This window comes from Lithobates pipiens, unplaced genomic scaffold (genome assembly GCF_037356315.1).
Source record: "Lithobates pipiens isolate NorthernLeopardFrog02 unplaced genomic scaffold, aLitPip1_a1.2 Scaffold_10, whole genome shotgun sequence".
In the NCBI taxonomy this organism is placed as follows: Eukaryota; Metazoa; Chordata; class Amphibia; order Anura; family Ranidae; genus Lithobates; species Lithobates pipiens.
This window is the reverse complement of record NW_027507686.1, coordinates 32,292,870-32,400,276: the sequence shown is the minus strand read 5'-3', so window position 1 is coordinate 32,400,276 and position 107,407 is coordinate 32,292,870. Positions and strand designations below refer to the sequence as shown.

At 43.4% G+C, this 107,407-nt stretch overlaps 2 protein-coding genes across 2 annotated transcripts; one reads left to right on the top strand and one right to left on the bottom strand.

Moving 5' to 3' along the window:
• The first annotated feature begins 6,338 nt into the window (after positions 1-6,338).
• Positions 6,339-40,644, top strand: LOC143929146 (mixed lineage kinase domain-like protein). The gene is made up of 11 exons (XM_077453396.1): positions 6,339-6,434; positions 10,159-10,675; positions 15,723-15,860; positions 20,333-20,492; positions 20,563-20,660; positions 20,938-21,073; positions 25,979-26,063; positions 33,897-34,045; positions 36,132-36,181; positions 38,562-38,714; positions 40,158-40,644. Exons 2-11 carry the CDS (start codon positions 10,162-10,164, stop codon positions 40,256-40,258), a joined length of 1,584 nt encoding a protein of 527 aa, XP_077309522.1. The 5' UTR covers positions 6,339-6,434; positions 10,159-10,161; the 3' UTR covers positions 40,259-40,644.
• Positions 40,645-49,714: 9,070 nt separating this feature from the next.
• LOC143929130 (mixed lineage kinase domain-like protein) lies at positions 49,715-85,370 on the bottom strand. The gene is made up of 11 exons (XM_077453395.1): positions 85,234-85,370; positions 83,646-84,090; positions 82,327-82,416; positions 72,072-72,234; positions 71,892-71,989; positions 69,047-69,182; positions 67,184-67,268; positions 58,662-58,810; positions 55,259-55,308; positions 53,613-53,765; positions 49,715-51,810 (listed from the first exon to the last, which is right to left on the bottom strand). The coding sequence occupies exons 2-11, from the start codon at positions 84,085-84,087 to the stop codon at positions 51,671-51,673; spliced, it is 1,506 nt and encodes a 501-aa protein (XP_077309521.1). The 5' UTR covers positions 84,088-84,090; positions 85,234-85,370; the 3' UTR covers positions 49,715-51,670.
• Positions 85,371-107,407: the final 22,037 nt, after the last annotated feature.

Here is a 107,407-nt window from a genome sequence, read left to right as displayed (position 1 = left end):
TTGGAGTAAATGGCCTTGACGGCCTTTTATTAACAATTAAATAAATAACATTTTAAATAACTCTTAACCAACTTTTATATACTATTAGGGTCTTTTGAAGGAAACACCCACCACTGCGCCAAACTTCTTTTAACTTTAGGCCTCCGGTCGCAAGCCCCCGGACCTGGAGACGGTACTCAACTTTCGCAGTGACCTACCTTTTACCACTTCCTGGTTAACCCCTCGTTAACCGGAAGGTACCCGATAACCCCCATCCCACAGATGGATACCAACCATGTTAACCCCCATCCCACAGATGGATACCAACCATGTTAACCCCCATCCCACAGATGGATACCAACCATGTTAACCCCCATCCCACAGATGGATACCAACCATGTTAACCCCCATCCCACAGATGGATACCAACCATGTTAACCCCCATCCCACAGATGGGTACCAACCATGTTAACCCCATACCACAGATGGGTACCAACCATGTTATATATGCATATAACATCCATATTCTCCTCCTCCAAAGCTCCAACCACTGCCACAGCACGAAAGGGGTAAAACCTTACCCTTGCGTGCGCCTCCACACCCTCATTGCTCGCTGCATGCATTCCTGCAAACCTAGAGCCTAAAGATTGGTTCCCACTTCGTTAAGGTGCACACCAACACTCCCAAGACACCTCCTTACATCCACCTGCAGCGCTCTGTGAGGTATAACCACACCCCCGTTCCTGATCACAAACCTATTCACTGCCATATTTTCTTTCACTCAGGTCCAAGCAACCTTTGTTGCTGGCCAAGGCATACTGCCCACCACATCTGACCAAACGATGACCCTCCCGGCTGAGCTTCCTGACCGGGGATGCCCAACTGCCTACCGTTGGACCGAACATCAGCTCTTCTGGCCCACCACCCTTAAACGTATGAGGGACCCAGGATCCACACTAGGCCAACTTCCCCACTCACAACAAATGAAAAAATTACAGCACTTAACAGTAAGTTCCCCCATACTAACACTAGAAGAAAAACCAGAAAAAACCATCTGTAGACCCAATTCTGCAACCAATGTGGGTGAATGTAAAAAAAACCCATATGTCCGAATCCCACCTACCAATGCACTTATCTGTTTCATAACTTAGACCAGCCATGGAAGCCTCCGTGGCCGCCCTGTTTAAGAAAGAATGGGAGGCATAACTTTTTGGGTTGTAGCCACCGCTGTCAAACATTCTCGAAACATGGCTATAAGTTGGAACCTTGACAAGGACTACCCATCACTCTGTATCCTAAAAAAAAGGGGATCTGTGAACCCAGGCCGCATGTCCCGTAAGGGTTACGCTCCACTTTACCGAACAATTGTGTGTCTCCGTAATCCAGAACACTTCCAGTCACATGTCCTTACCGGTCAAATCGTTTTTTTTAGCTCGTCTTACCCACATTCTGACCGAATCTTGCAAATAACCCCCACCAGCAGCCTCCTCTTTGAGACTATTCCGAAGGGCAGGCCAGCTCGCAAGTCGGGATGGGTGACCAATATTGTTCCACGACTGGTGCCAACTCTCGGACCTGACCCGCCGAAAACGAGACAAAGCACCTGCCAAGGCGTTGTCCCGCCCTGGAAAATGTACAGCGTAAATGACGGCGCTCAATAGCAATCAGCACAATACCAAACGTCGCAACCCCCGGACCACTGTCATGGACGCTGTTGACAAGCGGTTACCACCTGACCCCCCCAGGTAATCACAAATGAGACGCACCTTTAACATCCGGAAGGATTCCCTACACATTTCCATTACTTCTACGATTGGAAATAGTTCCAGGAGAACAAGTTCTTCAAAAACCGGCCTCCCACCCCCACTGGGGACAAAAAGGCAGTGCTACCTTTTTCCCGCAAGAAGGTCCCCATAGCCCGTGGGGCCTGCAGCGTCTGTGAACCATCTAACTTGCCATACTGATGGGCCCAGACCTCATAAGCATTCCCATTAAACGACTCCAGGAAGTCCTGCTACCCCGCAATTCCTCCCAGTGCTCCCTGTTGAGACACGCGAAGTCCCTATGGGACTTAGCTACCTGGGACGCTGTCGGCAGCCGGTGGCAAAACCATGCCCATGGGAATTAAATGGCAAGCAAAATCAAGTCTGCCATTGACATTCCATTCCAATCGACTCCACTGCAATTCCCAGGAACAATGGTAGACGTGGGGCCCTCTATTTTATCCCTTTGCTAGCGGACCCCGAAACGTTCCGCTATATGTTGCAATGTCCCAAACTGGACGGCGCCGATGTTGAAACCCCATAGGCTAACGCATCTGAAGTCATCCAGATCATGAATGCCTGAGTTGATCTTGGAGACGTACCGTACTACCTATTCTAAAAGGAGCGAACGGTTCGAAGAAAACGCATTAGATGGACCATCCCATCTGGAGACAACGATCCCCATTATATGCCACATCAATGTACAGCCTAGCAGACGGCAACTGTCTGGATGAACTGGCAAAAGTCAAAAACTGAATCAATATCCGCTTTTGACTCCAGTGACCCCTGCCTATATCGAAGCACCCATGATATCGCTGCACCCAATTATAAGTTACTGCAAGCCCCTCCAGGGCAATCAAATCACTAACCAACCCATGGAAAGGAAAGGTGGAGAATTAATTTGAACTCATTTGGCTCTTTACAGGGAACTATTCCCAATGGATGGGCCACCAGGTCTGGAAGCGGAACCCTATTAAAAAAAGGGGGGGGGGCAGACATCCTGCCCAGACAACTCTTTTCGAAGTTTTTCAGAAACCACGGTCGGCCACAGCTGGGCCGAACGTAATTTTGAAACCGCTCGAGAAAAAACCCAAGTCCAACAACTGAGCCGCTTTTTTGGTCGAGGGTACCTACTGAGAAAAGGAAGCGTCCAGTCCATCCACCAGCTTCGTCCCTCTTCCGAACCCCTGGGATCCCCCGCGGCCAAAACGCGTGTGTTTGAAGCGAAGCTCGCCCCCAAACGTATACTGTTCGGTCGGTTGTCCCGCGGCTGTGGTACCTCCGACCCCTGCCTGAACTTTATTAGGGGACTGCTCCGCCGTCATAAGCTTCATCCACTGGCTAACACCCAGGTTATCCCATCGCCGTGACTGTCGGCCAGCCATTTGTTGTCGAGTCTGTCCGCCGTACCGCAGCCATGCCCTGCCGCCATCCGGCTGATGTGCCTCGCTAATGGCTTCTATATATACGAACAACGTCGAGCAGTCTACAGGGGCCTCCTCCCCCCCCCACGCCCACCAAGATGGCGAACGCCCGTAACCTGTTTGAAAAAGGTACGAGGAATCCTCTCCCCTTTCCAACTTTTCCTGTTACCTCCATTGTAAGATGGTCACCCCAGGGGGCCTCGTAACCGACATAAACCTCTCTTTTTTGCAGGAACCGCCATCCTGACCAAATTCGCTTAATTCTCGCCTGCTTTTCCTGGCTGTCAGGAGCCTGAACGCTGGCCTATACTTGGGGAGGATCGACTACTGCCTTCCCTGTCCCACTGACATTGCCGGCGAATCGCATGTAACCTGGACTATAGCCAGCGGTGTAGCCGCCGTGGCCCGCTCCTCACTTACGTGGTGCCTGGGCTGTTCTGCCTGGGGCCTGTCACTGCCTGCCCTTGATGAACTAACCTCGCTCGGGGACCCTGCTTTCCACCCCGATCTCTCTCTTGTTTGAATAAAGAAGAAGCATATAAAGAAAAAAAAAAATTAAATTGCACTCACCGGGCTGCCCAGGCCTGGGCCCACCAGCCGCCACTCTGGAATCCACCATTGACGGATGTCCCAGGTCCTCGTCCCTCTCCAACCCGGACAGTTCTCCCTCCAGTCTGTCGCCGTTCACTGGCTGAACGACCCCTGGCTGCACACCAGAGGGTCCTGCTCTGGTCGCCGGGGGGGGGGGGGGTCTGCAGTGCTGTTCCCATCCATCTCTCCGTCCCGACATGCCAGACCAGCCCGCTGCCCGCATTGCTTGGGCACTCAGTCCTCCTCCCAGTCTGGGCATCCATTGCTCGCTCTCTGTTCCCGCTCACCGCTGTCACAACGCTCCTCCTGGTCCTCCCTCTGGTCGACCCGGTACCACTGGTCACCCCGACCATCCTGAGACATGGCTTACCGTCGCTGGGCCGACTGGCTGCTCCGACCTTGTCCCGCAGCCCTGGCTGTCTTCTCCTGGCCTCTGCGACGAGCTGGGGGGGGGGGGGGGCAGAGCCATGTGCCATACTGCGCTGTACTGTGCTGCATCCGTATCACCCTGGGATCCCCCATCCCTGCGCTCCTGCCTCTGTGCTGTGTCCTTCTGAAGTCCCCCGTTCCAGGATCCCTGTGGCTGCTGATCGCTGGGGGGGTGGAGGTTCTCCCCTCTCCCATGTGCTGCTGCTGCTGCCTCTGACCACCGGGAGAAGTGTCAGGGCCGAATATCTCCTGCAGCAGGGACCACCGAGCACGTGGAGCCACGGGTCCCCCGTACTAAGCCGCTCTCTCTTCATCCTTAATGGCTGCTATCTTTGCCCTCAGCCAGCCTGTGCCCTGCGCTGCCGTCGCCACTAGAAACTATACCATGCAGGATCCAATGTCGCCGCCGCTGCTGCTGTGTACTTGGATAGGGGATAGAGAGCGGTGGGAGCGTGTGGAATCTTCTCCTCCGCCGCTCACTAATGACGTCACTCCCCTTCCTTCCGCATAGCTTCCTAACTCGAGCGCCTCCCCTGCTTCGGCCACTCCCCCTTTCTTCAAGGGGACAACTTTTTCTCTGAAAACCATGACTGTGCTGTCCACACCCGTCATGCCGTCCCTACGCCAATCCTTTCCTCTCCTTCTGCTCCGGGACTCTCTTTCCCTTGGATTTTTGTACAAAGGGCGTCAGCCATGAACTTGTATTGCATACACACAGCAGGACTTTTTCAGCCAACTTTCACCAAATCACATGGTTTTGCTGCTCTTTACTGCCACCTTTGGTCAACTTCTGTATTGTTGTCTGATCTTTTGCATTGGTTCTGAGCATGCGTGTTTGTACTTTGTACAAAAGTCCTATGGTTTACTGTATACACGATCAGACTTTGCTCCATCAGACTTTTGTTAAAAGAAAGTTTGTCCGTTCGAACAGCCAACAAAAGTCAGATGAAAACCGAAAAAGTTTGTCTGATGGAGCGTGTACAAATGGTCGGATGTTGCCTTAAAACAGCTAATTTGCATGTTTGTTGCCAAAAAGTCTGATCGTGTGTATGGGCCTTAAGGCTTTTAAAAAGGCTTTTAGTGATATTGTCCTTGTAATAAAAATACACTTTTTTTTACCAAAAAAGGAACATGTACATAAGACAAACATGCCCAGGTGTAGAGGATGTAGATGTAATCACAGAAGTGGAGTGTCTGCAGATTTTAAAGTGGTTGTAAACCCATTACAACCTCTTTAACCTGCAGGTAAACCTAGATTAAGGCTTATCTATAGGTGTAGGAAATATCTCCCAAACCTAAAAGGTTTAGGAGATATTTGCAGAAATAGCGGCACCGATGTCTACGGCACATGCGCCGTAGATATCGGGCGCAGGCGCACTGAGCATGCCATTTCTAATGGCGATAATGCCGTTAGTGGCGGCACTAGCCCGCATGCGCGGGAGCGACGTCATTGCAGCTCCGGCCAGTCACAGCGCCGGAGCCGCGATACCCGGAAGTCAGTCCGGGATATATGGCAGGGTCGGAGGAAGGGCCGATACGGGGGCTTCGATCTCAGGTAAGTAATTCATAATTCTTGGATTCATTCTTCACACGATTGACCTATTCTATGATCATAGTGGTAGAGGGTGGTCGGACATTCTGCAAAATCCATCTTCCCCCACCACCTTTATCTGGAGCGGAGCATCCATCCAGCATTGATTATAATGTAATACAATGGACCCAAAGTCATGAATATATAAAGTTGTATTATCAAGCTGAATATATGACTTCCATCTGTCCATCAAGATCAACCGATCAATGGATAAATAAATCAAATAAATACATAAATTAACTTATGTTTGAATAGGAATTGAAACAAAGTATCGTCTAGTTGGGTCATCTCCTTGTGATGTAAATCAGGATATCCCCCCCCATAGTGACGTCTCATCTCCCGGGATGATGTCATTGAAGAGTTTTTCACTTCCATCTTCTATAGAGAATTGATTCCACGTATTGATCCGGATGGCTGGTTGTAGGATGGCTTCTACTCCACACAGACATCCCATAATCTGATCCAGATTTCATCGCTCTACAGAGACCACACATAGGAATTTCAATGGGATAAACGATGAGATGCACAACAGCTGATACAATGTGAAGTATCTGCAGCAGAGTTCATGAAAGTGGAAGTTCAGGAGTGGTGCAATATAGGTTGAAACAGCTGAACACAGGCTGAGACTTCACATCCACTTCTCTGCCTGAACAACAAGTAAGTGAGCATTTCATTTAGTTATAGTAAAGAAAGATTGTGCATTGTTGCCAGAGGACATAGCATTCATTCTATGCCTTACCACAGAGCTTACGCTCTAATGTCCCAACACAGTGTCAGTGGCCCATTGTTATTATACAGTTATATAGCTCTGACATGTGCCAAAGTGCTGTACAAAGAATGCTTTGTCACATCAGTCTTTGCACCAGAGGAGCTTGCGCTCTAATGGCTCCCCACAGTCACATTATTATTATTATTATTATTATTCAACTGTAAAGCTCTGACATATACTGCAGTGCTATACAGAGAATGCTGAACCTTTCGCATCCGTGCTCTGCACCAGAACAATCTCTGTATTGGAGGAGCTTACACTCTAATTTCCTCACACATCTCGTTTATTATTATTATTCTTATTTATATAGCTCTGACCTATACCATAGTGCTGTACAGAGAACACTGAGCCAGTCACATCAGTGCTCTGCACCAGAAGAGCTTACACTCCCTCCCACCACAATCATGCACTATATAACTTTTATATAGCTCTGACTTATTCCACAGTGTTGTACAGAGAACACTGTACTTTTTGTGTGTGGGGGTTTTTTAATTTATTTTTTATTTTTTGGGAGGGGGGGTTTGTGCTAGGCTGGGGGATCGGGGGAGGGGGATTTGGCGTGGGGAGCAGATTTGTGCTGGGGATTATTTCTTGTTTCTTTTTTGGGTGGGGGGGTTTGTGCCGGGGGCAAAAGGGAGGAGATAATTTAACCTGGGGGGGGGCAGAGATTTGTGCTGAGAGGAGGAGGCATTTATGCTTGAGGGTGAGGATGCTGTGTGTGTGTGTGTGTGTGTGTGTGTGTGTGTGTGTGTGTGTGTGTGTGTGTGTGTGTGTGTGTTTTATTTTTTTTATTTTTTTGTGGGGGGGGGGATTTTGGCTCACACATAATACTCATGCATCTTGGGGGTGGGCACACAATTTGGCATGTTCACCCTGGGCTCTAGATGACCTTGTCCTAGCACTGCAGGGTAGGGCCTGAACAATTTTTTTTCCATAGCAGGATCACCTGGGAAAGCTGTAGATTATAAAAATGCTAATTATTTTTGAAACTATATCATATTGCCCCCTTAACATTAATGACAGCTTGAAGTCTTTTGTGGATGAGGCTCTTTATCTTCTCAGATGGTAAAGCTGCCCATTCCTCTTGGCAAAAAAGCCTCCAGTTCCTGTAAATTCTTGGGCTGTGTTGCATGAACTGCACATTTTGAGATCTCCCCAGAGTGACTCAATGATATTGATGTCAGGAGACTGAAATGGCCACTCCAGAACCTTCACTTTATTCTGCTGTAGCCAATGACCGGTCGACTTGGCCTTGTGTTTTGGATCATTGTCATGTTGGAATGTCCAAGTATTTGCCATGCGCAGCTTCCTGGCTGATGAATGCAAATGTTCTGCCAGTATTTTTTGATAACATACTGCATTCATCTTGCCAACAACTTTGACCAAATTTCCTGTGCCTTTTTGTAGCTCACACATCAGCGATCCACCTCCCTATCCTTTCATCATAGGCCTTGTTGACTCATCTCCAAATGTAGTGGTTGTGGCCAAAAAGCTACATTTTTTTTTTTTTTTGTCTCCTCAATCCAAATGACTTTGGGCCAGAAGGTTTGAGGCTTGTCTTTGTGCTGTTTGGCGTATTGTAAGCGGGATACTTTGTGGCATTTGCGTACTAATGGCTTTTTTCTTGCGACTCGACCATGCAACCCATCTTTCTTCAAGTGCCTCCTTATTGTGCTTCTTGAAACAGCCACACCACATGTTTTCAGACAGGCCTGTATTTCACCTGAAGTTATTTGTGGGTTTTTCTTTGCATCCCAAACAATTTTCCTGGCAGTTGTGGCTGAAATTTTAGTTGGTCTACCTGACCGTGGTTTGGTTTCAACGGAGCCCCTCATTTTCCACTTCTTGATTAGAGTTTGAACACTGATTGGAATTCTCAATTCCTTGGATATCTTTTTATATCCCTTTCCTGTTTTATACAGTTCAACTACCTTTTCTCACAGATCCTTTAACAATTATTTTGCTTTCCCCATTACTCAGAATCCAGAAATGTCAGTGCAGCACTGGATGAAAGATGTAAGGGTCTGTCAGGAGTCCTGACACTCGTTGATCTTTTTTAGATGCACACACTAATTACAAGCAAACAGATCACAGGTGAGGATGGTTGCCTTTTTAATAGCCATTCAAACCCCTTTGTGTCAACTTGTGTGCATGTTATCAGGCCAAAATCACCGGTGTATGTAAACGTTTGATCAGGGCCATTTGGGTAGTTTCTGTTGCCATTATGATTTAAAAAGAGTAAACAGTTGATTGATAATAAATGGCTTCAGCCAAACACTAACCATGAGTGAAAAATGTTTGTGTTATCATTCATATTCTGTGAAAAATGGCCCAGAAACTATAAATTCTGCCAGGGTATGTAAACTTATGAGCACAACTGTATGTCCAAAAAAATTGTGTGGTGCAAGTTTTGATCCAGTTGCATGAGAAAAGGGAACAAGTATAACCTTACAGCGTGTATTGGCATGGTGGAATGCAGACAGTTCAAGGCATCTGCTATTGTCGTCATTGGCCAGACAACACCTCCCTGTGTGCCCCTCTGAAACTGGTGTCCCTTTTATTACTAGGGGCCTGATATCAGGACTGAGCCTTGCCAACAGCTATTCCCCAAGTCCAGTGAGAAGGCCCTGCCTGGACATTTTTTAACTTGCTAAAACTGGCTATACATAATACAATTTTCTTCAGTTTCCTTTAGGTTTATCTTCAACTATGTAATGCAAGGGCCCGATCGACTGCATACAAATTGAAAGCGTTTCAGTTTGACCTATTATTATATTGTTTTAATAAATATAAACAAAAATTGTATAATGTATGGCCAGCCTAAAAGTGGCTGTAAACCCACTCTCATTCTTTCTAAACTACTGCCATAGAGGTTATCTATAAGGATATACGTGCCTCCTGCATGTATCTTTACATGTCAAATGTTTCCCTTCTGTCTGTTATGAGAACCGAAATACTGCAGATTCTGTGTGGGTGGGTCTGTTGTCTGGAGCTTGGTGGGTGGAGTTGCGATGTCGGTAGACTCCCCGTCCACCTCTACACTCCCCTTGTCAACATGCATTTTCTCCTGTGCATTTCTTACACTGAACTTCTCCTATGATCTCTAACATCCAGTGAAAAGACAGGAAAGTAACCACATGACTTCAGCATGCCCAATTATGCTGAAGTGTGGAACATCCAATCCTGGCAGAGCAGCAGAAAAAAAGGAGTGGGAGGGAATTAAAAAATAATGGATGTCTCTTAGATATGCACAAGATATGTAAATCACCTGTCACTCACAGCAAGGGGGAGGATTTGACAAAGTTTTTCTGTTTGTCAAGATTTATCTCACTGAACAACAAAAGAGGATTGCTCAGAGCTGGATTAACTCTTTGTGGCAAGACTGGGCTCAAATGATAGAAAATCTTATACTTTACATTATGACATTAAAAAAATAAAATAAAACATTTTGGGTTTACGTCCACTTCTAAGATGCTATTCTATTGTGGGGGGGGAAGCAGTAGACCCACCAGTCTCCATCTTGGGACAAATGTTCTTTATAGACAAAGCCCCGACCCTCACCCTTTCCACATCCCTCTATACGTTCTTCTCTAACCTGCTTTGTCCTTGCAGGCGATGGCGGAGTTGAGTCACATCCTTACTGTTGCTAAGACCATCTACAAGCTGTGTGAACAGGCTGGATCCAACAAGAAGCAATGCCGCCGCCTAGAGAACAGAATCCGAATGTTGCTGCTGCCTCTTATGACTCTGGACATGCAGCCAGATAAGTCTGTCGCTCTGCAGGCAGTGGTAGAAGAACTGGACACCATGCTTAAGAATGCAAGGAATTGGGTCATTAAATATTCCAACCACTCCTGGTGGAAGCAGGTACTCAAGGCCAATAGCATCAAGGAAGAATTCGACCTGATAAATGACCGCCTGGGGGATTCTGCCACTCATATCTCCCTCCTGCTGGATGCTGAACAGAGGGACATGCTTGCACAGCAGAAGGAAATACTTGCCCAACAAAGGGAGATGATTGCCCAACAGATGAACATGTTATCTCAGTTCTTTGCAGAGAACACCAGGAAGAAGGAGAACCGGGAAGATCTAGAGGAGGATCTGAACGAGCTCCGCACTTCCCTCAACAGTGAGTTTTTTTTGTTTTTTTTGTTTTACAGATGCTGGATAACCAGGGGCATAACCGCAATGCCTTGGCTATAACCAGTGTAGTCTCTAGCATGATATGTAGAAAACGTAATTCTTAATTGAAGCTAGACATGTGCAGTTTGTTTTGCTCCGAATTGAAATTCGGACACCTATTTTTTTGGGAAATTCTGATATAGCCGAATTACAATAGTACAGAATTTAAATAAATCCAGAATAATGGAAAAAAAATGTTTGGACGGAATTTAAATCGATTCAAATAGTTTTCGAATCAATTTAGAATAGTTTTCAAATTCAAATCGTTTTCCAATTTCCAAAGACAATAAAATGGAATAGAAAAATAAAGGCATAGAAAAGAATATAATGGAAAATAACCATCTTCTGAAATGTGAATTTCAAACAGAATAAAGTCGAATATTCAATAATGGAATAGACTATAACCATTTCCCAAAATTCAAATAGAATCAATTTTGAATAGATTAGAATAGGAGGATGGTTATAGTCATTCATCCATCTTCTTTTTTTTATTTTTTTTATTTTTTTATGTTCCTTTTTTTTTTTTTCATTTTAGTCTCTTTTGGAAATTGGAAAATTATTCGAAAACTTTTTGAATTTGTAAAAATTTTTAATCGATTCGGATACAAATTAAACTAATTTAACTAAACAGATTTATATAAATAACGCATCAAAACAAAATGGAACTAAGCAATTTTTTTTTCATTCTCCACATGTCTAATTGAAGTAGAAGTGCTTATATACTATATTATAATGTTGCACTGTGAACCAGCATGGGGCCACAATACATTAAAGCATATAATAAAATAAAGTAAATCGTAAGTATGATTAAACTAATGTATTTTTTAGATTCTCTAAAGCAGTGGTTCTTAAACCCCCCCCCCCCCCCCCCCCCTTTATCCTGCACAGGTGCTTTAAATCAGCGTCAATGACTTGGTATTTTAGACAGCTATTTTATATAAGAGAAATTCACAAAACCTGGCATGTTGGGGAGTACTTGAGGACAGGGTTGAGAACCACTGTTCTACAGGTCTGTATTAGATTATTGTGTAAAAACCTTTTTGCATGCTGCAAACTGGCATTGGAAGAGACTTCATCACATTGCCAGAATTACTTTTCCATCCTCCACATCCATCTTCTCTTTTTTAATAGCTTCCAATCAGCCTGGGGATAACATTCAAGTCTCCATGCTTTGCCTTTAACCACTTCAGCCCTGGAAGATTTTACCCCATTCCTGCGCTGCTTTAACTGGTAATTGCGCGGCCGTGCAATGCTGATGCTGTACCCAAATTAAACTTGCGTCTTATTTTTATATATATTTTTTTCCCCCCCACAAATGGAGTGTATGTATATATTATATTTTATAAAAAAAAAAAAAAAAGTTGTCACAAGTGATTAAAAAAATGTACACAAAGTGGTCACTGAAATTAGATATTGCTCACACATGCCTTGGGCATATGTAAAATTACACCCCAAAATACATTCTGCTGCTTCTCCTGAGTAGGGGGATACCACATATGTGGGACTTTTTGGGAGCTTAGCCGTGTACAGGACCCCAAAAACAATCACTGCCTTCAGGCTTTCTAAGGGTGTGAAATGGTTTACTCCTCACTACCTATCAGTTTCGGAGGCCCTGAAATGTCAAGCTGGCACAAGCCCTCCACCCCTGGTGACCCCATTTTGGAAAGTACCCAAGCTATTTGCTGAGAGGCATGTTGAGTATTTTGCAGATCTTGATTTTTGTCACAAAGTTTGAAAAAATAAGAATTTTTTATTCATTTTTTTATTTATTTTTTTGTCCATTAGCCCTCAAAGCATCTGATCGCACCAAGATCGGTATGTTGAAATGCTTTCCCACTTAACCAATGGTGCGGTTTATATCCTGCGAAGTCGCAAAATGCTCGTAACTTCAGGTTTCTTAGGCCATAGAGATGATTGGAGCCATTCTGATCTTTGATCAGCTCTCTGGTCAGCTGGCGGCGCCACCGGCTGCATTCTCAGGTTCCCCGGTGGGACAGGAGAGCCCAAGAAAACTATGGAATACAGCGGGATGGGGAAAGTTCCCTCCCACTGATTGTAAAAGCAGTCTAGCAGCTAATTGGCCACTAGGCTTGCATTTACATGAAAGCCGACCGCTGGCTGAAAAGAACCATACCCATTAAAGTTCTGTTAAAATTAATGATATTGATCCGTTCAGACACTATACTAGTAAGGGAGGTGTATGGTGCGTGGGTATTAGTGCTACTGGCACTAATCTGACGCTGTCTGGGATTGACTCTCTCTAACCCTGAAGCTAAAACCTGATGTCACCTGCCGAGTGATCAGGGGGTTAAACATTTATTGGGTAATTTTATGGCAGGTGACCTGACGCTCTAAAAAAAAAAAAAAAAAAACTAACCAGGGTCACCTGTGACACTAATACAGTGATCACTGGTGACTGGGGGTCAATCAGAGGGTTAAAACCATTATTAGGTAATATATGGGGGTACCCTGATGCCATAAGACAGTGAGACTAACCAGCTAACTATTGCCACCCGTGACGCTAATACAGCGATCAGAAAATAGATCTACTAGTGACACTGATAACTGGGGGGTCATCAGGGGGTTAATGGGGGGGGGGTACCCTAAAGCTACCTGGGCTACTACTAACTGCCCGAACGCTGATTAGTGTCACATGTGACACCAATGCAGTGATCAGGGAAAAATCTGAAAACTGTAATTGGTGACAGGGAGTCAAGGGGTTAACGAGGGGGGGGGGGGGAGAAATGTGTGCCTGTTTGGTGTAACTCGCGTTTTGAATGTCCCCTCTCCTCGCTCTGGAACTGAAAAGGATTCCACGAGGGTAGATGGCATCACATCCTCTGCCTGTGTATATGGCCTGTTTGCTTGCCTTTTAACCTAGCCCTTGGGGCACTAGTCCTTTCACTGTTGCCAGAGATGGGGTACTGCTACTCCCACTTACAATCAAGCCTATGGTATTGTTTACTCCCACTGCCCAGAGTCTGTCTCCCCTAAAGTTTAAAGGGAAGTAAACCGGTGCTTTATTTCAAAAGTTTGGAGACTCCTGCTGTAGAAAACTGTACTCTTTCAAACTTGTAACAGTTTGGGGAAGACCTCTTCTTTCTCTTGTGTTCCAGTATGCCTATGTCCTTGTTTACAAAGCCAGCTCTATAAAGACATGGTTTGATGTGGAGGAACTTGAGTGTCTTGCACAGAGCTCTGACCTCAACCCTACTGAATACCCTTTGGCATGAATTGTAACCTGATGGCGAGCCAAGTCTTCTCATCCAACATCAATACTGGACCTTACAAATGAGCATACATTTCCAGACACCAACCAAAATCTTGTGGAAAGCCGTTCCAGAAGAGTGGAGGATGGTATAGTCTCGCAAATGGGGCAATTCTATAATGATGTCCATATGGCCATGACTTTCCAATGAGTTGTCCAACAAGTTCATATAGTTATGGTGGTTAGGGGTCCAAGGACTTCTGGCCATATAGTGCCTTTCATGACTCTTCCCGGTGCCTGTTTATAGGTGGAGATTGTTGGTTGAACAGATAACTTCAGTGAAGAAAGATCCATAATATTCTCCATTTTAGTTTCCAGCTGTGATTTCACCCACCTGGAAAATGTAAGAACACTCTGGGGATGATTTCCTAAAAGAAAATGGGCTGTTCCTTTTGGAAGGGTATTTTACTTAATCACGGTGAATGAGGTGAACTCTGCTGACTTCTATGATCCAATAACCCCTTCCCGCCGAGCGTACGCAGATGTGCGTACTCGGCTTCCGAGGGGTATACCGGGATGATGCCCGCACCTGCAGGCATCATCCCGGTACCGTTTTTTTCAGCGGGTGACTGGCTTTCCAGCCATAACAACCGAAGCGGCTAAAAGCCCCCCCCCCCCGCCTCCCGCCGCTGTTACCAGTGTTCCCGCTCGATCGGGAGCACCGATTTCAAGATGCGGCGCCTCTGGCTGCCGGGGAGGAACTGGAGCGAAGCCGTAATCGGCTTTGTTCCAGTATCCTAATCGTAAACACGGAAGCGCCGTCATGACGTCACTTCCCGTTTACTCGGCTGCCAATGGTGCCGGTTTTAAAAATATATACGGTATTCAGAATCACAGTTTTCGGCGATCTGAATACATTAAAGTGTAAAGGAGGGGTGGGGGGTCTTTTAGACCCCCGATCCCTCCATAAAGAGTACCTGTCACCACCTATTACTGTCACAAGGGATGTTTACATTCCTTGTGACAGCAATAAAAGTGATCAAATAATTTTAAGAAAAAAAAATAAATTTTTTTTTTTTTTAAAGCGCCTGCCGCCCCCGCAAAGCAAAGAAAACGCATACGGAAGTCGCGCCCGCATATGTAAATGGTGTTCAAATCACACATGTGAGGTATCACCACGATCGTCAGAGCGAGAGCAATAATTCTAGCACTAGACCTCCTCTGCAACGCTAACCTGGTAACCGCAAAAAATATTAAAGCGTCGCCTATTGAGATTTTTAGGTACCGTACTTTGTCGTCAATCCACGAGTGCGTGCAATTCTAAAGTGTGACATGTTTGGTATCTATGTACTCGGCGTAACATTATCTTTCACATTATGCATTAAAATTGGGCTTATTTTACTGTTTAGTTTTTTTTTTAATTCATGAAAGTGTCCCTTTTCCCAAAAAGTTGCGTTTAAAACACCACTGTGCAAATACCGTGTCACATAAAATATTGCAACAATCGCCGTTTTATTCTCTAGAGTCTCTGCTAATATATATATATATATATGTTTGGGGGTTCCAAGTAATTTTCTAGCAAAAAATATGGATTTCAACTTATAAACACCAAATTCCAAAAATAGGCTTAGTCATGAAAGGGTTAATGTGCAAGCAACACTACTGTAATGCTGTGTGTTTTTTGTTTGTGTTCTTATTTTTATTGAAGTGAAAATTCCCATGCAAAGTGGACAGCCTCTTTGTACTTGATGATCAACCCCTTTGTCTCCATTTTTGTTTAATGCAGGTCAAGCAACATTGGAGTCTGGAATCAAGGGGTTCAACATAAAAAAATCAATGTTTTGGATGGGTAAGACAAGTGACCAGCTGAGGGAGGAAGAGACAAGTGACCTGAGCATTAAACTGTCTCAAATTAGTATTGCATGTAAGTATTAAGAAGGCCATCCTAGTGACACCTCGACAAGAATATTGTGAGTTAAGTCCAGAAATTCCTGATGTAGCAGAGAAAATGTCGCTCCTGCCTACTAAGAGATGAGCTGTATGTTCGACTCAAACATCAGCTGTTCGTTTGTTAGGAGAACAAACTAACATAAGGGGCATTCGTGGCAAATTTGAGTGCTGCAAAGCGCCCCATAATGCACTGCGAAATAGCAGTGCATCGATAGCTGCTGATTGGCTAAAGCTTGCACCTGACCTGCATGCTTTGACACATCACAGCGCTGCTGCGAGAGCCATGCTTGGTCAATATATATAATATCATTTTTATTTTAATCTCTTCAGTGCAGAGTATATAATTGTGTATTGACCTTGTCATAGTGTTCCCCCTTAACCAATTAAAGACCAAAAAAAAACGCATTGGGGTCCCCCAAAAGTAAAAGGATAGGGGATGAGCGAGCGCCCCCCCAAACTGTACCAGCCCGGTAGCCCTGGGGAGGGTGCTTTGGGGTGCCCTCCAAAGCATCTTGTTGATGGGGACAAGAGCCTCTTCCCAACAACCCTGGCCATTGATTTTCGGGGTCTGAGGGGGGGCTTATTGGAATCTGGAAGCCCCCTTTAATAAGGGGCCCCCAGACCCCCCCCTCCCCCCATGTGAATGGGTATTGGGTACATTATACCCCTACCCATTCACCAAGAGTAAAAACCACAACAGGCAGTTTTTCTACAGAATGCACAGATGCTTACTAGGGGGACCCCTCGGGCACGATATTTAAAGGAATCTTTAATTTTTTATTTAACTTTAAGCATTATTAAAATCACTGCTCCTGGAAAAAACTGTGTGGTGTGTGTTTTCTTAAAAAAAAAAAAAAAAAAAATTATTTTTGTTTTGTTTTTTACATTGATACATGTCCCCTAGGGCAGTACCCAGGTCCCTATAAACTTTTTATAGCAATAACTTGCATATAAGCCTTTAAAATTGGCACTTTTGATTTTTTTTTTTTCATGTTCGCGTCCCATAGACTTTGGTGTTCTGGTGCAAACCGAACTGGGGGTTATTTGGCCCATTCCTACTAAGAAAATGCTCATTATTGCCTCAGTTTTAACTTCCAAATGAGAAAAGCAGGCAAGGCCAAATCCCCAATCTTTAGGAAGGCGGCCAGGGGTGTAGCTATAGGTCTCAATTGTGACCTGGCCCCAGGGAGCCCATTCGGCTTTTCAGTGCCAAACTCCATAGTACCCAGCATGATGTGAGGGAGTGGGGCAGGAGGTGCAGAGTGAGATATGACGGTGTGGTAGTGCGGATGACAGCAGCCCCCCCCTGGACAATGACAGCATGGCAGAAGCAGGCATGAGCTAGACTGGTATGTTAATTGTAACCCAATGCCATGTACCTGAGCCTGATTTGCCCTTCTGTCCCTGAGCCATATACCATCAGTGGGAGGGGATTCAGAAACCTGTAACATCGCCCCCCCCCCCCCCCTGTCACTGAACCCACTTTCTCTGCTGTCCCTGAGCCTTATACCAATCGATGAGGGGTAAAGAGTACTTGTCGTTGGGGAGGAGATTAGAGACTGGTAACCATGCCCCCCCTGTCACTGAGCCTGATCCACCCTCCTGTCCCTGAACCTTTCACTGGCCAGTGGGAGAAGTAAAGAGGACCTGTCATTGGAGAAGGGATTAGAGATTGGTAACCCCCCACCCCCATCACTGAGCCAGCCCTGTCTTCCTGTTCCTGAGCAATACACCAGGCAGTGTGAGGGGACAGAGGACCTGTCATGGGGGAAGGGGAACCAGAGAAGGCCGAACTAAAAGTTCCACAAGAGGGGGCAGGGTAGAGGAGCCTATGAGGGTCAACAAAGTATTAATTACATCAACCACCTACTATAACTGACCTGGGTTCTGCTGCCCCCCGATAAAATAAAAATTACTGTCACCAGTGGCAGAACTGCCAGGGTAGGAAAGGTCCTTGCGACTGGGCCCTGGTGTTCTCCTCCCACCGTGGGGCAGCCCCAAGACAGCAGGGAGGTGGCCCACAGCAGAACATGTGAAAGAGTCCTGCTATGGGACCACAATAAAGGGCAGCTGGGGGTCAGAGAGGCCCTTCATGGTTTCTTGCATCAGGGACCTGAAGGTTTTAGTTACGCCTCTGAAGGCAGCCATACTATATTCTCAACCCAACATTCAAGAAGAACAAAAAATTTAAGTGGATGTTCGCCTTATAGGCGAGATACAGAGTACAAGTACTCCTAATACACTGTTGCATGATTGATACAGGTCCTCTTATGCAGAAAATATTGGAGCTAGTAGGTCAACAGCTATGCGCTGAACACACCTGGGTTTGATGAGCAAGACTAAAGCTTGGGGGCTGAAGCTGAACCACATAAATGGGAACTAAATTTTTTAAAAAAAGTTCTGCCCATTTAACCACTTGAGATTCGCGCTATTGCCAAATGACGGCATTAGCGTGGACCTACATTTCCAGGACTACGTCTATTGACGTCGTCCTGGTTACGAGCGGCCTGCGCGCCCCCTGAGGGGCGCGCACGGCGCGCTCTGTGATCGGCGAGTCCATGAGACTCGCCTGATCACCGATCCGTGTAAGGGGTCGATCCCGACCCCTTATCACGTGATCAGCTGTCAGCCAATGACAGCTGATCATGTGACAGAACGGAGCCGGTAATCGGCTATTATTCCTCCTCGCGCTGACAGCGCGAGGAGAGAAAAAAAAAGCCGATCACCGGCGGCCGTGATCGGGACATCAGTCCCGATCACGGCCAGCAATACAGCTGACCACCTGCCCCCTGCCAGTGCCCACCTGCCCACCGCAGTGCCATCCTGAATGAAAGTAAGTGCCCCCCATCAGTGCCACCCAGCAGTGCCCATAGTGCCCCCAGCGCCACCCACAGTGCCACCCACAGTGCCATCCAGCAGTGCCACCAACAGTGCCGCCCATCAGTGCCCAGCAGTGCCGCCCATCAGTGCCCAGCAGTGCCACCTATCAGAGCCACCTATCAGTGCCCATCAGTCCCATCTATCAGTGGTACCTATCAGTGCCCATCCGTGCCACTTATCCGTGCCACCCATCCATGCCATCTTATCTGTGCCCATCTTTGCCCATCAGTGCCGCCTTATCTGTGCCGATCGGTGCCGCCTTATCTGTGCCTATTAGTGCCGCCTTAACTATGCCTATCAGTGCCCACCAATGCAGCCCATCAGTGCCCACCAATGCAGCCCATCAGTGCCCACCAATGCAGCCCATCAGTGCCCACCAATGCAGCCATCAGTGCCGCCTAATCAGCGCACTTCAATGAAGGAGAAAAATGACCCGTTTGCAAAATTGTATAACAAACTATTAAAACATGATTTTTTATTTTTATTTTTTTGCATCTTTTTTTGTTTGTTTAGCAAAAAATAAAACTCCGAGCTGTAACTAAATACCACCAAAAGAAAGCTCTATTTGTGGGAAAAAAATGATAAAAATTTCATTTGGGTATAGTGTTGTATGACCGCGCAATTGTCATTCAAAGTGCATCAGCGCTGAAAGCTGAAAATTGGTCTGGGACTGAGGGGGGTTTAAGTGCCCAGTAAGCAAGTGGTTAATGGGCTTATAAGCAAGAGATTGCCCACAGAAATGGCATGGGGGCTGAGCACTTCCATGGGTAATATCTCACATTGTTGGACATATGTGATGTCCTTGACCAAATATGGTCATGTCCATATTTGGCCAATGATGTCCTGGTTTTTTATTTTTATTTCTAATGGTGTGTGTGTGTTATATATTGATTACCAGGGCCGCCTCTTCCCCAGTTGGTGGTTGTTGCGGTCTGCAGTTGAGAGGGAGCTTATATTAATTTGGAATTCTATTCTATAAAAAATAGACTTTTTTATTTTTTGCATTGGGTTCCGTGTAAGTTTTTATACCTGATGAGTTAAGGGGGAAACCTTGTTCTTTGTAATCAAAGTGGAGCAGCTGTTGGATTACCATGACAGCCAAGACCTTAGAAGGCAGTGTGAGGCTGGGTTCACACTAAGTGCAGAAGCAGCTCACAATGGGGAACCGGTGCGTCCCTGTTCTCTGTTTCAGGGACAAATCGGGCCGAATTTTTGCCGGCATTTGGACCTGAAACTGAGCCAAAGACTCACAGGCCCCTGTGCAATCTGCTCTGCGGCCACCACGGAGATGTGTGAACCGGCTCCATTGAGAGCCAATCACATTCTCCTGTCATGGGAATTGGATGTGGAGAAACTCGCATTCAATTCGCACTAGTGTAAACCCAGCCTAAAGAAATGTGGGTTACATATTCACTCAGTACTGATTTCTGGTTTTATAGTTGAGTGGAAAAAAATTGTGGAAAACAAAAGCGATGTACGATGCAGAGACACCACCACACTATACAAGGAATGAGTTTTATAGACCATTTAGTTTCCAAAGTGTAATTCTTTGCTTTCTATCACTAGGTCTCCGACCAAACTGGAACATCACAGAAATCCTGGTGAAAGATCTGGAGCGAGGAGAGCTATTGCTGGCACGAGCCACCCATTACCTGTACCGAGGGGAGCTCCAAAACAGCCCTGTGGCCATCAAAGTATTCAAGGATCAGAATGTGCAGACTGAGGAGTGAGTTTCTGGGGACAACTAGACCGGTCCTCTCATGAGGCAGAAGGTGACAATGTCTCTGTTTTTCCAGATTCATTCGGAGGACATTTCAGACTGAGAGCCAAACAATGAAGAAATTTGAGTGTTTGAATATTTTACAACTCTACGGGATCTGTTTTGATAATTCAGGTGAGGACGGCAACCTCAATTGTCTCTCCGTTTCCCTGTCCTGTCCCCTTTCTGATCCAGACTCTTTAGCTTTATTCTGATATCCCATCTCTGCTTCTATTCTTTTTGCAGATCTGTCCTAGTCTCTTGTCTTATCCTCTTCCCCTCTCCTCCCTTCTGTAGCTCTTTGTTCTGGTATCCTGTCTGTTCCCATCCTCGTCCTCTCTCTTCTCTGTAGTGCTCTATCCTGGTTTCCTGTCTCTGTTCCCATCCTCATCCTCTCTCTTCTCTGATTCAGGCCCAGAAACCGCCTACTCTCTGGTGATGGAGTTATGTGAGAAAGGGACGCTACGGGAACTGTTACAGACTGAACTGGACTTAGATTGGGATCGGAGAGTTCTTATGGCTCTAGATGCAGCCAAAGCACTGTACAGGTTATGTCTTCATCTTATTCCATAATTGGAGGCTTTGAATTATCTGACAAAGCTGGTATAGTTTGGAGATGGTCAGTCTGCTGGCGACAATTGATCAGATTTATTAAGTATTAGACCCTAGCAATTAAAGTGTACCCCATAAATCTGATGCATAAAACCACCTGTTAAAAAATAAAAAATAAACAAAAAATAAAAACACACACAAGTGAAACAAGTGCTGTTAGCAGTAAAAAGATGTCATATAATTACAGCAATAACCGTCCTTTATGCTATTTATGTCGCCACGTATTTAATTTGTGATCCATACCCTTCTTTCTTTAAAGTGCTCCTTCTTACAAATGTGCACCTATACTATATATCACCTTTTTACTATGCATTACCTATGCTAAGGAGGCCACTCACCAGATTGCTTTGGGCCACCAGTCCAGGACCTGCACAGCCTATTGTATATGGAATTTCTTCATATTGGTATACAGAATACATCCAGTTTCACCAGCAAGGATACCTAGGTAACTTTTGGCCACTGAGACCCTCACAGCTTTTATGAAATTCCTTTCTGTTGGTATGGGCTCAGCATATATCTAATGTCATCACCAGCAAAGATATCCCAAAATGGAGGAAAAACAATAACAAATTGTGCAGTATGTTTATTTAAAAACCTAAGTCAGTAAACTCACATTTTTCCTTGTGCCATGTAGTGGCACCCACTGTAAATCGCCTGGTTTGTTTAAAATCCTCGCTGCTCGCTTACCGGTGTCGGGACGTGATGAAACCAGACATGCCACCACTATAAGGACCTCAATGCATTCCATCGGAAGGTGTCATCAGGAAGTTGTTCTGCTATCTAGTGAGTAGCCCCCTTACTATAGGAGGTGGTACACATTTTGTAAAAAGGAGCACTTTTAAAGTAAGAAGAGTATGGATCACAAATTAACATGTGACAAAGAAATGGCATAAAGGACTGTTATTGTTGTAATTGATTACAGGACATCTTTACAGAAATGAATGGTTTCACTTTCATTCATTTGTGGTTTTTATTTTTATTTTTTGTTTTGTTTTTTTGATGGGGATTTATGTATTTAATTTATGGTGTACACTTTAATGGCTATCGCCTTAACGCACCATTCTATGTCTTTTTGGACTTGTACCAAAATTGATGGCAGCTGATTGATAAAACATTTAGGAGATGTACAGGAGGTGCCATTTTTCATGTTTGGAATTTGTTGGAAAACGTTGCAGTGAAATATTGACTCACAGTAAAAGGAATGTGAACCTTGCTTACATCAGGGCAGGCCCTAACAAGGGTCCCGCTGGGTCCATTGCACCCAGGCGTAACTTCAGAGAGGCAGCACAGGCGGCTTTTTAAAGTCTTTTGTAACCTTTAAAAAAATAACCAATGCCAGCCCCTCCTTTATTTATGCAGCGATAACACTGTGTAAGTGTTGAAAACAAATAACAAAGCCTGGGGAATGCCCAGGAAAAAACCCAAGCCTACTTGCCACCAGCTCGAAGACAACCAAATTAACCCAACAGTGATTTAAAAACGGGAGTTTAGTCCGCACGCATTTGCAAATGCATGCGTAAGCCACAGAGCCTTGTCGCGGCACCCTGATATCTGTGGACCCACAGTGGAGGCACATGCATTCTAATGGATAAATGAGGGCAGGTGGACTGAAGGGGAGCCCACCCCTTCTTAAAGGTACAGGAGCACAATGGCTGCAAAGGTGTTGGTGCGCTGCTGGACCAATACAAACACCAATGTTATGATACAAAAAACTTGTATTGGTCCAGCAGCGCAACAACACCTTTGCAGCCATTGTGCTACTTGCTGGGTGCTTGGTGCGCTTCTGTAAATTTAAGAAGGGGTGGACTCCCCTTCAGTCCACCTGCCCTCATTTATCCATTAGACTGTATGTGCCTCCACTGTAGGGACACTCCTATTTTAATGTTAGACCACAGATATCAGGGTGCCGTGACGAGACTCTGTGGCTTGCGCATGCATTTGCAAATGCATGCGGACTAAACCCCTGTTTTTAATGCACTGTTAGACAGGTTAATTCGGTTGTCTGTCTGCGAGCTGGTGGTAAGTAGGCTTGGGTTTTTTCCTGGGCATTCCCCAGGCTTTATCTGCTTCAACCTTCCAATACTGCTTACTGCGATAGCCAGCTATAGATGAGGGCGGTGGCGAGTTGTTTTGTATCATTATCTTTGTTGAAAACAAAGCTTGTAAATATAATTTTCAGATCTTTTTTAGGTTGGTCCCATGACTCCCGACCGCTCTCCTACTTCATCTTTGGGCTACAGTGGGAGGGACTGAGATCTCCTCCTGACACCAGCCACGGAAGGTCACATGACTGCCACTCAGCCCCTCCCGCTGTAGCCCTTAGATGGGGAGCAGAGCGGCTGGGAGTCGTGTGACCACCTAAAGAGATTGAGGGGGAAAAGGGCATTTACATGCTTCTGTAGCGATGGCCCAGCGGGTTTGCTACGTGTTGCAGCATCCACATTTTTCACCCTGCTCCCAGACCTCCATGAGGCCTCCTACTTTTCAGTCAATGAACAGTCTTTTTTGCTTGTTTTTTTATAGGGGGATTGAACTTGGTTGGGGGAAAGGGACATGGGATGCCCATAGGATAAATTATTCAAGTACAAACTACTGCATCACACTTCTCAGAAGAACAAGATGGCTGACCCTAAACTTGACAGACTTTTACCTCAGAACACTTCTTGCTCAGCACATACCTCAACAGACTGTTGCCTTATAACGCTTCTTCCTCTAGTACTCCTGTCATGCCATCAGAACATGACTAGGCCTCACTCTGAATAAGTCCCAGTGTATTTACTTGATGACCCTTTACAGACTGGGGGCCTGCAGTACCCCTTTTGTAGCAGCAACCGATTTTACTTTAGAAGAATAAATGGCGATGGACTACTGATCCTAGCAAGTCCGACTTGCAAATCCTGCCCGCCGTTATGGCTGCATCGATTTGACACAACTCCCAGTCTCTCCCTCTGGCTCCCCTGGCATGTCTCTTCCAGATCTCTCCACTGTGCTCTTCACTCACTGATGCCTGCCCTGGATCCTTCCTGAATGACTTTACTCCGGACATGCGGACCAACTGTCTCCTCCAGCTCCTGTTCCAGGACACCTCTCCATGACCGTGTAAGGAGAGACTCCTGAGCACCCTGCCTGAGCTTGCAGCATAGGCCTGCTTAAATTCTACCTGCACTGGCAGCTTACACAAAAACCCTTACACGTAGCACCCTAGAGGGTGCTACACTTTGTTTCAACATACTCTTATACAGTGTGTTATGGCTGCATAAAAGAGAGGGGCTGGCAGGGAATATTTGACAGGGAGGGAGGGGAGAGAAGAGATCTGTGGATGGCTGAGGTACGTAAACTGACCATGGTAATCGGGGCTCAGCAGCCATGATTATTGTGGTCAGCACACAGGGGGGGACATGGGAACTGGCAGGATCAGCCAGGTGTTATACAGATTAGACTGCACAGGCACTGTGCTGATTAATCTGCTATAACAGAACAGGAGCTTCTTCCTTCTTCCTGTTACAAAAACTTTAATTAGGTGGTTGCCTTAGGTCACGCTCACTTGGGGCCGAATTTTGCCTTATTGAAGAGCCCCTTCTGGACTTGGGCGATGACCACCTCGCTTACCCAGCCGCTACCTTTTCCCCTCCTCCCAGCCAGGCGAGGGAGCGCATCGCTCAGCTGGGATTGCTGGCCGCACAGGCTAGCTACAGACAGGCTCCAGGGAGGTAAGGTGGAGGAGCCACATCACCATGACCAGAACTTAACCGGTGCCTCACCTGCTGCCCACCAGGCACACTGCTGGAGTGGACAGACAACTGGGACAACTGCTCCACCACCACATTATTAGAGCCAGCCAGAGAGCGATCGCCCTGGCCTGACTGCAGGTCACAGGTGAGTCCAGGTCTGGACACCCTGACCTCTTCCTTCCTGCGGGGAGATTGCATTTGACCATAGAGATCACTGGGCTTTATGGAGGATTGATTGTAAATTGTAAAGTCAACTGTAAACGTCATGCTCATGTGTGTAGGGGGGGAATTATACTTGTTGATTTGAGGGCCGGTACACACCAGCACACTGTGCAGCTAAGGTGTGATATATGCGCTATTCCCATTCAGCGGGTGAACACACTACCCTTGCAATTTGTTGACATGTGGGTGCAAATTTATTTTTAATGGCACCCCAAACACAGATTGCAAGTGCAATGTGTTTGCAGGCACAAAATCGCATAGTACCACAGTACTTTGCGGTTTGGTGCAGTGTGTTTTTAAAAGTAGTGCAAACACTACTTTTTCTGTCTGTTCCTCTTTTGCAGCCCATTCAAATGAGCGTACTGTCAAAATGCTCCCCACGGGAAAGCATGTGATCCTGGTATGAACTGGCCCTTAAACACACTTCTGTGTGTAGTGCAGGCCATGTTTTCATGGGCACAGCAGCCCATTCAAATAAATGGGCTGCTGTACCTGCGTTTCCACAAAAAAATGTGCATGCACCTTTTCAAAAAAATCAATCAAATCGCATGGTCTTTATACATTTTTCCCATTATGGGCTTGTCTAAGTTTTGCCTCACAAAGTCTAGAGTTGCCTGTAGACAAGGTGCTGTTGCATGTAAATCTGACTTCCTGATAATTTTAAAATTACATTTATCATGATATGATATAAAATAATGGCTGTGGGGGGCCTTTTGTGTGTGTGTGTGTGTGTGTGTGTGTGTGTGTGTGTGTATATTTTTTAAATATCTTTTGGGGGGGTGCAGAATTTCATTCATGGACCCCGGCAGCACAATGTCTTGGGCGAGCCCTGCCTGCTTTCATCATAATGGTTATTTAAATAAGACGCAAAACTTCTTCTAATTACAGGTTACATCAGACTGAAGAAAAAGCCATCCTCCATGGGAATCTGAGCAGTTCCAAGTATTTGGTGGATGGGACATACTGTGTGAAGGTACGAATGAGGTTGGACTGATTTCATGAGGCCTGTTCAGGAGTCTTGGCCAGGCATTATTCCCTATATGTTGCATTGGGCCAGTACTGGAAGTCCCATGGTCTGTAGCTGCAGAATTGATGGGCAGTGAGTTCCATGAAGTGGTTGGCATCTGCTGAGATGGTTTTTCATTGTCCATGTTTTTTGAAGTGAAAATTGAGTGCTGTTGTTGTCTGTCCAGGTATGTAAAGTGTAGAATGTGTATGAAGTAGACCTAGTGTATTCGGGGAGCAAGGCTTTCCAGACAACCAGTACACAAGTCAGAAACTGTTAGATGAGCTGCACCATAATGATGTACATGAGATTCACCGTGTCACTCAGGATAAGCTGTATCATAATGGCAGGAATGGGCACCAAAGATGCTGCTGTGACTAAGCTCTTAGAAAGTCCAACTGTGATATATACTAGTTTTCCTAGTTCTGCCATTATCAAAGAGTCCCCTTCCTTCTGCTTTATTCTCCATAACAGTTGGACCCCTCAGCGTGGCTGTACAATGTGGGAGGAGCTATTACTAAAGTAGTAGTGAGCATACAAGGTTATAGACCCTTTCCCGTTATAACTATGCATGCACCATGAATGCTTTTGCTTAGTTTCAGACATTATCTTTCTTTACAAGTATAAAGGCTACCCCAGTAGGAGCCCCTGGTATTTTATCCAGGCCCCCCACCCCCTTGCCATGCCTGGCCACATGGCACAAGGTAGACTCTCAGTAGGGTTGCCATCTTTTCTCCAAGCCAAACCCGAACACTTTAGCTATGCATGGCCCATTTTTTTTGTATTATACACTGTAGGATTGTAAAGACCTGGGACACCTTTGGGTGCACTAAGGAGAGCAATAATGTGGCACGCTTTATTGGAAAGTTACCTCCTATAACACGGGGATCATTGTCATCCCCCGTCATAAAACGCGGGTCAGTGTTGCCCCTTCTATAATTTAGGCTTCCCCCATAGAGAACCCACATTAGGTCCTTATATCAGCACCCCCTTTAGAGACCTCTATTAGATCAGGGAACAACCCCCCCCCCCCAAATCGGTGTTACCTGCCCCGAAAGACCCACATTAGACTGCCTTACCGAGAGCCGTTCAAGTGTGGGAGCTGGAGTTTGGGGGCAGAGTAAAGCTGCTTTATTGTAGTGCTATTTTCCTTCTTTCCTTCCAGTGTGTGTGTGTGTGTGTGGGGGGGGGGGGGCTTGGAGAGAAGGCAAAGTAGAGGCAGGTGCTGCATTACTGTACCCAGTGTGTCAGCAGGACACAGGAATCAAAACGCATCCAAACTTGTGCACTCACAGGGCCGCTGTTAGGAGTCATGGGGCCCTTGTCCCCTGAGGAGGGAGAAGAGGTGGGGGAGGGAGGTGAGAAAGGGTGAGGGAATTGGGGGTGTGAGAGAGAGTGGGTGGCCTGACAGAGAAGGGGGGCCACAGCCATGATCATATCTTTTGGGTTCCCGCATCCTGCTGTGCTGACAAGGTATCGGGCTCCCCAGTCACCGATTGTCTCCCGCGCTCCACAGCTGTGGTGGAGCAGTAAGAGGCCGAGGCTCCAATCGATGAGGACCATGAGCTTGGTCAGAGCTCGTGGCTGCTTGCCTCTTACACAGACAAGCTTTACACTTCTTCACCCCTCTCTGTGGGCTCCGTTACAAAACCTTCAGGAACCATGTCCCTCGGAACACACACTCCTGGACCTGTAAAGCGCCCTGCCAGTAAAAACTTTATGGCTGAAAACACCAAAGCACTGGATCCCTGGGTCCAGCTCTCTAAAAAGAGAAGTGTTACGGGCTAAACCTGGTTCCTTCCACCACAAGGCCCAGGTACCATTCAATTCGGTCTAAAAAGACACTTTAAATGGATCTGGCTGCATAGCTAGCCCCAGCAAGGATTGCTCCAGTGGAGCACAGCACATCACATCTTTACTCTTGACCAACTTCCTGTTTAGGGTGTGCCAGTGTCCATCACCTGAAGGTGGCCTATAACCCACATAGTAATTACTATGGCTCTGTGTCCCATGATGTACGATTTAAGAAAATTAGAGGTTTTGTTGAAACCAAACCACTGTCGGGTAGATCAACTAAAATTTTAGCCACAACTGCCAGGAAAAAATTTTGGGATGCAAAGAAAAATACAGAAATAACTTCAGGTGAAGTACAGGACTCTGAAAAAAAACGTGGTGTGGCCGTATCAAGGTGCACAATAAGGAGGCATTTGAAGAAAGATTGGCTGAATAGTCGAGTCCCCAGAAAAAAGCCATTACTATGCAAATGCCACACAGCACAGAGAAAAGCCTCAAACCTTCTGGCACAAAATCATTTGGAGTAAGGAGACCAAAATTGAGTTTTTTGGCCACAACCATAAATGCTACATTTGGAGAGGAGTCAACAAGGATTATGATGAAAGGTATGGAGGTGGATCGCTGATGCACAGGAAATTTGATCAAAATTGATGGCAAGATGAAGGCAGTATGTTATCAAAAAAATACTGAAGGAAAGCACATTTGCATTCATCAGCCAGGAAGCTATGTATGGGATGTACTTGGACATTCCAACATGACAATAATCCAAAACACAAGTCGACCCGTCATTGGCTACAGCAGAATAAAGTGAAGTTTCTGGAGTGGCCATCTCAGTCTCCTGACCTCAATCATTGAGCCACTCTGGGGATCTCTCAAACATGCAGTTCATGCAAAACAGCCCAAGAATTTACAGGAACTGGAGGCTTTTTGCCAAGAGGAATGGGCTGCCTTACCATCTGAGAAGATAAAGAGCTTCACCCACTCCAACCAATCCCAGGGAAGGTGGCCATGAAGCATGCTAGGAGAGGGGTTTTTTTTTTTTTTTTGGACACAGAGGATGAGATCTGCCTCTCCCAGGCATTAGCTGCCATGTGTCCTCAGGTGAGTGACCTGGGTGCCTGAAGTTGAGAAAGTGACCCTGGTTTAACAAAGAGCTGGCTGAAGGGCTGTCTATTGAAAATCTGGTATCACTGGCGTAGTGACGCTTAAGCCGCGTACACACGTAGCGGTATGTCCGACGTACTTAGTCTGGCGGACTTCCCGCCAGACTGTCCGTCGGACTTTCCGAACGGGCTACTTGCCCACACACGGCACTTTTTTGAGCGGACTAATACTGCGTACTAAGTCCGCCGTACTATCCGCCCAACTTTTGAAATGAATGGACTCGCCCACACGCGCAGAGGAAAGTCCGCTCATTTCGAGCGCGTCTCCAGGTAGGCGGGGCCCGTCGCCTGGTATGGACTTAAAGGGGAACCCCAACGTCGGCGTGGGGGTCCCCCGCAAGTCCACAACAGACCCTTGTCTGAGCACGCTACCCGGCCGGCCAGGAAAGGGGGGGGCGAGCGAGCACCCCCCCTCCTGAGCCATACCAGGCCGCGTGCCCTCAACATGGGGGGTGCCTTGGGGAAGGGGGGGGGCTGCGCGGCCCCCCCACCCCAAAGCACCTTGTCCCCATGTTGATGAGGACAAGGGCCTCTTCCCGACAACCCTGGCCGTTGGTTGTCGGGGTCTGCGGGCGGGGGGCTTATCGGAATCCGGGAGCCCCCTTTAATAAGGGGGCCCCCGGATACCGGCCCCCCACCCTATGTGAATAGGTATGGGGTACAATGTACCCCTACCCATTCACCTGTAAAATAAAAGTACAAAAAAAAACACAACACACGAGATAAAATACTTTATTGAACAGCTCCAGGGGTTTTCCGTCTTCGGGGGTCTTCTCACCGGACTCCTCCGCTATCTTCTTGTAGCTCTTTTGCTAGCGGAGGAGTCCGGCTTTCTTCCTCGCCGCCGCGGCCTCTTCTTCCGACTTCGGGGGTCTTGTCCCCCTCTTCGGTTCTTCTGCCGGGCCACCGCGCCTTCTTATAGCTCTTTTACAGGCGGTGGCCCGGTCTTCTGTTCTTCTTCTTCTCCAGGAGATGTTGACTCGACGATCTCTCCGGCCGCAATGCCAGGGACACGCTGCGCTGCCACTTATATAGGAACAAGGGGCGGTGTCACATGGGTTTATGTCACATGGGTTGGTCACATGGGTTGATGTCACATGGCGACAGTCCCAGCATCCTCCGGGACTGTGACATCGTAAGGGGGCGGGGTCACCATGTGACACCAACCCATGTGACATAAAAGCTTGCCGTTGTTACTAAAAGTTGTGTCGGGTCGCGTTATATAATTCCTAAATAGCTGCTTTTTTTTCACATGGAGTCAATCCAATCAGTTGTCTCAAGCCTACAAGGAGGAGAACTTCTGGTGTCAATTGACATCAAGGATGCATTCCTCCATGTGCCCATTTCCCCGCTCACCAGTAATATCTACTTTTTCAAGGTAGAAAATCTTCATTTTTCAGTCTAACTACTGCACCTTGAGTGTTTACAAAGGTTCTGGTCCCTCCTCTAGCCAGATTAAGGGCCCAAGGTATGATTCTAGTTTTACCTAGACCAGTGATGGCGAACCTTGGCACCCCAGATGTTTTGGAACTACATTTCCCATGATGCTCCACTACGATGTAGAGTGCAGGAGCATCATGGGAAATGTAGTTCCAAAACATCTGGGGTGCCAAGGTTCGCCATCACTGACCTAGACGATCTGCTCTTGACAGACTAGTGGTAGCCTGCTTAGACCAAAGTATGGTCACTACATTCAACTACCTGAAATACCTAGGTTGGATTCTCAACCTAGAGAAATCCTCCTTAAAGGAAGGTGGCTAGAATACTTGGGTCTGACCATAGATCCACCCAGAAAAGGCTATTCTTGCCCCAGGCAAAGATCAGCACCATAAAGGAACTGATTCAGGTGGTCGAAGCAAGATGAATACTTCTATTTGGCTTTGCATGAGTTGTTGGGGGGGGGGGGGGGAGGGGGAGGGAGAGAATGGTGTCTCAGTTTCGTTTGAGGCTGCTGTAAAACAGTATCCTATTGGCTTGGAACAAGCAGGTCCAAACTTTAGATTTCCCGATGTGTCTGACTTCAAAGGTGAGCCTCAGTTTATGGTTAATGACCAAAAATCTGCAAAGGGGAAAATCCTTCCTACAGTTACCTGGGAAATGGTAACAACATATGCCAACCTTTTTTAGGTTGGTGAGCAGTCCTGGAAGAGGCAACTGTCCGAGAGAGGTGGTCCATATAGAAAATTACCTTGCCCATTAACATTCTAGAGATTTGGGCAGAGCACTTGGCCCGGAGGGCCTGAATGTTCAGTTTATGGAATTATCCTGTCAGGATCCAATCTGACAATGCCACAGCAATGGCCTATATCCATCACCAAGGGGGCACAAGAAGTTGTGCAGCCCAGAGAGGTGAATCGTATCCTATCTTGGGCAGAAAACAATGTACTTTGCCTATCGGTAGTCTTCTTTCCAGGAATAGAAAATTGGCAGGCAGATTATTTGAGTCGCCAGCAGTTGTTCCCGGGAGAATGTTTCCTTCACCCCAATATCTTCCTGTCAGATGGGGGATCCCAGATATTGAACCTGGAAGCAAACAAATTTACAAAGAAATCAACAACTTTGTTTTCGACACAAAGGATCTGCTAGCATGCGGAACAGATGCCTTTATGTTCCCGTGGCATTGTTTTTCACTTTTTTTTTTTTTTTTTTATACATTCCCTCCTATTCTGCCTGTGTCCACAGGAAGGGAAGTTGGTGATTCTTGTGGCCCAGGAGATCTTGGTATGCAGAGATCATAAGGATACCAGTAGGGGTCCCATGGACCCTACCACCATGTTAAGACCTTCTCTCGCAAGGTTCAGTATTCCATCCTACCTTTACAAATGCTAAATTTGATGGTTTGGCTATTGAGACCCATATTGTGAAGAAACGTGGGCTGTCAAGTTCAGTGGTGTCTACCTTTTGCTTAATGCAAGGAAGGAAGCTGGCCTCCAGAATCGCACATTGGGGTCTGGAAGGCATTTGTCTCCTGGGGTTAATCCAAGGGTTGGCACCCCCAGGAAGTATGTCATGGGTAGAATCCTTGACTTTCTGCAGATGGAGTTAGAAATGACGATGGCCTTGAGTGCTTTCAAAGGCCAGGTCTCGGCCTTATCGGTATTGTTTCAACAACCACTTGATTCGTATTCTTCAGTTCGTAGCTTTTTTTAACCCTTGAAACTTGAATTTAGTTCTGTCTGCGTTACAAAAACAGCCTTTTTGAGCCGATATAACATATTCCCTTGGTCCTTTTGACAAGGAAACTAGTTTTTCTGGTAACCATATTTTCTACAAGAAGGGAATCTGAGTTGGTTGCTCTTTCTTGTAAAGGGCCATATTTATTATTGACAAGGATAAGGTAGTATTGTGTCCTCTTCATAACTTTCTACCGAAGGTAGTGTCAGGTTTTTCTCTAAACCGGGAATTGTTCTACTTTTTTTTTTTTTTTTATTAATTTTTTTCTCCCCCCAAAACCCTGTTCTATGGAAGAAAAATCACTACGTTCTATTGATGTGGTGAGAGCAGTCTGTCTACTTGAAGGTAACTGCTCAGATTCGAAAACGGATGGTTTTGTTTGTTGCCTGAAGGTCCTAAAAGAGGACAGGCAGCATCCAAATCTACTTTATTTTTTTTATTTATTTTTTTTTCTAAATGGATTAGACAAGTAATCATTCTAGCTTATGGTTTAAAGATGTAGATCCCACCCTCTCAAATCAAGGAACACTCCTCCAGGGCTGTTAGTGCTTCCTGGGCAGTGCATCACCAAGCCTCCATGGCTCAAATCTGCAAGGCCACAACTTGGTCTTCAGTCTATACATTTACAAGATTCAATCAGGCAGATGTAAAAAGACATGCAGATGTTGCCTTTGGGCGCAGTGTGCTGCAGGCAGCAGTATAAGTCCTCTGATCTCATGTTGTCCTACTTTTGTTGTGACTCCCTCCCCTCAGTTGGCACTGCTCTGGGACATCCCCACATAGTAATTACTATGGTTCTGTGTCCTGTGACGTATGATTACAAAAATAAGATTTATATAACGGCTTACCTGTAAAATCCTTTTCTTTGAAGTGCATCATGGGACACAGAGGTCCCTCACCTCTTTCTTATATACATGTGTATTGCTTTGCTACAAAAACTGAGGTACTTCCAGTAGTGGGAGGGATTATATAGGGAGGCAACTTCATGTTTAGGGTGTGCAGGTGTCCATCACCTGAAGGTGGCCTATAACCCACATAGTAATTACTATGGCTCTGTGTCCCATGATGTACTTCAAAGAAAATAATTTTACAGGTAAGCTGTTATAAAAATCCTATTTTCCACTGGATTAGTTTGAACACTGCTGATTGGCATTCTCCATTCCTTGGCTTTCCTCTCCATCTCCATTATTGGACCTCATTATTTGTGTAATTGGAAGAAATTGTGCCCCGTTGGTGTCATCAGGCCCCATTGTTGGTCTTATTGGGATGAATAGTACCCCATTGTTGGTGTCATTTGGAGAAATTGTGCCCCATCATTGGTATTAGTGGAAGGAATTGTGCCTCTTCGTTGGTGTTGGTGGGGGGAATTGTGGCCCTACGGGCTGGATAAAAGCGTGCAAAGGGCTGCATCTTGGCCACAGTTTGGAGATAAACTGATAAGATGACTGGCCAAAATAACCATGTACTTCAGATGGAAGCTGTACGTGAAAGACTGTGATTTATAAAATACACATAAGTGTACATTAACTGAAATATTTTTCTGTGTGTGTTCACTTAAGTCCATTATTGATGTGATCCATCGTGGCAATATCAGCTCTTGTTGCCCCAACACTCTAACTTTCTCTGAATCATATAGGCCATGCCATTAATCCATCATTGATGTCCCCAGCTATCAGGATTTGGGTTTTCCAACACAGAGTCTTCCATCCGGAGCCCCTCCAACATGGAGACGAGAAGGAAGGACCGAGAGCTGGAGTACATTGCCCCCGAGACATGGCAAGATTTCAACGCATATGACAAACGCAGTGAGATATATAGGTTAGGTTCCACCATTTTTATCAGCAGAGATGGTCTGCTTTATGACCAGAAACACTGTAGCCCTTCTGATTACTTTTACTGTGTGGGAAATTGCCAGATCTAACAAATGATACCTTGATCATTGCTGCAGTGATGACTGCAAGATCACCACTCCCAGCCAAGGAGGTGCCAGTACGTCCCATGGACAAAAGGGGATTACAGAGACTTTTTATTTTAGGCGTGTCACCTCTTAACAGATCCCAGGCACCAGAACATACATTCCATAACAATCCATCTTTTGTAAATTCTGTATAAATCTACCATGGCAATATGTTGGGGTTGATTTACTAAATCTGGTGCAGCTCTACATAGAAACCAATCGGCTTCCTGTGTGTGTGTGTGTGTGTGTGTGTGTGTGTGTGTGTGTGGTTTGTGTTCTCTTTTTTTTTTTTTTTTGTGAAAGCTTAATTGAACAAGCAGAAGTTAAAAGCTAATTGGCTACCATGCACAGCTGCACCTGATTTTGCCCTCTTCAGTTTTAGTAAATCAACCTCAGTTTTCCTATCCATCCAGTCCTCAGCTTTATACAGGTCAAAAATAATGCTGGCCATACACTATACAAATCAGCCAAACCCATTTTCGAAAAACAGACATTCGGCCGTGAGGGCAAGCGATGGTGGCATCATGTAATGACCAATAAATCATTTAGTGGACATAAATGAATCAATTATTTATTCATTTTTTTCAAAACGAACGAACTGGCCAAATGACTGAATTTTTTTTTCCCCCCATATAATATATGGCCAGCATTCGTTTGACCTAAATACAAATCTCATCACTAATAAGGATGCGAATTTCACCAAATAAGACATTTCAAACGCTTGTATCCATGTCTAATCTATAAGAAAATAAGGCAGACCATGGACGATGCAACTTTTTCAGTCCTCCCTCCCAAGGTGGAAGGAAAGAGAATTGTTAAATTTCAAGATAAACATAGTCAGTGTTAATGGGGGAATACCTCCTGCAGTGCAATTGTTCTGCCGGTGGGGAGCGTTCCCTGCTGGCAGAACACAATGATCACAACATATTGCGAACAGGCTGATTGTACTGAAGACTATCGCTGAATCGACTTCGGTAAAACCAGCCTGGCTATAGATTAATTGAATTTCAGCTGATTTGGCCAAGATTCAATCCATCTGTGGCCGGCTTTAGGATGTCCCAGTGGTGAATGTATGCTGAGTCAGAGGTCTGTACGATGGCCATGATATTCCTCACCATTGTCATCTGATGATCATTAATCCACTCGCTGACCACAATACGTGCAGCTTGCAAGTGGTTTACAGTGGCAAGTGGTTATTACCATAACCCTGTTTTTTTGTTTTTTTTCAGCCAGCAATTCTTTCTCATGAAAACAGTCCGAGGTGGCTAATTAGCCACTGGAACACTTTCAGAAGCAGTGGGAGTGGTCAACTACTGCCACTCACCAGTGTTTCTTGGGTTTACCAGCGAGCCCAGGAGCTGATCTGATGGTTTGCACAGCTGGTCATGATGGTGAACAGAGGCCATATCGTCTGATAACCTCTATGATCTAGGAGGACTGGAGAAATGTCATGGCATCACTTCCAGCCTATTGCGGAAGTGATAGCTTCTTTTTTTTCTTTTTTTGTTCTATTTCTGATCCTTTGTTCTCAAAGGTAGAGGAAAGATTTGGGATCTTGTAGACCCCAGATCTCTCCATAAAGACCTGCGTTTCCCTTTCTCTATTACAATGGATGTTTACATTCCTAGTAATAGCAATAAAGGGCATAAAATAAAAATTAAGATTTTTTTTTTTTTTTTTTTTTTTTAGTTATGTTTGTGTGTTTCATGAATTTTATCGCAAAAAGTTTTTTTTTTTTTTTCTGAAAAACAATTATTTTGAAAAACCACTTGCAAATAGTGTGGTCTCTTCAAAAAAAAAAAAAAAAGTGGGTGTAAAAAGAGGCGTATGTATATGTTTTGAGGGTTCAAAGTAATGTTTAAAGCAAAAAAATATAGCTTTTTACTTATAAACTAAGTGCCAGAAAAGGCTTGGTCCTTCAGTGGAGATAATTGTCTTCTCTTCCAGCCTGGGGGTGGTGATGTATGAAATCGCTACAGGAAAACCGGCCTTTCATGGTGAGTATATGATCCGACTTTTCTGTTCTCGTATACAAAACAGAGCTGACCTAATAATACAGAACTATGCAAAGGATTCAGGCAATTGTGAAAAATTCTGCAGTCGGAATGCTATAAAAGAAAAATCCACAAATCGTTTTTTAATGAGCAAGAGGCGTCTTAGAAAATGTAGTGCATATAGGGGAGGGGTAGAATGACATGAAATCCAATATTTGGTGTGAACACCCTTTTGCCTTTTTAAAGATGTAAATTCTAACTGAAGGACTTTTCTCTGGGTTTTTGTGTATTGTATAAACAAGTGTTTTTGTTTTTTTTCATTGAATTTGTCATTTTGGATACTCCTTTTTGTTACAACTCAGTGCTGCCACCAGGATCCATTTCAATGAAAGCTACACATTTAAAAAGATTGAAAATGACCAAAAATCTAATTATTTGAGACTTCAGCAATGGGTTTGCATCCACTTTACCTAGAAGTAATAATCTTAGTTGTGTGTCGTTTCTGCAGGTCCTCATGTGGTAGGATTTTCTAACATCCCGGAGGACTTGTCTCAATTCCTCTGGACTATGGCAGTCTTCTTTCTGCCTGTCTGATCTTGACACTCAGTAATGGGGAGATCAAGTCTTGTGAGGGCCATACCATCTGTTGGATTACCGGTCCCTCCAGAAGATGGTTCTCTGAGTTTGGGATCATTGTCCTGTTTCCGAATAAATGTTGGGACTAATCAGATACCTTCCCTTATGCTGTTGCAGGATGGGTAAGGATCTTCCTGTATTCTCAACAGGGAGGCAACCATCAATTTAGACTAAATCACTAACTCCATGAACTGCAGCCCCTAGCCTCCACTGTCCTTCACTGTTCAGCCAACCATCCATGCACTGTTCCTGCCAACGTCCATCCATGAACTGTTCTTAAGTCAGTGAGGATAACGCGCCTTCTGTCCCAACAAAACAATTCATATATTGGCTCGTTTAGTCCAGATCGCCTGCTGCCATCTTTCTGCACCCCAGTTTTTCTATTTTCACGTTTAGGTGAGGTGAGGATTTCTTGGAGACTGGTTATTGGGTCCCATCTACTCCCATGAAGACCGTTTTTGATCAGTCTTCTGTACCAAGGTTCCAGTGAGTTCTACCAGTTCTGAGCTGATAGCAGTGCTTTTAGTCCAAACCAATAGTCCAAGATTTAAATCGCTGACATTGGCAGACTTGCAGCCCCTAGCCTCCACTGTCCTTCCCACTAGAACATTCATTTGTGTACTGTTCCTGCCAATGTCCATCCATGAACTGTTCGTAAGTCATTGAGGCTAACGCGCCTTCTGTCCCAACAACACAATTCATATATTGGCTCCTTTAGTCCAGATCGCCTGCTGCCATCTTTCTGCACCCCAGTTTTTCTATTTTCATGTGTAGGTGAGAATTTCTTGGAGACTGGTTATTGGGTCACATTTCCTCCCATGAAGACTATTTTTGATCAGTTTTCTGTTCGAGTGACTTCCACCAGTTCTGAGCTGATGGCAGTGCTTTTAAATCCTACAAAAGTGCAATTATTCCTTGTGTGCTGCTCTGTCTTCATGGCCAACCATTGTGCTTCCCATCCTTAGTCTGCCTGTCTGTATGTGCTTCTTCAGAAGGGCTGAGATGGCATATTAAGAAACTCCTGTCTGCTGTGACATTCCTGGTTGCAGTATGACCTAAATTCTGGCGTAGAATGACCATCCTTGTCTCACTTTTGCCATGTTAAGAGATTTTTTTTTATATCTACCACAACCTCACCTCTTACTTGTGGTTGTTTCTTTTATTCCCTTTTACAGAGCAGTTTCAGTTCAGTTTTGGGTCAACCTACACATGTCACTAATCATTAGCACCTGTTAATTTACTTAAGGATAAGTTCACCTATTCATAACAGGTTACACCCATAATTGGGGTGTAAAATGTAACCTGTTATGACCTTCTAAAATCCCAAATTGCACTTTTATGATTCCAAAGACCTAGGAAGTTTGAGTGCTATTTTGATGCAACTTTGGATGAGTGCAACTTGTATGTGTCTTGTAACTCTGCAAAGCCGGACCCACTGTTGCATGTAAAACATTCAGGTATGACTTTCATGCAACTTTTAAGGGTTAACATTGAAATCTCTGACTTTAAGCCGTACATATATGAATGGTTATCATTGGAAAACATGGGGTATGACTTGTCATGTTACTTTGATGTCCAAAGTCACACACGTGTGAATGGAGTCTTGCTCTCTACAACCAGCCAGGTGAGAAGTTTATCTGTGTGTATGCTCCTCTCATGTGAATAGACCTCATGTTATATCTCCTACACACATAATGTCATACAAGGCAAGGGCCTCCCTCTTAACAACTATGTTTGTTATCTTCAGGTCTAGAGGTGACAGAGGACAATTTGGGGGAGATGCAGAAGAAGTGGTGGGCCTCGCTAGACAATGAAATTCCCTCTTCATGTCCTGGTATGTTCCGCGATCTCATTGGACGCCTCATTCAGAAGAATCCCACCAATCGTCCCACTGCTGGAGGTCAGCTTATACCAATTTTCTATGTGTATTTTATATATTATAACTGTGATCAATTTACATAAATGGTGACCACTAGAACCAGTGAGGATGAAACCAGTCTATAGGTATCCATTCGGGTTAAACTAACCAAACTTCAGTTCCATCTTAGTCCCAAGGGGAAAATGTCCCTGGCTGTTTTTAGTGTGTGTGTGTTTTTTTTTTTTTTTTTTTTTTTGGGGGGGGGGGGGGGGGGGGGTGGGTGAGAGGAGAGAGAATGAAGAACCAGCCTATATGGCTTGAATCCTAAAATGTTAAATATCCTAATAGCAACTGACTGGGTCTAAGCCTCACAGGACCATGTATTTGGCCACTACAAATATACTACCTGGCCCAACCTATGCTGATCGCCTTTAAAATAATAGAGTTTAGAGGTTTACACTGAAGAGTACTCTTAAAACTGCATACAAAGACATTGTACCCAGCTGCGCTCTTCCAACTTTGTGGTAAAGGTGCATTAATGCCTGTGAAAAAGCTCTGCCTCTGAACAGGATTCTCGTGATTAGCTGTGAGAGGAAGTCCCATTGAAAGCAATGGGAGGGAGGCTGTCGGCTCTTGCCGCTAATTGAGGCCACTCCTATGTAATCTCTCATGCAATGATTACAGTCAATCTGCATCCAGGGCCGATCACTTGGATGTGATTTGTTGGAGCCGCCTCTGATAGCTTATTGTGGGAACCCCTACTGGGGTTCTAGCATCTAATTGGAGGCAGGGTGCATTTGCAGGTGTGAATGCATTCAAACAGGTTGAGGAAGATCATTTTCTGTTACAGTATGACTATGCCTCCTGTGTACAAAGCCAGCTCCATAAAGACCTAGTGTGACCAGTTTGGCATGGAGGAATTCAATGTCCTGCACGGAGCCCTGACCACAACCCTACTGAACACTGTTGGAATGAATAGGAATACTTATGGTAAGCCAGGTCTTCTTTAACAGCAGTACCTGACCTCACAAATGACAATAGATTCCCACAGACACTTCAGAATCTTATGGAAAGTCTTCCCAGAATAGAGGCGGTTTATAGCCACCAAGAGGGGTCAATTCCCTATTGATTGCCATAGTTTTGGAATGGGCTGTGAAAACCAGCTCCTATAGGTGTGACAATAGGACCTTTTGTCCCTTGACTGGCCAGGATTTAGCCCTTCAGAATTTTCAAACTGGGGGCCCATGAACTGGTTGTCAGAAACGGGATCTTCGGGACCATAACCTAGATGGCTGAGATCAAATCGGTCCCTTGGCTAGTCCGTTCAGTTCCTTAAGTACGTTCTCCAAGAAACCTTAACTAACTTGGGGTTTAGTTAGAAATCGTGACACACATGTGAAGAACTCCTCCTAATATGTGAACATCACATACACCTTCTTCCTGAAGATGGCGTTTGGCTGATCCCCATTTCTTCTGTCATTTCAGTAACTGTGGATCTACTCATGGCACTTTGGAATCAGCAAATGTGCACTGATCAGGAATTCAGCTCTACTCATAGCTCTTTGGAATCCGAAAATGCGCACTGACCAAGAATTCAGTGACCGAATAAATGCAAATGTTTACAGCTACCTGATTGGTCAAGGAGGACTCATGACGTACTGATATAGGAGATGCTACCACCCTACAATATGGCAAATTTCTTTCAGTATTTATTTTGAGAATCTGAAGGAACTGAAGATGAAGGAAGAAAATTAGTGTTATAGGCTTTGTGCTTTTCTTTGGCTTTATAACAGGTAGAAGTGCTGTAATCAGAGGCGGTAACATTACACACTGGATCGCTACACATGTGACATTACATGATGGATCTCTACCCATCCTATCTGGGAGGCAAGCGCTGTCCATGTCCAGTGCTCAGCTCTGCTAAATATGTGAAGTATTTCTTTGTATTTCACAAAGTCTGGCATTAAAGTAATCTTGTAGATGCAAGCTTTCAGGACTTTTTTTTTTTTTAAGGTCCCTTTCTCAGGCATGTAATGGTGAAGAAGGGAACAAGTCCTGAAAACCTTCCTTGCTAAGAGCTTTCAAGTAGAATTCCAGATAAAAGAAACACAATGTTACCCCAACTCCCCTGCCAATGTAAGAGTCCACAAACTGATCAGGTGCTCTCTCCAGGGCGTTCCTTATTGCGCAACACGACTCGCGCATGCGAAGTAGGGAACCGGGAAATGAAGCCGAAAGGCTCCACTTCCCGATTCCCATAGCCAAGATGGCGGCGGCAGCACCCGAGAGACGATCGAGAGATCGGCTTCAGGTGCCAACATCACGGGCGCGCTGGGCGGGTAAGGGTCATTATTTTAAAAGTCAGCAGCTGCAGTATTTGTAGCTGCTGGCTTTAAAAAAAATAAAAATAAAAAAATAAACGGCGGACTCCCGCTTTAAGGCAGCATAGGTGTTGCAGGGGGGAGGGAGCAGTTCTTGAACAGGTGCAATTCTTGACTCAAGAAGGCTGGAAACTCAAATGCTCTTGAATAAAAGTACTTTATTTGTTGCATGGATACAGGCTATATACTGGTGAATTTCAGCTATGAAGCCTTCATCAAAGCATGCTTTGATGAAGGCTTCATAGCTGAAACATGTCAGCATATAGCCTGTATCCATGCAACAAATAAAGTACTTTTATTCAAGAGCATTTGAGTTTCCAGCCTTCTTGAGTCAAGAATTCCAGATGAAGTCTAACTAGCTTTTACAACTGCTCCCTCCCCCCCTGCAACACCTATGCTGCCTTAAAGCGGGAGTCCGCCGTTTATTTTTTTATTTTTATTTTTTTTAAAGCCAGCAGCTACAAATACTGCAGCTGCTGACTTTTAAAATAATGACCCTTACCCGCCCAGCGCGCCCGTGATGTTGGCACCTGAAGCCGATCTCTCGATCGTCTCTCGGGTGCTGCCGCCGCCATCTTGGCTATGGGAATCGGGAAGTGGAGCCTTTCGGCTTCATTTCCCGGTTCCCTACTTCACATGCGCGAGTCGTGTTGCGCAATAAGGATGGTCCCCGCTGTCTCTGGGATCCGTGTGTTTCCCAGCAGGCAGCGGGGGACCTTCGGAAAGGGGCGTCGATTCTGCGGAAAGGGGCATGGCTTCTACAGAATCTACGCCGGAAGTGGGTGCAGATACCTGTACTGTTCCTGCACCCCCCTCCCCCCTAAAGGTGCCAATTGTGGCGCCGGAGGGGGGGAGGTTTCCAATGAGCGGAAGGTCCACTTTAGGGTGGACCTCTGCTTTTACCTGTGATTAAAAATGCCTGGAAGCAGTGATGTCACCCATGGGTTCCCATGTCTGCGGTCCAACCTTTCATCTCGGCCACTGCTGGCTAACTGGCTGTGACCAGACTAGAGCAAGTTGAAATGTGTTTGTTTATAGTCTGACACCGGTTAATCAGCATAGGTGTTAGGAGGTGAGAAGGGACATTTTTAAGATTTGTTAGGTTTCGTTTATAGAATTTAGAATTCTACCTCAAGTTTGTCAATAAATGGAATCACTAAATCAATGGCTATCATGGCACAAGGAAAAGACAAGAGAAAAATCGCGCTACCACCTACAATTTATAAAAAAGAACAGAAAAGACGTTGAGTACGTTTCTATGTGCACACATCAAATACTGCTGCAGTTCTGCTATATACCCAAAAAATATATATGCTAACACAAATAACCCAAAAAAGAACCGCGCTGTCCTAAGTGTAAGCTTAGGTCGTGTGTTTCTCCAATAGTGGAGTCAAATTAACAAATATTGTTACGTTATCACTGATTATAAAAAAATATATCAGTGAATACTACTATAAAGCAGTGAAACCAAACGCCTATAACCAAAATGAATATATATATATATATATATATATATATATATATAGTAACATCTGTGACCACAATTCAATAGCTGCAGATATAAGCTATATAAACTAAACTATACAGATAGTGCTAAACAGAATCTTAGCTCAAGTGAATAAAACGCATGGTGTATCGCTGTATTCAAACCTGCGAAAAAAACCATATAATCACATAAAATAAAATTAAAAAATATAAAAAATAAGTTGAATGAAAGTGTCCAATCATTTATAATCAGTCCATGAAAATAATAAAAAACACCATGTGTTGAATGTAAAATTAATATTTTTTCTCCTGATCTTGTTCAGAATCCGCACAACTCAGTGACTATAAAAGTGCACCACCACCAGAAGCACAATAGGGCATGTCACAGTAGGTAGCGCCGGCCGGACGCAAATCATCCACTTCAGTGCCCTTTCACCAGCTGGTTCGTTCGGAGGCAATAAATAGCGTGTCACACCGCCCGACGCGTTTTGTGAAATGTCACGTCTTCTCGGGGCTCAGCGCTACCTACTGTGACATGCCCTATTGTGCTTGACTTGTGTAAGTGCATTTTCTGTTTTATACTATTTTTAATATAACGTTTTACACTATTGGAGCGTTTTGTTTTCCTCCTCTTTATGGCTGACCGGTCAATGCTAAATATTGGAACCTGACTGCCTAAACGATCCAACTTATGGGTGGAGCCTATGGACGCTTGATGTATGCATACGGCCCGGTTTGACTTTTAGAGCATACTACCTAAGAGCATCTGGTAAGGAGCCAATCCTCACTTCTGGTGGTGGTGCACTTTTATAGTCGCTGAGTTGTGCGGATTCTGAACAAGATCAGGAGAAAAAATATTAATTTTACATTCAACACATGGTGTTTTTTATTATTTTCATGGACTGATTATAAATGATTGGACACTTTCATTCAACTTATTATTTTTTATATTTTTTAATTTTATGTGATTATATGGTTTTTTTTGCAGGTTTGAATACAGCGATACACCATGCGTTTTTATTCACTTGAGCTAAGATTCTGTTTAGCACTATCTGTAGAGTTTAGTTTATATAGCTTATATCTGCACCTATTGAATTGTGGTCACAGATGTTACTAATATATATATATATATATATATATATATATTCATTTTGGTTTCACTGCTTTATAGTAGTATTCACTGATATATTTTTTTATAATCAGTGATAACGTAACAATATTTGTTAATTTGACTCCACTATTGGGGCAACACACGACCTAAGCTTACACTTAGGACAGCGCGGTTCTTTTTTGGGTTATTTATCATGGCACAAGGTTCTACTGGTGTATTGCACTAAGTTCAAGTTTTATTTTTTATTTCTATTGTGAACAATAGTTTGATTTTTCATGCATTGATGTTCCTCCGTAGAGTCTTTCCAAACAGTATAGTCACCTGCTGGCTTGGCACTAGCCACAGGCACCGAATTCCAGGTTATACCCAACTAATCTTAAATGTTCCCCCACCCCAAAACTTATGTTGACTAACCTGTGTAAGAAAATGTGTATATACTTGCCTATTTTCAACCCACTCCTGTCCAGTCATGTAATCCCCAGTGTCAACCAGCCACAGCTGCAGGGGAGAAGAGAGTGCTCAGACAATGCAGGCTTGTAAAGCCTGGAGTGGTGATGTCACCCATAGGTCCACTGTCTGCACTCTCTCCTCCCCTGCAGCCATAGTTGACTGACCTGGAAGCTGGATCACATGACCGGAATGGAGGTGGGTGGGGATTGTTTTAAGATTTAGTTAGGTAAAACCTAGAATTCCATATTAACTCTTCAATAAGACACAGAAGTTGAATCTAACTAAATTTTTCTTCTAAAAATGAGGGTGGATGATTCTCCAGTCTTAGGAAGTGTAAGAGGACAATGGGGGGGATTTAACTGGGGGGGGGGGGGGGGGGGGGTTACCTTGCGGGCCCACTCCTGAGTCCAGCATTTCGTCCATAGACGCGAATGCCGGACAAGGCCCCGACACCTGCGTCACTGGATTTGAACGAGCGCAGCAGGATCCAATGGCTGCGCTGCTATCAATCTATCCAATCAAGAGCCAAGACCAGGGGGGCTTGGGGGGCCGCTCACTGGCAGGTGGTGTTTCACGTTAATGCATAGTATGTAAAAGCTGCTGCGCTGAGTAAAAAGATAACGTTTTTAAAATTGCGCACACTCGTTGAATGGTGACAAACGTTGGTACATTCAGTTTTGACCGCAGTGACAAGAAAATTAAAAGGCCCGGGACAAATGAATACAGTCGAGAACTTCTACCAATGTATACGATTTACATACAGTAAAATCCATTAGTTCCAAATGTAAAAAGCAAACTTGATTTAGATGTAATTTCGAATGACTTTAATGAAGCCGTGGAGTACTAAGAATCTCGATATGAATGTTCATTCATAAATCTCCCGGTGTATTGCCAGCTTAACCACTTCCTGCCCGCGCTGTAGCTGTCATATGACGTCCTCCCGCAATCTCGCTGCGGCACACAGGCAGTGAGCTCTGTGATGAGCTGAGTCCAAAGCCCATCAAGGATCGGGGTAAAGAGCCAATCACAGTAGTCCTTTACCACGTGATCAGCTGTGTCCAATGACAGTTGATCACAATGTAAATACAAGCCGATGCTTTCCTTTCCTCATGCTGACAGCGTGAGGAGGAGAGAAGAGAGCTGATAACCAGCTTGTGTTTACATCATGATCAACTGTCATTGGACACAGCTGATCACGTGGTAAAGGACTGCTGTGATTGGCTCTTTACCTCAATCTGTGAGTCCGAAGGATATACTGCGGCAGGGTGACTCTCCTGCACCAAATCACGTACCTGTACGTGATTTGTGCACTGGGGCATGTGCCCCGGGTGGCCCGCTCCTTCTGTGACTTTGACACAGCGGGAGCCATTCGGTGGGTCCAGCAGACCTGATGTTCACCGGTGTTGTGTCAAATACTGTTGCCCGTCGCCTAGTGTCAGCCTTGTACTGCGCTTGTGCAGTACGGAGGACAAGGAAGCACTGAAAGTCTCCGAAGATGAATGGCGCCTACGCCGTGAGTCCAGGTTCAAGCTCCACCATCCAAGTGGATATAGAGTTAGAATAAAAAAAAATTGCCAAGCACAGCGAGGTCGTGCACGAAGCGTGGCGAGTGGCCCTCTTACTAAGTGCTGTTTAACATAATCTACCGTATGTCCACTTGCACCGTGGGGCTTGAACCTGGACTCAGGGCAGAAGGTACTACTAAGTGCACAGGCGACATTCATCTTCGTAGACTTTCAGCGTCTCCTTGTCCTCCGTACTGCGCATGTGCCGGACACTATCCGATGGGGGGGGGACAGTTCTCGGCAGAAAACCAGCACCATGCGACCGCTCTGAGGAGAGGCAGAACAGCGGCCTGCCTATGTAAACAAGGCAGATCACCGTTCTGTGTGAAGGGAAGATGGAGATCTTTTGTTTTCTGCTAAGCAGGAACACGGATTTCTGTCTTCTTCCAAGTCAAAGCATTCCCCACCATCACCCCCCCCCCCCCCCCCCCGAGTTAGAGCTGGTTAACACAGGGACGACTCAGATCCGACTTCAGGTCACCTCAGGTTGGACAACATGTAAAAATCAATGTAAGTGAATGAGAGCCATCTTAATGCACACTACTGAAGTCGCTCCGACTTCAGAAAAGGTTCCTGTACTACTTCAATCCGACTTGTAGGCGACTGGTACCCGTTGATTTTAATGGAGGTCGCCTACAAGTCGGATCTCCGTCTATACGGAGGCGACTCTCATGGAATTATCAGCTCTAAAGGGGAACTCCACGCCAAATTTATGAAAAAAAATTGGCGTGGGTTCCCCCTCCGAGAGCATACCAGGCCCTTAGGTCTGGTATGGATTCTAAGGGGAACCCTCTACGCTGAAAAAACGGCGTGGGGGTCCCCCCCCAGATACATACCAGACCCTTATCCGAGCACGCTACCCGGCCGGCAAGCAAAGGGGGTGGGGACGAGCGAGCGCCCCCCCCCCCCTCCTGAGCCGTACCCGGCAGCGTGCCCTCAACATGGGGGGGTGCCTTGGAAGGGGGGGCCGCGCGGTCCTCCCCACCCCAAAGCTCCTTGTCCCCATGTTGATGAGGACAAGGGCCTCTTCCCGACAACCCTGGCCGTTGGTTGGCGGGGTCTGCGGGGGGCTTATCGGAATCTGGGAGCCCCTTATTAAAGGGGGCTCCCGGATACCGGCACCCCCACCCTATGTGAATGAGTATGGGGTACAATGTACCCCTACCCATTCGCCTGTAAAAAAAACACAACACACAAGGGTTAAAATAGTTTATTGCACAGCTCCGGGGGTCTTCTATCCGTCTTCGGGGGTCTTCTTGCCAGACTCTTTTGCTAGCGGAGGAGCCCGGCTTTCTTCTTCGCCACCCTCTTCTTCCGACTTCGGGGGTCTTGTCCCCCTCTTCGGTTCTTCTTGCCGGGCCACCGCGCCTTCTTCTAGCTCTTTTACAGGCGGTGGCCTGGTCTTCTGTCGCCGTCTTCTCTAAACATGTTGCCGCGTCGCTGCCTCCACTCACAATGGCAGGGACGCGACGCGTGGCGACTTGTATAGGGACATCACCAGATGATGTCCCCGCCCATTATGATGTCACAGTCCCAGCATCCTCTGGGAAAGAAGACCCCCGGAGCTGTGCAATAAAATATTTTAACCCTTGTGTGTTTTTTTTTTTTTTTTCTTTTTTACAGGTGAATGGGTAGGGGTACATTTTACCCCATACTCATTCACATGGGGGGGGGGCGGTATCCCCAGATTCCGATAAGCCCCACGCCTGCAGCCCCCGACAACCAACGGCCAGGGTTGTCGAGAAGAGGCCCTTGTCCCCATGTTGATGAGGACAAGGTGCTTTGGGGTCAGGGGGCCGTGCGGCCCCCCCTTCCCCAAGGCACCCCCCCATGTGCCTGGTATGGCTTGCCCCCACCCCCTTTCCTGGCCGGCCGGGTAGCGTGCTCGGATAAGGGCCTGGTATGGATCTGGGGGGGACCCCCACGCCGTTTTTTTTTGGCGTAGGGGGTTCCCCTTAGAATCCATACCAGACCTAAGGGCCTGATATGCTCTCTGAGGGGGAACCCACGCCAAATTTTTTTCATAAATTTGGTGTAGAGTTCCCCCTTCAGAGCTCATTCTCTGGCCATGGCAAAAGTCGCCTGGCCTGGGGCGACTTAAAGTCATGTTGTAAGTCGCCTCAGGTCGTGTCTAAGGGTCCTTTCACACGGGGCGGATCAGTTCTGATCCGCCCCGTGGATGTCCGTTTGCTCAGCGGGGATCACTCCGCCGATCCCCGCTGAGCAGGGAGATGACAGGTCTGTCTCTGCACACTGCGCAGGGACGGACCTGTCACAGCGCCGCTCTCCCCTATGGGAGATCGGATGACGACGGACCGCAGTGCCCGTCGCCATCCGATCCGATCCGCAGACGGATGGAAAAATAGCTTTTTCCTCCGTCACACTTTTTCGGATCGGAGCGGGTCGGATGTCAGCGGACATGTCACCGCTGACATCCGACGCTCCATAGAGCTCTATGGAGCACCCGTTCAGGTCCGCCTGAAAAACTGACAGGCGGGCCTGAACGGCACGTTGGTGTGAAAGAGGCCTAAGTCTTGTTCAAGTAGTCTCCAAGCTCTTAGAGAGGAAGTGCTGTGTGTGATCCTCTTCTTCTGCTGCCCTTGCCCAACTTTTCAGAGTTGGCCATGTCTGGCCGGCATGAGAGAGACCTGTCATCTGCAATGCCCATCGCCTCACTTCATAGTGCGCAACCTGGCTCAGCCTCAGCACTGCTGCATTGCTGAAAGGCAGCCAATGGTTGTGCAGCAAAACTGGTTTCTAAAATTCCAGACAATGAGGATGTAGCAATATTCCTGTATGATGTTAGCCCTCCCACTTCACTTGTTCACTTGTTTTTGTGCGTGTTTGCAAAATTAAAGTGGGCCAGTCAGGATGAAGTCCAGGGCCAAATTTTTGTCCCAGTCCAGCCCTGCGTGCAAGGGGTCGATCCCGACCCCTTATCACGTGATCAGCTGTCAGCCAATGACAGTTGATCATGTGATATAACGGAGCAGGTAATCGGCTATTATTCCTCCTCGCGCTGACAGAAAAAAAAAAGCCAATCACCGGCGGCCGTGATCGGGACATCAGTCCCGATCACGGCCAGCCCTGCCAGTGCGCACCTGCCCCCTGCCAGTGCCCACCTGCCCCCCTCATAACTACACATAATAAAAAATTAGTGCCCCCCGTCAGTGCCACCCAGCAGTGCCCACAATCTGCCTCAACAAAGGTGCTGCACCCCAGTGCCACATATCCGTGCCCAGCAGTGCCATCTATCAGTGCCCAGCAGTGCCACCTATCAGTGCCCATCCGTGCCATCTTATCTGTGCCCATCTTTGCCCATCAGTGCCCACCAATGCACCCCATCAGTGCCCACCAGTGCAGCCTATCAGTGCCGCCTCATCAGCGCACTTCAATGAAGGAGAGAAATTACCTGTTTGCAAAATTTTATAACAAACTATTAAACGTGTGTTTTATTTATTTATTTTTTTGCATCTTTTTTTGTTTGTTTAGCAAAAAATAAAACTCCCAGCTATGATTAAATACCACCAAAAGAAAGCTCTATTTGTGGGGGAAAAAATGATAAAAATTTCATTTGGGTACAGTGTTGTATGCCCGCGCAATTGTCATTCAAAATGCATCAGCGCTGAAAATTGGTCTGGGCAGGAGGGGGGTGTAAGTGCCCAGTAAGCAAGTGGTTAAAGCACTGATCACTATATTGGTGTCGCTGGTCCCCAAAAAGTGTTACTTGGTGTCAGATTTGTCGCAGTGCTGCTAAAAATCACCACTCGCTGCCAATACTAGTAAAAAAAAAAAAAAAAAAAATCTATCGCATAGGAGCTATATACAAACCAATCAATATACACTTATTGGGAGGTTTTTTTTTGCCAAAAAATATGAAGCAGAATACATATTGGCCTAAGTTGATGAATAAATTAGATTTTTTTTTATTTTTTTTATTGGGTATGTTTTTTAGCAGAAAGTAAAAAATATTGTTTTAAAAAAAAATTGTTGCTTTTTTTTTTTTTTTGCTTATAGCGCAAAAAAAAAAAAAAAACACCCCAGAGGTGATCAAATACCAAAATAAAGCTTGATTTGTGAGGGGGGAAAAAAAGGACATACATTTTATTTGGTTACAGCGTCGCACAAATGCTCAATTGTCAGATAAAGTAGCGAAGTGCCGTATTGCAAAAAAAAATGGTCTGGTCAGGAAGGGGATAAAACCTTCCGGAGTTGAAGTGGTTAAAGGGACATCTACACTGATAATCAGTGCAGTTCCAACAGTGCCCACCAGTGCTGGCAATCAGTGGCCATCATTGCTTCCTCATCAGTGTCACCTATCAGTGCCGCTGTGCCCAAAAGTGCAGCCTCACCAGCGCACATCGCTGAAGGAGAAAAATTACTTGTTTGCAAAATTTCATAACAAACTATGGAAAAAAAAGGTTTTCAAAATTTTCCCTCCCTCTTCTTGTTCTTCTTCTTTTTTTTTTTTTCTTTATTTCATAAAAAAAAAAAAACAGCGGTGATTAAATATCACCAAAAGAAAGCTCTATTTGCGTGAAAAAAATGATATAGATTTCACATGGGTGCAATGTTGCATAACTGCGCAATTGTTATTCCAATTGCAACAGCGCTGAAGCTAAAAATTGGCCTGGGCAGGAAGGGAAAGTGCCCAGTAGGCAAGTGGTTAAAGTAGAGGTTCACCCAAAAAAATTGAACCTCCGCTTTTCGAACCCTCCCCTCCTCCGGTGTCACATTTGGCACCGTTCAGGGGGGAGGGGGGTGCAGAAAACTGTATAATACAGGTATTTGCACCCGCTTCTGGGCATAGACTCCCACGGAGTCTAAGACTTTCCCGTCCCCCCCCATCTCCTGGGAAACGCACAGGTCCCAGGAAAGAGCGGGGACCAGTTAGGATGCGCATGCTTCACTGCCCGATTCCCTCATCGAGGATGGCGGTGGCAGCTCCTGAGAGCCGAGCAATTCATTGGCTTCTGCTGCCGCCATCGCTGGACCCTGGGACAGGTAAGTGTCCATTTATTAAAAGTCAGCAGCTGCAGTATTTGTAGGTGCTGGCTTTTAATATTTTTTTTAGGTGGACCACCTTTTTAAAGGGTAACTCCACCTAAAAAATATCCTGCTTGTGTGATTGGCTCACCGATTTTTCCCAGAAATCTGCATTAAGATACAAGTCAGATTTCAGGCATCCTATGCAACAAAAATGTAATTATTGGTGAGATGCTCCTAATAGGAAATCACGTCCAAAGGGATGTAGGTTCTTTAATTTTCTTCATTAGAGCCCTGCAGGTGCAGGTTGATGATTAAGAAACCACTCCCATTAGATTCGCTTTTACGATTTTTCCGCGTTTTGCATTTTCCCACAGCCAGCAGTCAAAGTAATTAGAGTGTACATAAAGCCTAAGCTTTGGGTGAACAAGGACATACAGTAGGGAGGGATTCAGAGGTGGTAAATTAAACAGAAAGAGATGAAAATCATATTAATGGTGAAAAATTAGAACAACTGTATATGTTCAGTTTGGGGAAAAAATACATTTTAGAGGCGGCATCAGTTGCACATGCAGGAAATAGAATTCTTCTATCAGTTTAGGAAAGGGGTCTTCACAGTAAGAGTGGTTAACCAGTAGAATGTTTCCTTTAAAACGGTTGCACATTGACCACTCTAGACCAGAGTTTGAATTTGATGGGCATCAGTCTTTTTCAGCCTTAATACTTGAGAATGATCCAACTAAATGGTGGTTGGCTTACTGATTCTCCATAGCTCTGGTGCTGAGGGGCAACATTTAATCTCCATATTGATCAATCGGCTTATAGAGAAATTCTTCCTCCTCCTCCTCCATTATTAGTTCCTCCAGAGATTCCCGACATCCCAACAAAAATACTGAGGGGACATTTGCTGATCCTTGTGTCTGTAACTCAGAAAAATTTCTATCACATGAAGCCATCATCCAGTCTTAAGTCCAAAGTGACCAGCTCCACAGCTATGACATTATCATCTCGGTGCTTCCACTAGCAAACCTCAGATGGATCAAAGTCAGATGGATCAAAGTCGGTGAAGTCTACACTGGTAAAATGTGTACTAGAAGTTTTCAACCCGTCCTTGGTGTCCGAATATCGTCTCTTCTGTCCCTTTAGCAAACTCACAATTTCTGCAACGATCGAAGAATTATATGAGATCAGTCAATGATCATCTCTGTATACAATTCCTATATCACATTCTCTGTACAGGAATTTCTCATGCAGTAGCTAAATAAAAGCTCCCATTAGGTAGAGACAGATTGTAGCAGAATGTGTGTAAGATTAGCCTGATTTTCACAAGCAATATGAGGGAAGGGTGAAGTCTACCTTCTGTCATTACAAGAAAGTAAACCAGACTCAAGCCTGGTATCAACGATCAGATTATCAGACGAATAATCGTCCGTTTTTTGTTGCATGCTAGGCTCATATAAAAAATAAAGGGGTTACTCAACGTCCGAAAATTCTCGTACGACAGAATACAACTTCAACACTGATGTAGTGTGTTGAATTGTTTTGTAATGTATTCTTTTGTTTCCAAGCATAGTCTTGCTTTTATGATTTATTTTGGACAAAAACTTGTACTAATTAAACGAAAATTGGACATTGTGTTCACATATGATAAATATTTTATAGCATGCACCTTCAGGTTTTGTCGTCTGAAAAGTTGGAATTGTCTGTCATAAGCACTATACTAAATCAGATAATTGGCCGATCGTTCGTTGTACACAATTTGTCGTGTTTACGAGCCTTAAGGCTGGATTCACACCTATGGAATTTTTTGTGCTTTTTGCATTTTGCAGATTTGCACTACAGAACGTGTTCCATAGGAAACCATGTTAAATGGATTGTAGTGCAAATCTGCAAAATGCAAAAAGCACTAAAACTGCATAGGTGTGAATCCAGCCTAAGTGTCATATGCTGGCCCGTTGCATATGACTTTAGGTTGGGCATCATGAATGGAACATGTTTTCCGATCTTATAAAAGATAGTGTTGGACCAAATAAGACATAGGATCTACGTGGGTGGGATGGCAAGCCAAGAAACCACACCCTGGCCAAGGAACGTACCAAATGCCAAAGCTAGCAGGATCTCATCCCAAAGGTTTTCTTCCCTTATGCCGCATACACACGATTGGAATTCTCGTCGGAAAAAGCTCTGATGGTTTTCCCAATGGAATTCTGACTGAATTCGGCTCAAGCTGTCTTGCCTACACACAGTCACATCAAATTCCGATCATTTATAACACGGTGACGTACAACACGTACAACGTGACTAGAAAAAGGAAGTTCAATAGCCAGATTTGAGTATGCCTGATTTTTGGCATGTCGGAATTGCATACACATGATCGGAATTACCGATAGAAAGTTTTTCCGTTGGGAAAATTGAGAACATGCTATCAATTTTTGGCTGGCGAAAATTCGGACAGCTAAATTCCGATAGAGCATACACGCGGTCGCATTTTCCCGATGAAAAGCTCTCATCGGTCTTTTTCTGGCCAGAATTCCGAGCGTGTGTACGCGGCATGAGTCAATCAATATTCCGTACCTAAAGCCTATGTCATTTTTGAGAGATTATATCCTGACCAGACGAGGGACTGCATCCTAATGGGGTATAATATTTACTTGTAGCTTTAAGAGACCAGATTCTGGTGGCGCTTGCTAGGTCTGTGAGATGAAGTCACGGCAAGCTGAAGATCCAAACTATATCTGGCCTAAGTCGATGCTTCTTGGCAGGCTCACACCCTAGCCAGCTAGGATTTTCACTTTGGAAGATATTCTAAAGTCTGGTTCACGTACAAACTCTGTGGGACCTTCTGACCACAGTCTTTCATTGCAGCTCTCTCCAGTTATGTAAATTTGAGAGTGCAGTTTTGGAATAACCAACTGATCACTACTCTGAAGGAAAGTGAAATAATACGGATGAGTTTAGTTACCTCCGGCCGATGGACGATCCAGAGGATCCTTCTGAAGAAGCGATTTAATGAGATCACAGAAATTCTGAGGACAGTGCAAGTGCAATTCATCATCCAGTGAGGCCCACCATTTCTCCTGCATCTCCCCCAGATTGTCCTCTGTCACCTCCAAGTCTGAGAGAAACAAGAAATAATATGCACTGTGTCATTATGTGGCAGGAAATCCAGGTGTATGAAGTATAATATAACTGATATATACTGCAGTGCTGTACAGAGAACACTGAGCCAGTCCCATCAGTCTCTTGACCAGAGGAGCTTACACTCTAATGTTCCTCCACAGTCACACACTAATATTATATATTTACAGTACATAGTTCTGACATATATCACAGTGCTGTACAGAAAACACTGAGCCAGTTACATCAGTCTCTGCACCAGAGAAGCTTGACTAGGGTAGCCAGATACCTTGCTGCCCCACCAATACATGCATGCACTTACTGTTATATTAAATGACTACACGGACACCTGCTTGGATATAACGGCCTCAACGGCATTTATTAATAACCAATAAAAGACAAAATTTTATTTGAAATATTTTAAACAATTTTAAAACTTTGAACATCTTCCAGTTACAAAAACCACCAAGTAATTTTTTCATGCTGGTCCCTGACAACCCCTTATTACTTTGAGCCTGTGATCCCTCTTCATCAACATATGTCCCTAGCCGCCAACTCGCCTCGAGGACTCGCTAACTGACCACAGACCCCCCAAAACATATTAGCAGTTAATCCGGACTGACACCAGACCAACCATAAGGATTCCATACCTGGGATGGTACCCAATGTTTTCAAATGACCCATGTATGTATTTATATATATATATATATATATATATATATATATATATATATATATATATATATATATATATATATATATATATATATATATATATATAATAATGTATATGCCTGTCGTCAAGGATCCAACGCCCCCATACTTCGATGTAATCCAGCACCACAAACCTAACCTTTTATTTAGAGAGGGAGGGCAGAACATTTCTCCTTGCTTGCTGACCCCCCAACTGCTGCCTTGCTCCACCGAAGCACATGGAAGAACTGCCCCACTCCTCCCCTCTGTGACCATCCACCAATGGGGTACTGTAAGTATGGCTACATTCTAACCACCCCCCCCCGGACTAACTTTTACCTGTCAACTCACTAATTTCCTTGCACCCTGTCATGTATGTCCTGCGCTTTCTTTTCAATACAGCTGCGTACATGTCTTACACTCTAATGCCTTGTCTCAGTCACACATGGTTATTATTATTATTATTATTATTATTATATTTGTATAGCTATGACATGTACTGCAGTGCTCTACAGAGAACACTGAGCAAGTCACATCGGTCTCTTCACCAAATTTGCTTGCAATATACTGTCCCCACCCAAGTCACGTGTCCTTTAGGGCAGAAGCCAATACGCTTTTGGGTATATTTTTGGATTATGGGTGGACATCAGGGTTGCTGAAGGAAATGCCAACAAACCATACAAATACAAGAAAGTGAAGATTTCTATCTTCCAATCTGACTGTAGACCAGAAATTGGGTATTTTATTTTATATTCCCTACGAATGGTTAGCTCAGATGTCATTAATGGGGGAACTCACCCTGGAACGGTTGTCTTTTGGTAGCGATCTCATACATCACCACTCCCAGGCTGGAACAGAGAACAACAATTGACTCTCAATTATTTATTGTATTATAAATCTGACATATGGTACCTGTACATTACACTCATTCATAAGATTTACTTCTCCAAACTTCATCAAAATATGTGATCACAAAGTGCAGTGTTGTTAATCAGAAACAATCAAAATCTTCCCATCAGTAAAGATCTTTGGGCTAGAATCTCTAGGAGAAGCAGATTGGTGGCCACCATGTCTCTCTGGGATAGCCAATGCACTATATAGCCAGCCTGACACATACAAGATGGCTGGAGAATGGTCTGCAGGATAGAAATGCTGCCATGTACTTATATGACCCTGTGTGTCTGAGGCCCGCAGTGTTCTATTTTCACCACAAAACTAGGATACAATGCATTGGTTAGAATTTTAGCTACCATTTAGGGTTGCACTTTTCAGTTTTAATCCCTCTATAAACAAATACATACCCAGTGTGGTGCTATCCAACCATCCACACACAACCCAACACTGCTGCTGATCTCCCCCAGCCTCTTTGCAGCCTGATCTACATGTACTCCATCAAGGGCTGCATGCAGGGCTCAAGTCCTGCAGGAATGCATGGGAATGGAGTTCCTGTACTTTTTCAACAACAGGAACTCAGTTCCCATCAGCAGCCACGTCTTGCAAGACTTTGAAGTATGCGAGCTGTGTGGCAGGTGCTACACCAGCAGCCGCTGACACAGCTCGCAATAGTAAGTGCCGCACACCAGGGGTGGACTGACCATTCAGGGATTGCCAGTAGTGGGCCCCATGACAGCTTCCTCTTCAATCTACCTGTCAATCACAGCTATCTTACAGGTAGATCCGGTCCCTGCTGCTAAGAGATTGTATTTAGTCAGACCTCTCGTGATGTGCTCCTCCCCGCCAGCCCCTCCTGATTTTCTGTCTCCTCATCCCCCCCCCCCTTCGCCATCTCCTGCATACTTGCTCTGTGTGTCCCGCTGAATCCCCCCTCCTCTATCTTCAGTGCCATATGATGAGAGAACCCAGAGGAGGAGCACATCTATTCTGCTCATAGGACATGCAGGGAGAGAGGTGAGCTGAGGGAGGAACATCAGTTTGGGGTGGTAAGCTGAGCACAATACCTGGCAAAGTTTAATGCCAGGAGGGAAGTTTATGTGGAAATATGTGAAGGGTTGGAATAGCAGCGAGTGTGTGTTGGAGCCCTGCAGAGTTTGCAGCCCCCCCAAGCTAACATACATCTCCTAAGCAGGAACATATCACTATCTCCCCAAGCATTCTGTCCAGATAATGTGCAGTTAATTTATGACCTTTCTGTTTAACCCTGTGTTATTCAATCAAAAGTGTAAATTCACCACGTAAACACTCTATATATAAAAAATAACATTTCCCAATAAAGATCAGATGGAAGCACAATTGAATGAATGCTGATTATTCAGAGAATTACTGTATTTATATTTATTGAGGATTTTTTTTTTTTTTATGTACTAACAGTTAAGCTTCATACACACAATATGAAAATTGGATGAAAAATACCACTTTTAAAGTGTTCGTGCATATGAGCGTATCATTTTTTTTTTTTTTTTGGTGGGGGAGTGGATATGAGGTGGGAGTTCCCACACTTTTTTCCCCAGGACTTGACCCCTGGCTGCATGGCATTTGTGACAGACCCAACCAGGACAGGGGCATTTGGAGGGGGCTGCAGGCTAGCTTCTTGCCTACTGACTATGGGACTTGGCATTTGAGGGAGCTAAAAGGATTCAAGAAGGTGTCCTGTTATATGATGCAAGATGACATTACCACATTTAACAGTCAAGGAAGCCATGATGGTCTCTGCCAACTTAAAACTCAGTGAGAAGATGAATGTGGAAAGAAAGCTGGTTAATGAGATTTGGACAGCCCTGTGTCGTCTTTAATGTTGATGGTGGACTGTCTGGGGTGGACTCCCTGACTAATCAATGCTTGATCATGTGCCTAGCTGTTGATTAGCTTACTGTTTGATTAGGTTGCTGTTAGCTGCTACCTGTTCATTAGATGTACTTATGATATTACTGTTTAAAGTTTGCATTGTTTTGGATAATATGATCAAGCTGTTATCTAATTTTGTGTGGTGTAAATTCACCCAGAATTTATAATAAAGGGAGTTCCAGTTCACCCCTAAGCTAGTGTTGTCTAGTTCTTGGGTGCAATTCTCAGCTATAATACCTGGTTTCTAGCTCCAGGGTGGAGGAAGCTGTGCCTTGGTGGAGGCCCCCATTATGGGTGCCAGGTGGTCTGTCACAGCATTTCTCAGGGCGAGTTTTCTGATGGTGACAAGATGCCTGTGTAATGTGTGTTGGAACAGCCACTTGTAGTCTCCATTGGAAACCCATGTAACAGGGTGACAACACTGAAGCATATTTGGGAGATGGCGATAGAGAGTTGTCACCCTATCGCAGGAAGTGCCTGAACAAGGACCTTCATGGCAGGATCACCAGGGACTGTTTTGATTAAAGCTGCAGATTTGCAAATACTGAAATCTCTGAAGAAGAATCAACCTATTTTCCTGATGCCTACCACCTAACTATATTTACAGACAAAAATTTAAAATTCCTGAAAACATAATTAATTAGATTTGCTTTTTTTTTCCATATATTTTGTGCTACTGAGAAGTTAGAACACCCCAAGGTGGGTGTGAACAGAGCTAAGAAATATGATGGGGTGTGGGCTGGTGCAGTCAGTATTCTCCACTGCAGGTGGAGCTCGACAGCAGCGGCAATGCAGTTGGAAGAGAGGGTTGAGAGATAAAGTTTTTCTCTATGATTTCCTCTGTCAACTGAGCCAGTAATCTGATTGGATGCTCATGTCTCAAGTGACCCTGGTGGCCATCTTGGGTCAGGTAGAGTCTAATCAAGACTCTGACCTCTGAGTTTGGCGTGATTTATGCGAGTGGCTGGTGTAGGTTCTCCATCTGGCAGGGACAGTGCTAGCAATAGGGAAAGGTTTCTGAGGAGTAGGGAGAGAGCAGGGACCAGGTCTACCTTCTCAGAAAGCTTCCCCTTGGGCTTGGACGGGCCAGCTTGTACTCCACACCTTGTGACAGAAGCTGACAGCATCCCTATGTCTTCTTTATCTCTGAGCTGTGTATGTGACCTGCTGTTTCAATACATAGTTCATTGTAAATTGAGATTCTGTGTGCTTACTGCCAACCACACCACGCTGCACCTAGCCAACAGGAAGAGATCACCTCTGAAGACCCCAAGAGATTTAGGAAGTCAACAGGTTGTAAAACCTTCCACACTCCACCTAGATCTGAGATATGATTGGTTTCTGCCATAGCGAGTGTCAAAATGATCAAAAAAGTGGACACAGAATTGTCATTCCTCACCTGTAAATTTCACTGCATCGATCATACACGCTGATATTTTGCAACGTCTCGGGGGCTACGTACTCCAGCTCTCTGAACCTTCTTCTTCTCTCCACATTAGAGGGTTTACCCATGGAATATTCTTTCTTGGTGAGCTCAAAGTTAGCGAGCTGAATTCATCAAAAGCATTATTAATATTGTGGTTTGCAGCCTATAGGACCTAAAGGGTCTGGTCAAGCAAAATTGATATTTCCATTTTTTGTGGATGGATGTAAGTTGTTATTGTTATTATTATTATTATTATTATACAGGATTTATATAGTGTCAACATTTTGCACACCGTTTACAACATGAGGGCAGACAGTACAGTTACAATACAATTCAGTACACTAGAAATCAGAGGGCCCTGCTCGTTTAGAGCTTACAATCTAGGAGGGTGGGTCAAGTGATACAAAAGTTAATAACTGTGGGGGGTGATCTGATGGAGAAAGTAAAAGTACAGTTGTTAGGTGCAGGCCGGATATGCTTCTCGAAAGAGAAGGGTTTTCAGGGATTGTCTAAGAGCAAGCAGAGTCGGACAGATTGGGGTAGGGAGTTCCAGAGGATGGGAGAGGCTTGGGAAAAGTCCTGGAGGTGAGCATGGGAGGAGGTGACGAGGCAACTAGAGAGCAGGGGGTCTTGGGCAAAACGAAGGGAACGAGTAGGTTGGTGTTTTGAGACTGGGTTAGTGATGTAGCTGGGGGCCGAGTTGTGGATGGCTTTGTAAGCTGTTATTAGAATTTTGAATACAATTAGTTGGGTGAGCCAGTGGAGGGATTGACAGAGAGGGGTAGCAGACAGCGGTTGATAAGGTGGATGAGCCTGGCAGCAGAATTCTTGGTGGACTAAAGGGGGATAGCCTGTGTAAAGGTTATCCCATGAGGAGGGATTTGCAGTAGTCGAGCTTGGAGAGAACTAGGAGTTATGTGGTGTCATTGGTTAGGAAGGGGCGTATTTTGGAGATGCTGTGGAGATTGAGACGGCAAGATTTGGAAAGTGTTTGGATGTGGGGCTGGAAGGTTAGTTCAGAGTCCAGGAAGTGGACCTAGAATCTTGGCCTGCGGAGATGAGCTGATAGTAGTGCTATTGATTTTGACAGAGAGATCAGAGCCGGAGGCACGTGGGGAAGGAAAAATCATGAGCTCAGTTTTGGATAGATTGAGATTGAGGAAGTGGTGTGACATCCAGGCTGATATGTCTGTTAGTAAATTAGTGATAAGTGAGGAGACTGAAGGAGTGAGCTGAGGGGTAGAGAGATAGATTTGGGTGTCGTCAGCATAGAGATGGTATTGGAAGCCATGGAAGGCTATTACCTGACCCAGGGAGGAGGTGTAGATGAAGAATAGGAGAGGTCCAAGAACAGAACCTTGGGGGACCCCAACAGAGAAAGGGAGAGGAGAGGAGGCAGTAGAGTTGTAAGTGACACTAAAGGTGCGGTTGGGTAAATAGGATGAGAACCTGCGAAAAGTACAGTCATGGGGACCAAAGGCATGGAGTTTTTTTGAGGAGGAGGGGGTGGTCCACTAAGGCAGCAGAGAGGTCTAAGAGAAGAAATACAGACTAGAGTCCATTGGATTTAGCTGTTAGCTGATCGTTTCTGAGTTTTAACTAGAGCAGTTTCCATGGAGTGTTGAGGGCGGAATCCAGACTGAAGGGGGTCAAGACGGTTATTCTTGGTGAGGTGATCACTCGGTTGTAGTCCAGGCATTCAAGGAGTTTGGATAAAAAAGGGAGCAAGGAAATGAGGCGTAGGTTGTTGAGATTGGTGGGGTCTAGTTAGGACTTTTTAAGAATGGGCGTGACTAATGCATGTTTTAGAACATTTGGGAAGCTGCCTGAAGAGAGGGAGAGATTGAAGATGTGAGTTAGGGAGTGTAGAATGGAGCCAGAGGGCAAACGTAGCAATTGTGAGGGAACAGGGTCCGGGGGCAAGTGGTAAGGTGGATGTTATAGAAAGGTTTAGCAACCTCGTCTATGGTGGTGGGGTTGAATGAGGGAAGTAATGATTGTACCTGTGGACACATTTTCTCACCCATTGCATCAATCTTATGTTTGAGGTGATTGGCGATTTCCTGGGCAGTGCCTGAGTTGATGGGTGGAGGCAGTGGAGGATGAAGTAAAGAGTTGAAGGTAGAGCAGAATTGACGGGGACGGGATGATAAGTTGTTAATGAGAGTGATAAAATAGGTCTGTTTAGCTGTGAGGAGGCAGGAATTGTATTTTGGAGAGTAGATTTATAATGGTTGAAAAGACTAATGCCCCGTACACACGATCCGATTTTCCCACAAAAAATGTTGGATGTGAGCGTGTTGGCTGAAAGTCCGTCTGTGTGTATGCCCCATCAAACATTTGTTAGCGGATTTTTAGTTAACAAATGTTGGCTAGCAGGTTCTCAAATTTTCCACCAACAAAGCTTTTGTTGTCAGAATTTCCGATCGTGTGTAAACAAGTCTGACGCACAAAAGTTCACGCATGCTCGGAATCAAGCAGGAGCCGCACTGGCTATTGAACTTAATTTTTCTCAGCTCGTCGTACAGTTTGTACGTCACCATGTTCCCACGTTCATAATTGTTGGTCAACATTTGTGTGACCATGTGTATGTAAAACAAGTTGGAGCCAACATCCTTCAAACAAAATTCCTTGGTTTTGTTGTCGGCAAGTCCGATCGTGTGTATGGGGCATTAGTCTTGCGCCACAGGCGCTCAAGTGCGTGGGTATGTTTTTTCAGACTTCTAGTGGCATCTGTTTGCCAAGGTTGTAGGGGACGTGGCCTTATTCTGTATGTAGTGAGGGGGGCGAGCTTGTCTAGGGAGGATGAGAGTGAAGTGTTGTAGACAGAAGTGGCTAAGTTAGGACAGGACAGAGGTGAGATTTTGTAGACGTGGTCAGTAGCAGAGTAGAGAAAAGAAGGGTTGAGGAGGCAAAGGTTTCTACGGGTAACTGTTAGATGGTTGGAGGGAGAGGAGGTGGCAGAGAGGTAGAGAGAGAGTAACTAATAAGGTGGTGGTCAGAGAGAGGGAAAGGACGGTTGGAGAGGTTGCGCGGAGTGCATAGGTGGGAGAAAACAAGGTCAAGGGTGTTTCCGTCAGAGTGTATAGAAGCATGTATCCATTGCTTCAGGTCAAAGGAGGAGTTTAGAAAGGGGAGTATTTTGGAGATGGTTTGAGGAGGTTGAGATGGCAAGATTTGGAGACGTTTGGAAGTAGCAGAAGTGTTAGTATTAACAAGAATGTTGGAGTCACCGAGAATGATTGTGGGGATTTCAGAAGAGAGAAAGTAGGAGAGCCAGGCAGAGAAGTCATCAAAAAAGGCCGATACTGGTCAAGGGGGCTGAGAGATCACAGCTATCATTAGCCCTTGTACACACGGTCAGACATTCCGACAACAAAATCCGTCAGATTTTTTTTCCGGCGGATTTTGTCCGAAACTGGTGTCGCATACACGCGGTCAGACAAAGTTGTCGGAAAATACGATCGTTCGTAACATGACGTTATTTAGTTACGACGGGACTACGTTTAGGCTAGTAGCCAATAGCTTTGGTCTAGGAATTTGATCTGACCATGCGTGGCACTTCGTCCGATCGGAATTCTCTACAAACGATCGGACAAAGTCCGATTGGGTCATGTTGTAGAAAAATTTTATATCCAGCTCTCAAAGTTTGTTGTTCGGATATTCCGACGGAAAAAGTCAGATGATGCCCACACACGGTTGGATTATCCGACAACACGGTCCGATCGGACATTTTCCATCGGAATGTCCGACCGTGTGTACAAGGGCTAAGAGAAACTGGAGAGAAAAGACAAATGCAATGTGCTTCAAATGAGGAAAGTGACAGAGAGGCAGGTGGGTGAAGTACCTGAAAGGTCATACAGTGGTGTGAAAAAGTGTTTGCCCCCTTCCTCATTTCCTGTTCCTTTGCATGTTTGTCACACTTAAGTGTTTCGGAACATCAAACCAATTTAAACAATAGTCAAGGACAACACAAGTAAACACAAAATGCAATTTGTAAATGAAGGTGTTTATTATTAAAGGTGAAAAAAAATCCAAACCATCATGGCCCTGTGTGAAAAAGTGATTGCCCCCCTTGTTAAAACATACTATAACTGTGGTTGTCCACACCTGAGTTCAATTTCTCTAGCCACACCCAGGCCTGATTATTGCCACACCTGTTCACAATCAAGGCATCACTTAAATAGGAGCTGCTTGACACAGTAAGGTCCACCAGAAGATCCTTAAAAGCTACACATCATGCCGAGACCCAAAGAAATTCAGGAACAATTGAGAAAGAAAGTAATTGAGATCTATCAGTCTGGAAAGGGTTATAAAGCCATTTCCAAAGCTTTGGGAATCCAGCGAACCACAGTGAGAGCCATTATCCACAAATGGCGAAGACATGGAACAGTGGTGAACCTTCCCAGGAGTGGCCGGCCACCCAAAATTACCCCAAGAGCGCAGCGACGACTCATCCAAGAGGTCACAAAAGACCCCACAACAACGTCCAAGGAACTGCAGGCCTCACTTGCCTCAGTTAAGGTCAGCGTTCATGCCTCCACCATCAGGAAAAGACTGGGCAAAAATGGCCTGCATGGCAGAGTTCCAAGGAGAAAACCACTGCTGAGCAAAAAGAACATCAAAGCTCGTCTCAATTTCTCCACAACACATCTTGATGATCCCCAAGACTTTTGGGACAACATTCTGTGGACCGATGAGACAAAAGTGGAACTCTTTGGAAGGTGTGTGTCCAAGTATATCTGGCGTAGAAGGAACACTGCATTTCATAAAAAGAACATTATACCAACAGTAAAATATGGTGGTGGTAGTGTGATGGTCTGGGGCTGTTTTGCTGCTTCAGGACCTGGAAGACTTGCCGTGATAAAAGGAACTATGAATTCTGCTGTCTACCAAGAGATCCTGAAGGAGAATGTCCGACCATCTGTTCGTGTACTCAAGCTGAAACGAACTTGGGTTCTGCAGCAGGACAATGATCCTAAACACACCAGCAAGTCCACCACCGAATGGCTGAAGAAAAACAAAATGAAGACTTTGGAGTGGCCTAGCCAAAGTCCTGACCTGAATCCTATTGAGATGTTGTGGTATGACCTTAAAAAGGCCGTTCATGCTCGAAAACCCTCTAATGTAACTGAATTAGGACAATTCTGCAAAGATGAGTGGGCCAAAATTTCTCCAGGACGCTGTAAAAGCCTCATTGCACGTTATCGCAAACGCTTGGTTGCAGTTGTTGCTGCTAAGGGTGGCCCAACCAGTTATTAGGTTTAGGGGGCAATCACTTTTTCACACAGGGCCATGATGGTTTGGATTTTTTTTCACCTTTAATAATAAACACCTTCATTTACAAATTGCATTTTGTGTTTACTTGTGTTGTCCTTGACTATTGTTTAAATTGGTTTGATGTTCGGAAACACTTAAGTGTGACAAACATGCAAAGGAACAGGAAATGAGGAAGGGGGCAAACACTTTTTCACACCACTGTATGTGGGGCTAGAAGGATTCCCTCTCCCCTTCCTTCCTTCTGTCCATTGGGTCTGGGGGAGGGAGTCCAAGGAGGGCCACCATGGGAGAGGGGATAAATTATGGATCCCCTACTGCAGTTATTTGAAGGCATTACGTTCCCTGTAATAGAGAAATTAGCACAAGGAAGGAGACTCCTAGAACTTGTAGCTGAACTGGGAAACCTAGTAGAGCAATCTCACTTGTAAAGTTCCTTGCTTGCTTACTGGTTCCAACATGTGGACAAAACCATTAGACTCACACTAGGATAACAGTAAATCCTCAAAAATACTTCTGTATCTAACAACAGGAGCTGTGTCTTCCGTTCTTCTGCTGGACAAGTGAGTCATTTCTGAACATATGTGTAACACTGATAAACCTACATACACCACACTGCAAACTTTACAGTGGAATAATTCATCCAATATTTGCCTCAGGAGGCGAAATGTCAATTTTAGGTGGACTGACCCTTCAGAGATGTGCACATTATTCCTGTCCACAATTCCTGGTGCTGCCAGCTGCATGGTAAACTACAACAACCTCTGATGGGTTTTACATGGGAATCTGATGTCTTTCTGCATTCTTCTGCAGTCAACTTAAATCTTAAACAATATTATCAGCTGGAAACTACACCCCGCTTAGCGTGATGGAGGATAGAAGGGGGAGTGTTCTGAAGTCCTTTCATAGGATGACAACTCTGTTCCTCCATAGATGCAGGAAGTGTGTTAATGGCAGAATCTTCAGGTGTGAATTAATTTAAAAAAGCCCCCAAAAAGAAAACGAATGCAGCCACCACATCTAAGGATTGGCAAGCTGAAATAGTTTTTGTTGTTTGGTTTAGATACATTTTGGGGTCTATTTATAGAAAAAAAAAATTGCCAGCCAGCTGTCATGAATTAAAATAAAACACAAAACACAGTAAAGCCTCATACACACAATCGGACTTCCATCAGACTTTTCCGTGGATTTTTGTCCAAATGGGCGTTGGCTGTGAACTTGTTCTGTATACACACGGCAGAACATTTTCAGCCAACTTTCACCAAATCATGTGTTTTTTCAGCTCTTTACCACCACCCTTTGGTCAACTTCTGCTATTGTTGGCTGGTGTTTAGCATTGGTTCTGAGCATGCTTGTTTGTACTTTGGACTTTAGTCTGATGGACTTGTGTACACATGATCGGATTATCCTCCATCGGACATTTGTTGTCGAAAGGTTTGAGAGCATGCACAGCGAACATTTGCCCGTTTTAAAAAAAGCAACAGCAATTGTCCAATGGAGCATACAGACGGTCGGATCGTCCGATAAAACCGGTCCGTCGGACCGTTGTCAAAAAGGTCGATCGTGTGTATGGGCCTTAAAATGGTTGTATAGGTTTTTTTTTTACTTTTACCTACAGGTAAGCCTATAATAAGGTAAAACAAATCTCCTAAACCTGTATGGTTTAGGAGATATTCCCCTTGCAATGAGCCGCTGACTGCGCACAGGGGATTTTCGGCTGAAAGCCCGGCAGACGCCGGACTTTGCCAGAAAGAAAGCCACTCACAGCGCCAGAGCCACGATACCCGGGAGACACGCCGAGGGAACATGTCCCTCGGCGTGTATCAGGCGAGATGTCGGGGGCTCGTTCTAAGTTAAGCATTTCATAATGAGCTAGTATGTGGTGCATACTAGCTCATTATACCATTTCCCTTGCAAGTCTAAAAAAAAAAAAATGTCAGCGGGTTTACTCCCGCTTTAAGAGTTCATGATGGCTGTGCGAATGCTCGTGACATAAATAAAAAAAAGATCCCTATAACCTAGCCCCCTCACACCTTCTTTTGCAGAAGATTACTTTCTGGAGTAACTAGCACTTGTACTGGACCATGGAAAATGTTCTGGGTCCCAGGACTTTGTTCAGATCTTGGGAGAGTCCTTTGGGATCCAGGACAGTTGGAGGAGGTTCATACAACAACTGCACAAAGTTAGGGGTTCCTCGGTCACACATTTGGCTGAGAGCCCTTCTGGGTTCTCATGTTCAGTGTGCTGGTATTCTCAGCTGATGTAGATCAGATCTCTGCCCCTTGGTGCAGGTGCAGTCTATTTACTCCACTGCAGGTGGCACTCATCTGCAGTGGCAATGCAGGTGAAGGAAGAAGTCCAGTGGAACCTAGATCTTCTATGGGTTCTTCAGTCACAGGCAGGCAGCTATCAGATTGGATGCTGGCACCCCATGTCACTTTTGCGGCCATCTTGGGTCAGGCAGAGTCTATTTAAGACCCTGGCTCCCAGGTTTGGTGCACATTTTGAGAGTGGCTAGAGTAGGGACAGGTCTCCGGTCTGTCAGGGACAGTGCTTAGCATCAGGGAAAGGTTACAGAGGAGTGCATGGACAAGGCATCCTACCTGGAAGCCTCCCCACTTGGGTATCAATGCCCAGGCCACATTTCGCTCCTCGAGACAGAAGCTGTTGGCACACCTGAGACCTTCTGCTACTAACACATCGCCGTTACATCCTGTGAGTGTTGCCAGTCGGTTTCCCTTTTCTCAGTCTTGTTGTGTATTGCCAAACTTTAATCACAATCTATTCCTGTTACTTTGCCTCTGGACTATGAGGCTCGGTTCACACATATGAACGTTTTGAACCGCATGCGATTTGCATCAAATTTAAACCAGGCCTGCTTTCAATGGAGCCAGTTCAAATACAATTAGAAAAGGGTCCTGTGCGTTTTATAGTCAGATTAAGGTGCGATTTCAGAGTTAAATTCACACCTGAATTGCACCTGAGCCGCTGAATGGAAACTGCACTGGGCTCTGCACCGAAACTGGACCTGCATATATGTGAACCCAGCCTGAGTATTTTCTGCCGCTGCACCACGCTGCACCTACCCACAAGTCTCTATCTGATGGATAGAGGGGAAGCATAAAGGGTCTAAAAATGTCAGCCTGGTATATTACATACGGAGAAGCCTAGTGTATACCCAATAGTGGGCTAAGTGTTGCTCGGAATATATTTGTTACCTTCATACAGAATGTCCCATCCACCAAAAAATTGGAGCTGCTCAAACATCCATGTACTGTGGGCTTGGATTCAGTCTGATGTAACCTTGATATGAAGAGAAAACTGCAATTAGAGATTTCGGGTCAGATTTATCCCACACCACAGGTCAATGGACAATACATGGGAGATCCAGATAGAAGATGTGCTTCAACAAATAATACAACAAAACCATTGTACTGTAAATTTGTGGGGAGATGCAGCATGGTGTGGCGGCAGTAAACACTCAGAGTCCTTTTGCAGGAACAGAATTTGTATTAAAGTTCTGTAATTCACAAGCCCAGCGGAAAGGCCCCCTACTGGGAATACTTACAGAATGCAATATGTAGCAGAGGAGGTCTTGGGTGTATGACAGCATCTGTCTTGAGGGGCGGAATGTGGCCTGGCCAGTCCGTGCCCAAATGGGGAGGTCTCCAGGAAGTATGGCGTGTCCCTATCCTTTCCCTACTGGTCTGGAACCTCTCCCTGCCACTAATCACTGTCCCTGTCAGATGAGTTACCAGTCCATACTACTACCCACACAAGAAATGCGCTACAAGCCTGGGAGCCAAGCCCTTAAATAGGCTCTGCCTGACCCAAGATGGCTGCTAGAGTCACATAGGGTAGCATCCAATCGGATAGCTCCCCCAGTGATTCAGGAAACCATAGAGGAACCATTCCTTCCAACTGCAATGCTGCCTACAATGGAGCAAATAGGCTGTACCTGCCTACAAACTGTTGATTCCTAATAATTCTCAGTACTACAATTAATATAAACCTTTAAAAAAATACTGTTGAATGATTATTCCTTCCAGTTACCATTAAGTAATAAGAAATACACTATATTGCCAAAAGTATTGGTGCACCTGCCTTTCTTCTGAGAAGGCTGTCCGCGAGGTTTAGGACTGTATCTATGGGAATGTTTAACCATTCTTCCAGAAGCGCATTTGTGAGGTCAGGCGCTGATGTTGGACGAGAAGGCCTGGCTCACAGTGAGTTTGGGGTGGAGGAGCTTGACTGGCCTACACAGAGTCCTGACCTCAACCCGATAGAACTCCTTTGGGATGAATTAGAGCGGAGACTGCGAGCCAGGCCTTCTCGTCAAACATCAGTGCCTGACCTCACAAATGCACTTTTGGAAGAATGGTCAAACATTCCCATAGACACACTCTTAAACCTTGTGGACAGCCTTCCCAGAGGAGTTGAAGCTGTTATAGCTGCAAAGGGTGGGCCACCTCAATATTGAACCCTACAGACTAAGACTGGATGCCATTAAAATTACCAAAAAGGTAAAGGTCCCAATACTTTGGGCAATGTAGTATATTTTGTCAAACTTTTCAGACATAGAGCATGATAAGGTCTGTTGTCTCATGCTGTGGGAGCCCACACATGTACACCACTTGCCCATTCAATAGTATTGTCATGACTCTACAAAATTCTGGAACAAAATTCTTTTTTACTTTAAATTAATTTTAGCTGTGGCAATTAACAGATTTCTTAATATTTTTGGAAACGTCAGTAAGACAGACATCAGCATTCTGAGATGAGGGAGACTTGACTATTCTAGGGTGGAATTATTTTGGGATATTCTTTGGCCAGGAGAGTGTTGTTATACCCTTTATTACACTGTACTATTAAGTATAAAGGTAAAATGAGAACAAATTAAATCACATAACAGATCTTTTATCTTTTTATACCTAGATTATCTATGTCTTTCCTGCTCAGAAATACCTTCAAGAAAGAACACCCTGATCTGTTACATAGGTTGTAGAATTAGGACTTTTGTCCCAACCAATCTTTGCACTTCTGGCTCACCAATTAATGTTCCTAGACATGAGATGTCATACCTGTACACGGCTTTGGCCACGTCTAGAGCCATAAGAACTCTTTGTCCCCAAGGCAAGTCTGGCTCTGTCTGAAGCAGTTCCCGTAGTGTCCCTTTCTCGCATAACTCCATAACCAGGGAGTAGGTGGTTTCTGGGCCTTAATAAGAGGAGGAGAGAGGATGAGAATGGAACAGAGAAAGAAGACCAGGATACAGTGATAATGGGAAAATGAAGATGGAAATAGAGAAAAAAAGAGAAGAACAGAGAGCTGTTCTGGAGGACGGTGACGAGGCGGAATATTTCAATGGCGTTTAGCCAGAAACTGAGGAGGAAGGAAAAGGACAGCAATAGAGACAAGAGACAAGGATAGAGGGCTGTGGAGAGTTTGGAACATATGGGTCAGGAAAGACAGGTCCGCAGTACACTTATGCCGCGTACACACGATTGGACTTAGTACGCCGGACAATTTGATCATATGTGGGCTCCAGCGGACTTTTTCGTCCCAAAAGTCTGGCGTACTTTGAAAGAAGACTTGACTCGCTCGTCCCCACCCTCTTTCCTGACCGGCTGGGCTGCGTGCTCTGATAAGGGTCTGGTAAGGACTTTGGGGGGACCCCCACACCGTTTTTCGCGTAGGGGTTACCCTTAAAACCCAAACCAGGCGACGGGGCTCGCAAGGTATCAATCTCGCCGATGGAGGTGGCGAGATTGACTTCCTTCTCTAGTCCCGTCGTACCTGAAGTCACGTTCATTGTCTCCTGGAAAGTCTGTTTATGTGTGGTCGTGTGTGTGCAAGTCCGCTCGTTTGGAAAGTCCGGCGGACCTCCGCTGCAAAGTTCGGCGGGTTGTCCAACTGGATAGTCAGATCATGTGTATAACGGAATTAGACATTCAGGCATGTGCACTCGCAACATCGGTGCTAGGCGGGCTATTTAAACAGAGCTTCTGCATAGACTCATTGCTGTTTGGTCTGCAGCTTCTGTGTGTTCTGACCTGTTGCCTGTGCTGACCTCTGTTCTTGATCCGGCTTGTTCTCACTAACGCTGTCTGCTTGGCACCCTGACCCCGGCTTGTTTTGGACTCCTCTTCTGCCTGCTGCTCTGTTTATCTGCCTAAACATTCCCGACTCGGTTTGCCTGACCCTGCATCTGCTTATCCAGCCTGTCATGGCTCTGCTCCGCAATCCACATCCAAATCCTGCTCCAGCTGCGATCCCAGCCCTGGTCTGCCTAACCACCACCAGCCTGCCTGCTGCACATCCATCCATGGACAACATGCCTGCCTGCTGCACAACCAGCCATACAGACTACAGGACTGATCTCAGGCACTCCTGCGCTTACCGTGCTTCTGTGGCTGCTGTCTCACCTTCAGTGACCCACAAGCCGGTGTGATACGAGAGGCCCTCCTCTACCCATCAGGCTTACCAACCAGGTACGTGACAATAGGAGGAGAGAGGAGGAGGACAGGAGACTGGGACAGAGAGCTGAGAAAGTCAAGGACATTGGAGGAGAGAGGAGAAGGACTATGGACCAGGATAGATACCCAAGGAGAGTCTGGGACAATAGTATATTGCCAAACATTGTGCTGCTGAAAGTATAAAGTGCCTTAATTTTCTGATAAAAGTGCTCCACCATACGCTTACAAAATTTACGCTCACCAGAATAATACAGCCAGCAAAGTGACCATCAGGCGGTTCAAAACTGAATCCAACTCATGAGACACTTGGACAAGATCTTCTTCTCCAAACCATACCCTATTTTCTCTGTCACCACCTACTTTTTACATTTAGAGAGAAGAGGACAGGGAAGTCCAGGAGAACTGTGGAGACTCTCGGACAGGGAAGAGAAAAGGAAGACAGGGGACCAGGACAAACCTGCGGAGAGTCTAGGAAAAAGGGGGAGAGAGGATGAGGAGGACACACAGTGAGTTACACAGAGTCTAGGACAGAGATGAAGAGAGGAGGAGGGCAGAAGACCAGGAAAGAGAACGGCAGATGGCCTAGAACAGTCCTTCTCAACCCTGTCCTCAAGTACCCCCAACAGGCCATGTTTTGGGAATTTATATTCGATAAAGTAGCTGTCAAAAATACCAAGCCATTTACTCTGATTTAAAGCACCCATGCAAGATAAAGGAAAACCTGCAAACATGGCCTGTTGCGGGTACTTAAGGACAGGGTTGAGAACCACTGGTCTAGAATATAAGAGGCGAGAGGAGGAGGACAATAGACCAAGACAGAAAGCGGAAGAGAGTCTTAAGCTGCGTACACACGGTCGGACTTTCCAACGGAAAATGTTCGATGTGAGCTTGTCGTCGGAAAGTCCGCCCGTGTGTATGCTCCATTGAACATTTGGTGTCGGAATTTCCAGCCACAAATGTTTGAGAGCAGGTTCGCAAATTTTCCACCAACTTCACTTTCGTTGTCGGAAAGTCCGATCGTGTGTACACAAGTCCTTTGCACAAAAGCTCAGGCATGCTCGGAATCAAGCAGAAGGAGCCTCACTGGCTATTGAACTTTCTTTTTCTCGGCTCGTCGTACGTCTTGTATGTCCCCACGTTCTCACGGTCTGAATTTCCAACAACATTTGTGTGACCGTGTGTATGCAAGACAAGTTTGAGCCAACATCCTTCGGAAAAAAACACACGGTTTTGTTGTCCGAAATTCCGATCATGTGTACGCGGCATAAGACAGAGTAGGAGAAAGGATGAGGACAGGAGACCAAGACAGAGAGCTGCAGAGAGTGTAGGACATATGAGGAGGAGGACAGGAGAGAGAAAAGAGAGCTGCATAGAGCCTCAGACAGAGGAAGGATGCAGGAGTGGGACAGAGATCTTCAGTCTAGAATACAACAAAAATTGTTTTCATTACCAGATTTATCGATGCAGACTCCGTGGAGCCGTACAACATTCAAACACTGAAATTTCTTCAGATATTTACTTTCAGAATAAAACATTTTCCATGCGAGTCTAGAAAACAGAAAATGTCTGACCTTGTTACAATAGATGACACCAGGGAATATACAGTATTTGTTCCACGGCAGAGACTTACTTTTCATCTTGTAAACTTTGACCTTTAAATTGTTTGATGGCCACAGGAGTGCGGTAGAACTCTCCCCGGTACAGATGGTGGGTTGGTCTGTCCATAATCAGGTCTCCTCTTTTCAGCACTGTTGTCCGAATCATGCGGATGTTCAACCTGCTTGGCTGCTTATCTAGAAATAAAAAATAAAAATTCCTGAATTTTCCAGTGGTCATTAAACTACTAGCGAACCCTCCTTCACTAGGTAGTGTTGTAACAGAATGGGACAGCTTGTGCGGGAATTAATCTCTTCGGCCCCTATATGTTTTTTTCGTTTTGTTTTTTAAGTTTAGGGCCACCAACACTCTCTGTTTCTCTCCTGTAAAGTTTTGCATGAAGTTCCCTATCTAACCTCGCTTCGAGTGGAACAAACAAGATCACATCAACTCCCTGGGAACTCTAGACAAGGTCCAGCTTGACCAAAGCAGATTACAGCTATAGGATCGGGTGCCCACTCTTCTCCATTATGTGTCTCTTTGTAAAACCTAGAAGAGAGGGCGTACCAGCCTTGCGCATTACCCAAGTGTTATCTTTAACAATAAGGAAATATAAACACAAAAGCATATTAGAGTCCAAAGTATGCACAAAGCAATCTGGTCATCGAGACTAGTCCCAGGACCTTCCAGATGGCTGACGCGTTTCAAAGGAAGATCCCTTCTTCCTCAGAGGCTCTGATATGTGTTTTGCGGTGTCTCTACTGGGTTCCCCTGACCCTCAGGAGGCAGCAAAGCCTGTGCTTGTATTGAAAATATCAAAGACCTCAGATCCATCTTCCAGCATTACATTACACTTGAGCGCAGGAGATTGCTGTTGTTCTATCTCTTTGTCACAGTACACACAGGATTGTGGCCAATAGAACTTTCTCTTTCCAAGAATAATGATAGTCCGGGTCAGAGTTGCATGGGCAATTTTTTGCTTGCAAACTTTCAGTAACATAACATCTTAAACCACCAAGTGTACAGTTACTTCTGCTATAGTCACAGTTAAAAGGTGGACAGACAGAGCTACTGCTGCTTTCCAAGACTGCTTTGAGCGGATGGACTGGCAGGTGTTTGGGGATACCACTACCATACGGGGATATGCGCTTAGTGTGCAGACGTATTGTTCTATTGTAATGCCATATGTTAGTAAGAAGGGGATGACGTAGCAACTGTCAAGACAGTCAATTTTTCAATCGGAGGCCTTGATTAAATAGAGAGGTAAGGACTCTAATTAGAGATAAGAATACTGCCTTTAAAGCTGGCCATAGATGGATTGAATCTCAGCTGGTTCAGCAGGGACCCGCCGAGATTTAATCCATCTATGAGCAGGCTGGTTGTACTGAAGTCATCAATGGATTTCAGTACAACCAGCCTGACTTTTTTTTTTTTTTTTTTGCATGCAATTACAGCTGGAAGCTATAGCTGCTAACAGCAGTCATTGTGTTCTGTCAGCTTGGAAGGCTCCCCACTGGCAGAACTCAATGACGTTGCGGGAGGGATTCCTCAATCAGCACTGACTGTGTTGATGGAGGAATCAAGTGATTTTCTTTCCTGCAACTCGTAGTTGCAGGAAAGAAAATCAAATCATCTATGACAGGGGTCTCAAACTGGTGGCCCTCCAGCTGTTACAAAACTACAAGTCCCATCATGCCTTTGCCTGTGGGAGTCATGCTTGTAACTGTCAGCATTGCAATGCCTCATGGGACTTGTAGTTTCGCAACAGCTGGAAGGCCACCAGTTTGAGAACCCTGATCTATGACTTGCCTAAGAGAGAACACAGATACCCAAGGCGCTGAATCAGTAAAAGTATTTAAATTTGTTCACAAATAATATATACGGTATGTTCAGACTTACACTAGACTTACGCAAGGGTAGAGCAGCATACGAGGAGAAGGCGAACTACCAACACAGCAGGAAAGACCTGTGGAGATCGGTGAGCCAGGTAATGGACAGCCAGTCCTGCCAGGTGACATGCCACAAACGGCGCCTGAAGCTGGTCTGCCTCTAAACACTCGGAGCTGTACCTATGCCACAGAACAGGGAAGGGGCGGGCATACGTGTTTTTCGGCTCCACCCCTATTCCAAAGACCCTTGCCTAAGGCAGGTGATGAGGAGGTATACAATGTGGCAAGGGAGAGGATAAGGACAAGTATTAGAGAGGTAAAACAGAAGTATAAACTGAGGTTAGAGAAGGGATTTGGTAGTAACCAGCACCATGCGGAAAAACACTTGGAAGACCATTTTGAAGACCATCTTGAAGACCATTTAGCCACAGGTTATAAAAAGAGACAGTCCTGTGTGGAGAAATATAAGGCCTCTCATGATCTAAATATGTTTTATGCCCATTTTGAGCACTCAATATGCAATTACTAAGCTGGCTGTATCTCCCAGAGACTTGCCTTTTGAGGTTTCTACTCAGGATGTAAGAGTTTTTTTTATTGTCAATGCAAGGAAAGCTGCAGTACCTGATAACATCCCCGCAATTATTCCAAAAAAATGTGCATAGCAGTTAGCAGATGTCTTTGTGGATATCTATAACAGATCTCTCTGGCAGGAGGTTATTCCATTGGGGTTGATTAACTAAAAAGGCCAAAAGACTGCCCTATTTAAAGTGCAGTTGCACTCTGCAAGTGCAGTTGCTCCAGAGCTTAGTAAATGAGCAGAAGCTCTGCTGACTTACATCATCCAATCATGTGCAAGCAAACATTTTCCTTGCTCGTGATTGGGTACTCTTTGCAAAGTGAAGCCTTACTTCATTTACTGAGTTCTGGAGCAACTGCATTTGCAGAGGGTAACTGCACTTTGCAAAGTGCACCGTCTATTTGCTTTTAGTAAATCAACCCCAATGTGTCTAAAGTCACCAATAATTGTTCCAATTTCAAATAAATCAATTATTTCTTGCTTAAACTAATATTATCCCACGGCACTTGTGTCCATGATCATGAAATGCTTAAAAAAAAAATAAAAATGCTTGACAAGATTGATACTCGGGTACATTAAAAAAACATGTTCCACTAGGCTACATAGTTGCCATTTTGCTTTCAGAGCAAATGAATCTACAAAGGATGTTACTGCTTTAACCATGCTCGCCATAGATGCTTTTTTTTTTTTTTGAGCACCCTCAGGACTATTAAGAAAAAGAATGAATTTCCCTATCCACAGCATCAAGGTGGATAGGGGAATCATCTGTGCAAGTCTCCACTGCCAGAATACACTGATCAGCAGAATCAGCAGAAGTTTTCCAACAGTCCCTTTCAACAGAAGTCAATTGTTAGAGCGACTTCTGCCAGTTGGGAATGACCATGGATAGATCGAAATTTGGCTGACCCCTTGTCCAAATTTTGATTCATCTGTGGGCAGCTTTACAAACTGTTTTGACCCACCCAAGGTAAAAAAAAATCTATGTCCATAGTCTTTTTATTGATTTCAATTTGACTTTTAATGTCATTTTACCAATTAAACTCATTTTTAAGTGTAAATTATTGGGTTTAAGCCCAACTTTTTTTTTTTTTTGGGGGGGGTCACGGACTAGAAGGGAAAAAATGAAGAAGCCTAATGATATGAAATAAGATATGAGCTTTCAATACTAGAAGCAATAATAGTTGACGAAGACATGAAAAAATAAGCGGCAATGGAAAAACTGACGAGTAGCCAATTCAGACCAGTGGTTCCACTACCTCCCTCTTAATAGGGACCTTACTGGTTAAGTAAGTTAGACTTTTTTTTAAGTCACTATAGAGTAGTGTAAGTGTGGGAAAGAGTGGAGTAAGTGGTGAGTTGATTAGTAGATGTATTAGGACTGAGTGTAAGTAACGAGTAATTATTATTTTTTGTATAGGGTTTTTTTTTTTTTTTTTCTTCGGTTTCTGGGTGAGATCATCCGTAGAGTAAGAAATAACTTATCCCCTCCTGGAACTCTAACATGGAGGGGTTAAAAATCTGTTCTTTTAATGCAAGAGGCCTTAACTCTCCCTCGAAAAGAAGTCAAATTCTAAACTTCTTCCATAAAAGAAAGGTAAATATAGTTCTTTTCCAGGAAACGCATTTTCGCTCAGAGCATATTCCGAAATTAACTAATAAATACTATGTTAATTGGATTCATGATACATTCCCATATTCTAAGTCAAGAGGGGTATCAATAGCGTTCCATAGAGATACGTTATACCAAATAGTTCAGGAGCACAAAGGGAAAGATGGAAGATCTTTGGCTATAAAGATCAAACTATTTGGCAAGATGTTTACAATTGTTAATCTTTATTTACCAAACTATGAACAAATTGAGACAGGGATAAAAATTTTAAGGAACGTAATGGATAGTGCAGAAGGAACAACAATAATCGGCGGAGATTTAAACTTTATAATGGATATGAAAATAGATACTACTAATACCCATTCTCAGAGGAGAAATAAACAACTAAAAGAATTTAAAGAATTACTAGATGAATATCAATTGATTGACATATGGAGAATACAACACCTAAAAGAAAAGAACTACACATACCACTCAAATATTCATGATTCCTACCATAGAATAGATTATTTTTTCCTGAATCAATCCGGATTATTGATGACTCCAACAACAGATATAGGAGGATTTTTATGGTCTGATCACGCACCAATATATTTGGAATTAAAAATAAAAGAATATAAAAAAACAAGAGGGACGTGGAGTCTGAACGATAATTTACTTAAAGATAAAAAGTGTGAGGAAGATATACAACGAGCGATAAAAGAATTTCAGGTAACTCATGTTAGAGATAGCACCTCATCTCCTATACAATGGGAAACATTAAAATGTGTACTGAGGGGACTGTTCATCAAGCACGGATGTAGGATAAAAAGAGAAAAAGAACAAAAAAAAGATCAATTACTGCTGCAAATCGGGATATTGGAAAGTAAACATAAACAGAGTTTGAAGTCAGATGATAACATACTTCTAAAAGATAAAAGAATTGAACTACAGGCCGTGCTTGATGAGGAGTCCCTTCATATAAGAGATAAGAACAGAACACAATGGTACTACTATGGTAATAAAACGGGAAAACTACTTGCAAGAACATTGAGAGGACAGCAATCCACGACATCTATAGTAAAGATCGCAAAAGCAAACGGGGAAATGACATACGATCCAACTGAAATTGTTAAAACATTTCAAAAATACTATGATAAATTGTACAATATAGAATTACAACAGGAAAATAAAAAAGAGGAAAGGGCGGAAAAAATTAGAAAATATGTTAACGAAACAGCATTACCCAGATTTCCTAGAGAAATTATTGAGGAAATGGAAGAAGAAATAACAACAGAGGAGATTCAACAGGCAATTGCCGAACTGGCCCTGGGAAAGAGCCCAGGACCAGACGGTTATACAGCAAGGTTTTATAAACGGTTCCAAGATCTAATTATATCTATACTTAAAAAAACATATAATTTTATAACGAAAATGCAGACCTTCGCACCACAGAGTACAGAAGCCCACATTATACTTATTCCAAAACCAGAAAAAGACCATACATTAAGTAAAAACTTCCGCCCTATTTCACTAACAAATATAGATATCAGACTATATTCAAAAATTATTTCTAATAGACTAACCCCTATCTTGCCAGAACATATAAAATTGGAACAAACGGGTTTTACAAAGGGGCGTGAAACTAGGGATAATATAATAAAGACCTGTACGCTGTTGGAATATGCCCAGAGGGCCGCCATCCCGGCCTGTCTTTTAACTATAGATGCTGAGAAAGCTTTTGATAGGGTGGGATGGCGGTTCTTAGAGGAGGCACTGATACAGTTAGGATTGGGCCCAAAAATGCTAGGTAGGATTATGGCATTATATGCCAACTCGAGAGCCAAGGTAAGAGTAAACGGAATACTTTCAGAATATATAAAGATATCGAACGGGACCCGTCAAGGCTGCCCCTTATCCCCTCTACTATATATAATTGTGATGGAACATCTAATTAACGCAATTAGGAAAAATAAAGATATACAAGGGATCAAAATCAAGGATAAAGATTACAAATTGGCAGTATATGCGGACGATCTATTACTGTATATAACAAACCCAATTATAACAATTCCTAATATAATAAAAGAATTAGATCGATTTGGGGAATTAAGTAATTTTAAGGTTAACTATGAGAAATCAGAGATGATGAACATCACAATAAAAGAAGAAATACAGATACTCTTGCAAAGAGAATTTCCGTTTAGATGGCAAAGAGAGGCAATCAAGTACTTGGGAGTTATGATTCCGAAGGATTTGAAACAGATACAAGAATTAAACCATAATACGACTATACGCAAAATAATAAAACAAATGCAAAAATACAAAAAAATAACATATTCATGGCTAGGCAGAATAAATATAGTAAAAATGGAGATACTGCCAAAGATATTATATGTATTCCAAACGTTACCTACTGTTCCATCTAGGAAGATCATGATAGATTTAAGGAAAGCTATAAGTAGCTTTGTATGGGCAAAAAAAAACTGCCGAATAAAAAGAGAAACACTAACCAGAACAAAAGAAAACGGAGGGCTGGCATTGCCCGATTTTGTAAAATATATGCAAGCAGCATCATTGGTTAGAATCATAAATTGGCAACATCATAAGAAAAACAAACAATGGGTAACGTTGGAAGAGGAAATTACGGGAATACAACTTAAATTTTTACCCTGGATAAAACCTGAATTAAGAACAAAAAAAAAGGAAATGCCAATTTTCGTGAGAGCTACTTTAAAAATCTGGGACGCAGTGCTGAAAAAGGGAAAGCTATCCTCCAGAACTGGACCTTTGACTCCATTGATGTCCAACCCAGAATATAAGCCAGCTTTGGAAGGGGTTAGATACCTAAATTGGAACAAGATGGAGAATGTAAGACTAGTACAGATTCTGACGGATGGAAAGATGCCAAGTTTACTCGATATGGGATTGGAAATTAAAAAAGACTGGTTGCAATATTATCAATTAGAAAAATGTATTGAGTTAAATAAAAAATCAATAATTAGACCATTAACTAAGTTCGAACAGATAATATTAAAGGAGCAAAACCATAAGAATAAACTATCTAAAATATATGAACTGTTGCTACCCACAGGGGACATTAGAGATCTAATGGGAATTAAAAAATGGGAGGAAGAATTAGGAGAGACAATTACAGAAAAAGAATGGAAAAAAGTTTTAGGGATAATACATAAAACCTCAACGGCACTAAAACATCAAGAAAGAAACTATAAAGTGGCACTGAGATGGTACTGGAGTCCGGTGGCATTAAAAATAGTTAATAAAGGAAATACAGATAAGTGCTGGAGGTGTAGGACAGAAAAAGGAACATTGGAACATATTTGGTATGGATGTAAAAAAGTGAGAAATTTCTGGATAAAAATTTTTGAGATATACCAAAAGGTGACAGGAAAAGAATTAATCCCAGATGTAAAGATAGCACTATTTTCCCTTACAACAGATACAATGGATAGTATGAAAAATGGAATAATCCAATATATGACAACAGCAGCCAGAACAATAATAGCACGTAAATGGAAAGAAACAACTAGTCCAATAATATCAGAATGGATATGCGAAATGAGCGAGATGTGTTTCATGGAAAAACAAATAAGAGAAGAAGGCTATGTGAAAAACCAGATACCAACGGTGTGGAAAAAATGGGAAGAGTTTCGGTCCTCAAAAAGAATGGTAGAATATTTATAAGTTAAAGAAGGGGGGGGGGGGGGAGGGAGAGGAGGGGGATTGTGGTGTTTTTTTTTTTTTTTTTTTTTTTTTTTATTAAATGAAGAGTAAAATGTTTGGGTTTTATGTATGACGTTGTATGATGATGTTGTAAATGGATATGTATGTTTTATGATTATTATAAAAACAATAAAGAGAAGATTTGAAACAAAAAAAAAAAAAAAATGCTTGACAAGATTGATACTCGGGTACATTAAAAAAACATGTTCCACTAGGCTACATAGTTGCCATTTTGCTTTCAGAGCAAATGAATCTACAAAGGATGTTACTGCTTTAACCATGCTCGCCATAGATGCTTTTTTTTTTTTTTTAAGCACCCTCAGGACTATTAAGAAAAAGAATGGATTTCCCTATCCACAGCATCAAGGTGGATAGGGGAATCATCTGTGCAAGTCTCCACTGCCAGAATACACTGATCAGCAGAATCAGCAGAAGTTTTCCAACAGTCCCTTTCAACAGAAGTCAATTGTTAGAGCGACTTCTGCCAGTTGGGAATGACCATGGATAGATCGAAATTTGGCTGACCCCTTGTCCAAATTTTGATTCATCTGTGGGCAGCTTTACAAACTGTTTTGACCCACCCAAGGTAAAAAAAAATCTATGTCCATAGTCTTTTTATTGATTTCAATTTGACTTTTAGGCTAGGTTCACACTATTGCGATGCGGGAACGCCGCGAATCCGCGGCGTTTTCCCGCATCGCATACCTCCCGCCGGCAGTTCACACTGCCCTATGCGGACGGCTGGGGGTGTCAATGTTATGTTAATGACACCCCCAGATCCGTCGGCATATCGCAGTGCGATCTGCCGACTCGCACAGGAATCGGATCGCATGGTGTGAACCCCCATGCGATCCGATTCCGTTGCGGACCCAAAAAAGGGTCCTGTGCGAGTTTGCTGCGGGACAGCTGCGAGTTCAGCCATACTATCTGTATGGCTGAACTCGCAGTGCTACGGAGATCGGATGTGATTTGCTGTGCGAATCACATCCGGATCTCCCCCCGCAGCAGTGTGAACCCAGCCTTAATGTCATTTTACCAATTAAACTCATTTTTAAGTGTAAATTATTGGGTTTAAGCCCAACTTTTTGCAGCTGGTTTTGGCATCCCCTCACCGATAGGCAGAGATGGTAAAAATGGGTGAATTCTGTGTTGTTAGTGTTCACTTTTAGTACAGATGAGCCTTGAAATAACTTTCCAGTCTCAGTGAACCCCTGCTAAAAATTACTATTTCTACAACTCATAATACATTAGTGTGATGATCAGTGGGAAGGGTGCTCCTCACACTTGTAAAAAGATAATTGGTGTCAGTGGGAACTTATCCGAGAGGCACAAATTGGTCATTCCTCAAGGAACCCCTAGCGACCTTTAGAGAAAGTACCCTGGTTGAGAAACCCTGCTCTAGAGTGTATGTTAAGGCCTTTTTTTGTTCACTTTGTACACCCATGATTGTGTCTCTTGTTTTCAGGTAACTTCAGTAATAAATGGCAGGGGTGAACAAAATAGCAAAAAATGGCCCAGTCATGAAGGGGGTGAAACCTTCTGGAGCCAAAGTGATTAAAAATAGTTTTAACCCCTGGAGCAGTACAGCTTTTGAATTCTGGGGGAAAGGGGGGAGGTTTAAGGTGACTATCAGATTTTCTGCTTTTCTGTGACTATGAGTTTTTCCTTCAGATTTTCCAAAACCATATAATATGAGGTCAAACCTTAGGAGTTTCAATTTGTATGCAATCAGGCAGGCCCTTGCACTGCATGGTTTTGGTAAATCTTAAGGAAAAACTCATCAGAAAAACTGATAGTGTGTATGGGGCTTTAGACTAGGGGAGCATATTGTTTTTTTTATTGCATATAAACCATTTTGCATTTTCCTTCCACTTCACAATTATGTGCCACTTTGTGTTGGTTTATCACATAAAATCCCAATAAAATACATTTACGTTATTGGTTGTAACATGAAAAAATTTGGAAAATCTCAAGGGGCATGAATACTTTTTCAAGGCACTGTATGTATTGTGTCAAAACGTTCACCATAGCCATGGGCAGAAAATGGGCTGGGTTCTGGTTAAACCTACATTCAACCTGTATCCCATGCCTATCCAGCAGCACAGGGCACACTGCAGAATGTACTGGATTCCACCAGTTAGCCCTGCACAATCCAGACCACTTCAAAATGCTTACTCAGTGGCCATGGCCCCCTTGGCCATGGCCTTATACGGCCTAGGGACAAACCTGGCCCATATCTTGTTCAGACTTGAAGTGGCACCACCATAAATACATTAGTTTCCCTGAAGGGATTATTCCCCCCCCCCCCCCCCCCATTTATTATATCCAAGGATGCCAAAGTTTGCAATGCCTATTTCCAGTATAAATGCAGATCACAGACAAGAGATAGCCATAATTTTCCCAACAGATAATTCACAATACATGTTCTGTTTGCTGACACATCCAGATAAGGGGGTCCTAGAAGGAAATGTGAGGTCTTGTGAGTACTTACTCGGATGTCTCATTTTGTGCATGAAATGATGAATATCTTTTATCCCAGCCGATAACTTGTCCAATCTGTTCACAATATGGATCTCTTGATCTGCAGGAAAGAAGAAGATAAAATGATGATAGCAATGCCAGGCAAAGTCCAATCAACCAATCAGAAACTGATTCAATTCTGTTTGGTTCCCCTGGGTTGCTTTACTTGGCACTTATATATTAAATAAGCCCTCTTCATCCTGTTAGGTTGCTGGAGGCAGGTTCATCATTCTTCCAGCAGTCACGAGGGCCATCTGGTCATCTTTCGGTTTGTGAATTTTCATATTGTCTTCTTAACCCCTTCGTGATGAAGGCAAAACCATTCTCCATACCTGAACACAGTTTTATTACTTTGACCTATACTAGTAAATCTGTACATATCATCACAACTGCTTAGCTTTTCTAGGTGAATTATACTGATTTTTTTTCAGGATTTATTGGGCTTTCATTTTTTAAACTATCAAAGGAAGACTGGCCCGAAATAATAATAAAAAAAAATAAAAATCGCTATATTTTGAGTAATACAATTTGTTTCTATGATCGTGGGCACCATATAATGGGCATAATGTAGGATTTTTCTTGATTGAGGTTTTAAAAAAAAATATTAGGGTCACTTGATGGCAATTAAAATCATAGGAACTAATCATAATACACAAAATAATATGCTACATTGGTACAGCATTTCTTTTTTTTTTTTTTGCATAGACCCATAATGGTGATCCTGATACTAAAGAAAAGGGTTCATGTGTTCTGAATACAATGTATCATAGAGGGTCAGTGTTCTCTGTACATTGTATTATAGGGGCTCGGTGTTCCCTATACATTTTATCATTGAGGCTGTTTTCTTTATACATCCTTTTTTTTTTCCATTCAGAGGACATCAAAAATACAGAGATTTGTTTTACAGAGTGGACACTGTAATAGCCAATCATAGGCTACCACGGCCATCATTGTGATTGGAAGCTGGTCCTTCCGGTTTCCAATTATTAGTAGGAAAACCCAGAGCTGCTCAGTCTCTGTGCTAGGAATGCACTGTGGAGCACTCTTCTAGCACAAACACCAGTGGTGCCTCGGAAGAAAACTCACGTCGGTGACACTGGCACAAACGGTTTATAGAATATTAGGATACTATTGCTTAAATTATCTCTATAGCTCTTAGCATTTTTGCAATTTCAACCCCAGGCAAACCTAAGTGTGTGCATATGACAAGGGTATCTGAGATATCAGCAGTCCATGTAGCATTTTTTAATTTCTTGTTCAGTCTCTGATAATTCACATTCTCATACTTACTGCTGAGTAACTGAAGTAGCTTCCTCCCATCTTTCTCCATGTCCTTCTCACTCTCCTTCGTCCAAGAACTCTTCTTATAGATTTTCTGGAATTTTTCTCTTTGTTCGATAGCCAGTAAGAGCGAAATGTGTTCGGCGACATCTTTCAGCTGGTCGGTAACCTCTGCAAATTTTTCCTGGATGCCCTTGGCTTTAAATATTTGTTTTATCTGGGACATTTTGGAATATTGAAAGACCCAACTCTTGGCATTCTTGAGGGCCTTATCGAGTTCCTGCATCACGATCTGCAGGCCAACAGACTTGTCCTCTTGAGTCCAAAGAGTGTCGGTGGTCAGCAGTAAGACACGGATTTTCCTCTCCAGAAAGCGGCATTTGTTTCCATTGGCCGTGGCTTGATCGACCAGTTCATAGATGGTTTGCGCAACGCTGAATGCGTGATCCATCTCCTGCAATCACAAGGGCAGGGTAGAGAAAGACGTATGGACAAGTTCGGAATTCCATTCCTATTTTTTCTAAACATGGTTAAATATTCTAACATTTCAACAATTACTTTTGCAATTGAATTCCCTTTATTCCTACAACACTTGGCTCTACATGCTAGAAGGGAAGTTATAGTATTATTTATATAAAATGTAAAGGTTGAAATAAAGGTATGCTCATTTTGTCTTTTCAGATTAAACCAGCAGGTGGGGCTCTAGGCTCTTTTTGCCATATTTAATATTCTACCTTTTATTGATTTGCTGTAAAAAAAAACAAAAAAAAACATTTTTTGGTTTACTAAGTTCAATAGCTGAAGATCAGTTTGTGTATATATATATATATAAATATGTGCGTGTGTGTGTGTATATATATTTATTTATTTATATCTATATATTTACACTATAGTTGCTGACTTTTAATATAAGGACAGCAATGGCCTTACCAGTGCCGATTCTTCAATCAGCATAGCAAGTAGGGAAACAGGAAGTGAAACCTTGCGGCTCCACAGTCGGTTTCCTACTGCGCGTATGATGTGTCCCAGAAGACTGTAGGGGAAGGAGGGGAGATTTCCAGCTCAGGTCACCTGGTTTTGACAGGTACCTGCTCCCCCCCCAAAGAGTGCCTAATGTGGTAGTGGGGCGGGGGGGTGGAAATATGCAGAACTTACCCTTTTGAGTCAAACTTTGGTTTAAGTCAGTGCAAGGCTGGAAGCTGACTGCTGGTTACCAGGCTGTATTCATTAAAGTATAGCTAAAGCAAAAACTTTAGGGCGTAAGCTCCTGTGGTGCAGAGACTGATGTGAATGGCTTTGTTCTCTGTATGGCACTGCGGTATATGTCAGAGCTGCATAAATGTATAATAATAGTGTGTGACTATGGAGGGGCATTAGAGTGTAAGCTCCTCTGGTGCAGAGACTGGTGTGACTGGCTCAGTGTACATCACTGCAGTATATGTCAGAGCTACTGTATATAAATATATAATAATAAAATGTGTGTAGGAAGTAGATTTTAGAGTGTAACCTCCTGTACTCCAGAAGCTGATGTGAACGTTGCTATGTGCCCTGTAAATAATACAGAATCTACCTATAAATAAGTGAAATAAGTACTTACGCTTGGTATTTGGAGAAGTATTGAAGAGAGAGATGTGTCATTTCAGCCTCTGTGTTTTCAGCCTTTTTATCCTGACATGTGAAGCTCCGCCTCCATTGAGAAACTCTCCGACTACTTTAGGTTGTTCTGCATTCAGCTGATTTCCCATCCATCAGTCATTGTGGAATTAAATCCCAAATCCATAGCCCCCAACTGTTCCTGAATTGGAACAATGTCCCTCTGTCCCTCATTTTGGTCTGATCTATATAGATGTATATGAAATGCACTTTTTATCTTTCAGAAAGTGTTTCCCAGAGCTAAACCTTTCATCCAATTTCTAAATTGCTGCATTTGTAAATTTCAAAAGCCAATATAAAGGAATAGTAGTGGTAAAAAAAAGTACTTGTGGGTTTAACTAATCATTTCATTTTTTTGGTATAATTCTCCTCTAAGGGGGCGTGGCAGGGGGTGTGTCATATGACTACATATTTTTGCTATTAGGTGTCCCTCATTCCCATCTCAAAAAGTTGGGAGGTATGCAAATCCACTTACAACTCTGTTATAGTTCTGGGTGGAGTGGGGTGCCTTATTGATGTGTGCATCATAGAGATTTACCCTCACTTGCCCAGGGACATCCTAAAATATCCTGACACACAAGGTGTCAGAGGAACAGGAAGTGAGAAGAAATGTGCAATGGGGTCACAGACAGCAGTAAGCCCCAACAGCTTTAAATTGTATGCACATAATTTTATTTTTATTTTTTATGCGGCGCAAGGTCTGCTTTAAAGTATAACTAAAGGCAAAACTTTTTTTTTAATTATTTTTAGATTGGAGTGAAAAGGGATTAGAACCCTGTCAGATTTTTTGTATTGCTGTCTGTGCCCCCCCCCCCCCCCCATGGGGATATTCACTGTCTCTATTTGCCCTTTCATCCAGGGCATACTGGGTCAATGATGTCACAAGGGGTGAGATCACCCACTGACATCATCGGGTGACTCCGCCCCTTAGCTATTTAAGAAATGTCAGCTGGCAGAGCAAGCAGTATGCCGGAGCCTTGAGGCTGGGTTCACACTTATGCGATCACAGACATCGCATTCGATTAGCACAGCACTGCTGTGCAGATCACATGCGATGTCTGTGCGATACAAACCTGTATGGCTGAAATCGCATTCGCACAAATATGGTACAGGACCCTTTTTTTGGTCCGCATTGGAATTGGGTGTTCACACACCATTCCTGCACTATTTCACAGTGCGCACTGCAATCTGCGAACCGATCTGGGTGTGTCATTAACATTACATTGATACCCGCAGCGGTTTGCATATGTCAGTGTGAACCGCCAGCAAATCAGGTGCAATGTGGGTTCCCGCATCGAACAAGTGTGAACCCAGTCTGATTGAGGCCGGAGGTTTTTTTGTCTTTTTTCGGGTTGGCGATGCAGTGAGCATCGTGATTGACGATGGATCTACATCGGGGAACATTGTTTTTTTTGTTTTGCTTTTTACATAAAGGAATTGTCAAAAACTTGTGTATTATCTTTATATACTTTTTTGGTGAATAGCTAGTGGTACTATGTTTCCCCCATACTCATTCACATGGGGGGGGGGAGATCTGGGGGATCTTCAGATTCCGATAAACCCCCTGCCCACAAACCCCCACACTTTTGGATGGAGCTACACTTTAAGGTTTTTCAGTGATGGAGGCTGGGCATCACAAGTGGTCTTTAACTAGGGCGGTCTGCATGCAAATACACTTTGCCTAGGAACGCCCACTCCTCCAGGCTGACACCCCCTCCCCCATTAAGGAATTTTAACATTTGCATAACTCCTCCCAAAGAGCTAGTCCACTGCTTACATCAGGACTGAGGGTTCTTGAAAAAAATATATCAGAAATAAAATATATAGAATATACAAATATACAGTATTATATAAAGACGGAAATATATAAGAATAAAGTATAAGAAACACAAATATAATATAACAAAATAAATATATAAAAAAAAATATATAAGAAATATATATACATTATATAAAGAAAGAAATACATAAGAAACAATCAGGCCACCAGAAGGCAGCACAGGCTTAGGGCGTCTGGCGCAGGGGGGGTGGTAAAATGCCCCTTCACCAGGGCTGGATTAATGCAGGGCTCTGTATGAGGGCCCAGGGCCAATAGGGGCACGGCGTGGTGGGGCCCGGTCCAGTGACAGCAGGTGCAAGGAGTGGGACAGCAAAGGCAGCAAGGTGCAAACAGGATGACATCACCCGGTTCCAGCTGCCATTTACACAGTGCAAGCAGGCGGTCCAGGAAACGGAGGGAGAGCAGTGAGGGCATGGGGGCACAAGAGGGACTGCAGACAGGGCTAGAGGTCTCTCTCTCATACCCCATGCCTCTCTTTCTCTAGGACGCCCTTGCTTTCCCACCCCCTCTCTCTCTCTCTCACTCTCTGGCCTTCTCGCTCTCCTACCCCCTCTCTCTTTTTCCCCTCCTCTCTCTCTCTGGCTCCCTCGCTCTCCCACCCCCCGCTATCTCTCCCCCTCTCTCTCTTTCTGCCTGGTATAGAGAGCTCTATACCAGGCAGACAAGGGACAGCTCCCCAGTAGGGATGAGCTCAGGCGTGTTCACGTGGAACACGTGCAGAGCCGGCCAGGAAGTCGGCGCAGCGCTGCGCTAATCACAGGCAATGAGAAATTGGCCGATCTCTGCAGCTGCACATCGGGGCAATGTCTCACTGCCTGTGATTAGCGCAGCGCCGACTTCCTGGCGAGCTCTGCACGTGTTCCATGCGAACACGCCTGAGCTCATCCCTACTCTCCAGGTACACACAGCACAGGAGGAGAGCAGGAGGGGGAGAGGATTAAACAGGGAGACATCAGGGGACAGGAAGAACAACATACACAATCTATTCCTGCCTAGGAATACTGATCCCACACTATACATCCGTATTACCTCTATATACCGCAGCACAGTACAACTGCTTACTATTATATAAGAAAATAAATATATAAAAAATATAATAGCTTTATTTTCTGTTCAGAGTATAAAATGGCAGAATAAAATAAAAGCCTATACCTATACCTATACCTTACCTATAATTACCCCGCCGATCCCATGAGGTGGACAAGTATAAGTCATTCATGTTTTTTTATTTAGTTTATTTAAAAATCAGACAGCTGTCTCATTCCGTTACAATGCTACTGAATCAGACAGTTTTCTCACTATATAATTTCAAGGAATATTACACAATATTACCACAAAGGTCTAGGAAATGCAAAATTTCAGTAAAAAAACACTGACGTTAATTTTAGGGCACAAAAACGCAATGAATTACCCAAGTTAAAATATTAACCACTTCAATATTCTTGCACTTCTCTCCTACATGTAAAAATCATAATTTTTTTTGCTAGAAAAGTACTCAGAACCCCCAAAAATTACATATATTTTTTTAGCAGACACCCTAGGAAATAAAATGGCCGGTCATTGCAACTTTTTATATTGCACGGTATTTGCGCAATAATTCTTCAAACGCCTATTTTGGGAGAAAAAACGGTTTCATGAATTGAAAAATAACAAAACAGTAAATTTAGCCCAATTTTTTGGCATAACATGAAAGATGATGTTACACCGAGTAAATAGATACCTAACATGTCACGCTTTAAAATTGCGCACACTCATGGAATGGCACCAAACTTCGGTACTTAAAAATCTCCATAGGTGATGCTTTGAAAATGTTTACATTTTAGAGTTTAGAGTTACAGAGGAGGTCAAGAACTAGAATTGTTGCACACACTCTAAAGCACGTTTGAACGTTGTTTACATGTGTGGGCGGGGCTTACGTGTGTGTTCGCTTCTGAACGTGAGCTACCAGGGACAGGGGTGTTTTAAATTTATTTTATTTTTTTATTTTACTTTATTTTTACACTTTTTTTTTTTTATCACTTTTATTCCTATTACAAGAAATGTAAGCATCCCTTGTAATAGGAACCTATTGTGACAGGTCCTCTTTATCAATAAGACCTCATCTCAAGGCTTCCAATGGTTATAGAAATGACTGATGACCATCATCATCATCCAGCGTTGGGCGATTCATTCTCCGGGCCCTCAATGGCACGGGAGAGCCCGGAGAAGCACCAGATGGCGGCGGGAGGTCCCCTCCCATCGCCTATAAGAACAATCAAGTGGCGGAACTGCACAGGATCGCCGCCTGGAAAGAATGATATTTGAATGATGCCTGTAGCTGCAGGCATCATTCAGATATCCCCGCACAAAGTCAAGGATGTCATATGACGCCCTAAGCTATTGAAGTGAGGTTGTACGCCCGTAAAAGGCGAAAAATTTCGGTAACCTATATTTTCTATAGGCAATGCTTTAAAGGCCTGCTATATGTCATCAGTTTAGCATTACAGAGGAGGTCTTATGCTAGAATCGTTGCTCTCATTCTGGCGTGTGTGGTGATATGTAACATATGCAATCTACTCACTAGGGGGTGAATCTCTGGGGGGGGGGGATCTAGGATGGAAAAGGACATGGGGGTCCTAGTAGATGATAGGCTCAGCAATAGCATGCAATGCCAAGCTGCTGCAAGCAAAGCAAACAGAATATTGGCATGCATTAAAAAGGGGATTAACTCCAGGGATAAAGCGATAATTCTCCCACTCTACAAGACTCTGGTCCGGCCACACCTAGAGTAAGCTGTCCAGTTCTCTGCACCAGTCCTCAGGAAGAATGTACTGGTAATGGAGCGAGTACAAAGAAGGGCAAAACAAAGCTAATAAAAGGGTCTGGAGGATATTAGTTATGAGGAAAAGGTTGCGAGTACTGAACTTATTCTCTCTGGAGAAGAGACGCTTGAGAGGGGATATGATTTCAATGTACAAATACCGTACTGGTGACCCCACAATAGGGATAAAACTTTTCCACGAAGGAATTTAATAAGACATGCGGCCGTTCACTAAAATTAGAAGAAAAGAGGTTTAACCTTAAACTGCGTAGAGGGTTCTTTACTGTAATGTTCTGTACACACGGTTGGACTTTCCGACGGAAAATGTGCTATCGGATCATGTTGTCGGAAAATCCGATCGGAATTTCACACACACAAGTTTAAATTCCGATCGTGTGGAGATGATTCCGACGGCCAAAGTGCCACACATGCACAGAATAAATGACGAGACGAAAGCTATTGGCTACTACCCTCTTTATAGTCCCGTTGTACGTGGTTTACGTCACCTCGTTCTGAACTATCGGATTTTCCGACAACTTTGTGCGACCGTGTGTGTGCAAGACAAGTTTGGGCCAAAATCTGTCAGAAAAAATCAGACGGATTTTGTCGTCGGAATGTCCGACCGCGTGTACAGGGCATAAGAGCGGCAAGGATGTGGAATTCACTTCCACAGGTGGTGATCTCAGCGGGGGGCATCGATAACTAAAAAAAACTACTAGATAAGCACCCAAACAACCACAACAGACAGGGATATACAATGTAATACTGACATATAATCACACACATTGTTCTGTCTCAAGGACATATAGCTAACCTTCTTGTCCCAATAACTTCAGATACCATATTTCTTTGATCTCAGTTTTATTAGAACAAGCCAGGTGAAACTACAAAATAACAGAAATAGACCTCAATATTACAAGTACAATATCGCATACAATACAGCATACATTGCAGAAACAACCATATATAATATAGGATCAGATAGTAAAAACATACTTTTTAAGTTCTCTAAGGGGAGATGGCGAAAGAATTGAGAAAAACATGTTTTGCTTCCTGCAATGTCTTGCAGAAATGGTGACTGGTTCACTCCCTGTGAAAATTCTACCTAGAAGTCCCTGCTTATTAACAAGTTCCTTAAAGTGGTTGTAAACCCTTACAAACCACTTTGACCTACAGGTAAGCCTAGATTAAGGCTTATTTGTAGGTCCAAGAAATATCTCCTAAACCTATATGGTTTAGGAGATATTTACCTGAAGACAGCCACCGATGTCTACGGCGCCATAGACAGCAGCGCCCAGACGCACTGGGTAAGCCGCAGATCACGGCGATATGCTGCGAGTATCGGCTCCCGTGCGAATGCACGGGAGTGACGTCATCGCTGCTCCGGCGAATCACAGCACCGGAGCAGCGAGACCCATCAAGAATATGGACGCTCGGAACTACAGGGGACAGCGGTGACTTCGCTGGCTCCTGTGTCAGGTAAGTGACACATAATGGACTACTATGCTATGCATATTAGTCCATTATGCTTTACCTTTGCAGGGAATCAAAGAGGAAGTAAACCCATCAGGGTTTACTTCCTTTTTAACTACACATAGTAACTCTAAATAAACAGAACAACTCCAGCAATATCATAAAGGAACGCTAGATGGAGCCTGCACACCACTTATAGAAAAAGAAAGAAACTTCGCTCAACACCAAAATTTTAAACAAATTGTTATCAATATAAACCTAAATAAATCTACAGGCCGCAGCTCAAGTGGAATACGCACACAAGAAATATCCAAAAAACAATTGAAGAGCTGCGCCAACTAAAATAATTAACTGAAAAGAGAAATGGACTTTATAGGCACGTATAAAAATGTAACAAAATGTATTTGAAGTTCACAGATTATACATAAAAAGAGTGTTGTACGGTTATTACAAATCAAAACACATAAAAGGGAGAGAAGAAAAAGACAAGAATGGGAAGGGACCCAAGGGTACACCCCCACCAAACACAGAGAGCCACTTTGATTTCTTTCCTGTGGAGTAACCTTATCTTGGTGGAATTTACAATTCATTGCCAACTTGTATATGTGGGAAATATGAACAATGTCCCCATATATGAGCATATCTCTTGGGGGGGAGCTGACTGACTATCTGGTTGATATTGACTCGCCGTCAGCTTGTCCCCTATAGAGGGACTTTTTCGAAAAACAATTTCCGGGGTTGCCTGTACGTGATGGTGAAGGACTGGGTCCTCACTTAAGAGGTGCCAGTGCTTGGCCATACACGCACGGAGTTCCTGATGTTGGGCTGAGTATCGCGTGATATATTTAGTTGTTTGTTGTCCTAGACGGGATGTATAAACATGGCAGGCAGGAAGGTCCTCCCCACAGGTGCTCTTGGGGATGGATGCTTCCTGGAGGATACAGCCGTGAACGCTCTGCTTTACCTATCTGATTGATGCCCTATTTAATGAACCCTTCAGCGGAGGTAATATGACTGCAGTGCTGATTTGTGGGTTTGTCTAATCTTTTGTTACAATCCTGTAAATAAGGGAATTCTATATGTGAAATAGAGTGTTTTAATGTTTATATGGGACTAAGCCCCAGTTTATCTTTTTAAGTATGGAAACATTGGGGGGTGACCAGGGTAGGCAGCCTTCAATGTATGCGTCAGCTTGGCTACCTTTGGTACTCGTCACTGGGGGGCTGAATATGATATTTTAAATTAGTAGAATGTATTTGGGGATGGCAAAATAATTATTGTAGGGGCAACCCCAATAAATCTGCAATACTCTACATTCTTTGATACAGACGCTTTCTGTGTACCCCGCTTTTTACATATATACACCTTGCTTTTGGTATGCGCTAGTGTGCAAATAAAAGTAGTAAAAGTATTCCCCCCCCCCTTTTGCTTAAACAAGCTGGCACAGCAGAATAATATCTTTCTTTTTAAATTGGGAATATATCATACTGGGATAACACCTCACACTCAGAACGCCACATAGGTATTTCACAGGATGGTTTAATTGGCAATGGTTCAAAAGGAAAAGAGACTACCCATAGTGTAAAACTGCTTAAACATTTTTAATAAAATAAAAAAAGGAAAGGTAATGCACTTACAAAAGTAGTTCGTACAGCATAATTCGTACAGAATAAAAACAAAGCCGGCCGGCAATTTTGGGAGCCCATCCTCCCCACATGCAGTGTGATAGCGTCACTGCGTGCCTTCCCAGACACGTTTCGTCATAGATGACGTTATCAATGGGGAACGGGCCACGCAGCGACGCACCACCATTTATACAGAGCCAAGCCTTGTTCTGAGACGCTAAGGTTTGGCTAGCAACACCATATTGATTGTGGGCATTGCCATGTTAAACAGCATAATAAGTAATATGGACCAGAAAACTATCACCAAAAGGTATGTATTTGCTTAACCCACCCTATTATATAGATAGGACCCTGGCAGCTATACACAGCCCAAGTTTGATTAAACTTACATGTAATCAACAAACAGGGACCAGAAATAATATTCAATTTCACTAATTTGAATACCCATATTCTTTAAATAATTAATTTATCAAAATTAATGAATAGAATAAATTAATAAAAATAATTATAATTATTTATAAATAATAAAAAAATAATTAATAAAAATAATAGTGAATATAATAATAATACTATGTATCCATATGATCCGAGTGATCTATATATGATTGAAAATAATTACGTGAGTGAAAATAATTAGGCCCCACATAATATTAAAGTGGTTGTAAACCCTTACAAACCACTTTGACCTACAGGTAAGCCTAGATTAAGGCTTACCTGTAGGTCCAAGAAATATCACCTATATAATATAAACCTATACGGTTTAGGAGATATTTGCCCCGAAGACGGGCACCGCTATCTATGGCGCATGCGCCGTAGACAGCGGTGTGCAGGCGCACTGAGCGGGGCATCGTCGATGACGGCAATGCCGCGAGTCTCGGCTCCCGTGCGCAAACGCGGGAGTGACGTCATCACAGCGCCGGAGCAGCGAGACCCACGGAGACCCACCAAGAAGATGGACGCTCGGAACTACAGGGGACAGCGGTGACTTCGCTGGCTCCTGTGTCAGGTAAGTGACACATAATGGACTACTATGCGATGCATAGTAGTCCATTATGCTTTGCCTTTACAGGGAATGAAAGAGGAAGTAAACTCATCAGAGTTTACTTCCTCTTTAACCCCATAATGTTTTTAATTTCTACCTAATCATTACTAAAAATAAGTGTTAATTAAATTAATATTTAGATATTACCTCAAACATTAAATATTAACTGGTGTGTGTAGAAAATACCATATAAGGGGTATTTAACTCCACGGATACCATATTTGTGAAAGTGTGTATTGTATTAATATAATTATATTTAATAAATAAATGAATGAATTGAAATATGTGAATTAAAGTGATATTAATAAATAAAATAATATAAATTAATAAATCAAATTTGTACTCCCTTATAGGTGTACATACATTAATAAATTCCAGGGTCTTATTACATAGGCCCACTCCTGCGTCTCAGATCGAGTTTACATAGACTTGCATAATAGAAATCAAGATTTATCTATAAAAGTATTGACATCTGTGTCTATATTCAATCCATACGGGGCATAAGATTTCAGGCGATGGATCCATGACATTTCCAGTTTTGATATTTCCCTCACTAGCAAGCTCCCTTGCCAGTGAGACTTGAATTTGTCAATACCAAGAAACAAAGTTTTTGCGGGATTCTTATTGTGTTCCAATAAATAATGCTTTGATACAGAATGTTTCGGGAAACCTGTCATTATGTTTGTGATATGTTCATTTATACGAACCTGGAGTGGGTGTTTGGTACATCCCACATATTGCAGCCCACATGGGCATTGCAACATGTAGACCACCCCAGTGATGGAACAAGTGATGCATGGCATGGATTGTATGATTGACGCGTGTAGCTGTACAGGTAAACGTAGTAGTACGTCTCCGGGAACACAAATTGAGGGAACATACCCTACATCTACCACATTTATAGTAACCCAACAGCTGATCAAAGAAGCCTCTACTTATTTTAGGTGGGTCAATACATTAGGTACCAATTGGATTCTTAAGGAATGGGCGCCCCCTAAACACAACTTTTGGTTTTTCCGGTAAAACACTTCTTTAGACAGCATCATTACTGACTATATGCCAATGTTTGTTCACCAATTGTTTAATACTCTTATAAAGCAAAAATAGGGGGGCTGAGAGGTAACAAACCTTGGGACTTTAGCGGTATCAGGTGTAAAAGGTCAAAGTACCAGAAGTAGAAGTAGAAAAAACATTGGTTTTTATTAAATTACAAAGTGATAAAAACAAAAGGAAAACAAAGATACATCCAGAAAACAGGATATATAAGTTATTTTAACATAAACATATAAAGCGCTACCACTCTCGACATGTTCCACTCATTAGAGTTTCTACAGGAGATTGATGGTAAAGCTCTTTTGTATGCTGCAATAACAAAGTAAAAATAAGAAACATCCTTTTGAAATGCCTATAGCATAAATACGACACATATATCTCTTATTTATTGATTAGGCTTAGTGACTATATCAAGAACCAAGCAAAAATTCAAAAAACAATGACAAAATATCAAATTACAAGGGCATAGAAAACAAATGATCAGAAAATTAGGAAGACAGGTCATACCACAGGAATAAAGAAATTGTAGCCAAAAATGTTGCAAACAAAAAACGCCATTCATTTCATAGGCTAAAAAATTTAAATATTAGCCCAGAATAAAAGTAGTAAAAATCGAATTGTCTTACCCAAACAAAGTGGAGGTTGAAGGGAACCCGAGAGGATACAATCAAGCGTGTCCCTCAGCGGCCATCTCACACAGAAGCTAAGGCAAAAAAATGACAGCCTTATGAAGCCTCCCTCTTTCTGCTTTAATTGATACATTTTGGGATGTGGTATCTTTAGTTTGATCTCTTCATCTTGCCCTTTTTTTGATACTTTATTACTCTTATGTTGTAACGAGTATGAGGTTACAAAGGGGATGCTTCCCTGGAAACCGTCCTCTTCTCGTAGGCCTCTTTCGGTCAGCAACTTTGCCCTGTTCAAATTGTTAACACTATTCAAAGTATCAGACAAAAAAACTTGTTGGTAACCCTTTTCAAGAAACCTGGACGTAAGGACTTCAGTTTGGATAAGAAACTTATCCAAACTAGGCGGAACTGCTCTGATCCAGGGGAGTTTCTTATCCAAGCTGAAGTCCTTACATCCAGGTTTCTTGAAAAGGGTTACCAACAAGATTTTTACATATGTGACGTTCTGAGTGTGCGGTGTTATCCCAGTATGATATATGGTGCTCTGATATGCGTCTAAGACTACTGACAAGTCAGATGTAAATGCTCTGGTAGCTTTGCCATCTGGTAAGCATAACCTTATCTCGGTGGTCAGGCTCTTCTTCACTTATTTATCTGTGTGAAGTCACCATGGTGCTCATGCAAGATTATCCAGAGTGGACTGTGCTTTTGTCATTTTTTAACCCTTTTAATCCTGGGATGAATGATTTGAATGGACTCGTATACATAACTGAATTAATTGGTGTACAATTTACATAATTTTTTAACACATGATTATTTTAATTTGCACAGCTCTTCAATAGTTTTTTGCACACCACTTATGATTTTGCCATGCAAATTGCATGCTATACATGTCAATTTAACAACAGAAGATCAAATAGTCAGTATAAAGTTCTGATGGAGAGAACACTCCCTGACTGACATCAAGTGATGTCACTAACAGAGTTCTCCGTAGAAAGCAACAGAATAAGTTCGGTCACTGGTCTTAAAAATACTTGAACCTCATCCTGTTGGAAGATCTTGACCTCGACCTTACGGACACGATTATCCTTGCTTGTCAGTACTTTGGTGATCATACCTAAAACTCACATATTCCTTGGTGCCTGGCAATCTTTCATGAGCACAACATCACCAGGTTTAAGATTAGGCTTTTTAGTGTGCCATTTTCTCCTTACTTGTAGAGCAGATATATATTGTTCCCTCCACCAATTGCAGAAGGTAATGGCAAGGATTTGTACTTGTCTCCATTGACATTTGTAAAGGTCCTTCTCACAAAGCTCTCAAGCTGGAGCACCAGCAAGACTAGTCTCTTGCATGAGTAACATGGCAGGTGTGAGGACCACTGGATCTTCAGAGTCACTTGAAATTGACGTCAAAGGTCTGGCGTTAATGATAGCCCTGGCAGCTATACACAGCCCAAGTTTGATTAAACTTACATGTAATCAACAAACAGGGACCAGAAATAATATTCAATTTCACTAATTTGAATACCCATATTCTTTAAATAATTAATTTATCAAAATTAATGAATAGAATAAATTAATAAAAATAATTATAATTATTTATAAATAATAAAAAAATAATTAATAAAAATAATAGTGAATATAATAATAATACTATGTATCCATATGATCCGAGTGATCTATATATGATTGAAAATAATTACGTGAGTGAAAATAATTAGGCCCCACATAATATTAAAGTGGTTGTAAACCCTTACAAACCACTTTGACCTACAGGTAAGCCTAGATTAAGGCTTACCTGTAGGTCCAAGAAATATCTCCCAAACCTATACGGTTTAGGAGATATTTGCCCTGAAGACGGGCACCGCTATCTATGGCGCATGCGGGAAACCTGTCATTATGTTTGTGATATGTTCATTTATACGAACCTGGAGTGGGTGTTTGGTACATCCCACATATTGCAGCCCACATGGGCATTGCAACATGTAGACCACCCTAGTGATGGAACAAGTGATGCATGGCATGGATTGTATGATTGACCCGTGTAGCTGTACAGGTAAACGTAGTAGTACGTCTCCGGGAACACAAATTGAGGGAACATACCCTACATCTACCACATTTATAGTAACCCGACAGCTGATCAAAGAAGCCTCTACTTATTTTAGGTGGGTCAATACATTAGGTACCAATTGGATTCTTAAGGAATGGGCGCCCCCTAAACACAACTTTTGGTTTTTCCGGTAAAACACTTCTTTAGACAGCATCATTACTGACTATATGCCAATGTTTGTTCACCAATTGTTTAATACTCTTATAAAGCAAAAATAGGGGGGCTGAGAGGTAACAAACCTTGGGACTTTAGCGGTATCAGGTGTAAAAGGTCAAAGTACCAGAAGTAGAAGTATAAAAAACATTGGTTTTTATTAAATTACAAAGTGATAAAAACAAAAGGAAAACAAAGATACATCCAGAAAACAGGATATATAAGTTATTTTAACATAAACATATAAAGCGCTACCACTCTCGACATGTTCCACTCATTAGAGTTTCTACAGGAGATTGATGGTAAAGCTCTTTTGTATGCTGCAATAACAAAGTAAAAATAAGAAACATCCTTTTGAAATGCCTATAGCATAAATACGACACATATATCTCTTATTTATTGATTAGGCTTAGTGACTATATCAAGAACCAAGCAAAAATTCAAAAAACAATGACAAAATATCAAATTACAAGGGCATAGAAAACAAATGATCAGAAAATTAGGAAGACAGGTCATACCACAGGAATAAAGAAATTGTAGCCAAAAATGTTGCAAACAAAAAACGCCATTCATTTCATAGGCTAAAAAATTTAAATATTAGCCCAGAATAAAAGTAGTAAAAATCGAATTGTCTTACCCAAACAAAGTGGAGGTTGAAGGGAACCCGAGAGGATACAATCAAGCGTGTCCCTCAGCGGCCATCTCACACAGAAGCTAAGGCAAAAAAATGACAGCCTTATGAAGCCTCCCTCTTTCTGCTTTAATTGATACATTTTGGGATGTGGTATCTTTAGTTTGATCTCTTCATCTTGCCCTTTTTTTGATACTTTATTACTCTTATGTTGTAACGAGTATGAGGTTACAAAGGGGACGCTTCCCTGGAAACCGTCCTCTTCTCGTAGGCCTCTTTCGGTCAGCAACTTTGCCCTGTTCAAATTGTTAACACTATTCAAAGTATCAGACAAAAAAACTTGTTGGTAACCCTTTTCAAGAAACCTGGACGTAAGGACTTCAGTTTGGATAAGAAACTTATCCAAACTAGGCGGAACTGCTCTGATCCAGGGGAGTTTCTTATCCAAGCTGAAGTCCTTACATCCAGGTTTCTTGAAAAAGGTTACCAACAAGATTTTTACATATGTGACGTTCTGAGTGTGAGGTGTTATCCCAGTATGATATATGGTGCTCTGATATGCGTCTAAGACTACTGACAAGTCAGATGTAAATGCTCTGGTAGCTTTGCCATCTGGTAAGCATAACCTTATCTCGGTGGTCAGGCTCTTCTTCACTTATTTATCTGTGTGAAGTCACCATGGTGCTCATGCAAGATTATCCAGAGTGGACTGTGCTTTTGTCATTTTTTAACCCTTTTAATCCTGGGATGAATGATTTGAATGGACTCGTATACATAACTGAATTAATTGGTGTACAATTTACATAATTTTTTAACACATGATTATTTTAATTTGCACAGCTCTTCAATAGTTTTTTGCACACCACTTATGATTTTGCCATGCAAATTGCATGCTATACATGTCAATTTAACAACAGAAGATCAAATAGTCAGTATAAAGCTCTGATGGAGAGAACACTCCCTGACTGACATCAAGTGATGTCACTAACAGAGTTCTCCGTAGAAAGCAACAGAATAAGTTCGGTCACTGGTCTTAAAAATACTTGAACCTCATCCTGTTGGAAGATCTTGACCTCGACCTTACGGACACGATTATCCTTGCTTGTCAGTACTTTGGTGATCATACCTAAAACTCACATATTCCTTGGTGCCTGGCAATCTTTCATGAGCACAACATCACCAGGTTTAAGATTAGGCTTTTTAGTGTGCCATTTTCTCCTTACTTGTAGAGCAGATATATATTGTTCCCTCCACCAATTGCAGAAGGTAATGGCAAGGATTTGTACTTGTCTCCATTGACATTTGTAAAGGTCCTTCTCACAAAGCTCTCAAGCTGGAGCACCAGCAAGACTAGTCTCTTGCATGAGTAACATGGCAGGTGTGAGGACCACTGGATCTTCAGAGTCACTTGAAATTGACGTCAAAGGTCTGGCGTTAATGATAGCCCTGGCAGCTATACACAGCCCAAGTTTGATTAAACTTACATGTAATCAACAAACAGGGACCAGAAATAATATTCAATTTCACTAATTTGAATACCCATATTCTTTAAATAATTAATTTATCAAAATTAATGAATAGAATAAATTAATAAAAATAATTATAATTATTTATAAATAATAAAAAAATAATTAATAAAAATAATAGTGAATATAATAATAATACTATGTATCCATATGATCCGAGTGATCTATATATGATTGAAAATAATTACGTGAGTGAAAATAATTAGGCCCCACATAATATTAAAGTGGTTGTAAACCCTTACAAACCACTTTGACCTACAGGTAAGCCTAGATTAAGGCTTACCTGTAGGTCCAAGAAATATCTCCCAAACCTATACGGTTTAGGAGATATTTGCCCTGAAGACGGGCACCGCTATCTATGGCGCATGCGGGAAACCTGTCATTATGTTTGTGATATGTTCATTTATACGAACCTGGAGTGGGTGTTTGGTACATCCCACATATTGCAGCCCACATGGGCATTGCAACATGTAGACCACCCTAGTGATGGAACAAGTGATGCATGGCATGGATTGTATGATTGACCCGTGTAGCTGTACAGGTAAACGTAGTAGTACGTCTCCGGGAACACAAATTGAGGGAACATACCCTACATCTACCACATTTATAGTAACCCGACAGCTGATCAAAGAAGCCTCTACTTATTTTAGGTGGGTCAATACATTAGGTACCAATTGGATTCTTAAGGAATGGGCGCCCCCTAAACACAACTTTTGGTTTTTCCGGTAAAACACTTCTTTAGACAGCATCATTACTGACTATATGCCAATGTTTGTTCACCAATTGTTTAATACTCTTATAAAGCAAAAATAGGGGGGCTGAGAGGTAACAAACCTTGGGACTTTAGCGGTATCAGGTGTAAAAGGTCAAAGTACCAGAAGTAGAAGTATAAAAAACATTGGTTTTTATTAAATTACAAAGTGATAAAAACAAAAGGAAAACAAAGATACATCCAGAAAACAGGATATATAAGTTATTTTAACATAAACATATAAAGCGCTACCACTCTCGACATGTTCCACTCATTAGAGTTTCTACAGGAGATTGATGGTAAAGCTCTTTTGTATGCTGCAATAACAAAGTAAAAATAAGAAACATCCTTTTGAAATGCCTATAGCATAAATACGACACATATATCTCTTATTTATTGATTAGGCTTAGTGACTATATCAAGAACCAAGCAAAAATTCAAAAAACAATGACAAAATATCAAATTACAAGGGCATAGAAAACAAATGATCAGAAAATTAGGAAGACAGGTCATACCACAGGAATAAAGAAATTGTAGCCAAAAATGTTGCAAACAAAAAACGCCATTCATTTCATAGGCTAAAAAATTTAAATATTAGCCCAGAATAAAAGTAGTAAAAATCGAATTGTCTTACCCAAACAAAGTGGAGGTTGAAGGGAACCCGAGAGGATACAATCAAGCGTGTCCCTCAGCGGCCATCTCACACAGAAGCTAAGGCAAAAAAATGACAGCCTTATGAAGCCTCCCTCTTTCTGCTTTAATTGATACATTTTGGGATGTGGTATCTTTAGTTTGATCTCTTCATCTTGCCCTTTTTTTGATACTTTATTACTCTTATGTTGTAACGAGTATGAGGTTACAAAGGGGACGCTTCCCTGGAAACCGTCCTCTTCTCGTAGGCCTCTTTCGGTCAGCAACTTTGCCCTGTTCAAATTTTTAACACTATTCAAAGTATCAGACAAAAAAACTTGTTGGTAACCCTTTTCAAGAAACCTGGACGTAAGGACTTCAGTTTGGATAAGAAACTTATCCAAACTAGGCGGAACTGCTCTGATCCAGGGGAGTTTCTTATCCAAGCTGAAGTCCTTACATCCAGGTTTCTTGAAAAGGGTTACCAACAAGATTTTTACATATGTGACGTTCTGAGTGTGAGGTGTTATCCCAGTATGATATATGGTGCTCTGATATGCGTCTAAGACTACTGACAAGTCAGATGTAAATGCTCTGGTAGCTTTGCCATCTGGTAAGCATAACCTTATCTCGGTGGTCAGGCTCTTCTTCACTTATTTATCTGTGTGAAGTCACCATGGTGCTCATGCAAGATTATCCAGAGTGGACTGTGCTTTTGTCATTTTTTAACCCTTTTAATCCTGGGATGAATGATTTGCATGGACTCGTATACATAACTGAATTAATTGGTGTACAATTTACATAATTTTTTAACACATGATTATTTTAATTTGCACAGCTCTTCAATAGTTTTTTGCACACCACTTATGATTTTGCCATGCAAATTGCATGCTATACATGTCAATTTAACAACAGAAGATCAAATAGTCAGTATAAAGCTCTGATGGAGAGAACACTCCCTGACTGACATCAAGTGATGTCACTAACAGAGTTCTCCGTAGAAAGCAACAGAATAAGTTCGGTCACTGGTCTTAAAAATACTTGAACCTCATCCTGTTGGAAGATCTTGACCTCGACCTTACGGACACGATTATCCTTGCTTGTCAGTACTTTGGTGATCAGACCTAAAACTCACATATTCCTTGGTGCCTGGCAATCTTTCATGAGCACAACATCACCAGGTTTAAGATTAGGCTTTTTAGTGTGCCATTTTCTCCTTACTTGTAGAGCAGATATATATTGTTCCCTCCACCAATTGCAGAAGGTAATGGCAAGGATTTGTACTTGTCTCCATTGACATTTGTAAAGGTCCTTCTCACAAAGCTCTCAAGCTGGAGCACCAGCAAGACTAGTCTCTTGCATGAGTAACATGGCAGGTGTGAGGACCACTGGATCTTCAGAGTCACTTGAAATTGACGTCAAAGGTCTGGCGTTAATGATAGCTGTAACCTCTGCCATAAATATCACTAAACATTTGTGAGTAAGCCTTGCAGTTCCTACTTGTAGGAAGATAGAGTCAAGAATTCTGCGGGCTATGCCTACCATCCTCTTCCAAACACCTCCCATGTGAGAAGAGTGAGAGGTGGGATGAAGATCTACATGCAATCTTGTTCACTCAAGTATCTTTCTACTCTAAGAACGTCCAAGTTAGAAGGAATTTTAAGTTATTTTCCTGCTCCTACAAAGTTAGACCCTCTGTCAGAGCGAATGAGTTTCACTGGGCCTCTGATTGCAATGAATTCAGCTAGCTCTGTGGCTAATTCTGCAGCACAAATTTCCAGTCTGGGTACGGTGTGTTCGGGAAGTGGTGCAAGTTCTGCTTTCCCCATTACGAACCCTATGTGGCATTGTCCTTTAATGTCTATGGTTTTCAGGTAAGCTACAGCAGCAATTGCTGCGGGCTATGCCTACCATCCTCTTCCAAACACCTCCCATGTGAGAAGAGTGAGAGGTGGGATGAAGATCTACATGCAGTCTTGTTCACTCAAGTATCTTTCTACTCTAAGAACGTCCAAGTTAGAAGGAATTTTAAGTTATTTTCCTGCTCCTACAAAGTTAGACCCTCTGTCAGAGCGAATGAGTTTCACTGGGCCTCTGATTGCAATGAATTCAGCTAGCTCTGTGGCTAATTCTGCAGCACAAATTTCCAGTCTGGGTACGGTGTGTTCGGGAAGTGGTGCAAGTTCTGCTTACCCCATTACGAACCCTATGTGGCATTGTCCTTTAATGTCTATGGTTTTCAGGTAAGCTACAGCAGCAATTGCTTTAACAGAAGCATCGGAAAACACACAAAAGCCCCATACACACTATCAGTTTGTCTGCTGAGTTTTTCCTTCAGATTTACCAAAACCATGTAATGCAAGGGCCTGCCTGGTTGCATACACATTGAAACTCCTAAGGTTTGCCCTCATATTATATGGTTTTGGTAAATCTGAAGGAAAAACTCAGCAGAAAAACTGATAGTGTGTATGGGGCTAAAGTCTTTGCATCTGAACGTCAGCAATGACAGAGGAGCATATGGTCGTGGAATTTTTTTTTTAACATTCAATTTTTTTATTTAGTTATCAGAACATAAAATAACAAATAAAGACATTAAGTAAAGTATAACAAGATTCAAACCATTACAATTACATAGTATAGCGAATGCATTTTTAATAAATACATTAAGTTAGTATAATAATCATGAATAATACTTCAAATTCATGTTAAATTCAGTTTCTAGCTAGTAAACCTCCAATAATAAACCTATTCATCCCTATGGGAGCAAAATGTGAACAGGTCTATTCTAACATGAATAAACAAAAGAGAGAACAGGACGTCGTCTAGTATATCAATGTATTCTAGCGAGTCAAACCAATCAGGAAAATGAAAGCAGCATAAGTCTCTAGAAGGAATAAGCGATACCAACAGGCTACCTAGTGGTAGTTAAGACTGAGCGTACAAGTCTTTAAGTACTGTAGATGCTTTAGGATGGATCCATACATGTCAGTGCTTCTTAAAGTGAATTAAGTTATAATTTTTAAGTGCTAAAAGTAAAGGTCATGGAATGTTAAGGTTGGATAGAGCCGCTAGTGAGTCCTTCCACTCTAGCCATAGGTTCTTCTTGTCGGTGGGGAGAGGGTGGTCCCAATCTAGCAACGTACTGGTTAAGTCTCTAAGTAGTGCCTTACCCTGGATGGTGACAGGTGCTGAAAATCCTAAGGTATCATACAGGCTGTTTATAGTAGACAGGACACCTCTATGGGTAAAGGGTTTTTCTTCTGTGTTTACTTGGAAAGTAAACGTGTCAGATCTTAAGTCCCAAAGCAAACCAAGGCTGCATTGCATGGGAAGTGAGTCTGTGCCCAGATCTAAGTCCTTTAACTCGTTAGAATGATCTTGGACAGAAAAGGCTTCTAAAACGTCTCTACTTTTGGAAGCAATCTTGTGAAGTCTTAAGTTGGAATAAGCAAGCATTGCTTGAGTTCTTTTGAGGAAACTGATTGCGGCTTCATTTGTGGGTAGTGATTTCAAGCAATGGTCTACATAGAAATCCTTGTCCACAAACTGTCTGACAGCTGACCCATACTCTAACTCTCCCACTCTAGCAAAGTGTCTGAGACCATATATAGCAACTGCAGGGGAAGGACTGTTGTCAAATATGTGCATCCTCACACAGTATTCTGTGATGTCTTCAGAGGGGTTGTTGTCCCTGAACCAGAGAAACCTCAGAAAGTTTCAGTCTTCTTCTTTAACAAGAAAGCAATAGAACATTTGCTGTATATCTGCCATAAATGCAACTGAATCCTTGCGAAAGTAGAGAAGTACTCCCACTAGTCTGTTGTTAAGGTCAGGGCCAGAGAGAAGGGCATCATTTAGAGAGACACCTTCATGCTTGGCACTGGAATCGAGCACCACTCTAATCTGCCCTGGCTTCTTAGCGTGATAGACCCCAAATATGGGCAAGTACCAACATTCCTCTGAGTCTTTGAGGTTTGGGGCTATCTCAGCATGACCATTCTGGAATATTTTCTCCATGATGGAAAATAAATGTTCTTTCATCTTTGGTTTCCTTTGAAGATTGTGTCTTAGGGAAGTGAGGCGTTTATATGCTAGTTCTCTGTTAGGCAAATGTCGTCTTTGTGGCCTAAAGGGAAGAGGTGCAACCCAGCTATTAGTCCCATCTTTCTCCATACTCCTTTCCATAACTTCTAGGAAAAGCCTATCCTCAATGGACATTGCTACCTGGTTATTTTCCTTTGTTCTCTTGAACACTGTGCTTCCTAAGTCACTTTGGTCATCGTCATAGTTATTGCTGTCACAGAGGGGACTGGAAGGGAAGAGGTACAGGGTTGTTGTGTGGTTGCTCCTTTATGAGGATATGATTTTATTTTTTTCAAATATAAATTTTATTGAGAACCAACCAACATTACAATCAATTTGAAAATATTGTGTACATTACAGACACTTTGTTCAGTGTGTCAACATGCCTTAAACATTATACACACGATCATTGCAATATAATGACGTAATTAGTATACAACATATGGGTTGATGTATTCTAGTTTTTTGTGCGTGTCCAAGGGTAACAGGACCTCTTCCCCTCTTTTTCAATTTTCCCACAAAGTGTACAGTTAAAAGAAGATAGAGAGAAAGAGAATACTAATAGAAGGTATTAGGAATAAAATGGGAGGGGAAATGGGGGGAGGAGCCAGGACGAGGCTAGATTTTGGGGAACGACTCATGTTCCAGAGCAATGTAAACGCTTGTTGGTGAACTATGACCTCAGGAGAGATGCTCCTTCCTCTGAAAAGATAAAAATGTTCTATATAGCCAGGTATTTCAGTACTTTTTGCAGTTGTTCTGCGCGGTGAGGACTAAGTCCTCCATCTTATTAATTTCATCCACCTTCCACAGCCAACACCCAACAGTCGGTGGGCACTGTTACTTCCAGTGAAGAGGTATGCATGCCTTAGCTGCATTTAGTAAATGCCGTATGAGTGTTTTTTTGTATTTTTTAATCAGGATTTTTGAGAGATGTAGAAGGAAGAACGCTGCATCATCTGGGATCTCGTATTCTGTGAATTTCTGAATGACGCGTCAAACTTCTCCCCAGAAATTCTGTAATTTAGGGCAGGACCAGAAAATGTGCAGCAGAGAACTCTCCCCCTCCCCACATTGCCAGCAGCAATCTGAGGTGGCAGGGAAGCACTTGTGTAACCTACAAGGGGTGAGATATCATCTTGATAAAAGTTTATAATTCATATTTTGGTGCACAGGGACGATTTAGTGGCACAACTGATGAATTTTTGTTTTTGTGTCTCTGAGAATTTGCGGTTGAGATCCCTCTCCCATCTTTCCAAACAGGGCAGGTGGGGTTGCGTGGCAGGTGTGTTAAGTAATGCATACATTTTGGAAAGGGTTTTCGCTAGCGGTTCGGTCCCTGAATAATATTCTTCAAAGGTCGTCAGTTGGCGGGAAAAGTCTTGTGGGTCAGGGATGGCATATAGGAAATGGTGTAGTTGCACTGCTTTTCAGAAGGAGAGTTAGTATTTGCCTGTAGAAACAGTAAATTTCGGTAAGGTTGGCCAGCGTCCCGCTGTCACAAACTTGGAGGCATGATCAAAGCCTGAGCTCCTCAGAGTGTCGAATTCAGTAGGTTGAAGGCCTGGTGTGAATTTTGGGTGTCCCAGTATCGGGAATAATGGAGATTTGCTAGAGGTAAGGGATGATTGCATGGTTACCTGCTTACTGTGGTGTAATGTGGTACCCAAGAAGGGGTGTGATTTCAGTCCCGGGGGGAGGGAGTCATAGCGCCAGAGTGCACTCTTTAATGGTATATTAGTCTGAGCTTGCTCTATCTGCACCCATAGT

Coding starts and splice junctions, on each gene's coding strand:
- LOC143929146 (XM_077453396.1), top strand. CDS start 10,162: ATGGCGGAGTTGAGTCACATCCTTACTGTTGCTAAGACCATCTACAAG. Junction 20,661..20,937: donor GATCTGTTTTGATAATTCAG/GTGAGGACGGCA, acceptor TCTCTGATTCAG/GCCCAGAAACCGCCTACTCT. Junction 38,715..40,157: donor CAATCGTCCCACTGCTGGAG/GTCAGCTTATAC, acceptor CTGTCATTTCAG/TAACTGTGGATCTACTCATG.
- LOC143929130 (XM_077453395.1), bottom strand. CDS start 84,087: ATGGATCACGCATTCAGCGTTGCGCAAACCATCTATGAACTGGTCGAT. Junction 53,766..55,258: donor CAAAAGACAACCGTTCCAGG/GTGAGTTCCCCC, acceptor TGTTTCTCTCAG/ACTTGGAGGTGACAGAGGAC. Junction 51,811..53,612: donor GGATCGTCCATCGGCCGGAG/GTAACTAAACTC, acceptor CGATCGTTGCAG/AAATTGTGAGTTTGCTAAAG.